This window comes from Haliotis rufescens, unplaced genomic scaffold (assembly GCF_023055435.1).
Source record: "Haliotis rufescens isolate VD_foot unplaced genomic scaffold, xgHalRufe1.0.p SCAF_18, whole genome shotgun sequence".
NCBI lineage: Eukaryota > Metazoa > Mollusca > Gastropoda > Lepetellida > Haliotidae > Haliotis > Haliotis rufescens.
Window position 1 is genome coordinate 1,902,790 of NW_025963868.1, and position 121,896 is coordinate 2,024,685.

The 121,896-nt window shown below is 40.5% G+C and overlaps 4 protein-coding genes, 2 long non-coding RNA genes and 1 pseudogene across 16 annotated transcripts; 4 read left to right on the forward strand and 3 right to left on the reverse strand.

The window, feature by feature from the left end:
- Positions 1-1,000: 1,000 nt before the first annotated feature.
- On the forward strand, positions 1,001-26,257 carry LOC124129395. 5 transcript variants are annotated; one of them, XR_007221821.1, is made up of 6 exons: positions 1,001-1,047; positions 14,656-14,855; positions 16,534-16,621; positions 19,088-19,173; positions 22,959-23,078; positions 25,387-26,257. XR_007221821.1 is itself a non-coding variant. In XM_048398112.1 (2 exons), the coding sequence occupies exons 1-2, from the start codon at positions 23,054-23,056 to the stop codon at positions 26,214-26,216; spliced, it is 855 nt and encodes a 284-aa protein (XP_048254069.1). In that variant the 5' UTR covers positions 22,959-23,053; the 3' UTR covers positions 26,217-26,257. The 5 variants fall into 5 exon arrangements, 1 of the variants encoding a protein (XP_048254069.1); XR_007221820.1 differs by lacking the exon at positions 1,001-1,047 and adding an exon at positions 2,000-2,107; XR_007221819.1 differs by lacking the exon at positions 1,001-1,047 and adding an exon at positions 11,936-14,338.
- A 5,969-nt stretch (positions 26,258-32,226) lies between these two features.
- On the reverse strand, positions 32,227-76,284 carry LOC124120161. 4 transcript variants are annotated; one of them, XM_048398115.1, is made up of 6 exons: positions 61,662-62,073; positions 44,792-52,704; positions 41,621-41,680; positions 37,723-37,779; positions 33,348-36,977; positions 32,227-33,244 (listed from the first exon to the last, which is right to left on the reverse strand). In XM_048398115.1, the coding sequence occupies exons 2-5, from the start codon at positions 52,415-52,417 to the stop codon at positions 33,375-33,377; spliced, it is 11,346 nt and encodes a 3,781-aa protein (XP_048254072.1). In that variant the 5' UTR covers positions 52,418-52,704; positions 61,662-62,073; the 3' UTR covers positions 32,227-33,244; positions 33,348-33,374. The 4 variants fall into 4 exon arrangements, with proteins under 4 accessions (XP_048254072.1, XP_048254071.1, XP_048254070.1 ...); XM_048398114.1 differs by lacking the exon at positions 61,662-62,073 and adding an exon at positions 76,266-76,284 and having other exon boundaries at positions 32,227-36,977; XM_048398113.1 differs by having other exon boundaries at positions 32,227-36,977.
- Positions 65,210-71,704, forward strand: LOC124120163 (39S ribosomal protein L41, mitochondrial-like). The gene is made up of 3 exons (XM_046482899.2): positions 65,210-65,454; positions 68,648-68,748; positions 71,322-71,704. Exons 1-3 carry the CDS (start codon positions 65,262-65,264, stop codon positions 71,487-71,489), a joined length of 462 nt encoding a protein of 153 aa, XP_046338855.2. The 5' UTR covers positions 65,210-65,261; the 3' UTR covers positions 71,490-71,704.
- On the reverse strand, positions 76,106-82,301 carry LOC124120162 (annotated as a pseudogene).
- On the forward strand, positions 82,266-93,928 carry LOC124120166. 4 transcript variants are annotated; one of them, XR_006858788.2, is made up of 4 exons: positions 82,266-82,388; positions 87,291-87,909; positions 88,274-91,846; positions 92,435-93,927. It is a non-coding gene; the product is annotated as an uncharacterized LOC124120166 (long non-coding RNA). The 4 variants fall into 4 exon arrangements; XR_007221824.1 differs by having other exon boundaries at positions 87,291-88,386; positions 91,717-91,846; positions 92,435-93,514; XR_007221823.1 differs by having other exon boundaries at positions 87,291-91,846; positions 92,435-93,928.
- Positions 93,929-93,935: 7 nt separating this feature from the next.
- LOC124120167 lies at positions 93,936-100,257 on the reverse strand. Its single transcript, XR_006858789.2, has 3 exons — positions 99,961-100,257; positions 98,389-98,526; positions 93,936-97,536 (listed from the first exon to the last, which is right to left on the reverse strand). It is a non-coding gene; the product is annotated as an uncharacterized LOC124120167 (long non-coding RNA).
- A 16,153-nt stretch (positions 100,258-116,410) lies between these two features.
- Positions 116,411-119,380, forward strand: LOC124120169 (ankyrin repeat domain-containing protein 50-like). The gene is made up of 2 exons (XM_046482901.2): positions 116,411-117,132; positions 117,993-119,380. The coding sequence occupies exons 1-2, from the start codon at positions 117,084-117,086 to the stop codon at positions 119,213-119,215; spliced, it is 1,272 nt and encodes a 423-aa protein (XP_046338857.2). The 5' UTR covers positions 116,411-117,083; the 3' UTR covers positions 119,216-119,380.
- Positions 119,381-121,896: the final 2,516 nt, after the last annotated feature.

Sequence of the window (121,896 nt, forward strand, 5' to 3'; positions counted from 1 at the left end):
GCCTCCGTGGTCTAGTGGTTGAGCGTCCACCCGGAGAGCTGAAGGTCCGGGGTTCAATCCCCGGCTGCATCATACCAAAAGACGTTAAAAGGTGGTACTTCTTGTTACCCTGTCTGGCGCTCGGCATTAAGGGGCTAAAACAAGGACTGGTCGGCTCGGAGTCAGTATACTGTGTCTGAGTGGGGGTATTCATGTTAAACTGCGGCATGGTATCTCAGTGAGCTAGCACTGTCGGCATCAGTCCGGACTAGTACAAGCAGCCACACACACATATGTGCATGCACGTCGCTACATAAGTGCAATAATCTTGGATGCGATGTTAAACCCCATTTCACCCCACCTTGTAACCCTACAGCAGGCAGAGAAGCTGACAGGAATATGCTACCTTGACAGTTTGGAGCCATAACAAACATGATCTATTAGCAACACACTGATGAATTCACATGACAGTGATATTGTCAAAATAAGCTCTTTATAATTTTTATACCACCAAATAGGCATATATATCTTGTGCTTTTAAAATTAATGTTAAGCTCCTCGTTGTCCTCTTATGAAAGTTCAGGCAGTGCAGTGAAATATACATCCACAGAGAACTTGATATTCCCGAATGCACAATACATGTATCTGTATCTGCAGCAAATCACCATGGTTGATAGCTAAACGAAGCAGCTGCCTTTCCGCAAAAATATGCTGCTTTTGAAAAAAACACAGGCAGGTGAAAACTGATGAAAGGAAAGTTTGTATTCAATCAAAATGCTTTGCCATATTTGAAAGATACCTTAACCCTACAGGAGTGAATGAACAAGTGTAGCCACCCAAATGTAGCCCGCCAAATGTAGCCCGCCAAACAGGTGGCAAGCACAGGTAGAAGTTTGAAAATAGCCTTTTCAGACGCAGGAAATGTTTTTTATTGAAAGGTTAAGTGGTGTTTAAAGCTATCATATTATCTCAGGGGCTGTCAACGAAAACAAATTTGTAGAACATAATATTTTAACTTTTAGAGCTATCCTGGCCAGGCAGTTGACGTTCATCAGCAGGTGCTTGCAGGTCATATTTTGCATTTCATCAGTTATTATTTCAAATTAGACACAATTTATGGACATTGAGAAACTCACCTGAGTGTCTTTTGATATCAAAAATATCAACACTCATTAATAAAAGTGGAAAAAACTCTGTGGCTTTGATCAACGAGTGTTGATATATTTGATATCAGAAGACACAAGGGTGAGATTTTGTTTATCATCCAACATCATTCTTCCAACTTTTTCCGCTTGTAGAAGTAATAAACAGTGTCTTAAGTGTGAAAAGTACTACTAACAGCTTCAGTAGCAGAGCCATTAGTGATGTCATTTGATTGTGACGTAATGGTAACTGCAAAGCAAGGCATTGTGATGCAATTTCATAGCAGCGATATCTACAATGTAGGTAAAGCTTCATCTCACCCAAGCATATCTCCTGTGGGAGCCAGTTTGGGATGATAAAACAACTTCTCCGATTAGATCCTTATACTGTTGTCAAATAAAGAAGTTGTTATCTATAAATTGTGTTTACTTTGTCATCCGTCAACTTCCAAGTAATGCCTATCAAATAATTATTTTAGATTTGTTCAGGTTTTTATTGTGGTTCTTTTGATTTTATCACAAATCAAACAGACAAGCAGCTAGTAAATAATATTTTAGTTTGATATTTTAGTTAGTCAATCTGCAAATTGAAACATTAAAAGTCTCCCTCGCATACAATACCTTATTATCAATGTTCCCCGAACACATGAACAAATAAGTCTTCAGTAATTAATCAATAAACTAAATATATGAATAAAAGGGGGAAAAAACACACAATATTATATGAAAACACTACAATATCCCACAACAATGTTGGTTAGGATTGCAACAACATTAGATCATATCTATTTCCATGCGCACTATTTTGAAAGCATGCATTACATATGCTTTTGATTTAGGCATAGAAAACATACAGTTCTTGAACCATTCCTTCATCCAACCTCTCACACAATTTATAAACATCCACATCGGAGAGACGCACTACGTTCTCCTATCTAACATCCAGAGCTTTTACACCTGCCTCGATCGACCAGGTAACCACACAGGTAAGTGATTACGCTATATCGCTGTGACATTGATCATGCCTGCTTGCACTCATATGCAAGAATATTCCCTGCCTATGAACCAGCGGTCAACTGATAATTCATTGCTGAAATATCTAGATAAACACATTTGCAAGACTCGATAAGTCGGTCAGTATTTTCCAGAAATGATTACCTGATGACAATGGATCAGAGGTGAATTTGTTCCCTTGTTTACAAGATGAGTCTAAGCTTTTGTTTGTAGTTGATACAACAATTAACTGTCATGATTACATGACAAGCCAGAACATGCCAGAACATACCCAGAACAGCCAGGAGGGCTACAGGTAGACAGCCATTGTTAAAGGGGTAGCGGATGTGTTAGAGGAGTCATCGTGTTGTTGGGTACACGATGGTGGCGATCATTATGTGGCAGAGCTAGAGATAAGCAGCATATTTGCATAAAATCACACACACACCCCCCTCCCAAATATTCAAAACCCAATTACTTTCAATTAACTTGCGTACAGAAACGCATGCATTAAATGAACAACTCAAATCTGTAAAAACAGGTAAATACCCAATGAAGCTTTTTCATCATGTATACAAAGGAGCTAATTTCCAAAACACATTACAATTACAAGCTAATTTACTTTCCGAATGAAGCCTATATATTTAGAACAGTAATTTACATCTAAAACATTATTTCAATTTTTTTAAATCTTTCTTAAATGTTCATTCATTTGGGGAAAAACCCATGAATAGATGAGTTGAAAAATATTGGTTACGCAATGAAAAATGTAAAAACCCAAATAAAATGGAAACCCTAGAGTAAAAACTCAATGGCTCAAAAAGTTATCTCGAGCTCTGATGTGCGTCCAGTGTTTGAAATATTTTTAAAACCCAACAAAACAGTCGTGCAATTTTCAAAGTTACCTACCCACGTTCAGAGATTATAAATATTTCAAAATTGCACCTTGATTCAGTTCAATTAATGCAAACAATCATTTGAGAATCTACAAGAAGTAATGATAAAACTGAATATGTAAGTAAGTCTTAAAATTATCTGCAAGGCAGTCGGAGGACAGGAAGAGGAAAATTTCACGCCGCCTGACAGAAAATTTACCAGCCACGTGACAGTGTGTGTTTAAATTACTAATACAATCTAATTTATAACACTATTCATGCAACAGCATGCATCCCCTTCAGAAAAAGCGAACTTTATGGCATATGATACTTGACCTCACATATTTTTGGATTGGTTTCTGCGTCCCCTGACCATAAAACCTTAAAATTCAGAAAAAAACAAACTCAGAATGATCTTGGTGATATACCACCGACGACAAACTACTGCATTGACGTAAAAAATAACACAAGGGATTTTTATATGACAAAGACATTTTTTTCTAATGATAATTCATCATTTCAAGTACAAAGTACATAATCAACCAAGTCAGACCAACCAATCCAAAAGACGGAAATGCCACGGTCAGATTTTAGATTTAAAAATTGTCTTATTTTTTTCTACCAACCAACCAATAATTTATTGTTTCACTATCCAAATCTGTAATACACACCCAACACATACACAATAGTCAGCCTGACCTTATGCTCAGGTAAAGGTTAAAATGTCAGATAGAATGCATGAATTTAAACCTAAACCCACGGGAAAAGCAGCCTGTGTTAGCTGATAACGTTTCAGATAACGGACAATTTGTACAAACAGGGAAATTGGAACAGTGAGGCTGGGATCCGACCTGTCATTTTTAACATGGTGGATAAAGTCTGATTCTTCATAATGTACTGTTTAGACATAATCATTGGTACAGTTTTAATAATTTCTTTTATTACAGATGTTTGTTTGATCCCTGATTGGAATGAAAAGAAAAAATAAAGAAAAATGAAAAAAAAATGTCCAATTTGTTCTGCAAAAACCTATTTGTATATTACCACATTCGTCTTTATAAGCGCCCAGGGCGCTCTCAAAATTAGAAATAGGTGGCTCTTATTAGATTAAAATTTTGGTGAAACAAAAACAGAGTTTAAAGATCGTAAATTTTGTGGTTTATGCTGACAGCCTGAAATGAAAGATATATTTTTCCAGAATTTGATTACCCATAATTAAGGGTGCATATAACACACGAGTGCGTATTATACATGAATAAATAAGTCTTGTGTGCATTGATCAATTGGAAGGGGTGCTGACTGGGATTGTTCACAATACATTAGCAAATATCGGTGTGGGCGCTTATAAGAGCGGGGGGCTTGATATGTCGAATACGGTATGCTATATGTGCCTAAGGAGTTGCATGTTTTCTCGGGCATGTGTGTTTTAATGTTGTCAGCAGTTGGCATTCAGCAAATAATACATCTACAAGCTTCTCATCATAGCAGGGCTCTCTTATCAGTGGGGGGCACGGGTTGCCCAGTCGTCTAAGGCGCCGTGCAGAGTTGCGTCCCTTTGGCACGTCAGAAACCTATGATCGTGGGTTTGAATCCCGGTTCATCCCGATTATGTTTCTAGGTTTGTCAGCACCATACCTGTGCTCATGGGTTTCACCGAAGTGGTAAACGTCTGAGACCTGTATCACTTTGGGCTTTCCTCCCACATTAAGCTGACACTCCGTGATATAACTGGAATACTGTTAAAAGCGGCGTTAAACCCAACTCACTCACTCACTCTTATCAGTGTTTGAAATAAGTGCCTGCCCATAGGTCCGTGTCAGGTAGATCTGGTGTAGGGCCTGTAGTTTCAAAGATGTATGGGTCCTTATGGCCTACAGTACATTTATTTGTAGGTATCTGCTGCAGTTATTTAAATTAGGACCTGAAGAGTTTAGTCACATCTTCCTGAGGCAAGGGAATTAACTGACCATAAAAGTCCAGTATCAACCCTTGACGAACAAGGCTGCAATTATTGAGTTATATTTGGGCTGGACTAACGAGTCTATATGCATAGTTCAGGCAATCGACATCCGGTTCATAAACTGACGTGCAGACTTCGGTAACTTGCAGGATTTGCAAAGCATGGGTCCTGTCAAACTTAGTGTCAACAGATATTTTCCAAATATTTACATGGTTCTACTCAAGGTGCTCATGTGATTTGATGCACTTCGCAAAGAAGACCCATTTTATTAAACTATGGATCTTGATTATTGATCAGATCGTCTTGACTGGGTGCCGCCATTTAGTTTGAAGAGATGGAATTGATAGGAGGGACATAGAAGGGACAAATTCGGCAAGGGTGGAAACTGGACTTTTACATTCAGTTAATGCCCTTGCCTTGGGAAGATGGTCAAGTCAGAGCTTCCAGTTTCTAAAGTTTGGGTCCTGATGGCAGCCTGGCGTTTTTTTAATTTTACACACTGCTCCCTATGCCAGGAGAGTAACAACAAAGGGAGGTCACTCCAACTTACAAACATGTCAAAACTGCTGCCACTAACAATGATAAGTGAAACAATAAAATAGTGAATTTAATCTTTTTATTTATACTTTTAGGGATTAATGGTATACCTGCAAACCAAATATAAATTTATACATGTATAATGATTAACTTATGTTTATACTCTTCTCACCCCAGGCAACACTATCATGTCTTATCATACACACTAATAATCCTAATGGAGAGTGGAATTTCCTGGTTGAATTACACGTCCTACCAAATCAAAACACCAACAAAATTTGTCCTTTGTCAATATGAATATGAGTAGGGAAGTAGCTTTTATTTCAACAGTTTCGATTAGGAACATAACAAGTAGTATGAGTTGTGGGAATTTGAGACCGCCTCCATGGTCTAGTGGTAGAGCGTCCGCCCGGAGAGCGGAAGGTCCAGGGTCCGATCGTCGGCCGCGTCATACCAAAAGACGTTAAAAGATGGTACTTGTTGTTACCCTGCCTAACACTCGGCATTAAGGGGCTAAAACAAGGAATGGCTCGGAGTCAGTACACTGTGTCTGAGTGGGTATTCATGTTAAACTGCAGTATGCTATCTCAGTGGGCTAGCACAATAAAACTGGCATAAGTCTTGACTTGTACAAATGCACATACACACACGTCACTATATGAATGAAGTAATCTTAAACGCTTGATCACCTAACACTCTGATCCTGGTATAAACATGTTCCAGCAATAACATTAACAGCCTTTATTGCCTGCTTCAGGATGTAATTAATGACTAATCCAGCCTAAGGTAGTCCAGTGACCCAGACAGTGATCAGCCGATACAAACGGTATTAGTCTAGATGCTGATTAGCGGTAATGTAGAAATTCATTACATAATCTCCTGATGCAGACTAGCTAATCAGAAAACAGTGTATGGCGTTGGGATTCAGCACGCAGAAATAACGTGCGATACATGAGATCAATACTCGAGTGTGCCATCAACATGACTTGGGACCCCACATACTGACCATTCCCCTTACCAATCTATGCAGACATTGTAGCTATCAACTAATTCACATGGAAACAGACCAGCATATACTACTCAACATTTGGTAAGGGCCACACCTGTGACTAAAGAGGACTATCCTTAGCAATTGCTGATTAGTATATGTCAATCTTATTGTTGGGTCAATGTGAATATTGACTTCCTTAAATTTGATCTATTTCCTTGGTAGTTAAAACTCAGCCACTCACTCACTTCGGATTGTAAAGGTTTTCTGCTAATATTCTCCTTACTTAGAAATGAAAGGTTCTTGAAGAATGACCATCTCTTTCTTTTTTCAGACACCTTTGTATTTGTTCTCCCCGTGATTTGCTTCGTTACCAAATGAAATATCCCTCTACCAGAGCTCCAGATAAGCTGTGTATCTGCGTAAAATATGCATCAGAAATGCAGAAATTCGCAGTAAAATAAAATCCAAGGGTATCAAATACGCAAATAACATTACAGGTGCGCTACAAAAATAAAACTTGTGCGTATCATCAAAATATTGTGAAGTAGCCCTGCGTATTCGATTTCCAAATCAGCAACTTATTACGAAATTTTAAATGGGCATTCCGTCAACCTTGCCAAATTCCACGATGACAGTTACATCATGATCATTTGCCATCACACTTTCTTGTGGAAGTATCATATTTTTGAGTCCTATAAAGCTCTCGAACCCACACGACACCAGTTTGCAGGGACTAGATGAATAGTGTTTTTAAATATTTAACTTAAATACCGACATGTGTAAAAACTAGTGGGTAACAGAAATTTGAATACCCAGATAGAATTACTGATACCCAATGATTTTAAGATGCATGGGTAAAATACCCACAACACCAAAAGCTTATCTGGAGCTCTGATCTACGTAACAGTTGTGATGTGATTACAATTCCTTGGTAAATTAAAACTCCTCCTGACAAAGAAGAAGGAAGCAGGAAGCATGACAAAATTAGCTAATGAAAACATAAAAGAACACACTTTCCTCCTTGTTGACTATATATAGCCAGTGTTAACCTGTAGTCCTTGTTGACTATATACAGCCAGTGTTAACCTGCGGTCCTTGTGGACTGTATATAGCCAGTGTTAACCTGTAGTCCTTGTGGACTATATACAGCCTGTGTTACACCTGCAGTACTTGTGGACTATATATAGCCAGTGTTAACCTGCGGTCCTTGTGGACTATATATAGCCAGTGTTAACCTGTAGTCCTTGTTGACTATATACAGCCAGTGTTAACCTGTAGTCCTTGTGGACTATATATAGCCAGTGTTAACCTGCAGTCCTTGTGGACTGTATATAGCCAGTGTTAACCTGCAGACCTTGTTGACTATATAGCCAGTGTTAACCTGCAGTCCTTGTGGACTGTATAAAGCCAGTGTTAACCTGTAGTCCTTGTGGACTATATACAGCCAGTGTTAACCTGCGGTCCTTGTGGACTATATACAGCCAGTGTTAACCTGTACTCCTTGTGGACTGTATACAGCCAGTGTTAACCTGCAGTCCTTGTGGACTGTATACAGCCAGTGTTAACCTGCAGTACTTGTGGACTTTATATAGCCAGTGTTAACCTGCAGTACTTGTGGACTATATACTGCCAGTGTTAACCTGCAGTACTTGTTGACTATATATAGCCAGTGTTAACCTGCAGTACTTGTGGACTATATACAGCCAGTGTTAACCTGCAGTACTTGTGGACTATATACAGCCAGTATTAACCTGTAGTACTTTATGGACTGTATACAGCCAGTGTTAACCTGCAGTCCTTGTGAACTTATACAGCCAGTGTTAACCTGTAGTGCTTGTGGACTGTATATAGCCAGTGTTAACCTGTAGTCCTTGTGGACACTATACAGCCAGTGTTAACCTGTAGTCCTTGTGGACTATATATAGCCAGTGTTAACCTGCAGTACTTGTGGACTGTATACAGCCAGTGTTAACCTGCAGTCCTCGTGGACTATATATAGCCAGTGTTAACCTGTAGTACTCGTGGACTGAATACAGCCTGTGTTAACCTGCAGTCCTTGTGGACTGTATATAGCCAGTGTTAACCTGTAGTACTTGTGGAATATACATAGCCAGTGTTGACCTGTAGTCCTTGTGGACTATATACAGCCAGTCTTAACCTGTAGTCCTTGTGGACTATATACAGCCTGTGTTACACCTGTAGTACTTGTGGACTATATATAGCCAGTGTTAACCTGAAGTCCTTGTGGACTATATACAGCCAGTGTTAACCCGAAGTCCTTGTGGACTATATATAGCCAGTGTTAACCTGTGGTACTTGTGGACTATATACAGCCAGTGTTACACCTGCAGTACTTGTGGACTATATATAGCCAGTGTTAACCTGTAGTACTTGTGGACTATATACAGCCTGTGTTACACCTGCAGTACTTGTGGACCAAATACAGCCAGTGTTAACCTGCGGTCCTTGTGGACTGTATATAGCTAGTGTCAACCTGTAGTACTTGTGGACTATATACAGCCAGTGTTAACCTGCAGTACTTGTGGACTGTATACAGCCAGTGTTAACCTGCGGTCCTTGTGGACTATATATAGCCAGTGTTAACCTGTAGTACTTGTGAACTGTATATAGCCAGTGTTAACCTGTAGTACTTGTGGACTATATATAGCCAGTGTTTACCTGCAGTACTTGTGGACTACATACAGCCAGTGTTAACCTGAAGTCCTTGTGGACTATATACAGCCAGTGTTAACCTGTAGTACTTGTGGACTGTATATAGCCAGTGTTAACCTGCAGTACTTGTGGACTACATATAGCCAGTGTTAATCTGCAGTACTTGTGGACTACATACAGCCAGTGTTAACCTGAAGTCCTTGTGGACTATATACAGCCTGTGTTAACCTGCGGTACTTGTGGACTATATACAGCCAGTGTTAACCTGCGGTCCTTGTGGACTATATATAGCCAGTGTTAACCTGTAGTACTTGTGAACTTATACAGCCAGTGTTAACCTGTAGTGCTTGTGGACTGTATATAGCCAGTGTTAACCTGTAGTCCTTGTGGACACTATACAGCCAGTGTTAACCTGTAGTCCTTGTGGACTATATATAGCCAGTGTTAACCTGCAGTACTTGTGGACTGTATACAGCCAGTGTTAACCTGCAGTCCTCGTGGACTATATATAGCCAGTGTTAACCTGTAGTACTCGTGGACTGAATACAGCCTGTGTTAACCTGCAGTCCTTGTGGACTGTATATAGCCAGTGTTAACCTGTAGTACTTGTGGAATATACATAGCCAGTGTTGACCTGTAGTCCTTGTGGACTATATACAGCCAGTCTTAACCTGTAGTCCTTGTGGACTATATACAGCCTGTGTTACACCTGTAGTACTTGTGGACTATATATAGCCAGTGTTAACCTGAAGTCCTTGTGGACTATATACAGCCAGTGTTAACCCGAAGTCCTTGTGGACTATATATAGCCAGTGTTAACCTGTGGTACTTGTGGACTATATACAGCCAGTGTTACACCTGCAGTACTTGTGGACTATATATAGCCAGTGTTAACCTGTAGTACTTGTGGACTATATACAGCCTGTGTTACACCTGCAGTACTTGTGGACCAAATACAGCCAGTGTTAACCTGCGGTCCTTGTGGACTGTATATAGCTAGTGTCAACCTGTAGTACTTGTGGACTATATACAGCCAGTGTTAACCTGCAGTACTTGTGGACTGTATACAGCCAGTGTTAACCTGCGGTCCTTGTGGACTATATATAGCCAGTGTTAACCTGTAGTACTTGTGAACTGTATATAGCCAGTGTTAACCTGTAGTACTTGTGGACTATATATAGCCAGTGTTTACCTGCAGTACTTGTGGACTACATACAGCCAGTGTTAACCTGAAGTCCTTGTGGACTATATACAGCCAGTGTTAACCTGTAGTACTTGTGGACTGTATATAGCCAGTGTTAACCTGCAGTACTTGTGGACTACATATAGCCAGTGTTAATCTGCAGTACTTGTGGACTACATACAGCCAGTGTTAACCTGAAGTCCTTGTGGACTATATACAGCCTGTGTTAACCTGCGGTACTTGTGGACTATATACAGCCAGTGTTAACCTGCGGTCCTTGTGGACTATATATAGCCAGTGTTAACCTGTAGTACTTGTGGACTATATACAGCCAGTGTTAACCTTTAGTACTTGTGGACTATATACAGCCAGTGTTAACCTGCGGTCCTTGTGGACTATTTATAGCCAGTGTTAACCTGTAGTACTTGTGGACTATATATAGCCAGTGTTAACCTACAGTCTTTGTTGAAAGTATACAGCCAGTGTTAACCTGAAGTCCTTGTGGACTATATACAGCCTGTGTTAACCTGCGGTACTTGTGGACTATATACAGCCAGTGTTAACCTGCGGTCCTTGTGGACTATATACAGCCAGTGTTAATCTGCAGTCCTTGTGGACTATATACAGCCAGTGTTAACCTGCAGTACTTGTGGACTATATACAGCCAGTGTTAACCTGCAGTCCTTGTGGACTATATATAGCCAGTGTTAACCTGAAGCCCTCGTTGACTATATACAGCCAGTGTTAACCTGCGGTCATTGCGGACTATATATAGCCAGTGTTAACCTACAGTCTTTGTTGAAAGTATACAGCCAGTGTTAACCTGCTGTCCTTGTGGACTATATATAGCAAGTGTCAACCTGCAGTACTTTTGGACTATATATAGCCAGTGTTAACCTGCGGTCCTTGTGAACTATATATAGCCAGTGTGAACCTGCAGTACTTTTGGACTATATATAGCCAGTGTTAACCTGTAGTACTTGTGGACTGTATATAGCCATTGTCAACCTGCAGTACTTGTGGACTATATACAGCCAGTGTTAACCTGCAGTACTTGTGGACTGTAAACAGCCTATGTAAACCTGTAGTACTTGTGGACTATGTATAGCCAGTGTTAACCTGCGGTCCTTGTGGACTATATACAGCCAGTGTTAATCTGCAGTACTTGTGGACTATATACAGCCAGTGTTAACCTGTAGTACTTGTGGACTATATACAGCCAGTGCTAACCTGTAGTCCTTGTGGACTGTATATATAGCAAGTGTTAACCTGTAGTCCTTGTGGACTGTATACAGCCTGTGTTAACCTGCGGTCCTTGTGGACTGTATATAGCCAGTGTTAACCTGCGGTCCTTGTGGACTGTATATAGCCAGTGTTAACCTGAAGTACTTGTGGACTGTATACAGCCTATGTAAACCTGTAGTACTTGTGGACTATGTATAGCCAGTGTTAACCTGCGGTCCTTGTGGACTATATACAGCCAGTGTTAATCTGCAGTACTTGTGGACTATATACAGCCAGTGTTAACCTGTAGTACTTGTGGACTATATACAGCCAGTGCTAACCTGTAGTCCTTGTGGACTGTATATATAGCAAGTGTTAACCTGTAGTCCTTGTGGACTGTATACAGCCTGTGTTAACCTGCGGTCCTTGTGGACTGTATATAGCCAGTGTTAACCTGCTGTCCTTGTGGACTGTATATAGCCAGTGTTAACCTGAAGTACTTGTGGACTGTATACAGCCTATGTAAACCTGTAGTACTTGTGGACTATGTATAGCCTGTGTTAACCTGCAGTACTCATGGACTATATACAGCCAGTGTTAACCTGAGGTCCTTGTGGACTGTATACAGCCAGTGTTAACCTGCAGTACTTGTGGACTGTATATAGCCAGTGTTAACCTGCAGTCCTTGTGGACTATATACAGCCAGTGTTAATCTGCAGTACTTGTGGACTATATACAGCCAGTGTTAACCTGTAGTCCTTGTGGACTATATATAGCCAGTGTTAACCTGCAGTACTTGTGGACTATATACAGCCAGTGTTAACCTGCAGTACTTGTGGACTATATACAGCCTGTGTTAACCTGAGGTCCTTGTGGACTGTATACAGCCAGTGTTAACCTGCAGTACTTGTGGACTGTATATAGCCAGTGTTAACCTGCAGTCCTTGTGGACTATATACAGCCAGTGTTAATCTGCAGTACTTGTGGACTATATACAGCCAGTGTTAACCTGTAGTCCTTGTGGACTATATATAGCCAGTGTTAACCTGCAGTACTTGTGGACTATATACAGCCAGTGTTAACCTGCAGTACTTGTGGACTATATACAGCCTGTGTTAACCTGAGGTCCTTGTGGACTGTATATAGCCAGTGTTAACCTGCGGTCCTTATGGTCTGTATATAGCCAGTGTTAACCTGCAGTACTTGTGGACTATATACAGCCAGTGTTAACCTGAGGTCCTTGTGGACTGTATATTGCCAGTGTTAACCTGAAGTCCTTGTGGACTGTATATAGCCAGTGTTAACCTGCAGTACTTGTGGACTATATATAGCCTGTGTTAACCTGCAGTACTTGTGGACTATATACAGCCTGTGTTAACCTGCAGTCCTTGTGGACTATTTATAGCCAGTGTTAACCTGTAGTACTTGTGGACTATTTATAGCCAGTGTTAACCTGAAGTCCTTGTGGACTATATATAGCCAGTGTTAACCTGTAGTACTTGTGGACTATATACAGCCTGTGTTACACCTGCAGTACTTGTGGACTATATACAGCCAGTGTTAACCTGCAGTCCTTGTGGACTATATATAGCCAGTGTTAACCTGTAGTACTTGTGGACTATATATAGCCAATGTTAACCTGTAGTACTTGTGGACTGTATACAGCCTGTGTTAACCTGCAGTCCTTGTGGACTGTATATAGCCAGTGTTAACCTGTGGTCCTTGTGGACTATATATAGCCAGTGTTAACCTGTAGTACTTGTGGACTATATACAGCCTGTGTTACACCTGCAGTACTTGTGGACTATATACAGCCAGTGTTAACCTGCAGTCCTTGTGGACTATATATAGCCAGTGTTAACCTGTAGTACTTGTGGACTATATATAGCCAATGTTAACCTGTAGTACTTGTGGACTGTATACAGCCTGTGTTAACCTGCAGTCCTTGTGGACTGTATATAGCCAGTGTTAACCTGTGGTCCTTGTGGACTATATATAGCCAGTGTTAACCTGCAGTACTTGTGGACTATATACAGCCAGTGTTAACCTGAGGTCCTTGTGGACTGTATATAGCCAGTGTTAATCTGCGGTCCTTGTGGACTATATATAGCCAGTGTTAACCTGAAGTCCTTGTGGACTGTATACAGCCTGTGTTAACCTGCAGTAACTGTGCACTATATATAGCCAGTGTTAACCTGAGGTCCTTGTGGACTGTATATAGCCAGTGTTAACCTGAAGTCCTTGTGGACTGTATACAGCCTGTGTTAACCTGCAGTACTCATGGACTATATACAGCCAGTGTTAACCTGAGGTCCTTGTGGACTGTATACAGCCAGTGTTAACCTGCAGTACTTGTGGACTGTATATAGCCAGTGTTAACCTGCAGTACTTGTGGACTGTATACAGCCTGTGTTACACCTGCAGTACTTGTGGACTATATACAGCCAGTGTTAACCTGCAGTCCTTGTGGACCATGAAGCATAAGCCATCACGCCATCAAGCCATTAACCTGCGTTAACAATTGTAATATTTTCAATTGATGCAATCAAATTTCACAGGAAATAGATTTCTGAACACTTAGTGATCAAAACTTGATGAAATGATCATATAAATATATTTGAAAATGTCCAGATGCTAGGGGTGACTGAAAAGTGCCGAGCCTATACCCTCCAAAAATGTCTGCCAACGATGCTGGAGAGCCCTGATTCCACTGGTATCTGGTTGTGCAAGAAGTCCTCCACAGAAGAAATTACAACATCGTCATTTGCAGAATTATGATATGTAAGCAGATTAGCATGATAATGGCCACAAATAGTCTGACTTATAGGATTCTACGGCTGGGACGGGTAACTTGGGTACCGGGGTCGAGTGGGTCATGAGTAGGACCCGGGTACCCACAGTACTTCCCGGACCTGTGGTTAGTCACGTGACATATTGTTTAATGACAAAAACTCACTATAGCTCAGCATTTCTTTCTGATGATGCACACATTCCTTTTGACTTGTATACATGTATGTTTGAGTGAAGATAAAGCTTCAGTCAACTTCAGTGTACGCATGATTTGATCGTTTCATAAGAGACCATTATATCCCTTTCAGCTGGAGATACTTTATCAACACAGAACACCTGGACACCTTGATCTGCACTGTCCACCTAGGACAGGAGCAAAGAAAGGAACACCGTCCCCCTTAAGCTGGCAGCCCTTTCAGCTGGAGATACTTTATCAACACAGAACACCTGGACACCTTGATGCCGGCAGACAGATGCTGCCTGGTTGGTATTGGGTAAAGTACAGCCTGTAAGTATGGGAATTATTGTACTGAATACATGCAAACTGTTTACGATGTACTGTACATCCTTTGTAGTAAGGGGGATGGTCGGGTAGCCTAGTGGTTAAAGTGTTCACTCGTCACACCGAAGACCCAGGTTCGAATCCCGACATGGGTATAATGTGTGAAGCCCATTTCTGGTGTCCCCTGCCGTGATATATTGCTGGAATATTGCTAAAAGTGGCGTAAAACCAAACTCACTCATTCACTTTGTAGTTAGGGTCTTTGTGGTTAATTTTTCAGCCAACTCGCATAAAATATGCAAAAAGCTTACAAGCTGTCTTGCTTGACAACAGTACAAGGATCTATACCAAGGCATTGCTCTAATAGTATATTATTGAAGTTTTTTATCCATAAATTATGTCTCCTTTGTCATCCATCAACTTCTAATAAATAAAAGCAACAAAACCCTTTCCGTATTCACAAGAGTGAGTGAGTGAGTGGGGTTTTACGCCGCTTTTAGCAATATTCCAGCAATATCACGGCGGGGGACACCAGAAATGGGCTTCACACATTGTACCCATGTCGGGAATCGAACCCGGGTCTTCTGCGTGACGAGCGAACGCTTTAACCACTAGGCTACCCGACCGCCCCCGTATTCACAAGAAATCTCTATCTATGTCGGCCAACATATAGTCAATGAAATCTATCATTACACAATGCATTTCTCTCCTTTAAAATTAAAACAAATGATTTTCCTGAATCATTTTTCTGATGCTGTGGAATAGAGGTGGCTAGATATTGCTAGAGCTGGCTAGACTTGCTTTTATATATCTACAGGCGAAGGTCCGGAGTTTGATCCCCGACCACGTCATACCAAAAGACGTTAAAAGATGGTACTTGTTGTTACCCTGCCTGGCGCGCGGCATTAAGGGGCAAAAACAAGGACTGGTCGGCCTCGGAGTCAGTATACTGTGTCTGAGTGGGGTATTCATGTTAAACTCTGGCATGGTATCTCAGTGGCTAGCACTATAAATCGGCATCAGTCGGGACTAGTACAAGCAGCCACACACACACACATACACGTGCAAGCACGTCGCTATATAAGTGCAATAATCTTGTACGCGACATCAAACCCTAATTTCACCTCACCTCACCTTGTTTCCATAAAATACTTATATTCCACAGTCATGGTATAGGACTACTATATGTGATTTATGTCCTGTCAAGCCTTTATCCCACATAAAATAGTTATATTCCACAGTCATGGTATAGGACTGCTATCTGTGATTTATGTCCTGTCAAGCCTTTATCCCACATAAAATAGTTATATTCCACAGTCATGGTATAGGACTGTTATCTGTGATTTATGTCCTGTCAAGCCTTTATCCCACATAAAATAGTTATATTCCACAGTCATGGTATAGGACTGCTATCTGTGATTTATGTCCTGTCAAGCCTTTATCCCACATAAAATAGTTATATTCCACAGTCATGGTATAGGACTACTATCTGTGATTTATGTCATGTCAAGCCTTTATTCCACATAACATAGTTATATTCCACAGTCATGGTATAGGACTACTATCTGTGATTTATGTCCTGTCAAGCCTTTATCATGTTTATCCCACGTAAGCAGACACTGTGACATAACTGAAACACTCGACTCCTCATTCAACTGAACTAAACTTGTGTATAATGTTTCAGTGACTTCACATCATGAAGAATATGGGTGAGGCCTGCGGATCCTGCAAAGCGTGAGCAGTCCACCTGTGTGACACACCTGATCCACCAGGTAAGTATCAGTGATGACATATTGGCACAACAAGTCTCGTTGTATAAGGGCTAGTAGCTTTTTCTTTTTTTAACAAAAGTCTCTTTAGGTAATCCAGTGTAATCAGAAGAGATTTCATATTTAAGTTGAGTTTTCAAATGAGCATGTATTAGGAATAAACAATATTAGTTTGCTTACCAAGGCTCGCTAAATACAATGTTTATTCCTTATACTGGTTATTACCATTCGAAACACTGACAAATCTCCTTCCATAAACATCAGCGGTAAAGATACTATGTAGACAACTGTCCGTGTACAGAAAATGTCAAGCATAGCTGGGATCTTTACTCATGGTAACCACTGCCTCGTGTTGTTGTGTACAGAGCTGAACAGTGGGGAAGGGGGAGATAATCTGAAAAATAACTTACATAGTTGTCTCCCTTGTCGCCATGATCCCTCATATCACAGGTTATGCAAAACCAAATGTTTTCCCATAGATATTTATTGTAAGGTTTTACTTTTTTATTGAATAGGCATTCAACAACCAATAATTTTTTAATTTGAAGTTTACACGATATACAGCTTTTCCACTGGACGAAGAGGTCGGTCACATGACCGCGAAAATGATGTTCATAAGTGTATGAACCACACTATTTGACCTTCATACGTTTTTCACGAGACCGTGTTCTTGAAATGACGTAAACACTGACAGACTACTTCCACATTCCTGGGGAAACCCCTGGGAATTCCCTAGCACGAAAACATGCATAAGCGTTCTTTCTGATCATTTAGAACCTTTATTCTTGGTCTCAGCGTTTCAGTATACTTTGAGAAATGTCAGAGAGCGTGACTGCATGATTGTTCACGAATATCCTCGCTACGGCCCATCCTAATGAACAAACGAAGAAATGCACATCTAAACTATCGTCAGTATCGACTCGATCCGTGCCTAGGCTGACATTGACCGTCTCCAGCAATCTATGAATTTACCTTTGTGTCTGTTTGACGCATCTTTATTCACCTTTCAATGATCGGCCAGTTGATCAATGATGGATAACACATGTAACCGCCACAGGTTCATTAACAACTTCGGAAATCTTTCCCGTCACGTTTATCGTGTCGGCCATTTTGACGTCTTGTACTTGATGAAATGTATTACGACGCGCTGTCATTGTGACTGACTTACTGAGGTAGTTCTTTACAGACCTTTCTCATCTAATGAGGATATGATTTGAACACGTGTGCTGCGTAAGATGTTTCTGAAGAGCAAGTTGTGCATCCATACGCCTATGTCATCTCTCTTTTTGAGGAACTATTTTACTCCGCGATACAGCTGGTTGTTGTTTGGCTATCAGTGTAAACATGAAGTCCCATGTACTAAATAAAATTGTGTTTAGATCTAGGCCTACATCCTTTGAGGTAAGAAATTGTGATAAAAAAATTATAAGAATTGACTTTCACTTTGTGTGAGTTCATTGGAGTATGAACCTTCATTGAGTGAGGGTCAAACATTGTATGAACGTCGTCGCAAGCTCCGACGTTCATACAGTTTGGCCCTCACTCTATGAAGGTTCATACTCCAATGAACTCACACAAAGTGAAGGTCAATTCTTAATTAAATGTAAATGTCTGCACAGTCTGGTCTGAAAACCAACAAAATCACCATGGTGGCTAGCTTAGCCAGTTCCTTTACAATGAACAGGAAGCTAAGCACAACAACCCTGGTTCCGCACCTGATGAATGTCACCTGCTAACTGAAAATATTCACGGTCACACTCAGCATAAGTCCATTGTTGAAAAAGACAGCATGAGATATTGAATAAACATGGTCAGTTTTAATTACTGGAGGGATATGCTTTTCATAAAATACTTATATTCCACGGTCATGGTGCAGCACTACCATTGGTGATTTATGTCATGTCAAGCCTTTATAGCATGTAAGCAGACACTGTGACATAACTGAAACACTGCAGACTCCTCTCTCAATGAGTGAGTGAGTGAGTGAGTTGGATTTAATGCCGCTTTTAACAGTATTCCAGTTACATCACGGTGTGTCAGCTTCATGTGGGAGGAAAGCCCAAAGTGATGCAAGTCTCAGACGTTTACCGCTTCGGTGAAACCCACGAGCACGGGTATAGTGCTGACAAACCTAGAAACATAATCAGGGCGAACCGGGATTCGAACCCACAATCATAGGTTTCTGGCGTGCCCAAGGGACGCAACTCTGCACAGCGAATCGCGGGGCCTTAGACGACTGGGCCACCCATGCCCCCTTCCTCTCTCAATGAAACTACCGACTCCTCTCTCAATTAAACTAAACTTAACTTGTTTGATAGGCATTACTTAGAAGTTGGCGGATGACAAGAAAGACACAATTTTATGGATAACAACTTCTTAATACTGTAAAAAGCTTTTTACAGTATTAAGAAGTTGTTATCCATAAAATTGTGTCTATCTTGTAAACTAAACTTGTGTATAATGTTTCAGTGATTTCACATCATGAAGAATATGTGAGAGGCCTGCGGATCCTGCAAGGTGTGAGCAGACCACCTATGTGACACCTGGTCCACCAGGTAAATATCACTGATTCAATATCGCTAAATACCGCTAAATACAATGTTTATTCCTCATGTTGTTGTGTACAGAGCTAAACATTGGGGAAGGGGGAGATAATCTGAAAAATAACTTACATAGTTGTCTCCCTTGTCTTAAAGCTGCCTATGTCACAGGTTATGCAAAAAATGCTTTCCCATAGATGTTTATTGTGAGGTCATATACTTTTTTCAGTGAATAGGCATTCAACAGCCATTGCATGTACAATCACGTCTCCACAGTCCGGTCTGACAACTCAAATTTGGGCAAGCTTAGCCAGTACCTTTTCAAAGTACAGGATGCTCAGCACATGAACCTTAATTCCGCAGTGAATGTCACCTGCTTGAAAATATCCATGGTCACAAACAGCATCAGTCCTAATGCTGAAAAAAAAGCACTAATTATAGAAAAACATGGTCAAATTGAATTAGTGGAAGGATATACATTTAGAAAACAAAAAAATCTTACACAATATCAACCAACCAAGGCTGCCAGATTTCTCAATCTAAATTTGATCTCTCCCACAGCAGCTGGCCGAATGACTGATTTTGATTAGGTTTAGTAGAACCTACAGGTTAGGCCTGCTGCTTTCATAGTGAAGATTGAGCACGCAGTGGGCATCCGGGACAGGAAAAAGAACTGAAGTTTAACAAAATTTGCTTTGTTTCTAAGAAACTACATATATGATATATGATAGCATCCTCTAGCCTTTTCATCAAAGTCTTGTTTACACCCTTGCCATATTAAGCCCACTTTCCTGTGCTAAATATGATTGGACTATCACACTTATCCATAGTTCAATCCAAACGTTTCCCAAAATGAACATACACGACTGGTACACCTTCGTATGAAAGTGACTTACCGCTGCTGGTCTTTGTTCACACAAATATGTCCTTTTCATCTTTTAAACCCCCCTACAATTGCCTATGTCTTTGTGTCAGGGATGAAATCACGAATGTTTTTGTCATCTGATCGTCTAGGTCGTTGCTTTGGTAGTCGCCATCTGTGAAGCTATACGAGATAAGAACAGCGATCTGATTGGATATCACGTTTTCATTACAAGGGGCACAACTCGTGATCTACACGAGGTGGCTCCACGGTCGAGCCAAGAAAAGAGCCAAGAATAGAAACTAGGCTTTGATATAGGCTAGTTGACACGCTTGCCTTGAGAAGAAGAAATTTGCCAAGTGCATATGTTTTCAAATGTTTTCAAATTTGTCTATATGTTCTACTACACCAAATCAGAATCAGTTGTTCCGCCTGCTCCTCTTGTTTGAGCAGTTTGAGTGTGCAGTGAGATATCTTGCAGCCGTCACTGGATGATATTGTAAGTTCATCAACGTACATCCACCCAGTAATTAAAACTGTCCATCTTTTCAGTATTTAGTACTGTCCTTTTAACAAGATGACATATCCTGAATGTGACAACAGATATTTTCAAGCAGGTGACAATTTTGGTGCGGAACTGGTGTCAGTGCGTTTAGCTTCCTGTACTTGGAAAAGGAACTGGCTTAGCTTGGCAAAATTCGAGCTTTTATTGTAGATTTAAGGCCATACTGAGCATACTTGTACACATAATGGCTGTTGAATGGCTAGTTAAAAAATATGTAATGTCACTTTAGAAGTCTATCATGGGAAAAAACACCTCCGTGGTCTAGTGGTAGAGCGTCCGCCTGGAGAGCGGAAGGTCCGGGGTTCAATCCCCGACCACGTCATACCAAAAGATGTTAAAATATGGTACTTGTTGTTACCCTGTCTGGCTCTCGGCATTAAGGGGCTCAAACAAGACTGGTCGGCTCGGAGTCAGTTTTCTGTGTCTGAGTGGGGTATTCATGTTAAACTGCGGCATGGTATCTCAGTGAGCTAGCACTATAAATTGGCATCAGTCCGGAATAGTACAAGCAGCCACACACACACACACACACACACACACACACACACACACACACACATACATGCACGTTGCGATATAAGTGCAGTGATCTTGGATGCGACGTTAAACCCCATTTCACCTCACATCACCTCATCATGAGAAAACGTTTGGTTGTGTGTGACCATTAGAGCTGTACAGTGGGGAAGGGGGAGGTAATCTGAAAAAAGCCTCACATAGTTGTCTCCCTTGTCTTCCTGATACCTCATGTTGTAAATATAATTAACATATGTTTGTTCCAAAATTTGTGAGTGAGTGAAACGTTTCTCTTTTTTTGTCAGTAAGAAAAATCTTCCGATATTCATGCATACCGGTATTATATTTTTAATATATAGAAAACAATAATTATTTTCAATCCATATCAATATCTTCGACTGAAATGTTTTCTTGCTTACTGAAAAAAAACCCAACTATTTCTTAAGTTCCTGCAATGACGAATACAACTTGGAAATCACATATTTACATCAGTGTCACGATTCGGTATTTCCAGTATTACCGTATTCGACGTAATAAGCGCCTAGGGTGCTCTCAAAATTAGAAATAGTGGGCTCTTATTAGAATATTATTTTGGTGAAAAAAACAGAGTTAAAAGATAAATTGCATGGTTTATGCTAACAGCCTGAAATGTTTATATACGAGAGATATATTTTTCCAAAATTTAATTTTCCATAATTAAGGGTGCATATAACACACGAGTGCGTATTATATGCGAAGAAATAAGTCTTGTGTACATTGATTGATCGGAAAGGGTGCTAATTGGGATTGTTCACAAGCCAATATCTTAGCAAATAGCGCCATGGGCGCTTATAAGAGCGGGGCACTTGTTACATCAAATACGGTAATCAAAATCTTAACACAATGCTTATGAGGCTTAGACACTTTTTGTGGTGATTTCTCTTTCAAATATTATATTACAAAAACTAATGGGGAAGAAATTTGTAAGTATTTATTGTGTAACAGGTTTGATGCCATCAGGTTCCCCCAAAGACTTCCCCCCCCTTCCAACCATTCCCCTGAAGCAAACAAATCCAATCGATAAGATGAACAAATGTTTTCACATTCCTGTTTTAATACAGTATGCGTTACATAATCAAACGCCTTATATCAACAATTTCTATAAACAGTAGAACAGGACTGCCATCTGACTTGATCAATGACTGGTATGCTTTAAGCATGTTAACTGTAGACTTTAACACATGAGGTGAGGTGAAATTGGGTTTACCGTCGCGTCCAAGATTATTGCACTTATATATCGACGTGCATGTACGTGTGTGTGTTTGTGTGGCTGCTTGTACTAGTCCGGACTGATGCTGACTTATAGTGCTAGCTCACTGAGATACCATGTCGCAGTTTGACATGAATATCCCACTCAGACACAGTATACTGACTCCGAGCCGACCAGTCCTTGTTTTAGCCCCTTAATGCCGAGCGCCAGACAGGGTAACAACAAGTACCACCTGTTAACGTCTTTTGGTATGAGGCGGCTGGGGATCGAACCCCGGACCTTCCTCTCTCCGGGCGAACAGACATTTTCGAAAAAAGTATTAGCCGGACATTACAACCCGAGACCGTATATCATAACAAAGGATACAAAATAAAGAGCTGCAACCAGACTGACATGTGTTTTTGTTGTTAATTAGTGTGTACACTACTTGTAAAAAATATTTCCGGATCCCTGAGTGACAATGGGAAAGATCTTTTAGGGTTCCCCGGAGATACTCAACCCCAACTTCATGGGCCCTTGTTAATAACAGGGGGTCAGTCCATGGGACCCATGGAAATTCAGGCACTTTATATATATAATTCACCTACCTTCAGCTCTGTTGTATCTTGCAGTCCAAAAAACCAGGACAGTAAGCCAGCCAAAGAAGACACACACACACACAAACACTGTCAGCTTCTCCTTGGTGGGACAATAAGATGACTCATTGATGAATGCAAGGCTGACGAAACTAGGTAGGCCACTGAGCTTGTAACATCAACTGTTGGGTATTCATAAATATATCTCTATGACATCACACACCTGTTGGGTATTTCTTGAATACCATCTCTCTGTAACATCACACATCTGTTGGTATTCCAATAATACCATCACTATAACATCACACATCTGTTGGGTATTCCTAGAATACCATCTCACTGTAACATCACACATCTGTTGGGTATTCCTAGAATACCATCTCACTGTAACATCACACATCTGTTGGGTATTCCTAGAATACCATCTCTGTAACATCACACACCTGGTGGGTATTCCTAGAATAACATCTCTGTAACATCACACGCCTGTTGGGTATTCCTAGAATACCATCTCTGTAACATCACACGCCTGTTGGGTATTCCTAGAATAACATCTCTGTAACATCACACACCTGGTGGGTATTCCTAGAATACCATCTCACTGTAACATCACACATCTGTTGGGTATTCCTAGAATACCATCTCACTGTATCATCACACATCTGTTGGGTATTCCTAGAATACCATCTCTGTAACATCACACACCTGGTGGGTATTCCTAGAATAACATCTCTGTAACATCACACGCCTGTTGGGTATTCCTAGAATACCATCTCTGTAACATCACACGCCTGTTGGGAATTCCTAGAATAACATCTCTGTAACATCACACACCTGGTGGGTATTCCTAGAATACCATCTCACTGTAACATCACTCACCTGGTGGGTATTCCTAGAATACCATCTCTGTAACATCACACACCTGGTGGGTATTCCTAGAATACCATCTCACTGTAACATCACACCTCTGTTGGGTATTCCTAGGATATCATCTCTCTGTAACATCACACACCTGGTGGGTATTCCTAGAATACCATTTCACTGTAACATCACACATCTGCTTGGTATTCCTAGGATACCATCCCACTGTAACATCACACATCTGTTGGGTATTCCTAGAATACCATCTCTATAACATCACACATCTGGTTGGTATTCCTAGAATACCATCTCACTGTAACATCACACTTTTGTTGGGTATTCCTAGAATACCATCTCTGTAACATCACACATCTGTTGGTATTCCATGAATACCATCTCTGTAACATCACATATCTGTTGGGTATTCCTAGAATACCATCTCTGTAACATCGCACACCTGGTGGGTATTCCTAGAATACCATCTCTGTAACATCACACACCTGTTGGGTATTCCTAGAATACTATCTCTCTGCAACATCACACATCTGTTGGTATTCCAAGAATACTATCTCTTTAACGCCAAACACCTGTTGGGTACTCCTAGAATACCATCTCTCTGTAACATCACACTTTTGTTGGGTATTCCTAGAAAACCATCTCTGTAACATCACACATCTGTTGGTATTCCAAGAATACTATCTCTTTAACGCCACACAACTGTTGGGTATTCCTAGAATACCATCTCTCTGTAACATCACACATCCGTTGGTATTCCAAGAATACCATCTCTTTAACGCCACACAACTGTTGGGTATTCCTTGAATACCATCTCTCTGTAACATCACACATCTGTTGGTATTCCAAGAATACTATCTCTTTAACGCCACATACCTGTTGGGTATTCCTAGAATACCATCTCACTGTAACATCACACACTTACATTGGGAACTAAAGAGTTTCCACTAAAGGTTGGACAACCAGTGTGGTTATATAATCCTGGGAAGAACCTCCCGTCCAGCAGGAAGTTCATTACTCGCTGGAAGAAGGGATGGGTGGTCATCAAACAGATTGATGATGTGACTTACCGTATACAGGATGGTTCAAATAACTCACCTCGGGTTGTCAATGTTGACAGACTTCTGCCCTATGAGGGAGATGATCCTCCAACATGGTGGACTTCTCAGTAATTCTCACATACTGTTAGTGTACTGTTATTCCAAATGAATCTGAAAACAATTATATTTCACTTGTTTTCCTACATATTGTCAGAGCCCTTTATACTTTAGTTTCATGAAGATATGAATATTACGGTTGCATTGTGGATGCAACAGATCAAAATGTGATCTAGAGAATGTCTTGCACAAAAGTTGAATGTTAAACAACATATCTTTTAAGTGGTAAAGATTTAAAATTTAGGCTTGATGTAAGCTTTCTAAACTATTTACTGGATATGGTTGGTTGGTATGGGATTCACTCTAGTTCTCACTGAGGAAGCTGATGATGGATCATGATTCCTAGGATGTATCTAGAATATAGAAAAGTGATAAGCACTGTTGAAGTTACAACATATCTCATGCAGGCGTTACTTACTCCTTATTTGCAGTCAGAAGGATGGCTGACATTCTCACCCTGGATGTTGATGAAGAGGAGATCAAGCAATGGGGATCGGTGCATCCAGAGGTGATGGAGGGGGCGCCAGGAATGAAATTTATTAAATTCATACCAAATATGGACTGCCCTGCCTGCCTTGACACTAAGACATTTGCATCGCGACGTGACTTTGAAGAACATTGGGCGCGAACGCATCACAGGGTGCATAAATCATTTGCTTGCCCTGTAAAGAAGTGTCAGGATTGTCGCTCTTCACTAAAAAGTTTAAAATACCATATTGCGCACAAGCATTTAAATTCAAATGTTATTACCTCTCAGGTTGATAAGCTTTGCGCAGATGTGACTGTTGAAGTGGAACGAAATGAAAATTTCGTTGACCCTGGGGTTTACTGTTTGTCCTGGCAGACATGGCGTCCCCGGGGCAAGAGGGCGGGTAAGAAGGGGAAATCAGCGAAAGCATCTTCCTCTTGCTCTGCCCTGTCTGTCCAAACGTCACAGACTGTCACAGAACCTAAGAAAGAAATTGATTCAGTTCCTCTCAAATGTTCACTCCCAAATATGCCATCTGTGTCCGATCTGCAGATGGAAATTGCAGCTCTCAGAGAGCGCAATACTGTGATGCAGCAGGCTCTTGCCGCTCGCCATGGGGCACACTGGCCTACCTGTCTGGATATTCCCACAAACAGGCCCCAGCTTGATGAATTTATCGCCAAGGGCTGGGAGGCAATGGCCGTGCTACAGTCTGCCGAGGGTAGGCGATTTCAGCAGCAGCTTGACCAGCTATGTATATTGTACGTATTAGATCAAATAAATGTTTCATAGTAATATTTAACAGTTATAGTTAGCTCCAGTGATCGGCTCAAATAGTGGTCGCGAATTGGACAGTTGCGATGAGTTGTCTCCCTTGAAAAGAGCGATAGTCGATAAAACTAACGCATACACACGGTCTCGAAAAGTATGTAAAATAGCGACGACCTCAAAGGCCCGCGATCTACTGGTGCTTACGTCATCAAAAGTTGGGTAGTTTATTCCGGAATTGTTTCATGCTCTAAATCCACTAAAGTAAATATATTTATTCCAAAATACTTACGTAAACACCTTCCTGGACATGTTATTGAGTAGATTACATCCATCCTAGATAATGTCACGTCGTATATTTGGTGTTTAATCGCATTCTTCTCGCTCTAACTTTTGGCGTCTTCTGCTACATGTATTTCCGGAAGTGACGTCACCACGAATATAATCTCGTTCCAGAAACAGCAGACTCAACGTAAGTTGTAGTTTTTGGTCCAGCGAGTTTTTAGAAATTTTATAATGATTCCATAGACTCGTTTACAGTTTTTTAATAACAATTACCGTGCAGCATTATTGGCTCTGCCTTTGCGCATAGTAATTATTCTTTTTCGAGTAGATTAAATACAATTTGTAGAAATTAATTATCTAGAATCTAACTGTCAAAACTGACAAGCGTTAAAAATAGAGTACGACTTGCAGTTAGTTCATGTACATATTGAAATTGTAAATGTCATTATTAATAAGAACAACAACAAGTAAAGATTTCAATTGATTTTTATTATTTGTTATAGTTTTCTTTTACATCCGTTTTAACAATATCTCTTGGAAACTGACGGTTGGGATGGGACTGAAAACATCCTGACAACCACGTTTTCCCCACCCCCAACCCGTTACAACGCTCATGACGTCAATCACTGGATTGAGTGGTCGAGACTGAATTATTTACAGATCGCCGTCTCATAGCTGGAATACTGCAAAGGGCAGCATTAAACAAAAAACAAACAAACAAACAACCAAAACAGGCCATTTCAACCATGTCGTGGGAGTCATCACTTACCATATACCAAAGCTACTGAAAGGAGAATGTTCAAATACAAAACTATGTATATAATTTAGAAGTACTCTCTTATAACACATCCATCCAGGACAGAACAAGTTGCTGACCCCGAGGGAACACATCCCATCAATGGCAACCCAGAAGCTGATTGAAGCATTCATAAAATCAGTGTTACTTAAGCCCTCAGCATGTTTGCCAACTCTGTTCATGTTTGTTTTTGTTTGTTTGTTGTTTAACACCACACTCAGCAATATTCCAGCTATATGACAGTGGTCTGTAAATAATCAAGTCTGCACCAGACAATTCAGCAGGCCTGACTGCCCGATCCCGTTGGTCGCCTCTTACGACAAGCATAGTCACCTTTCAAGGCAAGCATGGGTTGCTGAAGACCTATTCTACCCCGAATCTTCACTGGTGTTCATGTTTTGCATGCAGATTGAGAACAGTCACAGCAATCCCTGGCTTGCCTGTGATATGATTGGTTGGTTGGTTTGTTGTTTAACAGTCACAGCAATCCCTGGCTTGCCTGTGATATGATTGGTTGGTTGGTTTGTTGTAATAATTGCAGCTATATTGCAGCTATATGACAGCAGTCTGTAAATAGTCGAGTCTGGACCAGATAATTCAGTGATTAACATCATGAGCATCAATCCACACAATTGGGATAAGATGACATTCATCAATCAAGTCAGCGAGCCTGACCACCCAATCCCGTTGGTCGCCTCTTACGACAAGCATAGTCGTCTTTTACGGCCAGCATGGGTCACTAAAGACCTATTCTACCCCGGATCTTCACTGGTGTTCATGTTTTGCATGCAGATTGAGAACAGTCACAGCAATCCCTAGCTTGCCTGTGATATGAAGGGTCATACATTACAGTCGAACCTCATTGAGTCGAATTCATGGGGACGGCAAATATGTTTTAGTTATCTGGGGTTCGGGACAAACAAATTGAACCTCCTAGAATACCAATACATTCCACTGTCCCTGTACTAGCATGATTTTATCCACACATTTCGATTACACCATTTGGATAATGCTCACGAGAAAGACAAGATAATTCAATAATATTCAGTTATCGTTTAATGAAGATGATTTTATCTTATAAACAATGAACAAAATTAACGGATGATTAGTGATGAAATACATTTGCAAGTCAGCACATTCTGCATCAACATTTGAAACACATTCGCAAATCAGTAAATTGTCCATCAACATTTGAAACACATTCGCAAATCAGTGAATTGTCCATCAACATTTGAAACACATTCGCAAATCAGTAAATTTCCATCAACATTTGAAACACATTCGCAAATCAGTAAATTGTCCATCAACATTTGAAACACATTCTCAAAATCAGCAAAATCTGCATCAATATTTGAAATACATTCTCAAATCAGTAAATTGTCCATCAACATTTGAAACACATTCTCAAAATCAGCAAAATCTGCATCAACATTTGAAATACATTCTCAAATAAAATGTGACAAAATATGTAACTACCTCAGAGTATGTAACTACGACAAGCTTAGTCGCCTCTAATGACAAGCCTAATGGCCTCTTACGACAAGCCTAGTGGCCTCTAATGACAAGCCTAATCGCCTCTTACGACAAGCGTAGTCGCCTCTAATGACAAGCCAAATCGCCACTTACGACAAGCGTAGTCGCCTCTAATGACAAGCCTAATCGCCTCTTACGACAAGCGTAGTTGCCTCTAATGACAAGCCTAATCACCTCTTACGACAAGCGTAGTCGCCTCTAATGACAAGCCTAATCGCCTCTTACGACAAGCCTAATCGCCTCTTACGACAAGCGTAGTCGCCTCTAATGACAAGCCTAATCACCTCTTACGACAAGCCTAATCGCCTTTTACGAACAGCATGGGTTGCTGAAACCAATTCTACCTCAATCTTCACGGATCCTTATATCTAAAATACTTAATACGTTATGACTCTCTTATCATTTACCATGCCTCGGGTGGGGATCCTCTATTAAAAGCAACCCATGCTGTTCGCAAGAGGCAACAAATGGATCGGGTGTCAGTTTCTGGGTTCATTACGTGTCATTACACCCCATGGTGTGGATCGTTGTTCACAAATCAATCACTGGATTATTAAAAAGACTCTGGAATATTGCGAGGTGTAGCATTAAACAACAAAACACAAACACAATCTGATAAAGTGTGGTCTCATATCTCGGAACCTCCAAACAAATCCCATGTTTTTAAATATGTACATATATTGACTGAATGATGGTGAGGTGAGGTGAAATGGTGTTTATCGTCGCGTCCAAGATTATTGCACTTATATAGCGATGTGCATGCACGTGTATGTGTGTGTGTCTGCTTGTACTAGTCCAGCCTGATACTGATTTATAGTGCTAGCCCACTGAGATACCATGCCGCAGTTTAACATGAATACCCTACTCAGACACAGTATACTGACTCCGAGCCGACCAGTCCTTGTTTTATTTAGCCCCTTAATGCCGAGCGCCAGATGGGGTAACAACAACTACCATCTTTTAACGTCTTTTGGTATGAGGCAGCTGGGGATCGAACCCTGGACCTTCCGCTCTCCGGGCGGACGCTCTGCCATTAGACCACAGAGGCGGTAGACTGAATGATGGAATGTCCACAGAAAACAAACGTCATAAACACAACAAACCTCCCAGATACTGCCGCACTCAACATGCATTCAATACAGGTGGAGTCCATTGAACATCGTGCACATGTCCAGTTGTACACAAAAACCAAACATTCGTGATTTGAACAAAACTAATCACTGTAAATCGTGAAAAATGCGAGTAGTCTTCGCTCGCATTAACTAAACTTCGCACTAATGGCCCCCAAATGACTATCAACGATAAGGCAACCTCACTGCACAGCATTTTTGGGTAGGAGTCAGCAGTCATATTTATATGGAGAGGCATTAATTTCAAGATTTACAGTATCTATTTTGCAAGAACATGGCTGACATGGTGTGGCATATCATCAATATACCGTATTCCACGTAATAAGCACCCCTCTCAAATAAGCGCCCACGGCGATATTTGCTAATATATTGGCTAGTGAAAAATCCCAATTAGCACCCCTTCCGATTGATCAATGTACAAAAGACTTATTTATTCGCATATAATACGCACTCGTGTGTTATATGCACCCTTAATTATGGGCAATTAAATTCTGGAAAAATATATCTGTCGCATAAAACAGTTCAGGCTGTCAGCATAAACCACGAAACTTATCTTTCAACTCTCTTTTTTTCACCAAAACAATATTCTAATAAGAGCCCCCTATTTCTATAATACTGAGAGCGCCCTGGGCGCTTATTACGTCGAATACGATATCAAGGATTTGTATACACTACCAGTGTGTGAAAAAGTCTCAAACTATTGTTGGCCAGGTGGGCTAGCTATCCTTAAAAGTTTCAAATTTCACTAGCTTAAGTAACGGATAGGTTACTTTTCCACAAAGTTCATTCTGTGAAAGTATCAATACAGTGTACTGAAATTAAAAACCACGAGTCAAATATTATGAAGGGAGGTAACTCTGAGCTTGTAATTTGCAACCTCGATTCATTAAAGATATTAATGGTGATATTTGATGGTGTTATTGATCTACAGAAAAGGGAGAAGTGTGCACAAAAAATATTCAAATGTCAATAACCAGTCGGGCCTTGATCATCAACGTTTACCACTTTATTGAAGCCAGAACCCTGGACATTGTGCTGACACACCAGGGACTATTTGGATGATACTGAGACTATATGTAGGATCCAAGTTTAACGCTACAAAATCTGTTTAACTATATCTATAAAATCTATATAAACAAGATAATAAAAGCAGCCAAAGAGAAACAGTGAGTGAGTGAGTTTGGTTTTACGCAGCTTTTAGCAATATTCCAGCAATATCACGGCGGGGGACACAGAAATGGGCTTCACACACTGTACCCTTGTTGGGAATCGAACCCTGGTCTTCGGCGTGACGAGCGAACGTTTTAACCACTAGGCTACCCGACCGCCCCCCAAAGAGAAACAGATGACCATGTGAATGCTACTAATGACTGCTGTCAAGGATACCCAAAGAAGCTACACTTTTCCACAAACTGTCTTCATCTGAGGCTTGTAATGACATGAAATATCTCAGTAACCCTATCAAAAGTTGAGTTATACATATGTATTACTTATGTGCTCCATACATGAAATGTCTGTCAGAGGTCATGGTGTGCAATATTACACTGTATGTATTTCACATACTTCAGTGGAACATGCTGCGGAACACTGAACAAACAAGTGTCTGACTGTGGTCTACAATATTACACAGTTCCACCGTACATAGTCCCAGAGTTGAGTCATATTGTTTCACAAAGTTGCACAGAACACAAAGTAGTCTATATCACCAACATCCACATCACATATTCCCCGTATCAACTGTCTGGGAATACCTGTATTACAAAGTACCATAGAACATTCTCAGGAGTAGTCTACATCCACGGCACATATTCCCTGTATAAACTGTCTGGGAATACCTGTATTACAAAGTACCATAGAACATTCTCAGGAGTAGTCTACATCCACGGCACATATTCCCTGTATAAACTGTCTGGGAATACCTGTATTACAAAGTACCATAGAACATTCTCAGGAGTAGTCTACATCCACGGCACATATTCCCTGTATAAACTGTCTGGGAATACCTGTATTACAAAGTACCATAGAACATTCTCAGGAGTAGTCTACATCCACGGCACATATTCCCTGTATAAACTGTCTGGGAATACCTGTATTACAAAGTACCATAGAACATTCTCAGGAGTAGTCTACATCCACGGCACATATTCCCTGTATAAACTGTCTGGGAATACCTGTATTACAAAGTACCATAGAACATTCTCAGGAGTAATCTACGTCACCCCCATCCATGGCATATATTCCCTGTATCAACTGTCTTGGAATACCTGTATTACAAAGTACCATAAAACATTCTCAGGAGTAGTCTACATCCACGGCACATATTCCCTGTATCAACTGTCTGTGGATAACTGTATTACAAAGTACCTTGGAACATTCTCAGGAGTAGTCTACATCACCTACATGCACGGCACATATTCCCCGTATCAACTGTCTGGGAATACCTGTATTACAAAGTACCATAGAACATTCTCAGGAGTAGTCTACATCCTCGGCACATATTCCCTGTATAAACTGTCTGGGAATACCTGTATTACAAAATACCATAGAACATTCTCAGGAGTAGTCTACATCACCTACATGCACGGCACATATTCCCCGTATCAACTGTCTGGGAATACCTGTATTACAAAGTACCATAGAACATTCTCAGGAGTAATCTACATCACCCACATCCTTGGCACATATTCCCCGTATCAACTGTCTGGGAATACCTGTATTACAAAGTACCATAGAACATTCTCAGGAGTAATCTACATCACCCACATCCATGGCACATATTCCCCGTATCAACTGTCTGGGAATACCTGTATTACAAAGTACCATAGAACATTCTCAGGAGTAATCTACATCACCCACATCCATGGCACATATTCCCCGTATCAACTGTCTGGGAATACCTGTATTACAAAGTACCATAGAACATTCTCAGGAGTAATCTACATCACCCACATCCATGGCACATATTCCCCGTATCAACTGTCTGCGGATAACTGTATTACAAAGTACCATAGAACATTCTCAGGAGTAATCTACATCACCCACATCCATGGCACATATTCGCTGTATCAACTGTCTGTGGATAACTGTATTACAAAGTACCATAGAACATTCTCAGGAGTAGTCTACATCACCTACATCCAAGGCACATATTCCCTGTATCAACTGTCTGTGGATAACTGTATTACAAAGTACCATAGAACATTCTCAGGAGTAATCTACATCACCCACATCCATGGCACATATTCCCTGTATCAACTGTCTGTGGATAACTGTATTACAAAGTACCATAGAACATTCTCAGGAGTAGTCTACATCACCTACATGCACGGCACATATTCCCTGTATCAACTGTCTGGGAATACTGTTTCACAAAGTTACACAGAACATACTGCCAGTAGTAGTCTGTATTACCTACATCCACGGCACATATTCCCCATATCAACTGTCTGTCTGAGACTGCAGCATCTGGGCTATGATGCTGGATGTGGATGGGGATCTGTTCAGAATGGGTCCCGTCGCCTTCTCCTCCCTCCTCCTCTTGCCAGTCACCTTCACCTTCTTACCTGGAGAAGTGGTTGGTCCCGCGAAGGGTCGCTTCAAGTTCTCTCTGATACTTGTTGGTGCCACCTCTGGTGGTGACACTGGGGTCGCCTGGGTCCTGATCACCTTTGCATAAACTGCTGCTGTGTGGATGTGTTGCTGGCGTGAGGGTCGAACATCCCTACCAGACATTAGAGGTTCACTTGACTTTAGGATAACGCTACAGAGATTGCTCTTGACTGGACTCCTGGCGATATTAGATTTTGAATCTGAGGTCTTCTTCACATCAGTCCCAGACACAAGGCTTGATTCATCAGATACTGCTGTACTTGGAGCAGATGGTGATACAGCTTCAGGATTCTGTTTGGCTTCTTCAACTTTTCTTTCATCTGGTACCGACTTTGTCTGCAATAATTTGGTTTTCAGAGCAGATGAAAGCATAAACGGAAGGAGCTTCCCCTCGAGGTCACTTTCATCACAAGAGTCGATAGACGTGACCTCCTGTTTGACCTCTAAGACCTCGGGAATGTCCTCCGACTCCTGTTCCCCGGTAGACTTCCACTCAGGGTGTGTGCGGATGTGGCGGTAATGGCTGCCGTAGTTGTTGAACTGCCTCTCACAGAACATACACTTGTAGGGCTTCTCCCCCGTGTGGATTCGCATGTGAACGCGGTAGTGACACGACGCTGTGAACGTCTTTCCGCAGATGTTACAGGAGAAGGGCCGGTCCCCTGTGTGGGTCCGCATGTGCACCGTGAGTGAGTTGGAGTACAGAAAGCTCTTATCACAGATGTCACACTTGAACTTGCGCTCACCGACATGGGTGAGCTTGTGTCGTCCAAGTATCGAAGATGAAGAATACGATTTCAAACATATAGAACATTTAAAAGGTCGTTCGCCTGTGTGGGATCTCAGGTGATCCTTCAGTGTGGTAGAAAGGGCGAACGCCTTCCCGCATTGATCACATCCAAACGGTTTCTCCCCTGTGTGTGTCCTTGTGTGTCGCTCCAACTCCGACGGCGAGTAGAACGTCTTCTCACACTGCTTGCACTTGTTCAGCGCCATTCGTTTATGAACATAACGAACATGGACGGCCTTCCTATTCTTGGAACGAAAAACCAGGCCACACTTCTCACAGGGGTAACTCTCTGCGACTGGCATCAACGCAGGGTCCACTTTGTCCACCAGCTCCACCAAACCCTTATCCGACTCCCGCATATGACAGTGCATGTGTTTCCGCAGGCTTGAGGCCTGCTTGAACTGGGAACCACAGATAGCACACATGGTGACGTTCCCGTGTGTCAGCAGTCCCTTGTGTGTCTGGAGATGTCCTGACAAATGCCAGGAACGCTGAAAGGTCTTCTTGCAAACAGGACAACCGTACGGTCTGTCGAGAGAGCAGGCATCGTGAGTGTTCATATGTTCAAAAGCCTGTTTCAAGGTGGGAGAGACCTTCCCACACCTGAAGCAGTTTAACTCATCGATCTTCTTGGAGTGGGTTTTCACATGAACGATGAGCGCTCCGGGGGTACCGAATGCTTTGTCACATATCCCACACCGATACAGGGAAGGTGTCCCTTGTAGAGGAGTGACCTCTTTCTGTTGAGGTGATGTTTGAACTTTCATCACTTGTTTTTGTGTCACCGGATGAAGCTTAAACACAAGATTTTGTGTCCCTGTTTGCTGTTGTGCCACTGATTGTAGTTTCACCACTGGTTGCTGTTGTGCAACTGCTTTCAATTTCACAAACGGTTGCTGTTGTGCCACTTGTTGCAGTTTCACAACTGGTTGCTGTTGTGCCACTTGTTGCAGTTTCACAACTGGTTGCTGTTGTGCAACTGCTTTCAATTTCACAAACGTTTGCTGTTGTGCCACTTGTTGCAGTTTCACCACTGGTTGCTGTTGTGCCACTTGTTGCAGTTTCACAACTGGTTGCTGTTGTGCAACTGCTTTCAATTTCACAACTGGTTGCTGTTGTGCAACTGCTTTCAATTTCACAACTGGTTGCTGTTGTGCCACTTGTTGCAGTTTCACCACCGGCTGCTGTTGTGCCACTTGTTGCAGTTTCACCACCGGTTGCTCTTGTGCAACATGTTGCAGTTTTATCAGAGGCTGGGTCTGTATTTGTATCAGTGGCTGCTTGTGTTTTGCTATCAAGGGTTGTGTGTTGGTCACTGATAGCCGTGTTGTCATAGGCTGGAGTTTTGGTTGTATCTTAATCCATGGTCGCTTTGGGGCGAATAGTTGTTCCTTTTTGGCTTGCTGTTTTGTTGGTTGCTGTTTTACCTCAGGTTGTTGTTCAATTGGTGGCTCTTCTTTTACTGGCTGGTGCTTACCTGCAAGTCGCTGTTGTTTTGCTAACTGCCGTTTTGCTAACAGTTGTTGTTTTACTGTTCGCAGTTTTGACACAGCCGGTGGTTTTACTGGTTGCAGTTTTGCCAATTCTTTCTGCTGTTTTATTATTTGCAGTTTTTCCACAAGTTGCTGTTTGACTGATTTCTGCTTTGTCACAGTTTGCTGTTGTCCTGGTGGTTGTATTTCACCACGAGGTCTCTTTTCTTTAACAGAATCAGGACTTATCACAAGCTGCTCCTTGGTCTCAGGATGTCCTTCCTCCAGTTGCTGTTTGTCATGTTCATCAAATATATCCCGAGATGATTTGTGGATGTACACCATATTGCCAACGTCTGCCTGAGACAAGTCCTCATCACTGACAGGTTCTTCCTTCACCTGTACATTGTCCAACTCCTCATCTTCACTGTCCCCACCACCCTTTGCCAGCATCGCGGTAGCTTCTCCACCCACATCAGCACAACTCCCAGTCTGGTCGTTTTCTGCCTCTGTTTCCTCCCCAGGCTCAACTTTCACGTCCGTCATGACGGCATCGTCCTCGGTGTCCACACCGCCTAACGCGGGATGACTGCACTGCAGGCTCTCCATACCTTCCTCTGGTTCTTTCTTAATGGTAACCATGGGAACCATCATTGTCCATTCGGTTGAGTCACTTCCCACGAAGCCAAAACCAGGCGCGATGATCTCAGATGGGTTCACACCACAATTACTACCTGGATCTGACGTCGTGGTTTCATGTCCGTGGTCACCGACATCCTCCTGGTCCCCTTCACCATCATCGTCACCATCATCGTCACCATCATCGTCACCATCATCGTCACCTCCATCATCATCATAATCACCATCGTCACCGACATCATCATCGCCATCAATGTCATCATCATCGTCATCGTCATCATCATCATTCCTTGTAATGATGAAGGAATCACTGTCTACGACTCTGTTTCCTGCCCCAGGTTCTGTCTTGATGACGGTGTTACCGTCACTGCCTATCACATAGATCTCTGATGTTTTCCCACATGTGTCAACTTTTGTCGTGATATTGACTTCAGATGCTGAACCAGGATTCCGATTACTTTCGACTGGAGCAGACACTGCTTTGTGTCCACCTGAATCGGTCCTCACCTCACCCTCCGTATTGGGAATATCCTGCAAAACAAAAGGATACAAATTTGAAATGTCCATTCTGGAAAAAAACAAAAGCGTTTCATGCTGAAAAAATTGTCCATCACATTAAATCAGAAATCATAAGACCTGGATTATTACACCCCTTGAAACCGGTGTAATCAAGGATTATATCCTACCTAAATATTATCCCAAGGAGAGTTTTACTCTACAGTATAGTATAGGATAGGATTAAACACACTGGCAGGGGTTCAAATTCACAAGGGAGAATCATCCTGACACTAGAGAATCGCAACCATATATTCGAAATAAAAATTTCAAAATTTTAATTGAGAACTGTATCAACATATTTTTCAAGCGTAGTCTGAAATGAAAGTCACCAGATTGAAACGAGTGCCGTAAAGCTCAAGAAAGCGTAATGGGATGTCCTCAGATCTTTGTTTAGCGGCAGCGAGAACTGATCTGATTTTGATGAGATTGATATAGCAAGGCAGGGCTTCATGCAGGCGGGGGCGGTCGGGTAGCCTGGTGGTTAAAGCCCATTTCTGGTGTCCCCCGCCGTGATATTGCTGGAATATTGCTAAAAGCGGCGTAAAACCATACTCACTCACTCACTCACTCATGCGGGCCATGGCAGGTCTCTTCTGTTTCAAATGTTCATCCAACTGAAGCACAGCATGTTGACAGAATCCAGCTGAGATTCAAGTCTAGACTAAACCCAGACTTAAAGCAAACACTCCTTCCACTGACCCACCATCCCCATTCTTACCATTCCAACAGCTTGACTGTCGCTCTTAGACGCCAACATAGCGCGGTCCTTGCTTACCTGAAACATACAATCCAAATCCATTAGAGGAAAAACTGTCAGTCCTCAGGCAATATGACCTGAATAACTGAGTGGATATGACCTGAATAACTGAGTGGATATGACCTGAATAACTGAAAGGCTTTGTCCTGAATAACTGAGAGATATGACCTGAATAACTGAGAGGCTTTGACCCGAATAACTGAGAGACTATGACCTGAATAACTGAGATATGACCTGAATAACTGAGAGGCTTTGACCCGAATAACTGAGAGGTTATGACCTGAATAACTGAGAGACTATGACCTGAATAACTGAGATATGACCTGAATAACTGAGAGGCTTTGACCCGAATAACTGAGAGGCTATGACCTGAATAACTGAGAGGATATGACCTGAATAACTGATTAGATATGACCTGAATAACTGAGTGATATGACCTGAATAACTGAGAGGCTATGACCTGAATAACTGAGGCTATGACCTGAATAAATGAGTGATATGACCTGAATAACTGAGAGACTTTGACCTGAATAACTGAGAGGCTATGACCTGAATAACTGAGGATATGACCTGAATAACTGAGAGGCTATGACCTGAATAACAGAGCTATGACCTGAATAACTGAGAGGATATGACCTGAATAACTGAGAAGATATGACCTGAATAACCGAGAGATACGACCTGAATGACCGAGAGATATGACCTGAATAACCGAGAGATATTACCTGAATAACCGAGAGATATGACCTGAATAACTGAGAGTCTATGGCCTGAATAACTGAGAGATATGACCTGAATAACTGAGAAGATATGACCTGAATAACTGAGATGATATGACCTGAATAACTGAGAGGATATGACCTGAATAACTGAGAAGATATGACCTGAATAACCGAGAGATATGACCTGAATAACCGAGAGGATATGACCTGAATAACCGAGAGGATATGACCTGAATAATCGAGAGATATGACCTGAATAACCGAGAGGATATGACCTGAATAACTGAGAGGATATGACCTGAATAACCGAGATATGACCTCAATAACCGAGAGATATGACCGGAATAACTGAGAGGATATGACCTGAATAACTGAGAAGATGTGACTTAAATAACCGAGAGATATGACCTGAATAACTGAGAGGATATGACCTGAATAACCAAGAGATATGACGTGAATAACCGAGATATATGACCTGAACAACTGAGGAGATATGACCTGAATAACTGAGAGGATATGACCTGAATAACTGAGAGGATATGACCTGAATAACTGAGAAGATATGACCTAAATAACCGAGAGATATGACCTGAATAACCGAGAGATATGACCTGAATAACTGAGAGACTTTGACCTGAATAACTGAGAGGATATGACCTGAATAACTGAGAGGCTATGACCGGAATAACTGAGAGACTTTGACCTGAATAACTGAGAGGATATGACCTGAATAACTTAGAGGATATGACCTGAATAACGGAGAGATATGACCTGAATAACTGAGAGGATATGACCTGAATAACTGAGAGGATATGACCTGAATAACTGAGAGATATGACCTGAATAACTGAGAGGATATGACCTGAATAACCGAGAGGATATGACCTGAATAACTGAGAAGATATGACCTGAATAACCGAGAGGATATGACCTTAATAACTGAGATGATATGACCCTTAATAACCGAGAGATATTACCTGAATAACTGAGATATATGACCTGAATAACCGAGATATATGACCTGAATGACCGAGAGATATGACCTGAATAAGTGAGAGGATATGACCTGAATAACTGAGAGGATATTACCTGAATAACTGAGATATATGACCTGAATGACCGAGAGATATGACCTGAATAAGTGAGAGGATATGACCTGAATAACTGAGAGGATATTACCTGAATAACTGAGATATATGACCTGAATAACCGAGATATATGACCTGAATAACCGAGAGATATTACCTGAATAAGTGAGAGGATATGACCTGAACAACTGCCAGGTCATTTCTTTTCAAATACTTAAAAGTTTTTCACCATTCTAACAAAGTTTTTATAATAATTACAATATAGTGGTTGATAAATCCAAAATAGAACTACTCGCAAAATTCCATGACAAAAAATGTACATGTGAGAACTCTTATTGGAGACAATACATGACTAAATGCTGAGTACATTAACTTGCCAAAACAAAAGTACTCAAAGCTCATTTGGTTACAACTATTAAATACTACAGACTGTTTATACCATAAACACAATCTTCGAAATTCCCACCAGTCTGCAAGCTCGAGACAATTAATGGTATTCACAACTAACGAGGGCTGTAATTCTGAACCGGTTCTCAATGTTTCATTTTTGCAATATGTCCATTGACCGTTTATGGAACAGAATAAAACTGACAGAAAATGTAAACAAAGCAAACATTTTTGTGTTATTCAAGCAGGACTAGCAACAGATTCTGAGGACTAGTGAAAAAAGACTCAGGCACTAGAGTGCTATCGGCTGATCTGACATTTTAATTCCATCTGTAACAGGCTGAAAGTTTCTGGACACATCTAATGATATCACCTCCTTGAAACATTTGGAAAAAAGAGGTGAGTCTATGAGTATTGTTTAATGCCTCTTTTAGCAATATTCCAGCAATGGGCTTCAAACAATGTACCCATGTCGGGAATCAAACCCTGGACTACAGCATGACAAACGAACGCTTTAACCACTAGGCCATCCTACCGTCCCACTAGACAACAGGGGATGCTTAGTAACGGTCAATACGATACGCTGGGTGCCGCATTAAACAACAAACAAACAAACAAACAAACAATTTGTATGCATCTTCAACTCTTGACACAAGGGATCAGTAAAATACAAACAGGATCTTCGTATTTTCTTGTCAGATAACATGTTAATCACATCAAATCACATTAGTCAAAATTGCAACTTTTTTAGGTCCCTGGATGAGAGTGTTTTGAGCCACTTTTAGCAATATTCTAGCCATATCACTGCGGGGAACACACAAAATTGGCTTCACACATTGTACCCACATGGGAACCCAGCCTTTAGTGTCATGAGCTAATGCATTAACCACTGGGCTATTCCACCACCCCTCTCAAAACAAGCAAAGATCAGAGCTACAGATAAGCAGCGTATTTGCGTAAAATAACCCCCAAAAATAGTCAAAACCCAATTACTTTCAATTAACTTGCGTGAAGAAACACATGCATTAAAGGAAAAACTCAAATGTATAAAAACAGCACTCGTAAATTCCCAATGAAGCTTTTTCAGCATGCGTACAAAGGAGCTGTTTTCCAAAACACAATTACGAGCTAATTTACTTTCCGGATCAAGCCTATTTATTTAGAACATCTAATATTTACATCTAAAACATTATTTCATATTTTTTTTAAATCTTAAAATGTTCACTAATTTTGGGAAATACCCAATAGATTGATCATGTTGATGAAAAGATGAGTGAAAAAATATTGGTTACCCAATGAAAAATGTAATGACCCAATTAAAATAGAAACCCTGGAGTAAAATCTCAATGGCTCAAAATGTTATCTGGAGCTCTGGAGTGAGTGAGTGAGTATGGTTTTACGCCGCTTTTAGCAATATTCCAGCAATATCACGGCGGGGGACATCAGAAATGGTCTTCACACATTGTACCCATGTCGGGAATGGAACCCGGGTCTTCTGCGTGACGAGCGAACGCTTTAACCACTAGGCTACCCGACCGCCCCTGGAGCTCTGGAAGATGACACCTATTACAGCCTCGAGCATCCATGTTCAAGCCCCCAAATGATAACTGAGGCTGCGAGACTTGAACACAGACAGCGCAAGGTAAATGCCTGTTTACCTACCCATGCACCAGCCTTGTCCACTCTAGTGCTGAAGGCGATTCCTCGGTCCAAAAGCTTTCCCTGAATACAAAGTTGACTATCGTCATTAACAGGAAGATGTATCGCTGTCACGTAGTTTATTCAAACTGAAATACTGAAGACGAGTCAGCGAGACTGTTCACATGATTCTTAACACTGAAAAGATCCTTAAGTTTACCATTTTCAAAAAAGTTTACCATCTTCAAAAATGTATTTAATCTTGGTCAAAATAACTGCATCTTTCTTGACACAATCACTCCACTATAGCACTTGAAACAAGAGCATGGTTACATCAGCTAATCACTACAAAAGTATGAAAATTTGTATTGTGTTGCCGATTCAAAATGATGACAAAATCCACATGAAATATCAAGAGTTTATTCAGAATGTTGTCCCTATGTTGTCAAGGTAGCTAAGGTAACCATGGTAATGAAGACTATATAACCAGGGATGATACAACAAAGAAACTTTCAGAAAACGAGAGAAGTCAAAAGCAAATAACTGTTGACTTTTGTCTACAATATTTCAGTTTGCAAATGAAACAAACATCACAACATATATGTCTATTAAAACATCAACAAATAACATCAATAATGAATTTGCATGTGCTCCAGAAAGTAGCCATGAAAAACATGTCCATGTTTCTCATATGAACACCCACTCAGGCCCGAGACGATTCTACCTGCCATTCGGGTCATTCATGGACCCATACAAATTTGAAACTACGGGCCCGAGACGATTCTACCTGCCATTCGGGTCATTCATTGACCCCTACAAATTTGAAACTACGGGCCCGAGACGAAATCTACCTGCCATTCGGGTCATTCATGGACCCATACAAATTTGAAACTACGGGCCCGAGACGAAATCTACCTGCCATTCGGGTCATTCATGGACCCATACAAATTTGAAACTACGGGCCCGAGACGAAATCTACCTGCCATTCGGGTCATTCATGGACCCATACAAATTTGAAACTACGGGCCCGAGACGAAATCTATCTGCCATTCGGGTCATTCATGGACCCATACAAATTTGAAACTACGGGCCCGAGACGAAATCTACCTGCCATTCGGGTCATTCATGGACCCATACAAATTTGAAACTACGGGCCCGAGACGAAATCTACCTGCCATTCGGGTCATTCATGGACCCATACAAATTTGAAACTACAGGCCCGAGACGATTCTACCTGCCATTCGGGTCATTCAAGGACCCATACAAATTTGAAACTACGGGCCCGAGACGATTCTACCTGCCATTCGGGTCATTCATGGACCCATACAAATTTGAAACTACGGGCCCGAGACGAAATCTACCTGCCATTCGGGTCATTCATGGACCCATACAAATTTGAAACTACGGGCCCGAGACGATTCTACCTGCCATTCGGGTCATTCAAGGACCCATACAAATTTGAAACTACAGGCCCGAGACGATTCTACCTGCCATTCGGGTCATTCATGGACCCATACAAATTTGAAACTACGGGCCCGAGACGAAATCAAACTGCCATTCGGGTCATTCATGGACCCATACAAATTTGAAACTACGGGCCTGAGACGAAATCTACCTGCCATTCGGGTCATTCAAGGACCCCTACAAATTTGAAACTACAGGCCCGAGACGATTCTACCTGCCATTCGGGTCATTCATGGACCCATACAAATTTGAAACTACGGGCCCGAGACGAAATCTACCTGCCATTCGGGTCATTCATGGACCCATACAAATTTGAAACTACAGGCCCGAGACGATTCTACCTGCCATTTGGGTCATTCAAGGACCCCTACAAATTTGAAACTACAGGCCCGAGACGATTCTACCTGCCATTCGGGTCATTCATGGACCCATACAAATTTGAAACTACGGGCCCGAGACGAAATCTACCTGCCATTCGGGTCATTCATGGACCCATACAAATTTGAAACTACAGGCCCGAGACGATTCTATCTGCCATTCGGGTCATTCAAGGACCCATACAAATTTGAAACTACAGGCCCGAGGCGATTCTACGTGCCAATTCGGGTCATTTGAGGACCCATACAAATTTTAAACTACGGGACCAAGGCGAAATCTACGTGCCAATTCGGGTCATTTGAGGACCCATACAAATTTGAAACTATGGGCCCAAGGGTAAATCTACGTGCCAATTCGGGTCATTTGAGGACCCCTACAAATTTTAAACTACAGGCCCTAGATATCTGGTCTTGAAGCATAAGGGGATAGTGGTAGTTAAAAATCACCAAAAATTTAGATTTTTTCAAACGCATAAAGTCAATATTTTGGTGGTTTTGATTTATTTGATTCGTACTATTCAAGGCAAATTTCCAAGAGCTTTCCATATATATCTGGACCCAACTCTTCACAGCCAAATGAGGTGCCTTAGACCTCTGGGCCACCCACGCAGGTAGACAAGGGTGATAATGCCATCAATCTGCCAACCGTTTCTAAAATACATTCCTGTACAATTATTTTCATTGAAACACATCTGCCGAAGACTCAAAAACGGCAAAACTATTAAATTTTCAGATTGGACTCCATCAAAGGTTCAGTCAAAATTAAAATAATCCAGATTTTACAAGCTAACCTAAATTAACACAGTGAAAACATAATGCCGTAATAAGCACCCCCGACAAATTGAAAAACTCCCAGTTACAAAATCCTTTTCAAATTGATGCCAAAACCACCAAAACCACCTTATTCATGAAACTAAGTCTAGCGGTTGACAGAGAACTCCCAGTTACAAAATCCTTTTCAAACACCGTATTCGACATACTAAACACCCAGGGAGCTCTCAAAATTACAAATAGGGGGCTCTTATTGGAATAACATTTTGGTGGAAAGATCGTAAATTTTGTGGTTTATGCTGACAGTCTGAAATAATACAAAAGAAAAGTCTATGCGTAATACACGACATATATAGACTTATTAGAGCGGGGCGCTTATTACGGCAAATACGGTAGATGCAAAAACAATAAGCAAAACCACCAACCTGATTCATGAAACTAAGTCTAGCGGTTGACAGAGAACTCCCAGTTACAAAATCACCTTCATTAATTAGCAAAACCACCAAAACCACCCACCCACCTTATTCATGACAGCAAACTTCCATGCTAACATCCAAAACATGGCCGACAACACTCATCTTACCCTCAACATTTCCGCGCGGACTTGGTCTTGGCGATGTGTACATTTGAACGTCCCCTGATACAGCAGCTTGTGCACCTGCAGTCCCGCCACGCTGTCGAAGTTGATCCCACAGTCCCCACACCTGGCCTTGGCTGACGTTTTCTCAACCTTCATCTTCGCATCATTGGACTGAGAACTTATCTGCATCGGCATTTTTTTCCTATGTTCTGTTTTCTGATGTAGTCCCAAATCAAACTTGGTGGCAAAAGCCATCGGACAAATGGAACAATGGTGCCACTTTTCCACCTTCTGCCTGCCATGTTTCCCTTTCGAAACAACTTGCTTCAAGTGCTGATGGTACGCAGATTCTGATGCAAATATCTCGTAACATTCACATGTGAAATAACCCTTGGCTTCCACACCCTGAACAAGCGTTTCCTCAGAGCGGGACTGAGTTGACATGAAGTTCTTGCTTATAAAATTATCAACAATCATTTTATCCTCCTCCTTTGTTGTGGGAGAGATCTGAGGCATGTGTCCGAGAAGGTTGACCAACACAGGGCTTTTGTCCGAAACAGCCATCTTGTGTTTGGCCTGGGCGTGGCACATGTAGGACGCGAAGTCCAGGAAGAGGACCGAGCACTGACAGATGTAGGACTTGTGTTGGCTGAGGTGTTGAAGCATATCCTCCTTCTGCAGGAAGACACTGCGGCACAGGGAACACACGTGGACCTCCACCATGCCTGCTGTGGTGGAGGAGGATGTCGTGCTGGTTCCAGCACTCCAACACTTCTGCTGTGTCTTGTCATCCGTGGTCAGGAGAGATTGACTTAAACTTACACCACTTATAACACTGGCTGAGCCTTCCTGCTTCACTTCTTCAGGCATCAACTCACCACCTCTACTACTGTCACACAGGATACCATTTTCCCCACTGCTGTTTGAAACACCAGGTCCATTTTCCCCACTGCTATTTGTAACACCAGGTCCATTTTCCCCACTGCTGTTTGTAACAGTTAGTTCATTTTTCCCACTGCTGTTAGAAACACCAGGTCCATTTTCCCCACTGCTGTTTGAAACACCAGGTCTATTTTCCCCACTACTGTTTGAAACACCAGGTCTATTTTCCCCGCTGCTGTTAGAAACACCAGGTCCATTTTCCCCACTGCTATTTGTAACACCAGGTCCATTTTCCCCACTGCTGTTTGTAACAGTTAGTTCATTTTTCCCACTGCTGTTAGAAACACCAGGTCCATTTTCCCCACTGCTGTTTGAAACACCAGGTCTATTTTCCCCACTACTGTTTGAAACACCAGGTCTATTTTCCCTGCTGCTGTTAGAAACACCAGGTCCATTTTCCCCACTGCTGTTTGAAACACCAGGTCCATTTTCCTCACTGCTGTTTGAAACCCTTCTTTTTTTCCCACTGCTGTTTGAAACACTTCTTTTTTCCCCACTGCTGTTTGAAACACTGAGACCTTTTTCTTTAGTGCAATTTGAAACAGTTGGTCCATTTTCTCCAGTGCTGTTTGTCTTATAAATCATGATTTTTTTAGGGTCACTTTCACCATTTCCAACCACAGAAACAAAAATGTCTATATTTGCATTAACGACAGGAGGCGAAGTGACATTAATGTCCTGTTCGCCAACCATAACACCCTTATCAAACTGTCTGATATTCCTCCAATCCTGACACCTGCTTGATGACATGTGATTTTGACAAGCCCTGGCATCATCACCGGTCTGAGTGCCACAGTCACACATCAAGCACCTCAACTTGTGTGAACTCCCAACTACATCCGGTCCGCGATATGTCCTCAGATGTCTGTCCAGGTCCTCCTGCCCAACCAACAACTTCCCACAGGAGCAGAGATTCAGGCAGACATCAGATCCACCTGTGCCATCCACCATTTCAGAATCACTGCTGCAGGTACCCTCCTTGATTTCACCTGACTCTATGTTCTCCATGTTAATATTTCTCTGTCCGATGTCATCCTCTTCAGATAAGTATTGGTTAAACAGACTTTCCTTGGAAAGATTCTTGCGATACACTGATTTTAATATTGTGTGGACCATCGTAACCTTACAGTGACTGACAAAATCATTTTCATTTCTAAATATTCTTCCACACTGTATGCAGGAACAGTAGCCTTCTAGTCCCTGCACAGCTATCTTGATCATGGCTTCCTCCTTGTCACAGCGTGTGACCTTCATCATGGAAGGATCGATGCTACTTGTTGCCCCGGACATATTCACTCCACTCATGGACATCACAATATCCTGCCCACCGACACGATCTACAGGCGCGACTCCAACATCGCTACTGTCTGGAGTGGAATGTCTATCACCAACCAGCTCCTTGTCAATCATTGCTCTACAAATAGCATCTTGCATGTCAAGGTCACATCTGCCTTCCTTTGTGCCACAGGTTATGAGTTGTTCATAACTACCATACTTAGCCTCCAATTTTCCCGATTGTTTTCGAACAATTCTGAAGGAAGAATCAAGTTCCACAACATATTGTACATTGTCGGCCATATTTTCATCAAAAGTCTTACATAGAGCCCATTCCTTCATCACGGTCAATTGATCAAAATTGAGAGCTAAAGAAACATCGATGTCCTGTTCGTCGGCCATAACACACTTGTCAATCTGTCTGATATTCCTCCAGTCCCGAAGCCTGTCTGAAGGTATGTGACCTTGACATGACCTGGCATCATCTCCAGACTGTGTTCCACAGTCACACATCAAGTGCCTTGAACTGTGTGAACTCGCTACGACATCCGGTCCCTTGTATGTCTGCAGATGTCTGTCCAGGTCCTCCTGCCCAACCAATAGCTTCCCACATGAGCAGAGATTCAGGGAGACATCAGCGCCACCTATACTCTTCAGTACATCAGTGTTACTGCTACAGATGCTCTCACGCCTGTCCTCACCTGACTGTTTTTTCCCCATGTTAACATTGCCTTGTCCAACTTTGTCCACTTCTGATAAATAACGGTGAAACAGATTTTCTTTGGACAGATTTTTGCGGTGCACTGTTTTTAATATCTTATGGGTCATTGTAACCTTACAGTGGCTGATAAAATCGTTTTCATTTCCAAATATTCTTCCACATAGTGTGCAGGAGCAGTGGCCTTCAAGTCCCTGCACAGATATCTTAATCATGGCTCCTTCCTTGTCACATCGTGTGACCTTCATGCTGGAAGGATCGATGCTACTTGCTGCCCCGGACACGCTCATTCCACTCGTGGACATCACAACATCCTGCCCACCACCACGCTCTACAGGCGCGACTCCAACAATGCTACTGTCTGGAGTGGAATGTCTATCACCAACCAGCTCCTTGTCGATCATTGCTCTAAAGTAAGCGTCCTCCATGTCAAGGTCACATACGTTTCCTTTTATTCCATGGTTGAATAATTGTTCATTTTGACCATGTTTACCCTCCGATTTTCTAGATTGTTTTTGAGCAACTCTGAAGGAAGAATCTTGCTCTACCACATATTGTACATTGTTGGCCATATTTACATCAAATTGTGTGCATAGTGCCTGGTCCTTCTCCCTAGTCTTTGGATCCAAATTGAGAGCTACAGTGACCTTTATGTCCCGTTGGTCAACCATGACACCCTTGTCAAACTGTCTGATATTCCTCCAGGGCAGATGCCTGTCTGAAGGGATGTGACCTGGAAATGACCTGGCATCATCTCCGGTCTGAGTGCCACAGTCACACATCAAGTGCCTTGAACTGTAAGAACTCGCTACTACTACCGGTCCGTTGTATGTCTGCAGATGTCTGTTCAGTTCCACCTGCCCAACCAATAGCTTTCCACAGGAGCAGAGATTCAAGGAGACATCACGGTTATGGTGAAACTGATTCTGCTTGCTAACATTCTTGCGATACACTGTTTTTATTTTATGGGTCATTGTAGCCTTACAGTGACTGACAAAATCCTTTTCATTTCCAAATATTCTTCCACACTGTGTGCAAAAGCAGTAACCTTCAAGTCCCTTGACAGATATCTTAATCATGGCTCCCTCCTTGTCACATCGCGTGACCTTCATGCCGGAAGGATCGATGCTACTTGTTGCCCCGGACACATTCACTCCACTCGTTGAGATCACAATATCCTGCATACCACCACGCTCTTTAGGCTCGACTCCAACAATGCTACTGTCAGGAGTGGAATGTCTATTCCCAACCTGTTCCTTGCCAACCTTGACTTCAGGGTCATGTCCTTTGGTGCCATGGTTCATAATTTGTTTATAAATACCATGATTACTCTCTGATCTTCCAGATTGTTTCCTAACAACTCTGAAGGAAGAATCACGCCCCACTACGTATTGTATATTGCTTGCCTCCGTAGCAGAGCAGAACTCAGACCTATTGGGTATGCTGAGGACGAGATTCATGGCATTATCTTTTCCAGCAGCATTGGTTTCTGACTTTAAACACATTTGCGTCATGCCATGCATTGTACAGTTCATCTCTACAGGAGAAGATGAGGTGGACTCCTTGTTGTCATTCATTCCATCATCATCATCCCCCACAGACTTGCAATCTCTCTTACTTTCTTCCTGAATCTTTTCTCCAAAACTGTCACCAGCCTCAGGCAACTGCACCAGCACCAGATAGCTGGCCCTGTCTCCATCTTCAGATTGGCTCTCAATTGAACCAACCCTCCCTTGTTCATAGTTAGAGCGGCTCTCACTAGAACAGACCCCCTCAAGTTCATGTTGTGAGTGGCATGGACCTATACTTGCCCCCTTATCTTGATGTTCAGGGTGGCTCTCTTTTGAACGGACTTCACCATCTGAGCTGATCCGCCCAGGTACTGAACGTCTGTTTCTACATGTTTGAGTCATTTCTGTTGTTTGCTTATTCAGGATAAATACCTTATTTGCAGGTGTTCTCAAATCAATATCAGGGTGGTTGGTCTGTGTGGTGGTATGCATTAGCTTGCTTTTCTGCCCCAAAGCCTCACCAAGTATCATACCTTCTACCTTGATGTCCGTGTGCTCCATCGGGGTCCGTTCTTCCAGAACATCAGGGTGTTTCTTCTTAACATGCCTCTTGTAATCCAGAAAGTCAAGGAATATAGAAGAGCATACACACTTGTAAACTGTGACAGCATATTTGTCAAAATGCAGTTTGTTGGTTATGTTGAAATTAAATTGCTTCAGATGCCACGTTTCCATGTGTTGTATGAACCGTCCATTGCTGTCAAACGTGATGCTACAGATCTTACAGCGGAACAAGGATGTACAGCAATCATTGGGCGATTCAACAGCTTGGTGGAAACTAGCATGAGCAGCGAGACTGTCCTCCCCCAACACATGGGAGCCACACACGCTACACAGGTGGAAGTCCAGGTCCACCTGTTTCACCAACACAACCTGGTTATGTTCCTTAATGTGATTCCTGAACACAGAAAACGTGGAGAAGGATTCGGAGCAGTTCGAACAAGGGAACCTCTTATCATCCACTAAACCGGAATCATTCTCAACATAGGTCTCATCCCGTTCGTGAGCTTTCACATGCATCTCCATGTCCTCACTTCCAACATTCCTCCCACACGTTGGACAGAAACTTGTGCTTGGCTTCGAAATGTTGTGGACTTTCAGCAGGTGCTCCTTGTACCACCAGTGTCCACGAAAACCCATGTTGCACACATCGCACATGTGCCAAGCACACATTTTATTGAAGAGCCTGTGGTCTGCATTCTCAGCCGGGTCCTTCTTGTTGTAGCAGCAGCCCTCTCCAGCCACGTTGTCCGGCACAGGCTTCGGGACATATTTCGGCAACTCATGGTGCTCCCTCTCAAGCGCATTGCGTGGAATGACTTTTGGAATTGTAACAGGTACCTCGTCATCATCACATTTTCTTTTATGTGTGGGTTTACGAGAAATATCATCGCTTTTCGTTGGAGGAGGATTCTTGTGAAGGTCCATATGCTTCTCCAGAGCATCACGAGCAACATCAGTTCCGCATAAGTGGCAAAGTTGCGTAATTTGAACTTGTGTGGTCTCTTTATCGTGCATTCTAGTGTGCTCCTCAAAACCTATATTTTCAATGTTATCTCCACATATGTGGCACAGTATGGCTCCAGGCATCACTTCCTTACATTCCGAGGAAGCATCCTGGCAGGGGTCCTGTGAACTTGAACCATCCTCCTCTCCCTGTGCCAAATGTTCCTTGATGCAATCCGAAGTCACTCCAGTCGACTTTTCTCTTGCTGATATTGTTGCAGTTCCTGTGTGCATCTGGTTCCTGAGTTTTGACAACTCAACAGAAGTAGACGACATTGCTGAATTTTTACTAGAGTATTTGTGACGTATTCCAGGGACATGCGGATGACCGGGAGAAACACTTCTGTCCTCATGTAGTTTCATGTGTTCCTTGATCCTGTTATCCTCAACACGAGCACCGCAGGTCGGACATTGGTACGAGGGCGGGGCAACTATCTTGTGGAAGTTCACAAAGTGGCTCCGATGCATGACTGGATCGCGGAAGCCCATGTGACACATGGTACACATGTGCCAGCCCCGTCTCAGACTCGAAACCTTCATATCCAGTCCATCAATGAGTCGGAAGCAAATGCCGCACCGATAAACCAGGTTCCCATGCACGCATTTGTCCAGGGGGTTCATCCGGGGAGTAGCTGACTCTTTCATCACATCTGCCATCATTGTCACCTCCTGTTTATCAGAGGATTCAACTCTACTGCCTGTCTTGGTCACTTCATTTTTAGGGGATTTGTCCAAACTTTCCGTTTTGGTCTTGGTATCTTCATCATCAAAGGTTTCATCCATAATTCCTGTGTTGGTCTCTTCTTTATCAGAAGATTCATCCATAGTTCTTGTCATTGTCTTGGCCTCTTCTTTGTAAGGGTATTCATCCATACTATCCGTTTTGGTCTTGGTATCTTCATTATCACACGATTTATCAATAATTCCTGTGTTGGTCTCTTTCATATCAGGAGTTTCATCCATACTTTCTGTCTTTATCGTGGTCTCTTTGTCAGACGATTTATCCATAATTCCTGTGTTGGTCTCTTCTTTATCAGGAGATTCATCCATACTCTCTGTCTTTATTGTGGTCTCTTTGTCAGACGATTTATCCATAATTCCTGTGTTGGTCTCTTTAATATCAGGAGATTCATCCATACTTTCTGTCTTTACCGTGGTCTCTTTATCAGGGGTTTTATCAATACTTTCTGTCTTTACCGTGGTCTCTTTGTCAGGGGTTTTATCAGTACTTTCTGTCTTTACCGTGGTCTCTTTATCAGGGGTTTTATCAATACTTTCTGTCTTGGTCTTTTCTTTGTCAGGGCATACAACCCTACTTCCCGTCTCGGAGGCAGAATCTTGTTTCGCATGTAAAGTACGATCATCTTCTTGTCCATCATCTGAACCTCCCCTGATGCCAGAAGTTGAAGCAGTCAACCTTTTCTTTGCTGACTTTGGGTTGACACTTTTAGCCATAAATTTGTCAACCTTTTTCGGTTCAGATGAATTACTGGACATTTTTTTCTTGATTCTGACACTTTCGCGACGAGCAGGAAGTACCACATTCCGTTCACGCCTGGACGGACTGACATGTCCTTCTCTGCGCGTCGTTCTACCGGAACCCTGCCTGCCCCTCATCCTCACAATTATAAATCTGCAGCGGAGAGATTAGTGACGTCATTTGATTGTGTTGTCATGGCAACTGATGACCTCACAATGGTCTCCAAATCATCGTGATGCATTTTCAACCAAGCGATATGTGGTTCATATTTCCTGTGGATGCCAGTTTGGGATGATAAAATACCAATAGCTACTAACTTGGAATTCAACTGTTGGTCTCAACCCTGGCCGTGAATGTTGACGCACCATCCAAGTACCTGTTGCCGGTGTGCAGGGTAAAGATGTCACAGCTTGTGGAGAGGACCCTGCAGAGAGAAATCAATCAGTCAATCATTCTTTCATGGTTGTATTCTAGTGCCAAACTTTTTCTACTTGCTGTGTGTGGATGTTTTGGCTAAGACTTGTTGATGGGAAGGAATAACAGGCCCCCAGAAAGCTTAGGGAGCCCTTGAGTATTTACTGGCATGCTGGTTGGTTGGTTTGTTGTTCGCCCCGGCTTATGGGCCCATGTCTATTTCGAACACTGTTTGTTGTTTAACCCTGCACTCAGCAATATTCCAGCTATATACACGGCGGTCTATAAATAATCGAGTCTGCACCAGACAATCCAGTGATTGATATCATGAGCATCAATCCACGCAATTGGGATCGATGACATGTATGCATCAACCAAGTCAGCGAGCCTGACCACCCAATCACGTTAGTTGCCTCTTACGACAAGCACAGTCACCTTTTACGACAAGCATGGGTTGCTGAAGACCTATTCCACCCCGGACCTTCACAGGCCCAGTCAGGGTACTGCTAGACACTGTTAATTTGGACTGGACGTGCCACATATTATAGCCTACACAGATCTCAGCTCAGACACAAACAGACTCAACGTATGCGAGGCTACACAGGATCAAGCCAAGCAGGAAACAAGTTTATAGAGAAGATGACAGCAGGCCTAAAAATGGCGACTAAAACGGTTGCCAATGCCACCTAAATTTCAATTTGTCTACTGTCTAAAATTCAGAGGTAGCCAAATGACTACCTTGAAAAATATCTTGTGGCGACTTAATTCTATTGCTACACATATGTAGACACAAAATAAACATGTCTGCTTCTAATTGTACTCGCAAATAATTCCTCCTAAAGTCAACGATAAACTGAAATGCATAAACAGACCTCCAGATAAGCTTTTGGTGTTGTGGGTATTTTACCCATGCATTTTAAAATCATTGGGTATCAGTAATTCTATCTGCGTATTCAAATTTCTGTTACCCACTAGTTTTTACACATGTGGGTATTTAAGTTAAATATTTAAAAACACTATTCCTCTAGTCCCTGCAAACTGGTGTCGTGTGGGTTCGAGAGCTTTATAGGACTCAAAAATACCACGATACTTCCAAAAGAAAGTGTGATGGCAAATGATCATGATGTAACTGTCATCGTGGAGTTTAGCAAGGTTGACGGAATGCCCGTTTATAATTTAAAAATAAGTTGCTGATTTGCTAATCGAATACGCAGGGTTACTTCACAATATTTTGATGATACGTACAAGTTTTATTTTTGTAGCGTATCTGTAATGTTCGTTGCGTATTTGATACGCTTGATTATATTTTACTGTGTATTTCTGCATTTCTGATGCGTATTTCACGCAGATACGCAGCTTATCTGGAGCTCTGCATAAATATTAATGTAATTAGCATTTTATTTTAGTTGATAGTTTATTGGATAAGCAAGGACATACCCATATAATCTATAAATATAAATTGCATCATTGTTTGAGTCACAAATAACAAAACTCAAGTACAGTTTCCACTAATATACAATTCCAAGAGTAGTGCTATGACTTGTACATGTAATAGTCAGTTGATAAAAGATCATTTCAAATGCTTTTGGCTACCTACAATATTGGCTTGACTTCTTGATTTTACCACTGGCTACCTGGAAAAAGATACTTGTAGCCATATGGCTACATGGTAAAAATTTAAACTTTGAGGCCTGTGACAACAGCCTTGTTCACCTCTGGAACCAGGTCAGACAAGGAACAGAAGACGCCCATGGAGTTCTTGGATGCTGCTGGTCGCCATGTACCTCTTGGTTAAACACTCATTGGGCTTAATGAGTGAGAGTGAATGAATATGGTTTTACGCCGCTTTTAGCAATATTCAAGCAATATCACGGCGGGGGACACCAGAAATGGGCTTCACACATTGTACCCATGTCGGGAATCTGGGCTTAATGAGATTTTGCTATTCGAAAGTGGCATTTTATTGTGCTATGACTATTGAGCAAAACAATGGGGTTTTTTAAAATGTGGAATATCTATTCAATGTGCTATGAATAAATGCATTTTTATACATACATGCAATACATGTAACAAAAGGCTGTCTAAAAGAATTTTAACACATATTTTATACGTTCTTATTGTTATTTATTTTGGGGTGTTCCATTCCACAAATAGGTAATATGCAGTCAGTACTACATGCACTGGGACATGATATTTTGTTTTAGAATTGTTGTAGAATTTTTGGGATGTAGAGGTTTGGGGCTGGAAGCTGTTGGTTGGACAGTTGTTACATTACAGCAATATTACTTGTAATGTAGTGTATCGTATACGAGCTCCAGATACCATTTTGAGCAATTGAGTTTTTACTCTAGGGTTTCGATTTTAATTGAGTTATTATATTTTTCATTGGGTAACTAATATTTTTTCATTCATCTATTCATCACTCTATTGGGTTTTTCCTAAAATAAGTGAACATTTTAAGATTTTGAAAAAAAATGAAATAATGTTTTAGATGTCTATAATTGTTCTAAATATACAGGCATGACTCGGAAAGCAAATTAGCTCGTAATTGTGTTTCAGAAATTAGCTCCTTTGTACACATGCTGAAAAAGCTTCATTGGGTATTAACGCACGTTGTTTTTATACATTTGAGTTTTTCATTTACTGCATGTATGCAAGTTAATTGAAAGTAATTGGGTTTTGAATATTTTGGGGGAGTATTTTACACTGCTTATCTGTAGCTCTGTCGTATGTGTCGTGATACGGGGGTTGTAAAACAATGTATTGTATCACATTGGTTGGATGTTTAAGACTAAAGATAATAATATCAGTGTTTTAGTTTTACCACAATCAGAAATGTGCATCCAGTACACACAAATGTATAGAATGGATGCAGAATAAAATTATGTCGCGTCCTGAGGGACACATAATATTATTCATTAAACCAAATTATTGACAAGAAATATTAAGTTAAAGTGATTAAAGTAATTATTAAATCTTACAATGAATATGGTTTTTTCGCCACTTTTAGCAATATTCCAGCAATATCACGGCGGGGGACACCAGAAATGGGCTTCACACATTGTACATGTGTCAGGAATCAAACCCGGGTCTTCGGCGTGACGAGCGTGACGAGCCACTAGGCTACCCGGACGCCCTAAATCTTACAGCACAATACACTATACCATGTTTGTTTGTAAACTCTGAAAGTAGTACGTACGTGATTATATGCATATACATGTACATGGCAAATAAATTTTATAATTATCAGTAAATCACCCCAAAGGATAGTTTTTATCCAACAGCAGGGATTTATCAAAACCTAATTAGAGGTTGATATTTGGATCTTAACATGGAGGATAAATACACAAATAGAAATAACTTTTCACATTTTAGAATATTTTCCAGAGTTCCCAATGGCTTTTGAAACTGCCAGTCCATTAGGACTCTAAAACTCTAAAAATTACCAGTCCCCCTGAATTTCTGTCAGTCCCAACTTTCAACAAATAAAAAAAGTATGAAATTTACCTGATTTTAATCCTGTCAACATCATGTTCAATGCAATGATGTCATCTCTGGAGTAACTTAGTCAGATTTACACATCATTCAGACTTTCACAAAAAGTACAGCTACAATTGTCTCTTTTTTTTAAATATTTGGAGACTAAGTCGCTTCAAATATATATTCATCCTTGAAGCAAAGCGAAATGTTATATCCTGGAACTAAAAATAGACAAGGGGAAACCGTGATGGTAACAGACAAGCTAACTTTGTTTTGGAAAATACACAAGATTTCTCTTCAATTGCCTCCAATAAATAACAAGGCTGAAGCCAGTTCACTCTGCGCAGCTCTTGTGTTGTCTGCTTCACTGTGCAGAGCTCTATTGTTTTGGTTTGAGAATTGAATCGGACATGTGAAGTCACACTTGTAAATTTTTTTCATGCATTATTTAAAAACACAGAACCGTCAAGTGAGTGTCTCAAGCATATGACAGTAAAAATTCCCTAATTGGAATTAAATACTTGCCATGGCATACTGTTATATCTATAACTAATGCTGTGGCTATTTTCAGGCAACTTGTATTTCACTTATGACAGGACCAATATAGAGGAAAGGTCCTAAAGGAGACGGGACATTGACGGTTCTGTGTGATTTTAAATCATGTATTAAATAATTTCCGAGTGTGACATCACACCTTTAGTTCATGCCTGATTTAATTCTAAAACCAAAACAATAGAGCTCCGCACATCGAAGCCAACAACCTAAGCACTGTGCAGAATATCTCGCTTTGGTCATGTTTTTATTAGATGCAAACTGAAGAGAAAGTCGTAATTTTTATTATATGGAAGAGTGACAAAATACTAATTGCAAGCTCTATTGGATAAGAAGCCAGTGTTTATCAATGCCAAGATTACAACATAAATGCCTCGGCCATATGAAGCCATGGAATCACTCAACTACCCTGAGTTCAGTGTCTGAAACTCAGGAGCGTAAACTGATGGCTGAATGGCCAGCACATTTCAAAACCTGTCGGCCCAGTGTAAAACCTGTCAGCCCAATGTAAAACCTGTCGGCCCAGTGAAAAAACTGTAGGCCCAGTGTAAAACCTGTCAGCCCAGTGTAAAACCTGTCAGCCCAGTGTAAAACCTGTCGGCCCAGTGTAAAAACTGTAGGCCCCGTGTTAAAACTAGGCCCAGTCTAAAAACTAGGCACAGTGTAAAAACTATAGGCCCAGTGTAAAATCTAGGCCCAATGTAAAATCTGTAGGCCCAGTCTCAAACCTGTAGGCCCAGTGTAAAACCTGTCAGCCCAGTGTAAAACCTGTCAGCCCAGTGTAAAAACTGTAGGCCCGGTGTTAAAACTAGGCCCAGTCTAAAAACTAGGCCCAGTGTAAAAACTATAGGCCCAGTGTAAAATCTAGGCCCAGTGTAAAAACTGTAGGCCCAATGTAAAACCTGTAGGCCCAGTCTCAAACCTGTAGGCCCAGTGTAAAAACTATAGGCCCAGTGTAAAAACTATAGGCCCAGTGTAAAAACTATAGGCCCAGTGTAAAAACAATAGGCCCAGTGTAAAAACTAGGCCCAGTGTAAAAACTAGGCCCAGTGTAAAAAGTGTAGGCCCAGTGTAAAACTTGTAGGCCCAGTGTAAAAACTGTAGGCCCAAACATTTTAGCTGAAGCTCAATCTCATTAAAATCAGATCTTAGTTCTCACTACCGCTAAACAAGGATCTGAGGACATCCCATTACGGGTCACGTCAGACCGAACTTTTGCGAACTTTGACCGACCAATGGGATAACTAACAAGAAGTCGGCAATAGCCAATCAGAAGGCAGCTTAATCGAGCTTTACGGCATGAGTTTCAAACTGGCAACTACGCTTTGAAAAATATTTTGACATATACTCTATTAAAAAATTTAATACTGAACAAAAGAACATTCTGGAATGGCTAATAGATGGTCAAGATTTTATGAATACAGACATAAAGTCCATAACTGTCGTTCGGAATACCCTGTGTGTGTTATTTTTTCGAGGTTGCACGATAAAACATCACATTCCAACTGTCACTTTCATGATCTGCTAAGCGATGATCTGATTGGTCAGATGAAAGGTCGTTCTGACATGACCCGCAGTGGGATGTCCTCAGATCTTTGTTAAGAGGTAGTGAAATCTAAGATCTGATTTTAATGAGATTAGCTGAAGCTGGGTGACATGCTCTTGCAATATAAATTACAACACACACGTCAGAAGCTTTTACTGCTCTCATATCGAGGTTCCAGAGACTCTGTGGTGATAGTGGAAGCCTACATTTATAAATGAAATTATCTGCTTGTAAAACACCTGGCAACTCCATGTCATACACCATTTTATAGGTCTAATCCTACTGTATCCAAATATGAAAGTTATAGTTATCACATTTTTTAAATAATGCCTTAATAACTTAATTAAGTGCATTTGTAATAAAAATTAAGCTTACACATTCATAACAACTAGATTAAGCACTAAGGCAGTGAAAATTATGGCGAAAATTTAAGATTTCATATTTTTTTTATTTTCATTGTTAAAGTAATTGGAAATTGATGATAAAGAGAATTTTAAGTATGATCTATCATCACATATTTCCTGATAATAGTGGCTTTCCGCTCTGTGACATGAGAAAATACTGAGAAATACCTCCATTTTCAAAGCTTTGAATAAAATACATGTGCAAAGATTTGTTCGATGTTTGGTATCGTTAGAAAGCTCCGAGCATCAACAATATTCCCAAAACCTTGCCAGGAATTTTTTCGTAGTTGTAACATGCGAATTTGTTTGATAGAAATTGGTTTCTAAAGGCACTTTTGTCATAATCTAATATCAAAATCAAGCACATGACCAAAGGCAGCCAATCAAATTATAGTAATGGATACCGTCCTCGAGTATGATGTATTTCAGATTTAGATGAAGGTCCTTGGTTAAATCGTATTATTTTGAACGCTATAAGCAGGAAATTGTGAACTATGTTTAAAATATGGAACTTCATGGACATATCATTGATCTTATTTATTACTTTATTTAATTTATAACCAATTTGCTTGAAACGTCTTTATATTGCTTTTAGACATGTCCGATTTGGACCCGTTGTCGAACCTTGTCCCATATGATTTTTTTTCAATAACATTGCAAAAAACGTTTAATAAATTTAAATCTATTGATAAAATATGACAAATTGAAATGAAATACATTATTGATAGATTTAATAAATGAATGATATATCATTTAGGTTCATAAAACTAGATATTATTTTCATGTGGCTACAGCGTGGCTGGTGGTACACTGGCCTACCGTGTTGAAAAAGTTAACGACAGGAGTACTTTGAGTGAGTGAGTGAGTTGGGTTTAATGCTGCTTTTAACAGTATTACAGTTATATCGCGGCGTGTCAGACCTATGTGGGAGGAAAGCCCGAAGTGATGCAGGTCTCAGACGTTTACCACTTCGGTGAAACCCACGAGCACGGGTATGGTGCTCAAAAACCTAGAAACAATCGGGGCAAACCGGTATTCAAACCCACAATCATAGGTTTCTGGCATGCCCAAGGGACGCAACTCTGTACAGTGAATCGCGGCGCCTCAGACAACTGGGCCACCCGTGCCCCCAGGAGTACTTTGAAGCTGGGCCCTGTTTCACTAAGTAGTCTCAGTGTTATGATTCATTTTCCATGCTTACAGCTTAAAATAAACTGCAGGCTGTAAGGGCCTGCTGAAATTTATAACTATCAACCCGGGATCAAATCTGTCCGCCCCGGCTTATGGGCCAATGTCTATTTCGAACACTGTTTGTTGTTTAACCCTGCACTCAGCAATATTCCAGCTATATGACGGTGGTCTGTAAATAATCGAGTCTGGACCAGACAAACCAGTGATTGACATCATGAGCATCGATCCACGCAATTGGGATCGATGACATGCATCAACCAAGTCAGCGAGCCTGACCACCCGATCCCGTTAGTCGCCTTTTACAACAAGCATAGTCGCCTTTTACGGCAAGCATGTGTTGCTGAAGACCTATTCTACCACGGATCTTCACGTGTCATTTCGAACACTGATAATCATGGACAACAATATGTAAAGTGCACTGAAAGGTGTGTATTGTTCTTATTTCAGAATATGTGTATTTGTTAACAAACAAGAGGAAAGTCTGGTCACGTGATAAGCCTACACATGCTGTGTGGTCACTGGAGCAGAAGCTTTTCACACGGAATAAGGCGAGCAAAGTAGAGCAGGCTTGGCGGTTATCGGTTATTGTTTGCCAACAATGCTTCAGAACAGTCGATGTCTGGCCTTTTATTGATTGGATGATTGGCCAAATAAATTTGGGTATTCAGAAAAGGATACAGGTTATATCTATCTCAATGGAAAGGACGGGAGCAAACTTTCAAAACCACAACTGCTTACTATCTAGCTGTCTGAAGTGACATTCAACAAATGTTGATAATCAACAAAGATCAAAATTATTTTCTTAGTTGGCACACCATAATTGGTTGGTTGGTTTGTTGTTTTACGCCGCACTCAGCAATTTTCCAGCTATATGATGGCAATCTGTAAATAATCGAGTCTGGACCAGACAATCCAGTGATTGATATCATGAGCATCAATCCACGCAATTGGGATCAATGACATGCATCAACCAAGTCAGCGAGCCTGACCACCTGATCTCTTTAGTCGCCTTTTACGTCAAGCATAGTCACATTTTACGGCAAGCACGGGTTGCTGGAGACCTATTCTACCCCGGAATCTTCAGGGGAGCCATAATTCCAAAGGTCATACCTACATAATCTTTATGACTGCACTGTGGCACACTTGACAAATAAATACAATTCTTTCAATGCATGTTCAACAAAAATAATATAAAAAGAATTGTCAAACTTAACGTTAATATAAAGCGGATAAATCTTACCTAAACATATATTTTCTGAAAAGTCGATGAGAGTAATTTGTCTTTATAGTTTACCCAGAAACTACAATGATGTTTCAAAACAACATAAAAAAAATTCAAAATCACTAGTCTAAATAATGTCACTTTTGTCCTTAAAACTCAATGAAACCAACAAAGCCAAACTCAGTAATGTCACACTGACATCTCGTCTGACTGCGACAATCACAGTACTCAGGTCATGGCACGTGATCACGTGGCGCAGCGACTTGGCAATAAATAGGTCAGGGTAGCTTCAAAATACTCCAAACTTAAGGTCGAACCTAAAAACATGACATTTCCTAATTCAGAAACATTAAAAATTTGCACACCTGCCAGTCAATAATTTGCATGGGTTGTTTGTAACAATCTGTCGCCGCGTGAAGTTGGACCTACTTTCCGGGGCAACACAAATCATTTGTTGTGATGTTCGTGCAGCACCCGACTAGCAGAAAGTAGCGTCTAACTAACGATCGCTCTTCTGACCGATGAATACATTTTAATATCTATATTTCAGAGCGTAAAATCAACTTAAATACCTGATTCAAACTGCTTGCTACTTCGTTGTTATTCACAAACATCATCTGTTTCCACATGCATGTCATGCCCGCACCTTGCAGCCTTGTCCGAGTGTACGCGCTGCCTTCCAAGGGAGGCAACTCCAACTTGTTAATGTCCGTAAATAGAACGATGTCTCGTGTTTTGAGTTGAAATGCCGGCAAAAAAAAGGTGTCAGTCTGCACGTGGTCACGTATAGGTGTGTGTGGTGTCTTCAAGTAATAAACTCACCGTGTCACTTGATAAAAAGCTTATATGGAAGTTATACCGCTTCCAAATCCGTTGTGAGACGCTGTGGATGCGAGAATCTGTACAGAGCGCACGTGCAGCTGGTCGAGGTCACGTGTTGTAACTACTCTGTCGGGTCTCGTTTTAACACGATGATCTTCTTCATGTGAGATGTTAGGAAATATTTAAATGAACATTTGATAGGATTATTGAGCGGCATTTAGAAATTAGATGTGAAGGTAATATAATAACAGCCTCATACAGAGGTGAACATGGTCTCTCTCCCTCTCTCTCTGTATTGGCTGCTTTTACTAGTCCGTACTGATGCCAATATTATAGTTTATCCCTTTATGCCGAGCGTCAGACCGTTTGTTTGTTTATTGTTTAACGCTGCACTCAGCAATATTCCACCTATATGACGGCGGTCTGTAAATAAGCGAGTCTGGACCAGACAATCCAGTGGTTGATATCATGAGCATCGAACCACGCAATTGGGATCGATGACATGCAGCAACCAAGTCAGCGAGCATAACCACCCGATCCCGTTAGTCGCCTCTTACGACAAGCACAGTCACCGTCAAACCGGGGTAACGACATCTAGATGCCGTCTTGTATATGGATCGATATACTCGGCAATATTCCAGCTATTTGACGGCGGTCTGTAAATAATCATGTCTGAACCAAACAATACAGTGATTGACATAACGAGCATCAATCAACTCAATTCCCCGGTGGGCTTACTATGTTTTCTATATATTTCTTATATTGTATATTGTATATAGTCATCATAGTAAATGTAAAATATTACGTTAATGTTACTGTATAGGATACGCATATATAAGTATATGCGATAAAAATATGGTTAAAGCGAGTTAAAGTTTGTTTATTCTGTTTATTTCAACAATTTAAAGATATTATATTTTCGTACAAATACATCGCCGGTCCGTAATGAACAGTAGAATGATCACAGCAATATCCGGTTAAACAAAACAAATAAACAACATTAGAGGTCGTCTGAGTTAGTGTCGGACCCGGACATCCAATCGCAAACAAACCAGTAGAGCCGCGACACCGAATAACGGTTAGGGACCGGGACATCGAATAACGGTTAGGGACCGGGACATCGAATGGTTAGAATCACTGAAGCTAGTAAGACATTTTGACAGGAGACGAGTGCCTGTTGTTGGCTAAAATACAGTAAACTACGTATATAACGAACACGCTTATAACGAACTGTTTTGGGGTCTTGTCCATTTGCTGTTTATATGCTGTAGATATGCATATATCGAACTACGGTTATAACGAACTAAAATTAGTGGTTCCTTTTAGTTAATTTCTTATTACCGTAGTTTACTGTATGTGAGCAAAGAGCTCAAATTTTATTATTGTTTTCGATATCTTTTGAAAGTTTACACTGTCTTGGGGAGTTAACTGAGAAGCTGGCCCGTGAAGATCCGGGGTAGAAAAGGTCTTCAGCGACCCATGCTTGCCGTAAAAGGCAACTAGGCTTGTAGTAAGAGGCGACTAACGGGATCGGGTGGTCAGGCTCGCTGACTTGGTTGATGCATGTCATCGTATCCTAATTGCGTGGATCGATGCTCACGTTGTCAATCACTGGATTGTCGATTATTTACAGACCGCCGTCATATAGCTGGAATATTGCTGAGTGCAGCGTTAAACAACAAACAAACAAATAACTGGGAAGTTAATCATTGATGTAAATACATACTAATTGGGTATAATATAGTAAATCAAAATGTTTTGCCGAGGAGATGCAGAGCCGTAATTGCTGCCCGGGGCGGTCACACGATAAACTGAGTTCAGCGCAACCTCGTGGCCTTATGTGACATGACAATAAACAGTTTTCAATGTCTTTGTACAACGATAACATGTGACTACCGAGGTTAAAAATTTCATATTTGTATCTATGATATTAAATTAAATATATCGACTTTATTAGGTACAATAAACATACTAAAAGTCTACCAGTGCGTTTCTTATTTTAACAGTGTACATAATAGTTGGGTATCAGAGTAAAGCACAAAGTTTTGTTTGTAAACTTTAATCTGCTCCAACTGAAGTGCCTTACTGGGATTATTGTTAGCATTATCAATGTGTGAGTTAACTGGGAAGTAAATCTTACAAGTAAAGTACTGAGTTTTGGTGGCTTGCTAGACAACAGCTTACTGTAGTCGTAGGCTCGAATGCAAGCTTCACCCTTGTCGCCCTTCTTGGTTTGATAGCAACGCTATGTTTACAGTTAACAACGATAAATAAATAAATCTGACTACCTAAACCTTTTTCTGCAAAACCACCTGTGGAATAATGTTATCCACAGAACATGATAACGATGTTTATTACTTGCCCGTGAAGAGATCACCCGTTTAATAAACATACAGTTGTATTACACATTGTGTAATACCAAAACGCGTGCTTATGTACTCTCGGAACAAGTTTCACGAACAAATATTGAAAGCTCTTTACATCCCTCGGCTTACATGTATTCAACGACATTGCGTGGGGAGATGATATATCACTGAGAGGAGCTTATGCACACTCGATGACCCCAAGCAACCTTGTTGCTTGGCTGACGTCACATGGCATTGTTTCGCTGATGGATCTTGCAACAAAATTCCACAAATTACGTCATCGGGTATTGTGACGTGATTGTAAACTTTGTGGTGCAGGGCCACGTTCCACAAGGCGATGGTACTGTAGAGCAACGACTGTCGTACGTCTATATGTTCAAGTATGTGAGCTGCGATAATTTTGTGGAAAGTACGCCTGAATTCTAAAGGTGGACCGTTGTATGGTATTAAATTCATACGTTTCAACTTTTGACGTGTTTGAAGTATTATTCTGTTGAATTCAATTGGATTATGTCGTGGATCGTGTAGGTGTCAGCCTATTCACACTCAACAGTACAATTCTAAAAACATTATAAATGGCAAGTAATAAATAAAATACTAAACTCGCTCCCGTGTAAAAACAATTTTACTTTCGCTCGTCAGATACCAGAACTATTCACTCGTTTCATAAAACGTGGTATCACGTTTAGTATTCGATATTATCAGTAACAAAAGACGACATAAAGACAAATGTTTTCCATCTTTTGAAGTTGCTATCTGTTTTCTCGATATGTACCTAATATCATGTATATATCTGAAACACTCACCAGACTCCAGAGTGACGTCAAACCCAACTCGTTCACTCGGTCGCTAAAAATATCAAATAGTTTCTTTTCGTTTTAGTTTAGTATACCGGCGATATTCAGATTCTGATATTCCTACATTTTGATGTTACCCACTAGGTGGCTCCCGTGTCGCTGACTTCCGGTCGTGTTCCTCCTCAAGATGAATGTCTGTGAATCCAGTGTCAGATCAGTCGTTTTGGCCCACTCGCGGCGCTACTTTGGCTCCTCTTCTTGTCGTCAAGGGAAGAAGACGCGAGTTCCGTTTGACAGACGTTTCCCAGTCACTGCTAAGCACGTGAACCGCCATGTCAAGGGCGGGAGTGTGGAGATGGAGGAGGTCGTCGCAAAACACGGTATACAAATTGAGAGATCCTGCAATCACGCATCTACTATTTGACATCTATTGGCCGCTAATACATATAGGCAGGGTTCACTCTAGGAATTTTCCATTGTATTTGAAAATGTGGGCCTTTTTCAGTAAATATTGTTTCACACCGCAGCCAAAAACATGAGAAATAATTCAGTCTTGATCAGGCAGACCAGTGACCTGGAAGTACCATCCACAAAGTCATTATATGTACCGTTGAATAGAGCCATACCTTTGGAAGTGTATGTTGTGAGACTTATTGGTCAGAAGACCTGAAAGCAGTTACATCGAATGCATTGGCTGCTTTGTCTAAAAGTAGTAACAGTGTTCCAGGCCATAAAATCACGTGAGCTCTGTAGGTAACATATATGTACAAAAATGGACAAATGGCAGTCCCAGTTTGACAGGGTTTACACGATGCACAAGTGTAAAGAATGAACGCTGAGAAAAAATAAACTGTGTCCCGAAAGGACGCACAATAATATTGATTGTACCTTTATTCATGAACACTGTCAACGTGATCATTTATTCATCCCAGACTCTAGAGTAATTATCAAAATGTACAGTACACTACACCATTTCAGTAATTTACAGGACCTCCATATCACCTGCAAGGACCCTTAAAATTAATTATTGGGGGTCCCCTGGACCCCTACTTCTATAAGTCAAGGTAAAACCCTGACAGTTCAAGATTTAGGGGCTATAAGCACAAGGCCCTACCCTAGAATTACCCTGTATCCCTGTATTTAAGTGTAATGAATCATTCCCGCGTTATCATTTTGTAGTTACAATCACATGCTGGATTGCAGTAAACAGTGAGAGCATTAAAGATGCTACATTGCGTAAGAATATATCTGATATATAATCCAGATAAGCCTTGTTATGTGTACCAATATTATTAAGTTAAAGTATTGGAAAGACTGCCATCCGTATCTGCCCTCCAAAAGTAAACAGGCCCCCAGACACCCCCTAGACTTTTCCTCTTTTTGGGAGAACACCTGCTCACAGCCCTGATATATATTTTTGAGGGGGGATACTGGGTGAAGTCTAACCAAAGTATTTTTTTCTAACGTTTTATCACACACAACAATATCCTTGACTAGCAGAGTGACTCATTTATTTGGCACAACATTAATTAAGTTTGAGAAGCTTCACAATATTATTGATTAAACCTTATTCCTTTGGACAATAAGTAAACTCAGTAGTGATCTACATTTTGTTTTTACCAGACACCATTTAATGCAATCAGTTTTGTTGAATGTTAAATTAAAATTCATTCACAACTTTAGTAATTATATTTGTGGGAACAATCCTCATGGAATCACTTTACTGATAAAGATACACACTGAGAATAAGATATTTCATCAGATATATATATTTGAATAAGAATACTATTGCAAAAATAGTTGTGCAAAACAAATCTATTGTTCATGAACTAATGCTCTGTTGTGGGCAATTTGTGGTAATTATTTATAGAAACTTCTAAACATCACTCTCACAGTTCAATCACTGAGCTTGTATGTAGAAACTATGTTTCAGTGTGAGAAGTGTAGACGGACTATGACACTTGTGACCTTGTTTCCAAAGCATTGTCTCAGGTTTGGCCAAGTTTTCAAAATTGTGTCAACTTGTGCTAAAAGAAGCTGTTTGTTTCATAAAATGCGTCTGTGATGGAACATTAACGTTGAGTTTAGGTTTGTTTGAAATTCAGTCAGAAAATGCTTCACTGTTTTTTTAGTCAATATTTGACCAATCAGATAGTTAGTGTGCTATTAAAAACTTGAACTGGTCAGGGTTTTACCTTGACTTACAGAAGTAGGGGTCCAGGGGACCCCCAATAATTAATTTTAAGGGTCCTTGCAGGTGATATGGAGGTCCTGTAAATTACTGAAATGGTGTAGTGTACTCTACATTTTGATAATTTAATGATCATGTTGACAGTGGTCATGAATGAAAGGTACAATTAATATTATTGTGCATCCTTTTCGGACACAGTTTATTTTTTATCAGCGTTCTTTCTTTACACTTGTGCATCGTGTAAACCCTGTCAACCTGGGACTGCCATTTGTCCATTTTGTACATATATGTTACCTATAGCACATGATTTTATGGCCTGGAACACTGTTACTACTTTTAGACAAAGCAGCCAAGGCATTAAACATAACTGCTTTCATGTCTTCTGACCAACAAGTCTCACAGCATAACCACACTTCCAAAAGTATGGCTCTATTCAAAGATACATGTAATGACTTTGTGGATGATACTTTTAAGTCACTGGTCTGCCTGATCAAGACTGAATTATTTCTCATGTTTTTGGCTGCGGTGTGAAACAATATTTACTGTATCACTGTTGGTTAGCAGCTTTATGCCAGGGTTTGACAAATACGCCGGCCAACTAGACAAATGCTAGTGAAACTTGATCTGGGCCAGTTATTTTATATATATACTGGACCAGCTGGCTATTGAAATCATATGGTGTACCAGTCGCTTTAAGTCAGGTTAAAACTCACTCTATCTTTTATTCAGTCAACAAAAGCCGTACATCAACTTGTCTCTCCCAACTTCCAATCTTAGTTACCTCCCTTACCGAGACCATAACACGATGTATAAAAGATCTGTAAACTGGCCATTTATGTCCGTGTGGCATGCACATGCTATGATAACAACTCTACATAGGAAAGTGAGAGACAAGTTTTTAATAACCAATAAATTCCATCGTAACAAACAGGAAGTGATTAATGTGACTTATCAAATTAATGCTACTTTCTACGCTTCGCATACCGGTATTCTGTAATGGCCGTCATGGCAGGAGCCGTTTCAGGGAATTTTTTAAAGTCACTACGGCAAATTGAAAAGCCCTGTGAACCAACACAAAGTGCAAGAAAGAGGGGAAGGACATTCCAACAAGCTCATATATCCATGGTTAGAAGTGCATGAAATAAAGTCAGTATAGTCATGAATAAAATGACTTTGACTATATTGACAAGTGTTTGCTCTCTTAAATTTCTGTTGGACTTGTAACTTAATATCTGGGCCAGTAGTATTTATTTCTTACTGGACCAGTGGACTAGTGTGTAGATAAGACATTTGTCAAACCCTGCTTTATCCACTCACATGTCATTTTCATTTGAAACATTTTCAACCTTCCGATAAAAATAATATCTCCTTTCTGTTTGCAGTTGTGCCACCCACAGGATTTCAGGACCCTCAGATAGGGAGATACAGGAATGTGCCCGAGATGATCCCGGAGTTTGTTGTACCAGACCTGACAGACTTCAAGGTGACATAGATTTACACCAGACTTTGTTTGTTTACAGATTGATCAGGGGCTCTAAAGTGCCATCTAAAGCAATCTCATTAAAATAAGGCCTTAGTTCTCGCTACCGCTAAACAAAGATCTGAAGACATCCCATAAGGGGTCACGTCAGAACGACCTTTCATCCGACCAATGAGAGCGTCGCTTACCAGATCATGAAAGTGACAGTCAGAATTGATTTCTAATCATACAACCTCGAAAACTTTAACACAGGGTATTCCAAATGATAGTTACAGGTTTAACGACTGAATCCATACAATCAAGACCCCCATTAGCCATTCCAGAATGTTCTTTTGTTTAGGTTTCAAATTTGTAATCGAGAATTTGTCAAAATATGTTTCGAAGCGTAGTCGCCAATTTGAAATAAGTGCCGTAAAGCACAAGAAAGCTGCCTTCTGATTGGTCATTCTATTGGTCGGTCAAAGTTCGCTCAAGGTCGGTCTGACGTGACCCGTAATGGGATGTCCTCAGATCTTTGTTTAGCTGTAGGGAGAACTAAGGTCTGATTTTAATGCTGCTCAGAGTTGTGTCCCTTGTGTCCAAGAAATGTATGATTCGATTCCCAGTTTGCACTGATTGTGTTTCTTGGTTTGTCATCACTATACCTGTGCTTATGGGTTTCAACAAAGCTATAAACATCAAATACCTGAATAATTTTGGGCTTATCTCCCACATCAAACAGACACCTTGTGATGTAACTGAATTTAGATTGGAACCGAACATGAAGCATGAGGTTTCAAATGTTAAATATCACACGGTTAAATCTACAGGTAAGCTAGGTCTACATTGAAACATCTTCCTGAGGCAAGAGAGTTAACTGACTTTAAAAGTCAGGTTTCCACCCTTGCCAAACTAGGCTGGAATTCCTGGGCTAGATCGACCAGTGGCTATTATGTCCCTTCTATGTCTCTTCTATGGACCAATCAGATTCCACCTCTCGTGCACCATCACTTGCATTTGCTTCAAACAAAACTGCGGCGGCCAGTCAAGACAGTGTGATCGATAATCAAGATCTATATTGTGATAAAACGGGTCTTACATCGCTAAGTGCATCAAATCACGTCAGCACCTTGATTAAAAATATGAAAAGATTTGGAAAATATCTGTTGACGTCAAGTTGGCGGTACACATGCTTTCCAAATCCTGCAACTGACCAAAATCTGCATGACATTTTACGAATCGGATTTCCATTTCGTTGCACAATTTTGATTGGATTATGTCCAGCCATAATGTAACTCCATAATACCAGCCTAGTTCGGCAAGGGCGGAAACTGGACTTGTATAGTCAGTTAACTCTCTTGTCTCGGGAAGATGACATTGAAACAGTATGTTTATCTCCATTATTTCTACCATGACAGAATAAAACGTGAAATCTTTGGTGTCAGCAAATACATGGGATGAAGTGGCATGGGTTGAGTCCAGTGTTTTTAGCTTGATGTCGATAAAAATTTATGGAATCACTGACAACAGCCTTTAAACAAAATGTGGATCTCTAAATGCTCAAGCAGTTTGTTTACACTGTAATACTTCACTCGAATTTACGACAGACACTGAAAGCATGGCAACTTCGTTAGCTAACATGATGTGGCCATCCCTTAAGAAATGCAGGCAAGCCTTGCAAAGATTTCGTTCTATACTGCACGTTACTATTATGACATCATATCACTTATTGTGATGCAAAAGATATCCTAAATAGCCAATTGTCGGATTAACAAGATGACTGTAAAAGACATGATTTTAGTGAGATTGTTTCTGGATTGTTCTTGTTAAGATAGAAATAAAAACATCAGTGTACTTGTGTGTACAGAACCCAAGCTTTTCTATCATGAATGTTCCTTTTGGGCAAGTAAGTGTTGTCTCAGGTTGTCCTTACCCCCCAAGTGTAACAGTGAGTGAGTTGGGTTTAAATCTGCTTTTAACACTATTCCAGTTATATCACGACGTGTCAGCTTAATGTGAGAGGAAAGCCCGAAGTGATGCAGGTCTCAGACGTTTTATTGCTTTGGCAAAACCCACTGGCACGGGTATGGTGCTGATAAGCCCAGAAACATAATCGAGGCGAACCAGGATTGGAACCATCGATCATAGGTTTCTATTCTGCATTGCAAAATGTGATGCCTTAAACCACTTGGCAACCAGTGCCCCTTGTTCCAGGTCACAAGTGAGATACAACCACATGATGATAGACTGTAACTGGAGCATAAAGCGGACTCACATTTAGTCATGTTGTCAGATACAAATCAGACCAGTGAAGTTAGAGTATGGGTCTTCAGCAACCCATGTTTGCCGTAAAAGTCAACTCTGCTTGTCGTAAGAGGCGACTAACGAGATCGGGTGGTCAGGCTCGTTGACTTGGTTGATACATACATGTCATCATATCCTCATTGCGTGGATCGATGGTCATGATGTCAATCACTGGATTGTCTGCTCCAGACTTATTTACAGATTGCCATCATATGGCTGAAATATTGCTGAGTGTGTTAAACAAAAGATACATATTCAATATTATATAACATTAGGGATGTTTGTCCTTCCAGTTGAAGCCTTATGTGTCCTACAAGGTGTCCAACATCACACAGACCAAGTTCACGGCCAAGGACCTCTTCCATTCTTGCTACGCCAACGACATTGTAGACAAGTTCAGCAAAGGGGAGATAACTGTGGAGAGCTCCACACAGTCTGACTCAAAACATGACAAATCATGACGTGAACTGTGCCCGTATGGTGATCCTGTGTGTGAGTGTGTGTAGTGTGGATGTACTTGTCTTGGATGCAGCAAAGGTCCACAGGAACGATCAGAGCTCCAGATAAGCTGCGTATCTGCGTGAAATACGCATCAGAAATGCAGAAATACACAGTAAAATATAATCCAAGCGTATCAAATACGCAACGAACATTACAGATACGCTACAAAAATAAAACTTGTGCGTATCATCAAAATATTGTGAAGTAACCCTGCGTATTCGATTAGCAAATCAGCAACTCCACGATGACAGTTACATCATGATCATTTGCCATCACACTTTCTTGTGGAAGTATCGTGGTATTTTTGAGTCCTATAAAGCTCTCGAACCCACACGGCACCAGTTTGCAGGGACTAGATGAATAGTGTTTTTAAATATTTAACTTAAATACCCACATGTGTAAAAACTAGTGGGTAACAGAAAATTGAATACGCAGATAGAATTACTGATACCCAATGATTTTTAAATGCATGGGTAAAATACCCACAACACTAAAAGCTTATCTGGAGCTCTGACGATACACTGGCAGTGCTAGGTGTTCGTGTACCATGTGTAATTAAGTCATGATGGACAAACTCATTGGATGAAGACCAAGATTAACAATTTTCTAGGCTGTAAACATATTCATTAATAAAAGTGTTTGTCTATGAAATGTTTGTTTATTTACGGACAGATTATTCCAAAAAATTGTTGTGGACAACTCTGAAACATTTTGATTACTCTCAATTACTCCACCAGGGTCCTCTTGCACAAAGCGATCTTAGCGCTACAATTATTGTAAATCCTTGAGATCGCGATCTTAGGCTTCGACTACAATCGTCATCCACTTGCACAAAGCGATTGTAGACTAATATAAGTGTAAGCTACAATCGAAACTTACAATTGGTCCGGACCAATCTTAAGTAGCTAAGATCGTTGTAGTCCTTGAATAAACTTGACAAAATGGCGTGCAAGGCTTAGTCTGTTTCACATAAATAATCTGCTTTACGTTCAAACATTGCTTCTTTTTTTGCTAAACGTTATCATTCGCATCGACACTTTAACAACATGAAGAACGCACCACAGATTTAACGTCAGAAATATCGTTAATTACCATAGTTAAACACATAACTATCGAGTCGATAGCTAAAAGGTATATTCCCATCCGACTCAATACTGAAAGAAATGTGAAACAACATACCTTTTCGCTAAACAAGGGAAGGATAAAAACCTAAGTCGTCCCGCAAGGAATTTGTAACGTCCGTGACCTTTTCGATAAATCAAGGGCAGCTAATCTTAGTTTACACTCTAGATGGGAGTGGTTTCCCTTTGTATAAGCCCGTAGAGTACAATCTACCTTACTCAGTGCATCAATGTTGTTGAATCGCTGAGCTTCCCCTATATTTTTTGGGGTCATATTCGTGTCGGTTATTTTGTCTTTAGTTTATCATGAAATTAATCTACAAATAAATACAAGCTATAGAGCAAATCATACATGTTTAAATCTAAAACAAATGGGACAGGGACGAGCGGTTAAATATCAGAGTTTAAAAGAAAAAATACAAGTATTCATCAGACAAGCAAATATACATGATGAAACATTTGATTTTTTTGCAAAATATCCCTTAAATAGCAAATATATTTTTTTTAAATTAATACCTAGGGAATATATATTAACAATTGCTTTCTCGAAACATTATTCATTATTCTTATTTTTTTTGTCTATGCCTTTTTGAAAGTTCCCGTCTTTCTGTATTTTGAAATGGTAGTCATAACATCCTTTGTTGTAGCAACGAAACGAAAACATGAAGTATATATTTAGGATTTTAGGAAAAACTTCTCTAAATAGATGACGATCATGCATTTACACGTTATGGTTTTAGGAAATATTATTATTATTTATTTTAATTTTCATAATAATTGTGTTACTAAATAATGTATTTATTCGTATTTCAATACTTTGAATAAAAACACGAGAAGGTATTTCTCTTGTTGAAATAGAAAACAATTCCTAAATCACGACAGTATTAATGCCGACAAGAATATATGCCTTCATTCTAGTAATCGTTTCCTTCAAAGTGCGATGGAGGCAGGTACGTGTTGCGTGTCGTTACCGGTGCCACTTATTGTATGCGCAGCAAACTATGCCCGTTTGCAGACAACTATAGACAGGAGTCGAGTTTAAAATATTCGTACCTCCACAGTTGAAGATTTCAATTTAGCTAAGATCGCGATCTTAACTCCAAGCCGTCTTACAATCGCGCCAAGATCGGTTTGTGCAAGTGGAATAGGACAATTGTATGGTGATTGTAAAGTTGATTGTAGCCGCCTAAGATCAATTGTAACTAAGATTGTTCTGTGCAAGTGGGCCCTGGAGATTGAAGAATTCTTGATTCTGATTGGTCAAAATTAGATTAACATCAGATATCAAATCCCATTGGAAACCTCACAATTAACATGCCTTTTCACACAAAAACATGTCTACTGGCTGCATAATACACTGGCTGCTGCTAACTTCTGTGTCAGGGCCACACAATCATCGGTGACAAGAATGAGCAGTCTCTCAAACTTACAATGAGAACTTATCTTCAGCTAAAAAAAATTCAGCCATTCTTCAAGGTGGTGCTTTTGGCAATGAGGCTGTGCGAGCAGGTCAATGGCATGAGTGAGTGAGTTGGGTAAAACGCCGTTTTTAACAGTATTCCAGTTATATCACAGCGTGTCAGCTTAATGTGGGAGGAAAGCCACTTCGGTGAAACCCACGAGCACGGGTATGGTGCTGACAAACCTAGAAACAATCGGGGCGAACCCACAATCATAGGTTTCTGGCGTGCGCAAGCGACGCAACTGTGCTCTGCGAATCGCGGTACCTAAGACGACCTCGTCAGTTGTGAATCATCAGGTTAATGGTGAACCTAAATACAGATCGAGGTTGTCCTCTGGGTTCAAACATTTTGTAAATAGCACTGTCACTCTGTTCAACTACTTTGGCAAACATGGACAGGGTGTCAAGTTCAGCCATGTCCAAGTCCTGGGTGGAGAAATGGCCGTTTAGAATGTGTAACTGTTACTGGAGTTATGTCAAACCAACTACTAACTACATAAGTACTAAGTAATAACTAAAACAATGTGATTTGAGAAAAATAATTAGTTCGCATATTTTGTCACGATTTCTATAATCTGTCACCCTTATAGTGGAAGATGTCATGTTGATTTCCAAGAAGTGACTTGGTGGAGTCTAAGCGCTGCAATCGTATTCAAAACATCGAACACGGCGCATATATAAGGTTCCTTTGCACTTTTGTCATGTCTATCAATCTCAAAGGCTAAAACCAATATACAGAGGCTCCATATATGGTCTTGTTGGAGGAAATTACCTAAAAAACTACATGCTTGATCACACTAGTCCGTCCTTCTTTCGCACTCAAGTAGGCAAGCCTCCCTTCACGGTTATGGTCGGCTGCCCACTTTCTTGGCAAATTAAAGCAAATAATTTCTTCACCCTTTTTAACTCTTAGGCATTCTCCTGTCCATATGTAAACAATGACCATTTGTTCACTGTACTTTCCTTCGTAGGAGTGGGATTAAAGGATTGAAATATACTCCTCGTCCTTTCACCAACGGAAATGTGATAAAGGCCATTTACATCACAGACAATCTCATTAAAATCAGATCTAAGTTCTCGCTGCCGGGAAACAAAGCTTTGTTCAGCGATAGCGGGAACTAAGATCTGATTTTAAGGAGATTGCATCACAAATTGAGTGCAATGTTCGGTGAGAAAAAAAATGTGCGAAACATACTATTTCTTCAATTGCGTTTTTTTTCCGTGTTTCGGTGCTCTCATTTATATTTTTGTGAGACTTTCTTGTATTCGCTGATCTGTGTATAAGATGATGAAGCATCGGCTGTTCCCTTTTGCAGTATCCCGATCATGACTTCCCGATATGTCCGACTCTGACAGTGACAATAGTTTATGAGTTATCATGGAATATGAATGTTTCTCGGAAGATGTATTGGTGATTTCGGAAGAAGTACAAGTGAACGCCCACCTGTGACTGACAAGAGTGACGAAAATAATGTGGATTAGCCCCATTGTTGATGCATGGGTTAAAAGCGATTGCATATTGGTTCATGTGTTTCGTATATTTTCTCCAAACCACAATATCTCATTGTTGTTTGAAATAGCACCACAAACATGAAGAGACATGTCATTGACTCTGTGGACCCGTGAAGTCCCGGTTTCGAATAGGTCTTCTGCAACCCATGCGACTATGATTGTCGTAAGAGGCAACCAACGGGATCGGGTGGTCATGCTCGTTGATTTGGTTGATGATTGGTTGGTTTGTTGTTTAAAGCTGCACTCAGCAATGTTCCAGCTATATGAAGGCGGTCTGTAAATAAGCGAGTTTGGACCAGACAATCCAGTGATTAATATCATGAGCATCAATCCAAGTCAGCGTGCCTGACCACCCGATCCTGTTACTCACCTTTTACGACAAGCATAGTCACATTATATGGCAAGCGTGGGTTGCTGAAGACCTATTCTACCCCGGAATCTTCACGGGTCGACTTGTTTGATGTTTGTTATCGTATTCTTATTGTGTAGATCGATGCTCATGATGTCAATCACTGGATTGTCTGGTCCAGACTCAATTACTTACAGACCCCCGTCATATAGCAGCAATGTTGCTGAGTGCGGTGTTAAACAACAAACAAACAGATCTTAGTCCAGTGGTGATGGTGTCCCACAGTACTTACCTTGAGTTAATGCGATAGCACAATATACGCCCAAATAGTAGTAGGACAACGACTGCAGTTTGTCTCTGCTGACTGAACTGTCCACAGTGATGTTAAACTCGTTCCCAGATGAGTTCAACCGACTGGTATAGTTCCTAGCCTGAAGATGGGCAATAGTCTTAAGACTTGGGTCCTCTGTCCAGTGGCTGAGCCATATGTTGGACATAGCCCAGGCAAAGTTGTAGATGATATAGAGAGCCATAATCCCAGCAGCAGACACCAAGCCAATCACAGAGAAGTAGGATTTCAGTATTGAATACCTCACCTGAAAAACGTACAATTGTAGTTACTGAAAACAGAGATATCCCCTTTTCATACATGCACATGCGCATTTGAATGATTCGCCATGCTGAATCATCACTTGAGGCAGTGTCACATAGCACCGCTATTTATAACAATACGATATAACATGTCCACAGTTCAAGGTTGTGTTTGGGAGTCTTTAAAATGAAATTAACATTCCAAATTACGAAAAATTGATGACTGATATATGTCACCCCCTGAAAGTTCCTGGAAATCCTTTGGGGTAATCTTAATTTTCATCCATACTATGATAATAGGTAATATACAGAATCACACCTCCTTGGAATTACGGTTTAGGAAACACTGATTGATGATGCGACTTGAGACTTACACAATTTATTGATTTCTGACAGAAACTCTTAAATTCATTACTGCTCATTGGTATTCACTAAATAATAGTTATAATAGAACCAAATGACCAGTGAATCGAGAGTTATTATTCTCTGGCTTGGACATGCATTATCACAACATATATGTATATCTTTGGGGCATCCATAAAGTCTCATATCAAGTACAACTTTCCCTTTATTTGAGTTTGTTATTTCTGATTGATCTGACATTGCATCTAAACTCTAAAGCTGTTGTGAAAGTATGTTGCTGTTCGGTGTTCCACGCATGAGCACTGGTGGTGCACATCACCTATACTTGCAGGCAGATGTAAAATAAGAAAGACATGAGGTGAGGTGAGGTGAGGTGAGGTGAGGTGAGGTGAGGTGAGGTAGGGTTTAACTTTCGTAATTGCATCCATGATTATTGCACTTATATAGCAATGAGCATGTATGTGTGTGTGAGTGTGTGTGTGACTGCTTGTACTAGTCCGGACTGAGATACCATGCCACAGTTTAACATAAATACCCTACTCAAACAGAGTATACTGACTCCAAGTCGACCAGTCCTTGTTTTAGCCCCTTAATGCCGAGCAGCGGACAGGGTAACAACAAGTTCCATCTTTAAACATTGATCGAACCCACTACCACTAGACCACAGCAAATGAAAAAAAGGATACCCACGTTTTACCGTTTCTGTGTATTCATCCTCAATAAGTTTGTATTCTTCTCCAATTGTTGCTCCGTCAGCTACAAACACTTCACGGTTAAGGTCACCGTCCATGTTACGACTTGCAAGGGAACTGGAACATTAGATAAGCCTGAACCCAACTGTATCTGTTGTCATTGGTGGTAGTTGTTGTCATACCACTTTCAACAATCGAAGCAATCCCAATCTTAGCAGTTGGGATCTGAAATATCTCTTTTATGACATCTTATTGTAACAGAAAAAAACCAGATAACTTGTTCTAAAATGTAAGCACCTATTGTGTTATGTTTGTTTGTTATTTAACGCTGTACTCAGCAATATTCCAGCTTCATACCAGCGCTTGTAAATAAATTAGTCGGGACCAGAAAAACCAGTGACTGGTATCATGAGCACTAGTCTACGCAATTTTGGATACGATGACAAGCATTTACCAAGTCAGCAAGTCTGACCACCTGATCCCATCAGTCGCCTTTTATGACAAGCATGGGTTGCTGAAGAATTCTAACCTGCATCTTCTGAGGAAGCCTTCTGTAAGGCATCGAGTATTGATGTGTTACATACCCCACAGATCCAAAAAGATTCTCATTATGATGTCTTTGTCTGATATTTGTTACGGATTCTTCTGACAACTGACAAGGTAACTGTGGACTGTGAAGATAATCTGAAATCATTGATGGCGACAAACTGTGTGATGAAACAGAGTTCTTTGATAGGGTGCTATGGATTTCTTGCACTGAAATTGAAAAGAGTATATCAAATCTTATTATGTCAGAGATTTAAGAACTGCAACATTTGCTTTGTCTCTTGAATGAGTATATGTATCTGATCAGAGTTACATTGACCCATGCTTTCAGTAGGAGTTTCCTTAGTTTGCTTACACTCTTCCTCCTCAAGGTTTCCGCCCTTCCCTTGTAGCAAATATGTCTTAAGGAACTGTGCAAATGGTACGTCATGATCGAGAAGCTCTTCATACGATCCAACTTCAGTTATCTCCCCTTGATCCACTACCACAATAACGTCAACCATTGGTAGCCAGTGAACGCCATGAGTCACAAGTACTCGGGTCTGAAAGCAGAGTCAACAGTTGAACAATATGTAAGTAAAAAATACCATGAATTTGAAAAATACTCGATTTTGATTGGTCAGTTATTGTTTGTATTCATATTTAAATGAGGACATGTACAATTATAGGCTACAAAATGCAAAGTTGCGCTTACTACATGTACAATATTCAAAAGTTGTGTCGCAAAATATTTTGTACAGAAAACTTGATTGAAATCTACAAAGAGAATGTATTTCACTCTGGCGCAGTGGTGACTTAGCATAACACCACTGCCACAGGCTAATTTGCGTGACCAGACATGTCTCTAGTCTGTTAAAAAACACATGCTTATCCTGAAATCAGAACAGACGAGCCTAATCCAAGCTTTTCGGTACGCTTTACATATTGTTTTGCATAATTATATAGATATACTACTGCAACTGCGACAGTGATTTGCCGGACATTTTAGCTTTTCACATCAATCCGACCGTATTGCCAGCTCTCCGTTGGGCCTTGATGACAGCACATGGACCCATACAACCAATGTAAACAAAGGGTAACTACACAAATACAAAAAAGTTTTTGACGTTTTAGGATATTTACTCAATGAAAGTTAACCATTCTATGACATATGTTTGTCTAGAGACTCGTCAAAAATTAAACAGATGAAACACATATGCAATATCTTGAATGTAGTGTATAAGATGTGATGAATCGTCACATGGCGCTGGTCCATGGCAGAGGTACTATGCTGGCTGCATGGAACTCTGGGTAGGTGAGTAGGGTGCCTACCTCATGATGTTACGAAGTTGTCGTGCTACATGCTTTGGGTGCCTGTCATAAGTTTGGGTGAAGTATTAGTTTGCATTCGGTTCCAGCTTCAATTTAGAGCGGGTAAATCTCCAGATAACCTAGCTCTACACTGAAAACACACTCACAGTATGTTTATTTTCTTAATAGGTTATGTGTGACAGGCCATGATTGCCGAGCCCTGAAACAATAGTGATTCTCAACCTATAACAGATTGTTATGTGGCAGTAGAGGTCTTCAGCAACCCATGCTTTTCGTAAGAGTTGACTAACGGGATTAGGTGGTCAGTAATTGTATCTCAATGAGATCCATGAGTGAGTGAGTGAGTGAGTATCGTTTTACGCCGCTTTTAGCAATATTCCAGCAATATCACGACACCAGAAATGGGCTCACACATTGTACCCATTTCGGGAATTGGACCTGGGTCTTCTGAAGATGTGTTTGTCCTATGATACACGATCTGCCCCCTCACCTTGTCCTTCAGCATTCCCTGGTGTCCTATAACATGACTGAAGATGTGTTTATCCTATGATACACGATCTGCCCCCTCAGCTTGTCCTTTAGCATTCCCTGGTGTCCTATAACATGATTGAAGATGTGTTTATCCTATGATACACGATCTGCCCCCTCACCTTGTCCTTCAGCATTCCCTGGTGTCCTATAACATGACTGAAGATGTGTTTGTCCTATGATACACGATCTGCCACCTCACCTTGTCCTTCAGCATTCCCCGATGTCCTATAACATGGCTGAAGATGTGTTTGCCAACATGAGAGACGACAGTACTGAGAGGGTCATCCATCAGATATATGTCCTTGTCACTGTACACAGCTCGGGCTAGAGACACTCTCTGTTTCTGTCCTCCACTCAGGTTGATGCCCTGGAAACGATATTCATACCTGCACTACCCAAAACTATTCCTTTATTTCATTTTCACAATAACTGACACCATAATATAAATGAAATCCTATTTAAAAACTGTTCCTGTATGGCTGCTGCATTGTTTTTCTATATCTGTGTCCACCAGGACTGATTACAAGAGATGTGCATTAGCTACCTTTTCTCCTATCTCTGTGTTGGCTCCACCAGGAAGTGTCTACAGGTCAGACTCCAGGGCACACGCTTTTATAACATCCAGATACCTCTTATTGTCCGTTTCAGAGCCGAAGACAATGTTAGCTTTGAGAGACAAGTTCTGTATCAGGCCTCTTGTGGCACATATGCCACACTTCTCTGAAGGAAGCACAGGGAAGACAATACAGAGCAGTAAACTGCCAGCTGTACAATAATGTAACCAAGATGATCTTTTAAAGTATATATTTGCATCACATTTCTCTTGTTTAACAATGTAGATATGTTTTGAAAAGGGAGATCCCTTGTTATTCGTGTTAAATACTTTTCAACTCATTATCAAAGACAAATTCAAATTTAGAAACTCAACAAGCAATGACAGCCTTGTATATTCCGACATTGAAAGATGACTCAGTTAAGATAGACCCCATCAATCAGCAATTATTTACCATCTCAACTGATTAATCTTTATCTCTGGTAAAGATCTGGAAGGGGTGATCGACGTAAACATACTGTTATGACTAGCTGATGACTGTAAGGACTTTATCTTGCTTGTGTCAGCTAGTACCAAGGTAATATTTTTTTGGTGAATCTTAGTGATCCTGTCAGCACCACAAATACTTGTACCAGGTCGGTCAGCACTCACTTGCATGGCCACGTGGCCCTTCAGTTTCCGCATCTCTCCCAACATGGCTGACAGTAGCGACGATTTGCCTGCACGGACTGACCCCACTATCGCCACTAGCTGACCAATAGGCACAGACAGCTTGATACTGAAAGGGGTAAACGAAATAAAGTGAAACACTTTGTGTTCATTATAACATTCAGGGTCTTGTATCTGTATTGTCCAATGCCATTCCTCGTCAGTATTATTGTCGAATACAGGCACTCTGGTTGTCTTGAACTAATAGTCAGTACGTGAATCATGTTCATATACAGGAATCCTGGTTGTCTTGAACTAATGGTAAGCCAACATATTATTGTCTTTCACTGGCACCCTAGTTGTCTTGAACTAATGGTTAGCCATGTACTATTGTCTTTTACTGGCACTCTGGTTGTCTTGAACTCATGGTTAGCCCACATATTATTGTCTTATACTGGCACTCTGATTGTCTTGAACTAATGGTTAGCCCACATATTATTGTCTTATACTGGCACTCTGGTTGTCTTGAACTAATGGTTAGCCCCCATATTATTGTCTTATACTGGCTGTAACGGGTTGGGGGTGGGGAAAACGTGGTTGTCAGGATGTTTTCAGTCCCATCCCAACCGTCAGTTTCAAAGAGATATTGTTAAAACGGATGTAAAAGAAAACTATAACAAATAATAAAAGTCAATTGAAATCTTTACTTGTTGTTGTTGTTATTAATAATGACAGTTACAATTTCAATATGTACTTGAACTTACTGCAAGTCGTACTCTATTTTTAACGCTTGTCAGTTTTGACAGTTTGATTCTAGACAATTAATTTCTACAAATTCTATTTAATCTACTTGGAAAAGAATAATCACTATGGGCAAAGGCAGAGCCAGTAATGCTGCACGGTAATTGTTATTGGAAAAAACTGTAAACTTGTCTAACTAATCATTATAAAATTTCTAAAAACTGGCTGGGCCAAAAACTACAACTTACCTTGAGTCTGTTATTTCTGCAACTCATTTGGAACGAGATTATATTCGTGGTGACGTCACTTCCGGAAATACATGTAGCAGAAGACGCCAAAAGTTAGAGCGAGAAGAATGCGATTAAACACCAAATATACGACGTGACATTAATTGGGATGGATGTAATCTACTCAATAACATGTCCTGGAAGGTGTTTACGTAAGTATTTTGGAATAAATATATTTACTTTAGTGGATTTAGAGCATGAAACAATTCTGGAATAAACTACCCAACTTTTGATGACGTAAGCACCAGTAGATCGCGGGACTATTTGAGCCGATCACTGGAGCTAACTATAACTGTTAAGTATTCTACTATGAAACATTTAATTGTTCTTATACGTACAATATACATAGTTTTTACACACAAGACGTGTATGTAATAATAAATAATCATATATTTAATAACTATTAAAACTTCAAACGATCGCTGGAACGTGGACGAAAACCGAAGGTCTTGATCGTTTTCGCCCGAGCCTGACTATTACAATAGCGCCTTTTTTAAAAGAAGACTCGTCCCGAGTTAACATTTTTACATAAACATGGTATTATACATTGCATTTCAAGTAGCAAAAATTCTCATCCTGTTAATAATTATACCACTTATAAATATTCATGTTCTTTCCTTCCTTTTTCCTTTTTCCTTAGCCCTTACAAGTTACAGGCAGTTAAAGGGGCACTGATCTAACGCAATTCTCCGGACTTGTTGTTGCCTTTGTTATTGTTTTTTCCCCCGTGAGTAGCTGGATGATACGCTACGCAGCTGAGCGTGACCAGAGACTGGTCTACAGTCTGCAAGGACAGCTAAATAAACTTGGAGGCTGGAGGCAATATTTGTTTTATGCATTTTTGAACAGTTACACTGATTGTTTAACTGTGATCTATAAAGATTTCAACAAAGGGCGCATGTTAATTAATTTCTTCAGCCTAAATGAACAGACAAAAAGAACGGCGGAGCTCATCGGATGTCGTCATTTGGAAATACCCCTGATTGTTGTTGTTTAATAATTAAAAAAAGTATCCATGCAGTGAAAGCATTTTCGGATTTCGGATTGCGTCGATAATACGATTACTACTCCCTTGTTGTCATCCATGTTTTCTGGTATAACCCTACACTTGTGTATTTGTCGTCATTCACTTGATGCTCAGTTAATGAATTTATTACAGGTATAATTAGTGGTAGCACCACTTAGATTACCTGACAAAGGTTCCCATTTGGCATTTTTTGTGTCTGGGGTAATTATTCAATCTAAATACAGGTTTGAAGTGAGGTGAAATGTGTGTTATGTAATATGCACGTGGCAGCCCAGAAAGAGATGAATGATCAGTTGATTTACTTTTTTTGTAAATCAACGGATCGTTTCTAGTCATCAAAGGATTAACAGAAAATACTCAGATTGATTAATCAATATTATCTTGCACAGTGGTTATGTCGAAAGTGAGTGTTTACATGTCTAGGTTTACTAAAGCAAAGGGAATACACTCATATCATGGCGTGAAGTAAAAACAACATACTTTGTTCAAAGGGTTAACCGATAATACGTTGATTGATTGCTCATTGTTATCTAACTCAATGGATTTTTTAGGAACCGTGGACGTTATGAAAACAGTTGTCACGTGGGCTTTCTCAGCCGACCCTTGAGACTTGACACCTATGTGAAACACCTGAAACAATCTAAGTGATCAGTTGAGAAACGAACACGGGTTATAATATCCCGAAACGATATATATCTTTTAAAATATTTGATTGTTACAGAGACACGTGACATCGAATAAGTTTCTTTGTACAGCTGCAGACGTGTAGGATATTCTTCCTTTGTGTGGATATTCACGGATACATTCCTCGAACAAGGAAGCTGCCTAAAATTTATACAAATAAATTTGGTAGGTTGTAATTATGGTATTTGCATTTTGTTTTCCTTCATTTGCTGTAGCATTGAACCGATTCATTCTTGTTCCTCTACATCTTGTTTGGGAAATTCTTCAATGCGCGATAGACGTTGTTTTCACAAGTCTTTTCCTTTGTAAGCGTGTATATATTACCGTCAATTTGTAAAATGTGATTCTCTCAGGCAATTTATAAAATGTGTAAATATTTCAGGCATTTTGACTGAAAAATCTGTCCAGATTGACTAAAATTGATTAAGACGATCCAACGGGCCTAAAAACATCACAACAGATTATTATGTAGGATGAGAAGCCGAACAACATAGAAATGTACTTTTCAACGTAACATTTGCAGTCTCTTGGTGATGACATTAAACATCAAAATGTTTGGAATTCGTTAATAAATTCGTTTAATAAATTTGCAAATGTTACACATTTTGAGAGTAAAAAGATTTATCATATAATGGGCAGGTTTCTCGGCAGGATAAAGCCAACGGATAAAAACGATATCCGTAGGGGTCATATGCGGATAGAGATGCAAATATCAAAGGTCAAGTAGGACTACTTTCACTGTTTATAAACAAACATGGCGTCGTCCTCGTCATTCGGTGATCGAGTCAAAATTAACCATCGGGAATCTGGATAAACAACAGGGATAACTGCTATCATTATCAAAAGAACAGTCTAATATACTGAAAATCAGTGTCTAACTGTGACGTAGCTAAGGCATTTTATAAGTTTGGGCTACTTTGGAGGTATAAATTTCGAAACAATTTTGCGAGGGCGCGAGGCCTAGCCAAGCGGGATCAGTAGCAATATCTGTGCTCGTAGACCTCTGCGACTTGAAAGCTTCTCCACAAATTAAAATAGTAGGATTTGGCTGAAATATGTTTGAATTGTTACCTTGTTTGGTTTTGTGGCTGTGTGTACATCTCACTACACTTCTTAACGTTATGACAGGACAGAACGACTGTCAACAACGTCTGACCGTGCCCGTGACGTCTCATAGACTAGGGTTAGAGTAGCTTCCCTTTGACAAAGGGCAGTTACTCAAGCGGACAGACCGATGGATTGCCGCGAAAGGCAATTAAAAACAACTGTTGTTTTGCGGATATGTTGCTTCGCCACTGTATAAGAAAGAGATTTCAGTTGGAACTATATTGGCTACTGTCACTGTCCGACTGACACATCACTTACCCTGTGACGTAATAAATATTAATGCACGCATTCCAGGAAAACTCGCAATGTTTCGGTAATGTTTGTGAGAGAGGGATAGCGAATTTAAAGCACAGAATTAAAGCATGACATTATATGATAAAGAGATTATCACGCTTGTGTGTTTGGGGATTGTTATTATCCTGTATTAGGAATAAACACTATGTATTTAGCTCGCCAAGGCTCGCTAAATACAATGTTTATTCCTAATGCAGGATATTTACCATCCCCAAACACACTCGCGTGATAACCTCTATATACACACTATAAAAAAAGCAATGCTCCGGTGAAATATTTACTTTGTGTTGCAAGTCAAAATAGTGTAAATGAGAATCGCAAAATTACCAAGCAAGTGACATATCAAAACTTCGTCATCATTACCGATGCTACCCACAAAGATACCTACATTTCCTTATTATCTCGAAAACTGTATTTCATTTTGTTGATCAATGTAACCATACGCCCTTATTACTACCCATAAATAGAGGTTATCACGCGAGTGTGTTTGGGGATGGTAAGTATCCTGCATTAGGAATAAACATTGTATTTAGCGAGCCTTGGCGAGCTAAATACATAGTGTTTATTCCTAATACAGGATATTTACCATCCCCAAACACACACGCGTGATAACCTCTTTATCATATAATGTCATGCTTTAATTCTGTGCTTTAAAATCGCTATCCCTCTCTCACAAACATTACCGAAACATTGCGAGTTTTCCTGGAATGCGCGCATTAATATTTATTACGTCACAGGATAAGTGATGTGTCAGTCGGACAGTGACAGTAGCCAATATAGTTCCAACTGAAATCTCTTTCTTATACAGTGGCGAAGCAACATATACGCAAAACAACAGTTGTTTTTAATTGCCTTTCGCGGCAATCCATCGGTCTGTCCGCTTGAGTAACTGCCCTTTGTCAAAGGGAAGCTACTCTAACCCTAGTCTATGAGACGTCACGGGCACGGTCAGACGTTGTTGACAGTCGGTCTGTCCTGTCATAACAGTCAGATGTACACACAGCGACAAAACCAAACAAGGTAACAATTCAAACATATTTCGGCCAAATCCAACTTTTTTAATTTGTGGAGAAGGTTTCAAGTCGCAGAGGTCTCCAAGCACAGATATTGCTACTGATCCCGCTTGGCTAGGCCTCGCGCCCTCGCAAAATTGTTTCGAAATTTATACCTCCAAAGTAGCCAAAACTTATAAAATGCCTTAGCTACGTCACAGTTAGACACTGATTTTCAGTATATTAGACTGTTCTTTTGATAATGATAGCAATTATCCCTGTTGTTTATCCAGATTCTTGATGGTTAATTTTGACTCAATCGCCGAATGACGAGGACGACGCCATGTTTGTTTATAAACAGTGAAAGTAGTCCTACTTGACCTTTGATATTTGCATCTCTATCCGCATATGACCCCAACGGATATCGTTTTTATCCGTTGGCTTTATCCTGCCGTGAAACCTGCCCATTATATGATAAAAATGACTAATGCGCTTACGTATGGCGCAGCAGAGGTCGCGAACTAGTCTAGATTTCTGCTCTTCATCCGGGTACTCACTGGGAAAAAACAATAACAAAGGCAACAACCAGTCCCGGGGAATTGCTTTAGATCAGTGCCCCTTTAAAGAATGGGGTTTGTTGTGCAAGAATAACAATAATTCAACTTATTACATGTTATATTACATCATTTACATTCAATTATAACTTCTTACCTTGTTGATTATCAATGGACACCGTTATAATACTTACTTTTCCCAAGAAATGGAAATCCAAGAATTAATATCCTTAGATATGAAAACACATTCTTATTATAATAATAAGGTAATCCTTCACCAGGAAATATGTCAGTGAAGCACAGTTATCAGTCTGAAAACACAATCTTTGGTTCTTGAAAACACAGTTCAGTTTCTTCACACACAGTTCTTGAATAGAATGTTCTGTCCTTTTCAAGGATATGGGTCTGGCTGTTTTCCACATGAATCAATGAACACAAGAATACATCTCAAAGAAATCAAGAGAGAAAAGATAAGATGATCAATGAAAGAAAAGATAAGAGCCTTCATAAAAAGAAATTGCAAGAAAAATTAGAAGGAAATTTCCTCTCCAAGACAGATTATTATGCCGGCTGACTGCCACTGCCATGTGCCATACCTCGGATGAAGGCGTCAGCTGGTCAACGCAATTTTCATTTCGTTCCACTTCAACAGTCACATCTGTGCAAAGCTTATCAACCTGAGAGGTAATAACATTGGAATTTAAATGCTTGTGCGCAATATGGTACTTTAAACCTTTTAGTGAAGTACGACAATCATGACACTTCTTTACAGGGCAAGCAAATGATTTATGCACCCTGTGATGCGTTCGCGCCCAATGTTCTTCAAAGTCACGTCGCGATGCAAAGGTTTTAGTGTCAAGGCAGGCAGGGCAGTCCATATTTGGCATGAACTTTATAAACTTCATTGCTGGCGCCCCCTCCATAACCTCTGTATGCTCCGATCCCCATTGCATGATCTCCTCTTCATCAACATCTAGGTTGAGAACGTCAGCCATCCTTTGACTGCAAATAAGGAGTAAGTAACGCCTGCATGAGATATGTTGTAACTTCAACAGTGCTTATCACTTTTCTATATTCTAGATACATCCTAGGAATCATAATCTATCATCAGCTTCCTCAGTGAGAACTAGAGTGAATCCCATACCAATCAACCATATCCAGTAAATAGTTTAGAAAGCTTACATCAAGCCCAAATTTTAAATCTTTACCACTTAAAAGATATGTTGTTTAACATTCAACTTTCGTGCCAGACATTCCCTAGATCACATTTTGATCTGTTGCATCCACAATGCAACCGCAATATTCATATCTTCATGAAACTAAAGTATAAAGGGGTCTGACAATATGTAGGAAAACAAGTGAAATATGATTGTTTTCAGATTCATTTGGAATAACAGTACACTAACAGTATGTGAGAATTACTGAGAAGTCCACCATGTTGGAGGATCATCTCCCTCATAGGGCAGAAGTCTGTCAACATGGACAACCCAAGGTGAGCTATTTGAACCATCCTGTATACGGTAAGTCACATCATCAATCTGTTTGATGACCACCCATCCCTTCTTCCAGCGAGTAATGAACTTCCTGCTGGACGGGAGGTTCTTCCCAGGATTATATAACCACACTGGTTGTCCAACCTTGAGTCGAAACTCTTTAGTCCCCACATCGTACCTTTTCTTCCGGATTTCAGAAGAATGTTTAAGGCTATGGCGGGCAGACTCAAAGGCATATTCAAACCTCTCCCTGAGTTTCTCAACATACTCGTCATGCTTCTGAGCATTTTCATTTGGGTTTCCGGTAATAAGTTGGATTGGTAACCGGACTTCCCTACCCAATGTTAGTTCATTTGGCGTAAAACCAGTAGACTCATGTCTAGAAGATCTGTAAGCTGCAATGACATAGGGAAGGTGCTTGTCCCATGATTTTGGTTTCCCATCTGCATATATGCAGAGCATGGCACCCAAGGTACGGTTAAAACGCTCAACCTGGCCATTGGCTTGCGGTCGAAGAGCTGTTGTCCTTGTTTTCACAATGCCAAGCAACTTACAGAGTTCTTGGAAGAGAGTAGCCTCATATTGTCTGCCCTGGTCACTGTGTATTAGTGCAGGTGTACCAAAGCGACAAACCCACTCTTCCACTATCTTCTTGGCTACTGTTTTAGCCTCAATGTTTGGAATGGCGTAGGCCTCAGTCCACTTTGTAAAGACATCTGTAACCACCAAAATGAACTTGTTACCAGACTGTGTATGATCGAGCAGCCCCATAATGTCAGTAGTAAGTCGCTCCATAGGTGAGCCAGTTACATACTGCTTCATAGGTGCTCTCTGCTTCGAGGGTCTTTTCCGAGCAGCACACTTGTCACATTTGGTACAATGTTGTCTTATGTCTTTTTTCATGTCAATCCAATAATAAGACTGTTGGATTTTTTGGAGAGTTTTCTGCAGCCCCAGGTGACCTCCTAAAGGAGAATCATGATTATGGGTGAGGATCAGGCGACGTTTACAAGTTGGCATGACAATCTGCCAGTGCCATCGTCTGCCATCTTTGTTCTCCCACCTCCTATGGAGTACCCCTTGTCTAATAGACAACCGATCATTTTGTCCCCACAGAGCCTTACAAGCACTCGAGGTGGCAGACACCTCTTTCCACTGTGGACTGACATTATTAGCTCTGACCTCGTAGATGAGTGCAATATTCATCATCAGCCAACTGAAGATTTTTCAGTTCATCTGGAGACAATTGTTCATAATGAATGGCAGTTTGGGTCATACTCCCAGTCTTTGCCGACTTGGACCTAGTCACTACACCACAAATGCTTGGAGATGAATCCGGGCCGGCGCATTGTTTGCTGCAAGGTCCATCTTCTCGTTTGCATTGAGGACATGGTACACAAGGTCGGCGACTTAGGGCGTCTGCATTCCAATGAATGCGCCCAGGTCTATGAACTTCATTTAAGTCATAATTGCTCAGTTCTTGTAAACCACCTGGCCATCTGATTTACAGGTTTCTTAATCCGCTTGGCCCAAACCACAGCAGAATTATCGGTTCTTTTAATGACAGGCCATCCAAATACATAGGGATACCAGTACTGACAAGCAGTCACTACTGCAAGAAGTTCACGTTGAGTAACACAGTAGTTCCTCTCTGCTGCAGAGAGAGTCTTACTGAGGTATCCCAGAACTACTTCCCGACCTTGCATTTGTGCCATAACTGCGCCTAGTCCTTCACCTGAAGCATCAGTGTCAATGATAACTTGGCCTTCTGTTTGAGGAAAACCAAGAATCGGAGCGGAAGTAAGAGCGACCTTTAAGCTCATAAAAGCTTGGTCTGCTTCACTACTTCACTGGAACTCTACTAGTTCACTAGTCAGTCTGGTTAATGGTTTTGCAATCTTTGAAAAGTTTTCAACAAATCGCCTGTAGTAGTTTGCTAAACCTAAAAACCTCAAAACATCTTTGTGACATTTTGGTGTAGGCCATCCTTTTACAGCTTCTATTTTTTCAGGTTGTGTGTGGACACCATATGCCGAAATCACATGCCCGAAAAAGTTCACTTTTGTCTGAAACAAGTGACATTTTTTAGGCTTCAGCTTCAACCCAGCTGCGATAAATCTGTCCAAGACCATTTTGAATCGTTCAAGGCATTGTTCAAAGTCTGTCCCAAAGACATTTATGTCATCAAGAAAACAGAGGCAGTCTTCCCATTGAAGACCTCTGAGCACTGTCTCCATCAAACGCTCAAAAACACTTGGTGCATTGCACAGACCGAATGGCATAACTGTCCACTCATATAACCCAGATCTTGTGACAAATGCGGTCTTTTCACGATCTTTAGGGTCCATCTCTACCTGCCAATACCCTGCTTGTAAGTCCATCATGCAGAACAGTTTTGCACCACCTAGACTATCAATACAGTCTTCTATTCTCGGTAGAGGGTATGAATCTTTTTTGCTTGAAAGATTCAACAAACGATAGTCACAACAAAATCTGTAACAGCCATCACTATGCTGCACTAATACAGTTGGTGAAGCCCAAGGACTAGTAGAGGGTGTGATTACACCTTGCTCTAACATCCGAGCAACTTCTTTTTGCTCTGCTGGCGTCTAGGGGCCTGCTTGATTGGTTTAGCATCACCTGTATTGATAGTGTGCTTGACCAAACCAGTGCGCCCCAAATCATCCTCATTCTTAGCAAAAGTATTTTTATAAGAAGAAAGGACATCTTCCAATTTCTCCTTTTGAGATACATTAAAATTAGATTTACTTCTGTCAAAGAGATCTTTAAGATAATCAGGAATTACTGCACTTTGGACATTAAGTTTTGCAATTTTCTTGACCTTTTTGTTTGAAGGCAAAGTAACACTTTGACATTGAGCCAAAATTCTACCAGAGGTAAGAGTAATTGGGTTATCTGTCACATTAATGACTTTAACATAAGCTGCGTTAGCCCTGTTGACAACACCATTACCCATGAGAAGACCACTTTGAACTAAAATCTCCTTACATGGCTCCACAAGAACATTCTTAGTGTTCTGTTGATTATCAGGTAAGGACAGTTTAACTAAGACACTGACTGTGGTGGGACCAAGGTATTATCAGCTACTATTGCAGTTCTATCAGCTGCAAAAGTAGGTAACCAAACTACCTGTAATTTGATCTTGTGATCTGCAAGATCAACTACAGCACCTAGAGCAGTGAGTATGTCCATGCCCAAAATACCATCAACTTCGAACAAGTTCTCAATCTCAGATACAAGAAATTCTTCCTGAGTAGGTTCCATGTCCTCGTTTATATTCAGCAGTGCCTTGAATATTCCGTTCACAGGAAACAAACTTACATTAACGGCTTCCAATGACAAATCAATCGGACTAAGTGCGACAGAACGAGGAAGACGCTTGTAAGATCTAGGAGATAACAAAGACACCTGGCTACCAGTGTCCACTAACAAGGTAAAGTAAGTGTTACTAAGTTTTACGTTCACTAACTGGCCTTCATCGCCTATTTTAAAACAAGGTCTCATCATTGCAATAGCTCCGTGTGAATCAGCTGTGAGAGAATATTGTGGTTGCACCTCTGCTGCAATCCTATCCTCTTCCAGTTGACCACTTGAGTCTATTAGCTTAGGGTTCAATATAACATTGTCATCCACCAAATCCCGACCTAAGTCCGAGATGGTGGTTTGGGGTTTCCCTGTGCCTGCTTCGGAACTGCTCTACCAGGTGACTGATTAACACACTGCGATGTCCAATGTCCAGGTTTATGACAGTTTGAACAAAATGAATTTGCTCTGTTGTCACGCCTAGATGAACTCTGAGCGTGCCTCTATTTTGGGTACGCCCCGGACTGCCATAAGGAGTCTGGCTCATTGAATTGTTTTGTGTCATGGGGCTATGACTTTCATCAGCCCTATAATGCGATTTTTCTTGCACTTGAGACAACCTCTCAACAGTCTTTTGCAAGTCTGCCAGCTGTTTTGAAAAATCATCGAGTTTATTCTCAACAATTCTCTCTGGCGACTCAAAATGTACTTTTCTCACTGCAGGTTGTGGATATGCAGTGGCTCTCACAGATCGCTGAGTGGTCCGACAGTTTGGTCCGCCCAACACAGACTCGTACATCTCTGCAACATCAACCGCTCCTTGTAGCGTGCAAACACTCTTGTCAAGGAATCGGAGACGGAGATCTTTGTCTACAGCTCTTTTGAGAGCATCTAGCGCCAATCTCTCCTGGAGGCCATCATCCAGATCAGGATAGGCTTCCTGGACAAGTCGCCAAACATCGTCTCTCAAGTCTGCTTTTGACTCCCCAGGCTTGCGGTTCCGGTTGATAAATTCTTCCTGCTTAACATCAGGGAAACTACTACCGTACCGTCTCCGAAGAGTATCGGCAAGCCATTGGTAGTCGTAGCGACTTCGCTCAGGTAACCTTGCATAAAACACCTGTGCTGCTCCTTCCAGAGCACATCCCAGCATATCTGCACACTGCTGGTCAGTCCATTGTGACTGTCTAGCGACATTCCTGAACTGAGCCTCGAAGGCAGCATAATCCCCCTTACCACTGAACTTTGGCAAGTGCAAGGAGATACGCGCCACAGGAGTAGCTCTGGAATCAGGTCGTCTGACATCCATGGCGTTAACCCGCTCGGCTAAGCTCAAAACTGTTTTTGAGAGCTGTGCCATGATGTTAACCATGTTAGTCTCATTCTGATCATTCTGCTGGTCATTCCTACCAATAGGTCTATATAACACATTGTCATACAAAGATGGTGAGTAGTGCCTGTTTGAGTCCAGTGGCTGCAAATTTCCCTGAAAACTTTGCTGCCGGCCATGACCATGTAAGTCTCCTTCACTGAAGGACCTACTCGGATCAACAAACCTGGCGCTATTTTCTCTGGCTGCACCTTCCTCATGGTAACCATCTGCCATTGGTCTGCGACTTTCACTCGCGACCTGTTCTCTTACATTTAGGTTATCAACAATTTGTTGTCTGCGAGACCTTGAATTAGTTGCAGGGCCTTCCATTGCAGAGTTTATCAGAAAAACTGTTTTGATAATGATCCATAACTACACAAATAAGTTAAGTAAAGTTTCAACATTATCTCCATTTATCCAAAAAGCATATCCCACTTCTGACACCATTAAACTGTAACGGGTTGGGGGTGGGGAAAACGTGGTTCTCAGGATGTTTTCAGTCCCATCCCAACTGTCAGTTTCAAAGAGATATTGTTAAAAACGGATGTATAAGAAAACTATAACAAATAATAAAAGTCAATTGAAATCTTAACTTGTTGTTGTTATTAATAATTTCAATATGTACATGAACTAACTGCAAGTCGTACTCTATTTTTAACGCTTGTTAGTTTTGACAGTTAGATTCTAGACAATTAATTTCTACATATTCTATTTAATCTACTTGGAAAAGAATAATCACTATGCGCAAAGGCAGAGCCAGTAATGCTGCACGGTAATTGTTATAGAAAAAACTGTAAACTAGTCTAACTAATCATTATAAAATTTCTAAAAACTGGCTGGGCCAAAAACTACAACTTACCTTGAGTCTGTTATTTCTGCAACTCATTTGGAACAAGATTATATTCGTGGTGACGTCACTTCCGGAAATACATGTAGCAGAAGATGCCAAAAGTTAGAGCGAGAAGAATGCGATTAAACACCAAATATACGACGTGACATTAATTGGGATGGATGTAATCTACTCAATAACATGTCCAGGAAGGTGTTTACATAAGTATTTTGGAATAAATATATTTACTTTAGTGGATTTAAAGCATGAAACAATTCTGGAATGAACTACCCAACTTTTGATGACGTAAGCACCAGTAGATCGCGGGACTATTTGAGCCGATCACTGGAGCTAACTATAACTGTTAAATATTACTATGAAACATTTAATTGATCTTATACGTACAATATACATAATTTTTACACACAAGATGTGTATGTAATAATAAATAATCATATATTTAATAACTATTAAAACTTCAAACGAAGGTCTTGATCGTTTTCGCCACTGGCACTCTGGTTTGTCTTCAACTAATGGTTAGCCCACATATTATTGTCTTATACTGGCACTCTGGTTGTCTGTATATCCATTGTGCTTATGTACATTCATCATCATACATTTGCAGGTATGGATAGAATAGTGTAAGGATATCCATCTCTAATGACAAGATTCATTACAGTAGTTACTTTTTCAAGGTAGACTCTGATCCAGTGCTCCACGTGAAAGTGGCTTTATCAATACTGATTGCAACTCCTGAAATAAGAAATATGAGAACACCATATCATTTTGATTTTAAGCTAAAGAAATACTGCAAAATACTAAATCCACGTCAGTTGTTCAATTACTCAAAAGGGACATGATATTGATATTAAATAATAAGATCATTACAAGACAACAAATCCAAGGTGCTTGCAGATAACTTTCAACGTAGACATTGTGGTACCAACTTCATTCAACTCATGACAGTTTTCTTGCAATTCAAACTATTTTGTTTAGTTAGCAAAACAACATCTTGAGAACAAACGTCTCATACCGAGAGATGACATTCCCATGTGTGCCTTGATCAAAAATCTGTTTGCAGATTATATATGATAAAAGATGTAGAAATTTAAAAATATTAATATTAGTTCATGTTCACTTAAAAAACGGGGGGAGGGGGTTCAACTAGCCACTTCACATCCGTATATTCTCAATAAACAGATACTCGACCTTCTGCAGTGTCGGCTGACACTGTGCTGGGATCAAGGTCCTCTTCAGCAAGATATTTGTTCAGGCGCTTTGTTGACAAGCTTGCCCGAAGTGAAGACAATGAATTTACATCTTGGTTCTAGTTGGTATGGGGTGGTCGGGTAGCCTAGTGGTTAAAGCATTCGATTGTCATGCCCGGGTTCGATTCCTGACATGGGTACTATGTGTGAAGCCCATTTATGGTGTCCCCTGCCGTGATATTGCTGGAATATTGCAAAAACAGCAGTGTAAAACCATACTCACTCACTCACTCACTAACTCTAGTTACTTAGTATATCAGCTTTGACTATAAGAAATATGACCATCAAGCTACGAAAATACACTGATGTTCATTACAAATATAATCTGTGCCAGAGTTGATATAAAGTACTACCTGTGCAAGAGTTGATAAACAAGTACTAGGTGTGCCAGAGTTGATTTACAAGTACTAGGTGCGCAAGAGTTGATATACAAGTACTACCTGTGCCAGAGTTGATAAACAAGTACTACCTGTGCAAGAGATGATATACAAGTACTACTTGTGCAAGAGTTGATATACAAGTACTACTTGTGCCAGAGTTGATATACAAGTACTACCTGTGCCAGAGTTGATATACAAGTACTACCTGTGCCAGAGTTGATATACAAGTACTACCTGTGCAAGAGTTGATATACAAGTACTAGGTGCGCAAGAGATGATTTACAAGTACTAACTGTGCAAGAGTTGATATACAAGTACCAGCTGTGCAAGAGATGATATACAAGTACTACCTGTGCCAGAGTTGATATACAAGTACTAGGTGTGCAAGAGATGATATACAAGTACTACCTGTGCCAGAGTTGATATACAAGTACTAGGTGTGCAAGAGTTGATATACAAGTACTACCTGTGCCAGAGTTGATATACAAGTACTACCTGTGCAAGAGATGATATACAAGTACTACTTGTGCAAGAGTTGATATACAAGTACTAGGTGTGCAAGAGTTGATATACAAGTACTACCTGTGCCAGAGTTGATATACAAGTACTACCTGTGCAAGAGATGATATACAAGTACTACTTGTGCAAGAGTTGATATACAAGTACTACTTGTGCCAGAGTTGATATACAAGTACTACCTGTGCCAGAGTTGATATACAAGTACTACCTGTGCAAGAGTTGATATACAAGTACTACCTGTGCCAGAGTCGATGTACAAGTACTACCTGTGCAAGAGTTGATATACAAGTACTAGGTGCGCAAGAGATGATTTACAAGTACTAACTGTGCAAGAGTTGATATACAAGTACCAGCTGTGCAAGAGATGATATACAAGTACTACCTGTGCCAGAGTTGATATACAAGTACCAGCTGTGCAAGAGATGATATACAAGTACTACCTGTGCCAGAGTTGATATACAAGTACTAGGTGTGCAAGAGTTGATAAACAAGTACTACCTGTGCAAGAGATGATATACAAGTACTACTTGTGCAAGAGTTGATATACAAGTACTACTTGTGCCAGAGTTGATATACAAGTACTACCTGTGCCAGAGTTGATATACAAGTACTACCTGTGCAAGAGTTGATATACAAGTACTACCTGTGCCAGAGTTGATATACAAGTACTACCTGTGCAAGAGTTGATATACAAGTACTAGGTGCGCAAGAGATGATTTACAAGTACTAACTGTGCAAGAGTTGATATACAAGTACCAGCTGTGCAAGAGATGATATACAAGTACTACCTGTGCCAGAGTTGATATACAAGTACCAGCTGGGGAAGAGTTGATATACAAGTACCAGCTGGGGAAGAGTTGATATACAAGTACTACCTGTGCAAGAATTGATATACAAGTACTACCTGTGCAGGAGTTGATATACAAGTACTACCTGTGCAAGAATTGATATACAAGTACTACCTGTGCAGGAGTTGATATACAAGTACTACCTGTGCCAGAGTTGATATACAAGTACTACCTGTGCCAGAGTTGATATGCAAGTACTACCTGTGCCAGAGTTGATAAACAAGTACTACCTGTGCCAGAGTTGATATACAAGTACTAGGTGCGCAAGAGTTGATATACAAGTACTACCTGTGCCAGAGTTGATATACAAGTACTACCTGTGCCAGAGTTGATATACAAGTACTACCTGTGCCAGAGTTGATATGCAAGTACTAGCTATGCAAGAGTCGATATACAAGAACTAGCAGTGCCAAAGTTGATATTTAAGTACTACCTGTGCATGAGTTGACATTCAAGTACTACCTGTGCCAGAGTCTAGATGCACATGGGCAGCATGTTCATAGCCCCCCTCAGATAGTTGAAGAGAGCGATGGAGACGAAGGCCGTTCGGGAGTTCATGAACGCGGTAGGAGATGTCATGATGTATGTTACAAAGCAGGCAATCGTTATCTGAAAACCATATCAGGGAGCACTGTGAGTTATACCGGCTGAGGTTTCTTGCAATAGTCATATTAAAGTGTGATATTCTCAAAGGTATTAAAACAACCCTAAATAAAATGGAGTGGGATTTAGTGATAAAGGTAGACTTTACACATAGCTCACCTGCTGTATATGTATGTATTAGTCATATATTGGTCATATAGACCCGTGAAGATCTGGGGTACAATAGGTCTTCAGCAACTTATGTTTGCCATAGAAGGCCACTATGCTTGTCGTAAAAAGTGACAATAGCATCGGGTGGTCAGGCTCGCTGACTTGGTTGATGCATGTCATTGTATTCCAATTGCGTGGATTGATGCTCATGATGTCACTGGATTGTCTGATCCAGACTTGATTATTTACAGACTGCCGTCATATAACTGGAATATTGCTGAGTGCAACGTTGAACAACAAATATTTTTTTTATTTGAAGGTTCCATTGGCTGAGAGGTTGGTCACATGACCGCGAAATTTACGTACATAAGTGTATCCTAGTGAACAAAAGCTCTGACATTCATAAAGTTTGGCCCTCACTCTATGAAGGTTCATACTCCAATGAACTCACACAAAGTGAATGTCAATTCTTAAATAAACAAACAAACAAAAAAGTCATATAACCATGTCCTACTCAGTTTTGTACCACTTGCTTGATAAAGTCTGTAGCATTATAGAATGAATTCATGTGTCCATTTTGCCTTCACGTTACAATGGCACTAAATGGATAAGATATTGGAGTGATGCTGATTTCCTTTTAACAAGCAAATACCGCTTCTCATTCATTGTTTAATGAAAGGGCATAGACAGACAAGCTGGGTGACATACCAGTGTTGGGAAGCCTATCCACAGGAAGACAAGCAGGACCTCAAACAGAGCTATTTTCATCAGGACTTTCGTCTCCTTCTCCCTGATGACCATGATCTTGTCCCTAAATGAGCCCTCCCATGCATAGAGTTTCAGCACCTTCAGGAACAAAAACAAAAGTCATCATGAATCATGGACTCTTAAACACATGTTGGTGTTACTGTTTGCAACATGGTGCTGTATGTAGATGTATCCTACAATCACAGTGTTGCAGTTCAATTCCTAAAATTCATTTATTGCAGAACGTGTTTCTTTGTTGTAACATAGCCTTCAGCTACTCTGTGTCACTTAGGGCTCACACATTCAGGATTTTGACTGCAGTCCTTCATAGGACCTTCCCTGATTAAAATTTGTCTAAAGTCTGATCAAGATCCTGTGATCTGGGCGGGAAATTCACAAACAATCAGATATTGATCAGGAAGCGTCCCGATTCAGCCGTTTCCAGCCGAATTCGTCCAGATTCTCCCATTCTTAATCCGAATCTGATCAGATTTGTATCTTCCGCATAGTAAAAAACGACTAAATCTGTCCCGACAGCGTCCCGATTCTCCCGAATGCAGTCAGACAGAGATCAGACAGTGACTGGACAGTTAACCGACAAAGACAGTTCACATTCGGCAAGATCTGGACGCAATCTGGACTCAATCGACAAGAAACGGCAATGAACAATTCATGCCCGTTCATCACGACAGCATCCCGATCCACAGGACACCGTCCAGACAACACAGGACCTTGTTACAATTTTGATCCCATACAGCAGAATCTGTCACGACATAGTCACGATTGTAATCACACTAGACAGAATTGGCTTAGTTTCCCAAATGTTACGGGACGCACCATACTGGCCGAGTGCTTGGCCGATCTCTCTGCACCTTTCCTGATCCGTAGGACTCTGTTACGAAAGTATACGACTGCGTTCAGACGCATGTCAACATCCCAGCAATAAGTTCCTGTATCGTATAGTGTTACATCAGTACCTTGCCAAACAATAATAACAGTTGTAATAATAAGTCTTTTCTTGTTCTTGATTGGTTTGTTGGTTGGTTGGTTGGTTTGTTGTTTAACGCCGCACTCAGCAATATTCCAGCTATATGACGGCGGTCTGTAAATAATCGAGTCTGGACCAGACAATCCAGTGATTGATATCATGAGCATCGATCCACGCAATTGGGATCGATGACCTGCATCAACCAAGTCAGCGAGCCTGACCACCCGATCCCGTTAGTCGTCTTTTACGACAAGCATAGTCGCCTTTTACGGCAAGCATGGGTTGCTGAAGACCTATTCTACCCCGGATCTTTCTCGTTCTTGAAGGGACTGGTCACTTATTTTAGGGTGTGTGTGGTGTGGGGAGATTGGTCTTTGGTCTTTATTGTAATATACTGCCACCCCACTCTGACCCACCCCCTTTTCTCCATGCCCCCCCCAATACATGTAACAATTTGTCATTACACCCAACCCAAATCCCTAAATGTCCACTCCTCCCCTCTCTATGATAAATGACCAGAGCTTAATCTTTTAAAGTCTACTCACTAGTTTTGCTACTGTAAGTTTTGAAAGCTGCAGGCGTTGTTGGAGTGACAGGATGTGCCTGAGGAAGGCCGGGAGAGTCAGCCACAGCCAGCCACACGGCACCCACACCAGCACTGTGTGATGGAAGCATGGTGAGAACTCTGGCCACGTGTTGTTCAACAACAGATCCACGTCCTGGAATACAGAACATATTATTGGGGGAGGACCGTCATATGTGGAGGTGGAGGAAAAAGACCTGGAGAGTCAGCCACAGCCAGCCACACGGCACCCACATCATCACTGTGTGATGGAAGCATGGTGAGAACTCGGGCCACGTGTTGTTCAAAAACAGATCCACATCCTGGAATACAGAACATATTATTGGGGAAGGACCGTCATATGTGGAGGTGGAGGAAAAAGACCTGGAGAGTCAGCCACAGCCAGCCACGCGGCACACACACCAGTACTGTGTCATGGAGGCATGGTGAGAACTCTGGACACTGATGGCTGAACGAGTATTGAATGCATAGTCCTGTTTGAGATATGTTATACATACTGGGGGTTGGTTTTTGGTTGGTTGGTTTGTTGTTTTACGCTGCACTCAGCAATATTCCAGCTATATGACGGCGGTCTGTAAATAATCGAGTCTGGACCAGACAATTCAGTGATTGACATCATGAGCATCGATCCACGCAATTGGGATCGATGCCATGCATCAACCAAGTCAGCGAGCCTGACCAACCGATCCCGTTAGTCGCCTTTTACGACAAGCATAGTCGCATTTTACTGCAAGCATGGGTTTCTGAAGACCTATTCTACCCGGATCTTCACAGGTCTCACATGCTGGAGGAATCCCCTCACAAGAGCCTGCTGTATATTTACCACAACCGTCATTGTCTTAACTAGGCTGATGTTCTGTAGAGTAGCTGCCTGCAGTAGTCATTACTGACAACATCTCATGTTAATATTTCATGGAAATGATGCCACAAGAGAACTTTTCCAAGAATAGAGCTAGGGCACATAAAACTAAACATTTCCAAAGCTACAGCTCTGACATTACAGTTATGTTTGTTTGTTTGTTTGTTATTTAACGCCGCACTCAGCAATATTCCAGCTATATGACGGCGGTCTTGAAAATAATCGAGTCTGGACCATTGCTCCTGGAACTCCAAGCCATTCTTTTATTCAGGTCACCATGTCCCTGTCTGTGGCTTTTGAGACCACAGCTGCAGACATCCTCCTCAGCTTGTTTACAAATGATAGCCATAACATGTCAGTGTACTATTATAAGTAATTTGTTTGGCAAACTCTTTCTCAAACTGTTCCATGTACTCTGACAATTACAAGTAATGAACTTCACAAGTGTGTCAAAAACAAGTTATTGATAGCATAATGAAATAAAAGAATAACTTATACCCTGTTCACATGCACCTCTATACATCCGTGTATATACTATTGTGTGACACCTGTTAATGAGTAAATTGATAAGTTTATAATATGTATAAATAAGTAAATTGATGAGTCACTCGGTATATGTAAATAAGTAACTTGAATTATGTATAATGATATGCAAATTAAATAACATAAGAACCCCCCCCCCCCAAAAAAAAATATAGAATGGTAGGTCCCTAATTAGTCTCCAATAAATATGTTCATCCCAATAAACATCCCCTATAACCACATGAGAAGCCCAACCCCCTCCCCTAATCTTGCTGGAGAACAGTTTTTAGGTGTGCAATCAATCTTGTATGTACATGTACATCAAAAATAAGTTAACATGAAATTTTCTTTGTAAGATGACCTCAGTTAGTGCCAGGGGCCCTTTATAGGGCAAACCTAATATTAAACATTTGCTTATAAATATTTCAATCAGAAACATGTATCAGACTTTGAGTAAATTGTCCATACTTAATACATCCAAAGAAATTTAATCCACTCACCAGTGCTCTCTCAGTTGCTCCATTTTGAAAAGCTGCTAGGAGTTCATTCAGCACATCCATTTTTGCCAAAAGACAATGGCTGAATGTCAGGGTTTTCTTAAATAGAAATATAAGAATATTATTGGTTACTTTTTAAAAGAGGCTATGAAGTTTGTGTAGCAACAGTGAGCACACAGCTAGGATCATGATGATGTTAATGAGGTTGAGGGGAATATTGCTCAAAATAATAAAGTAACTTTTAAATTAGAGACTTTCCTTTATTCATACATCTTATCTCATGTATTTGCATTTGTACAAACGACCCTTATATGCAGCCTTGTAGCAGAAATAATAGTTACCCTATTTGACGTAATAAGCGCCAAGGGCGCTCTCAAAATTAGAAATAGGGGGCTCTTATTAGAATATTATTTTACTGAAAAAAATAGAGTTGAAAGATAAATTTTGTGGTTTATGCTGACAGCCAGAAATGTTTATATATTTTTTCAGAGTTTAATTGCCAATAATTTAGGGTGCATATTACACACGAGTGCGTATTATACATGAATAAATAGGTCCTGTGTACATTGATCAATCGGAAGGGGTGCTAATTGGGATTGTTCACTAGCCAATATATTAGGAAATATCACCGCTGGCGCTTATTAGAGCGGGGCGCTTATTACGTCGAACACGGTATACTTTTAAAAAAAAGCCATAGCCATCCATTGAAAAGCAGTGAGACTATTCCCATATTGACATGATATTGGACAAATCCCCGTGAAGCCTGGTTACCACAAAACTCATTTCATTTACTATATGATGAATTCACTATGTATGTCGACTATATCACTGTAAACCAAAAGTGCAAATAAATGTTTATCATTAAAAGACCTGCCACAAAGGTATGTACATATTACAAACACTTGTATGCAAAAAATAGCAGCAAAGTAGCAGGGACAAGGAATTTCATACAGAATTACATTGCTGGTATACACAGGAAAAGGGCCCATAATAAACTGAAATGATATATCTTTAGTTAGAATAAATCAACTTTGAAACGGGGCTCTGGAAAGTGTTTTTCTACAAATGGATAATGACCTGAAAAATCTGTACTGCAGCATCCATATTTCCTCATAAAATTTTTACCATTATTTTGAATTTTTATTTAATACATGGCATGTTGTGTTGTAATATATATCTGTCATCAATCACCTTTGAAATAGTGCTCTGGAAATATATCTTTTAATATTTTATCCAGTATTTCATCACAAATGTACATACATTTCTTAACGTCTTCACTGGGTCTTGTAATATCTATTTACTTAAGCATCTCACCTTTGAAACAGTGCTCTGGAAATATATTTTTTAACATTTTATCCAGTATTACATCACAAATGTACATACATTTCTTAACCTAATAAGACTACCATACGTCTTCACTGGGTCTTGTAACATTTATTTAGCATCTCACCTTTGAAATAGTACTCTGGATATATATGTTTAATATTTTATCCAGTATTACATCACAAATGTACATACATTTCTTAACGTCTTCACTGGGTCTTGTAATATCTATTTACTTAAGCATCTCACCTTTGAAACAGTGCTCTGGAAATATATTTTTTAACATTTTATCCAGTATTACATCACAAATGTACATACATTTCTTAACCTAATAAGACTACCATACGTCTTCACTGGGTCTTGTAACATTTATTTAGCATCTCACCTTTGAAATAGTACTCTGGATATATATGTTTAATATTTTATCCAGTATTACATCACAAATGTACATACATTTCTTAACGTCTTCACTGGGTCTTGTAATATCTATTTACTTAAGCATCTCACCTTTGAAACAGTGCTCTGGAAATATATTTTTTAACATTTTATCCAGTATTACATCACAAATGTACATACATTTCTTAACCTAATAAGACTACCATACGTCTTCACTGGGTCTTGTAACATTTATTTAGCATCTCACCTTTGAAATAGTACTCTGGATATATATGTTTAATATTTTATCCAGTATTACATCACAAATGTACATACATTTCTTAACGTCTTCACTGGGTCTTGTAATATCTATTTACTTAAGCATCTCACCTTTGAAACAGTGCTCTGGAAATATATTTTTTAACATTTTATCCAGTATTACATCACAAATGTACATACATCTCTTAACCTCATACTACCGTACGTCTCCCATGATTCATCAAAAAACTGTACGGTAAATGCCTTTCCCGTAAAAAACATATTATAAATTATGTTTTTGTATTACTTAAATTCTCTGGTAGTTAATAACTTCCAAATATTAACTAATAATTGATCCTGAAATAGCCATATCCAGGGGTATGAACTAACATTTAGTCCACTAGTCCTTAAAGAAGGGCAAATTTCTGCAGGCTAAAACGTCACCTCAGCAAAACAGCACCGCATTTGGCGAAAACGTCACCTCCGTTTTTTATTATAACGATAAGAACGATGTATGTAGTAGTATTTATGATTCATTTACATGTTATTTGATGTATTTGATTATTTACATTGTCATTTCCTGTGTTCTACCAGTTATTCACAGATAACTACAGAGATTCACAATCATAAAGTTCTTCACAGTTCTTCATGGTTGTCATCTTCATCACAATATCGGCCCATGTACCGTATTTTCTTGAGTATAGTGCGCACTTTTTTTTCGAAAAAACACAGCTGTGTGGAAGGGGGTGCGCATTATACACGAATTATGAGTTTGGATGTTTTTTCCCCCCATGGAAAGACATTACCGTGAGCACGAAACACCGGAAATACCATGTCAACAAATCCATACTGAAGTACGCAAAATAATCATGAAATTACACTGTCTGGCTATAAAAAGTGTTCTTTGTATATCTGGACTTATGTTTGTAACTTATTTCATTAATTTTATTCAAAATTCCTTATAATATTGTTTTTATTAATTTCGGCGAAATCGTGTGTGAAGCGATCGGAAGATCGCACAACTCACCGTTATTAACAGCAACCACGGTCAGAATACCGCTATTGACGCCTTGAAACGAACTTTAGTTGACGGGTACTAGGGCTGGGACGGGTAACTCGGGTACCTGGGTCAGGTGGGTACAGAGTAGGACCCGGGTACCCACAGGACAACCCCGACCCGTGGTTAGTCACGTGATCTATTGTTTATTAACAAAAATTATCTAGAACTCTATGGTTACACTACAAGTCACTAATGTTCGCATTTCTTTCTGACTATGCACCCATTCCTTCTTTCATATGGGTGAATATAGATAAAACTCAAATCAACTTAAGTGTATGAATGACCCGGTTGTTTAATGCATGTATCTAAATACTTTTTGCTAGGGCTATTCTAAAAATGTTCCCAATTGGACATTTTGAGACATCTCCTGAGACCTACAGTGGGTACCTGGGTAGGGTCGAGTAATAGGGGGAAGGGTACCCGGGTAGTAAATTTGGACAAATGACATAATTAAATCTAAACAAACCCTAACCTTTTTTAACCTAGGTGGAACTTGTCATGGAAATTGTAAAATAAAGATGATTTTGGAACCTAAGTCCATCTTGTTGACATGGAAACGTAAAAAATAAATATTTCTAAAATTTCTAAATAGCAAAAGGCACCAGTTCAGCATGTACCTGACAGACCTGCAAAGTTTGATGAAAAAATATTGAACGGTTATGAGTTATGCTCCGGATACGAACCCTACCCTCACAGAACCTAAGTCCATCTTGTGGCCATGGAAACGTAAAAAATAAATATTTCTAAAATGTCTGAATAGCAAAAGGCACCAGTTCAGCATGTACCTGACAGACCTGCAAAGTTTGATGAAAAAATATGGAACGGTTTATGAGTTATGCTCCGGAAACGAACCCTACCCTCACAGAACCTAAGTCCATCTTGTTGCCATGGAAACGTAAAAAATAAAAATTCCTAAAATTTCTGAATAGCAAAAGGCACCAGTTCAGCATGTACCTGACAGACCTGCAAAGTTTGATGAAAACATATTGAACGGTTTATGAGTTATGCTCCGGAAACGAACCCTACCCTCACAGAACCTAAGTCCATCTTGTTGCCATGGAAACGTAAAAAATAAAAATTCCTAAAATTTCTGAATAGCAAAAGGCACCAGTTCAGCATGTACCTGACAGACCTGCAAAGTTTGGTGAAAACATATTGAACGGTTTATGAGTTATGCTCCGGAAACGAAACGTGACGGACGGACGGAGCCCGTTTCTATATCCCCCGCCAACTTCGTTGGGCGGGGGATAAAAAAATAAGGTGCCGTTTTCGCCAGGCAATAATAGCCGTTTTCGCTTGAGGCGAGGTGCCGTTTTCGCCAGGTGACGTTTTGCTGTGGTGCCCATTTAGCTATAACCCTTATGTATCCAGGTAGATTTTGATATAATACAGTGATCATTTACAAAATAGAGCTGTCCTTCTGTTTCGCCCTTTATCAAGAAAATGTTCAAAGTTCGCAAGTAAATACGACATTCAAATAACATCAGGCCCTAATCCAAAAACATGTGTTTCATTTCCACTGTGTGGTGATCGAAAACCGAACTCGTAAAATTACTTCCTCGGGACGGGAGTGAACTATGACATGCACACGTTTCCGAAAGCCTCATTATGAATTTCATGTTCACTGCTGACAGCAATCACAAAATTGACTTGTTAAATCCAGTTTGTCATTAATTTACTAACCTTACCCGTCCCAACATCAAATACGACTGCGAAAATGTCAAATGTAGCACTGTTCATGCAAAAATACCATTGTAAGAAATTGTGTGGCTGTTCACTTGTCTGCTGCTGTCATCCTCTCACCCCGACAGTGCGACTCGTGGGGCAACTTACAAAATATTGACAATAAAATCTATCTTGTCATGTTTAGCATGACATAGATTTCTCTACTCACGTTGATACTTTTGAATGAACATTGTTTCTATTTTCAATTTTAAGGTTTAAAAATGAATTGAAATCTCGTAAACACATTAATAAAGTAAACACTTACTGCAAAATAGGTTTTCCCTAGTTGCCTTCCTGTGTTATTCTTTCGCGTCGTCTGCTTCGAACGACGCGCGTGAGTAACAGCGCCCTCTATTACAAGAGTAGCTTCCCTTGAAGCATGTTGTGACAACGTTGGACCAACGTAACGAAACCGATCGCGATATTTCCAACTTTTGCCAATGTATTGTAATTTTCTGAATGAACTGTAAGATGTGTATCTTCTGAATGTGCTAGATCTAGATCTGTTTAATTTCAAAATTAAAAATAAAGTATAGCTATATTCGTAAATTAATATTTGTCACATTGTAATGAACAAATTTTTTTTTTCATGTTATGATAAAAAAAAACAAATCACATATTAGATTCAATAGTGTCAGTGCCAATCACCAGCACGGACGCTGCAGTAAGCCGATGCCGATATTGCCGACGGTGACCCGATGTAGGTTTGCTAGCTGGGATTTGTCCTCAAGTTTGTTGTGAACACCTTGTGTCATAGGTGTGGGATTACATTGTTCGAGTGATTTTTGTCAGTACCAGAGATACGCATCTATATTCTATATTCTCGCTATATATATTCACCCTATTCATGGTCCATATATGGTTTGAAGCGCATATATTAATTAAGCAGCAGAATATGTATCAATCCTCAATCTTCCCTTGTATCAATTTAACTAAAATCAGATCTTATTTTTTGCTACCTCTAAACAAAGATCTGAGGACATCCTATTGCGGTTCATGTGGGAACGACCTTTCATCTGACCAATCAGAGCATCGCTTAGCAGATCATGAAAGTGACAGTTGGAATGTGATTTTTTATCCTGCAACCTCGAAAAAAAAACACACAGGGTATTCCAAACGACAGTTATGGGCTTTATGTGTGTATTCATACAATATAGACCATCTATTAGCCATTCCAGAATGTTCTTTTGTTCAGTTTGTACTGGTGGCCCAGTCGTTGTCAAAGGCGCCGCGATTCGCAGTGCAGAGTTGCGTCCCTTAGGCACGCCAGAAACCTATGATTGTGGGTTCGAATCCCGGTTCGCCCCGATTCTGTTTTCTAGGTTTGTCAGAGCACCATGCCCGTATAGCTGGCTGTCACAGGTGCTTCAATCTGTGGTTCAATGATATTTATTTTGTATTTGTTTGTTGTTTAACGCCGCACTCAGCAATATTCTAGCTATATGACGGCGGTCTGTAAATAATCGAGTCTGGACCAGACAATCCAGTGATTGACATCATGAGCATCGATTCACACAACTGGGATACGATGAAATGCATCAACCAAGTCAGCGAGCCTGATCACCGGATCCCGTTAGTCGCCTCTTACGACAAGCTTACTCACCATTTACGGCAAGCATGGGTTGCTGATGACCTTCACGGGTTGGTTCAATTATAAGAACAAGGCCTCGGGCGGAAAGATATAAGGGGGTCTTTGCGAACTGATGATGTATTTGCAATTGAAAGTTCCACTGCACCTTCTCCTTGAAAGCCACAGCTAAGTTTTAGATCCCAAATTAGAGCACCTACTATACTAGTTCAAGGGAGTCGGTACATGTCTAGTCATAGGAATGTATTATTTGTCGCAAAAGAAAGTATGTTACAGATGAATGTACTTGCATGAGAAACGACTAGCCACTTGTCAAATACAAGCTGAAAAACGGCTAGAAGCAGCTGGAGAAGAATGATGACAAACATTGTATTGAAAATAGGTCCGCTATATCCAGTGCAGGTGTAATAAGATTCGCCAGCGTGCCTCGTGTTACAGGCATATACCAAATGTGTTTATTACTTGCCCGTGAAAACATCACCTGTTTAATTAACATACAGCTGCATTACACATTGTGTAATACCAAAACGCGTGCTTATGTACTGCGGGAACAAGTTCCACTTACGACCATTGAAAGCTCTCAGCATCTCATGGTTTATTCAACGACATTGCGTTTGGGGGGTGATTGATCACAGAGAGGAGCTTATGCATACCCAATGACCCCAGCAGCCTTGCTGCTTGAATTTTGATAATGCATTTAGAAAATGTGAAACACTCATGTCCATTTGGTCTTCAAGAAACCTTATTCCCCTAGGCAGGAATACCGTGCTAAAATCACTAATTCTACTTACATATAACCATTTATTTCCATCGCTACCAGATCCACCAGATACTACGTTTAAACGTTTTCTTAAAGGTGCTTCTTATTCATTGAGGAGGTAAACCCGACAAAGTAATGAGAAGTCAAATTATATGTGAAACATCAGATGGAGGTATAAAATGTCCCCAAGTACTAGAATAAATACATGCGCAAGAAATATCATTGGTATGTAGAGCATCAAAATCGAAATCAAAGTGGTGTGGATAATACTCTTAAATATACCTCTTTCTGGACCCTTTAATGCACTCGAAATTACCTACAAGACATTAAGATTACAAAGGATTACCAAGATAAATAATATATACTATAATGACATTATTAAGGCCTGGAGGAAATCCATAGATAACACCCACATCGAGCTTATAAATGACACAGGTATCCTAGCACAATATATATGGCATAACGAGAACAGGAAATACCTGTATATTTTATAAAGAATGGTTTGTGAAAGGGATACGTTTCATTAATGACCTTCTAGGTAATAACGGACAATTCATGTCATTCGAAACCTTTAAAACCGTTTTCAATTTGAAAACCATTTTTTAACCTACACAGGTGTTCTTCTCGCTGTTAAACAACACTGTCGAACCCAACGATTATCAAAATTTGTCATTACCTTAGAGTCTCCCTTCTTACCATTTCATATATATCATCTGAACAAGCAAAAAACAAAATTTATAGTATTTCTTTAATATACTTTTTAAAAAATATGTGCGAGAAATAATCATTTTGCTAAATGGGAGTATGAACTTGGATACGATATCGAAGAACGAGACAGGAAGATGATCAATTCTACCTCGTTGAGGTGCACGAATGTGACTAAACTACAATGGTTCAAATTTCAAATTTTAAATCATATATTGCCAACAAACTTCTTAATAAAATGGGATACGTAGACAGTACAAGTTGTAGCTACTGTTCAAATGATGCAGAAGATCTTTTACATATATATGAATGTAACAAATATTAAAGCGAGCTCCATCTGTCGAGACATGGAAATTTGGATATCGCACAAAACCAAAAACCCGGTAACAATATCTTAAGAAAATTTTCTTTTTGGTTATTTATAAAAAAATAACAATCCTTTCAACCCTATCATTATTTTGTCCAAACGAATTAATTTCAGCTTTCGAAATAACAAACATCCACCAACATTCTAATTTATACAGAATGAGTTTTGATTTTACGCCGCTTTTAGCAATATTCCAGCAATATCACGGCGGGGGACACCAGAAATTGGCCTCACACATTGTACCCATGTTGGGATTCGAACCCGGGTCTTCGGCGTGACGAGCGAACGATTTAACCACTTGGCTACCGACCGCCCAAATTTATATAGAAGCTTACTGAAGTAAAGAAAGCATACTTCCGAGATTACTTTAATAAGCTTTGGTCAAGCTGTCATGCTTCATTTCTGTGGATTGATGCAAAACCGTGTAAATGCTCCAGAAAAATAACCAAATTATAAACAAATTTAAATGTAATGGACTGATCCGCGGCATCGTCCGATCTTAACACAATCGAGCTCATTTGGGACAAGGCAGGGTGAAGTGTGCGTCAACGTCAACCACGACATCATGACGTCGTGACGTTTAACCTGGCATTGCAAGAGGAATAGACACCCGCCTGTGCGAGCCCATGCCACGTCGTCTCCACGCATGTGCGCAAGGGCCAATGGTGGCCATACAAGACATTTGACCTTTGGCTTACACTGGTGTGTAACTATGTTAATTGTGCTGCTTATAACAAACTGGAATGTGAAAGTTTAAAAATGATCGTTTTATGCCAACCGACATACCAACATCAGTCAAAAATGACAGGCATATCACATAAACAAACTATTAAAACTCGAATGTATGCATTGTCGAAAAACCTATTCTCCCAAGAAACGTTGGTTGTTGCACTAAAACTTGCCACTTGCCATGATGCACGTGCCACATGTTCCTAACTGGATATAAAAGTAGGCATATAAAGCTAAGTCAGCACAGATTCAATAATGCTGTGAATGTAGAAAAAAACATTCAAGAGCTCAGAGCTACAGGTCACGGCAAGTGAATCTGTCCAAATCAGCCACTATGATAGTGATACAAGGGGACAGGCAGTACCCAGAATACACCCGGTAGTGGACGCCAGAGAATCCTCGGAGACCGCAATGCACGTCGCCAGAAGTAATACCCTGGTATGAATAGTGTTGATCTGATTGAGTTATTGTTTAACATCACGTCGGCAATATTTCGGCCATATCTTGACGAGACAAAATTATATAATAGTGATGATCTGATTCATGTTGGACTTCAATGATGGTCGAACGAGAGTCTGGAGTTTCAGCTTCCATATGATGTCCTATAATCGTTGTGGCCATATATCGGGGAGGAATCACCATAACCGGCAAAACTGATCTCCACATCTCTGATGCCGACTACCGCGAATAACATCATCACCACCTTGTAGCTGCTCAGTGCCATGGCAACGTGTCCCAGGATGACAACGTCCCAGACCACCCACAATGTTTGTTTGTTTCGTTGTTTAACGCCACACTCAGCAATATTCCAGCTATATGACGGCGGCCTGTAAATAATCGAATCTGGACCAGACAATCCAGTGATTGACATCATGAATATCGATCTAGGCAATTGGGATACAATGACATGCATCAACGAAGTCAGTGATTCTGACCACTCGATCCCGTTAGTCGCCTCTTACGACAAGCATAGTCGCTTCTAAAGACAATAATGGGTTGCTGAAGAAGGCTCACCTATAAAGACTGTGACTGCAGACTTTGATATGGGACGTTCCCTGACCTCTTCCCAACAGAACAGATATGCCCCAACGAAACGTGTTCCCAGACATCTTCAGTAGTTAGATCTGGCCCTCCTTTATGACTGGTAGTCGATCCCCTAATTCATGATTGGCCAAGTAGTCAGACAAATGATCGTCATGTCCCAAAAGATGTTTTCTTTGCTGGCGTTTTCCCGATAAATCTTCACTGGTTATGATGACATCTGATACTCTTACAAATGTTTTCTTATGGTTTATTTTGATTACCAAATTCACACATGTTAAAGTAGGTCACTAATCTGTATCCATCCTGCTATACAAAGGATACGGAGTGCAGTTTTAATTCGCATTATATTATCCTTCAAGGGTCAGATTCAGTTACATCACGGCGTGTCGGTTAATGTTGGAGGAAATCCTCAAGTGATGCAGGCCTCAGACGTTTACCACTTCGGTGAAACCCATGAGCACGGGTATGGTGCTGACAAACCTTGAAACATAATCGGGGCAAACCGGGATTTGAAACCACTCCTTCAACACTGACCAGTGTACATTATTTTGTTTTGGTCAGGTGAGCTAAAATACCAAATGTCCGTATGAGACCAAATTGTTGCACAAATGAATGTTTTCCGAAGTTTTATACCTTGTAGCAAAACGTAAGTTTTCATAATATATACCGTATTCGACGTAATAAGCGCCCCGCTCTAATAAGCGCCACGGCGATATTTGCGAATATTTTGGCTAGTGAACAATCCAAATTAGCACCCCTTCCGATTGATCAATGCACACATGACTTACTTATTCGTGTATACTACGCACTCGTGTGTTAAATGCACCCTTAATTATGGGCAATTAACTTCTGGAAAGATATATCTGTCGTATATAAATCACGAAATTTACGATCTTTGAACTTATTTTTCACCAAAATAATATTCTAATAAGAGCCCCTTATTTCTAATTTCGAGAGCGCCCTGGACGCTTATTGCGGCGAATACGGTATATATTTCTCATCAGCTGCGGACGTCTGCTGAATTGTTGCCTGCCAACATGAAGTATGTCTATTACCATTAATCACTACCTGTTCTTACTATCAATGTATATGACATATTAAGACTCACAACTTCTTAAACATGTCTGAAATAGGCACATTCTGATATTCCGAGAGACAGGCACTCCAGCATTTCACAAATGACTTTGTAGATGACTTTTGCTTCCATTTTTGACAAATTGTCCTAGATGTTGCCGATAGAGATGTGACTATATCTAGTTTAGTGACAAATGCCCCATGGAAAAGGAATTAAGTTTTTCTCTTCTCAAACTTCTCTCTTCATGCTCACGTATTGTAGTCATCCTTGAGTAATTGTTATACTTAAGAGCACTGATTATAACTGTTTTAATCTGTACAAAGTTGAAAAGTCAATTACAAACCTTTCATGTAGGGCAGCCAGACTTCTGAAGACAGCTGGCTGGGACAGAATAGGTTTATCCCAAGTGTGTGTCCTCTGTTTCCGTTTGTGAAACCTGGTAATGACAACATCACAAACTCACGTAATCCACTCTAAAGGACATTCATCTTCTCTGTTGGCCCATTTGTAGGGCATTTGTTTTGACAGCATCATAATGATTTTAAAGTTGTGATACCAATTGATAGCAGGCTGTACTCGAGATTGGGGCCATATTTGACATTGTCAACACTAGTGATGTTACCTGTGATGATATGACCAACAGGTTGGTAGGAGTATGATGAGTGCTGGCATAGAAAGTCCACGTTTTGGATGAGATGGTGTTCGTATAAGAAAATGAAACTGTTGGTGGTTCTTGAAGTTTGAAATATTGTGGGACATTCAGGGAATTGATCATGTTACTTAAGTTCAAAGCATCAAATCCCTTCTTTGCAAATTTCAAAGTAAGGAACATGCTGCTTTTGTTTGATTTAGTGGAGCCTAGCCTGTTGCTGATTTGGCCAAACGTTTCCACGCCATATCAAGCACTCGCTACCGGATACTGGGGGCCCTTTTAACAACACAGATCTCCTTGCACAGTTCCAAATTTCCTGGGGGAGAGTAAACAAATCTTCCAAATCAATGGCATCATTGGGACTTTGACATTTCTGTTGACAATGACTGTGATGCCTCCTTTGGGATGCCCGAAATAGACTCAATACATTGCGTGAGTTGGAAAGGAAAGGCTGCATACGTCATTTTGTCATAACATCCACATGGCATTGCTGTACACAACAGTCGAGTCCAATTGGTTTCTATGGACATCTCATAAGATCGACTGCTTTGACGGTATATTTCCTTAACTTTCATTCATGTATTGTAAGTAGTGTCTGTCTGTCTGTATCCGAACGCCTCCGTGGTCTAGGTTCGGGGTTCGTACCAAAAGACGTTAAAAGATGGTACTTGTTGTTACCCTGTCTGGCGCTCGGCATTAATGGGCTAAAACAAGGACTGGTCGGCTCGGAGTCAGTATACTGTGTCTGAGTGGGGTAGTCATGTTAAACTGCGGCATGGTATCTCAGTGAGCTAGCACTATAAATCGGCATCAGTCCGGACTAGTACAAGCAGACACACATACACACACACGTACATGCACGTCGCAATATAAGTGCAATAATCTTGGACGCGACGTTAAACCCAATTTCACCTCACCCCACCTGTCTGTATCCATGTATGTATGTGTTATACATGAATGTGTGCATGTGATTATCGAGAACGTTTCCTGTAGGATAGAGGATGAATAATAGAAAGGATAATTCATTCATGTAAGCCAAATAAATTTCACAAAAGATGTCGTTTTTCAATCGCTCTGATGGTATTAATTTATCTTTTGTATTAAAAAATTGAGGTACTTGGGAATAGGTACTTGCTTCTTACCTTATACAACTGCTCATGTGATTTATCAATGTAACGATAAGAGCGATTTGTCCAACATATGAATCCATCTTAGCTTTTATGATAATGGTTTGTTGTAATCTCAGAACATGAATTACATTCCTAACATTCTGAGCCTTTGGAAAGAATGTGAAGGACGTGGGATTCTTTGAGGATTATCGTTATGTATATCTGAGTCTGCCGACTTGATGTATTATGCAAAGGGCACTTACAATACCCAGAATGAAAGCATCCATGCACGCTGAAAAAGTCTGGTCATTGCTATCCTTGAATCTAATGGCCGGATGACCATTGGACGACCCAGATTACATTACTGCATTTCAGCCATTTGCATAGTCAGTGCTATATCTGGGGCGGTCGGGTAGCCTAGTTGTTAAAGCGTTCGCTCGTCACGTCGAAGACACGGGTTCGATTCCCGAAATGGGTACAATGTGTGAAGTCCATTTCTGGTGTCCCCCGCCGTGATATTGCTTGAATATTGCTAAAAGCGTCGTAAAACCTCACTCACTCACTCACCCAGTGCTATATCTACGCTGTCTGAGAGTTTGATACTCAGCTACCATCAACTATTTCATTAATCATCTGTGTATCCACAGGGACATACATGTACTTGCCTCCTTCACCTTTGCTGTCTTTGACAAAGTGATTGCACGGTGACACTTTTACGGATAAGAGTTTATTCTGCTTTCATAGCATGAAATATTTATCGTACCGAGCTTTTCAGTGTCTATATTTCACTGTCAACCATGTTTTAAGAATGTACCTTAGTTCACATATTTCTTATCAGTAATCAAGACAAGGGATGTGAAACCTATGGACTGTGTAATCTTGTATCCTGTGCTCCCTAAACACCCTGTCTTGTAGGCAAAGCTTACAGAGTGTTAGTCTCAGGACTGTGAGGTTTTGAATCCTGTCATCTTTGGGGACACTGTAAGATGTTGCCCCTGTGTTCATATGACTCGTGGCTTCTCCTCCCAGCATTAACAGTTTATTTCATGTGCATATGTGATGTGTGTGCATACACGCAAAAGCCATGTGCACTTCAAAACAAATACTTTGTCATCATCAGGAACATTGGCATCACGTTGTGTCAAGTAAAATGTATTGAGAACGGCATATGTTTCAATATCGAATACAGCAACGAAAAACTAATCTGTCGTCTGTCTGGATCTAAGAAGATAAAGGAGAGAGAGGGATACATTGTTCTTCCAAAGAATCATTCCCATGTAAGCATGTATTTATATCTTATGTTGAGATCATCTAAATCTGGTAGAAAGATGGGACACCGTAGTTGTTAATGCACTGGCCCTCCCGGGACAATTCACCACAAGGGTACAATGTGTAATTCTGGTGTCTCGTGTCCCCTTGCTATCTGGCTGAAATGTTAATTTTACAAGTGGTGCAACAGCATTTTTCTAATCTATGAATGATATAAGTAAATACATGAATTATCGTCAAAATTCGAACAGAATAAATTCACATAACTATTCATTGTCTCTTATCTGTATATACATCTTGAAACTCTCTTTTTGTGTTTTTTGTGTGTTTGCGATGTATTGATGAACAATCTGTATTTTCGAGTCAAGAAGTCATATTTGAAAACGCCAACAAACTATTATTGACTATATTAAACTCTGTAGGGTGTGGCATTTTGGCTCTTTTGATCAGCGTCAGGTTGTAAGGACTAAATCTCTGATTCTGTGTGATAACACCTCTCATTCTGAGTGATAACACTTCTGACTCTGAGTGATAACACTTCTGATTCTGAGTGATAACACCTCTGATTCTGAGTGATAACACCTCTCATTCTGAGTGATAACACCTCTTATTCTGAGTGATAACACCTCTGATTCTGAGTGATAACACCTCTGATTCTGAATGATAACACCACTTATTTTGGGTGAAAAAACGCTGATTCTGGGTTATGAAATTTCCGATTCTTTAACAAATCAGAAAAGAGCATGCCCGAAAGTTATAATATCATTTAATTGATCATCGAAAAACACCAAAGCACTAAATGAGCATCCATTTTCAAGATTTCTCGAGAGATGGGAGTGGGGGTTATAATTAAATGAATACTCGTAGTTTGTTCAGAAATATGCCCAGAATGAATAGTTTGATGGCAGTGGTGACAAAGTTGTAGAAAATACCCAAACGTGAAAGGTTTGTGTTAGTAGTGGAAATGAAGAGATTGTTTGATAGTGCTTAGTAAATAGATAGGTTGTTGGATACAACTAGTTAAAAAAATTGTTCTCAATAAAAAATCCCCTCATGCAAATCAAATGGATGCTCCCTAAAAGCACCATACATCTCTCTCTAATTCTTTCTATACATTCCCTGTCTGAAGGTCTGGTCTGGCTCCTGTGTAGCCAAGTCTTGCAATCTCATGTCCCGATGTCTGGAGACTCGGGTTGGAAAGGTTGTCTGTGTAAAGAGTAAGTACCTCGTTTCTATCTGAAATATTCGATAGCTGGAATATTAGTGAGAGTTCTAAGAATCGTTTATAGGATGATAAATGTTCAACTTTAATGTACAATATCCACTCTCCATATTTAGGAACAATATTATATATTGTCCACAATTCTGAGTCAAATATTGTAAAGAATTATATGTTTGGTATGGGTGTATATTTAGCCAAATATTTAATAAAACCAAAAGAGTGATTATCATGTATACTTACATATCTAAATATCCCTACATACCAAAGATCGATGGAGTCTTAAGTTATATTGATTATGTGATGATTGTCATCACATAATTAATAAAACTTAAGACCCATGGGAGCATTGCCAGGGGCCCCCTTACCCCCATCATATATACTACTTCTTTTGCTGATATACGCTGAAACACAGGTATTCAGGAAGCTTTACCTGAACTGAATTGTCATCATGTCACATCTCTGGGAGACCTTTACCATGTTCACATTTGGTGAAAGCCATAAAGCTGTCATCAAACAATTTAGTTTTCCTTCAGTGCAATATGGCATTTTTCTTGGTGATAATTCATACTGATCTTTTTTAGAACATCAATCAGAAAACGTATTAATACCTGTCTGAAATACATAAATTCTCACATTGTTTCACGGATACAAAAAATAACTGTCCATTTTTGTTTTTTTTGCAATTTAGTGGTTTAGAGCGTATTTCGGTCTCAATAATCAAATGCAATTACACATGTAAACCGATGCATTGCTACAAATCAGGATTAATCGAGCTTTTAAAGAAATTGTGATATAGATATGCTAAATTAAAAGTCAATTATTGTAATTCACTGTTATTAATTGACCTACCTGCAGGAGGAACACAGACGCACAGACTTCACAAGTCACGGGAGAGCATTCTTCATGATGCCTGCAGACAGGGATGCCTGAACCGAATAAAACGCATCTTGTCTGACGGTCGAGTCGAGGTAAACAATAAAGACGCAAAGGACGGAATGACACCATCAATGTTGGCAGCCTTCTTAGGGTATAAGCATGTGTTTGACCTTCTTGTGAGTAATGGGGGTGATCTGTCACTAGTTGACAAAAATGGTGACAACATCCTTCAAGCGGCCTGTCATGGAGGTAGTTTGGATATAATAGAGTTTGTTCTTCCACTGGGCATCGTTGACATCAACAGCAGAGATCGGTATGGGAGGACACCACTGATGATGGCAATATTTGATGGACATAGAGATGTTTATGACCTTCTGTTGAGTAAAGGTGCTGATGCGTCGCTATTTGATAATTATTATGACAAAACCGTCCATATTGCTTGTATTACAGGACATGTAAGAATGATGAAGTATGTCATCTCACAGAATACTGCAAACATCAACACTAGAGGTCACTACGGACGTACGCCAGTGATGATTGCAGCAGAGTACGGACACCGGGAAGCGTATGATCTACTTGTTAGCATAGGAGCTGATATGTCTCTAGTTGATAACAACAGTGACAAGATCCTTCACGTGGCCTGTTTTGGAGGACATGTAGAGATGGTTGAATATCTTCTCTCACAGAATACTGCAGCCATAAACACAAGAGGGCACTTCGGTCGAACGCCAGTGATGATAGCAGCAGAGTACGGACACAGGGAAGCGTTTGATCTGCTTGTACGCAAAGGAGCTGACGTATTCCTTGTTGATGATAGCAATGACACCATCCTTCACGTGGCCTGTTTTGGAGGACATGTAGAAATGGTGCAATACCTCCTCTCAAAGGTCACCGTGGACATAAACTGTAAAGGAAACTACGGAAGAACTCCAGTGATGGTAGCAGCAGAAAAGGGACACAGGAAAACGTTTGATTTACTTGTAAAGCAAGGAGCTGATGTGTCCCTAGTTGATGATAACGGTCACAACATCCTTCATCTGGCCTCTCTTGCCGGACGCCTACAGATGGTGACGTATCTCATATCACATGAGTATGTGGACATAAACGGCAAGAACAAATTTGGGTACACAGCAGCTATGATAGCAGCAAACGAAAAACATAAGGCCGTGTTTGACATTCTTGTGTCAAAGAGCAATGTATAAACTCTCAACAAGAGAGTCGTTGTAGGTAAATTAGGCTTACAAAACGGTATGTGTTAAAATATAGATTAAAATGAAAAATGTGTTTTCTGAGTCAAGTTGTTTCTTCATGAAATTTGATGCTTGATTATACTCTAATTATTGCGGAAATAAACACTATATCTAGATCGCAAAAGCCTTTGTTTATTTCTGTTCAATACCAATTCTTGTCGTCACTGTGATATTGTCCAATTTTCTACATGTCTTAAACTGTGGTTATAGTAGTAAGTGTGTTATTTTCTTATGTACATATTTAATATCATATATTTTTTTCATTATTCAGTGATAATCAACTGTGCAATATGAATTTCCCTTTAGATAAGCGGCACCCATGAAGACAATAGATATCCAACAAAGGCTTTCCAATTAAAGTGAGGGAGTGGGGTTTGGTTTAACGCTGCTTTAACAATGTTCCAGTTATATCACGGCGTGTCAGCTTAATGTAGGACGAAAGCTCGAAGTGATGCAGGTTTCAGACTTTACCTCTTTGGTGAAACCGACGAGCATGGCTATGATGCTGACAAACCTAGAAACATACTCAGGGCGAACCGGGGTTCGAATCCACAATCGAAAGGCATTACTAGGGACGCAACTCTGCATAGCGTATGGCGGCGTCTAAGACGACTGGGAAATCTTTGCGCCCCTTTCCATTATAAATATAAAGTTACAGTGAAATCCCTCGTCACCACTCGGAACTCACAATACTGTTTCAAGGCGTGTTTGTATTTATGCATATGTGCTGTGAACAGTCGTTAAATGATGCCCCACCTGTGATGGATTGACGTTTACCACAATTACTCATATAAGGCTTGTGTTTGGCAATGGTGAAAAAGTATCTTAACATAACTTTGGGACTTTCCACGATGTAAAACCATCTCTGTAATCATAAGAAATATTTCTAACAGCAGTGTCTATTATACGATTCCGACTATATCATAAGTATGTGTTAAGGAATCGATATCGGGGCGGTCGGGTAGCCTAGTGGTTAAAGCGTTCGCCCGTCACGCCGAAGAATCGGGTTTGATTCCCGACATGGGTACAATGTGTGAAGCCCATTTCTGGAGTCCCCCGCCGTGATATTGCTGGAATATTGCTCAAAGCGGCGTACAACCATACTCACTCACTCACTCACTCGATAAATCGATATCAGCGATGACGCCAGGTGTTACATTTTACTATGATCACGTGACACATTGTAAGTTAACTGGTATGAAACTCCCAAAAATTTCAGCCAGTCCACAGGACTGGCTACCTGAAATACTTACCAGCCCTGACCAAAACCCGCCTGCCCACTATAATCATATGTTTCTCAGGATAAGCTAACGGGGTTTCTTTTTGGTTACATTTTATCATTCATCTTTACATGTGAATTAATGCTTATCATCGGGAATTATTTAGAATATTTTCACATATGAAATATAACCCGACCGTCGCTGTCAGGGGGATTTGAAAATCTGGCAGCCCGAGTTGAAATCAACCCGTCTCGGACGGTCAGGCAGGCAGGTATTTCGAACACTGTGAATACTGATGCTGAAAACGAGAAGGTGATGTGCACAGCAGCAGGTGCATCAAGCAGATCCCCGTTCCACAAAGCGACTGCAGCACTAGGGGGATCGTAACTTCCATACTTAAACATACGACTGTCGTAGTGCCAAAACGATCGTGATTCCCATACTTTAACATACACTTACGATTGTCGAAGTGCTAAGGTGTTCGTAAGTTCCACACTTTAACATCGCCTTACGACACTTGTAGCACTAAGACGATCGTAATTCCCACACTTTAACATCGCCTTATGACATTTGTAGCACTAAGACGATCATAATTTCCACATTTTAACATCGCGAAACGACACTTGTAGCACTAAGCCGATCGTAATTAACACACTTTAACATCGCCTTACGACATTTGTAGCACTAAGACGATCATAATTTCCACATTTTAACATCGCCTTACGACACTTGTAGCTCTAAGACGATTGTAACTTCCACAATTTAACATCCCCTTACGACACTTGTAGCACTAAGACGATCGTAATTCCCACACTTTAACATCGCCTTACGACACTCGTAGCACTAAGACGATCGTAATTCCCACACTTTAACATCGCCTTATGACATTTGTAGCACTAAGACGATCATAATTTCAACATTTTAACATCGCCTTACGACACTTGTAGCACTAAGCCGATCGTAATTCCCACACTTTAACATCGCCTTACGACATTTGTAGCACTAAGACGATCATAATTTCCACATTTTAACATCGCCTTACGACACTTGTAGCTCTAAGACGATGGTAACTTCCACAATTTAACATCCCCTTACGACACTCAGTGCTACGATCGCTTTGTTGAACAGGGCCCAGGTCTCTATGAATCAGGTGAAAACAAATGTTAAATTCGTGAGGGAAGGAGTAAATGTTGTTCCAGGCCGACTGCATTCATATTCCAGCTATGTCCAACTACCTAAACGAATCTGGTCAAGGGGAGAACATGATTGATAACACGAACCATGATCCACAAGAGAAATGGATGCTTGACCCCCAAGGGTAAGGGTGTGACCCTCACAAACCATGGGTAGGTCATTGTAAGGTTTACGACAGAGGGACTGACACACATACCATTCGGTACATTAGTTCACTCC

Excerpts from the sequence above, each read along its gene's own strand:
- LOC124129395 (XM_048398112.1), top strand. The coding sequence starts at position 23,054 with ATGAATGCAAGGCTGACGAAACTAG. Across the intron at positions 23,079-25,386 it reads TGCAAGGCTGACGAAACTAG|TCAGAAGGATGGCTGACATT; the intron begins GTAGGCCACTGA and ends CCTTATTTGCAG.
- LOC124120161 (XM_048398114.1), bottom strand. The coding sequence starts at position 52,417 with ATGAGGGGCAGGCAGGGTTCCGGTAGAACGACGCGCAGAGAAGGACAT. Across the intron at positions 41,681-44,791 it reads TCCGCGCGGAAATGTTGAGG|GGAAAGCTTTTGGACCGAGG; the intron begins GTAAGATGAGTG and ends CTTTGTATTCAG. Across the intron at positions 37,780-41,620 it reads TGGACAAGGCTGGTGCATGG|GTAAGCAAGGACCGCGCTAT; the intron begins GTAGGTAAACAG and ends TGTATGTTTCAG.
- LOC124120163 (XM_046482899.2), top strand. The coding sequence starts at position 65,262 with ATGAATGTCTGTGAATCCAGTGTCAGATCAGTCGTTTTGGCCCACTCG. Across the intron at positions 65,455-68,647 it reads GGAGGTCGTCGCAAAACACG|TTGTGCCACCCACAGGATTT; the intron begins GTATACAAATTG and ends TTCTGTTTGCAG. Across the intron at positions 68,749-71,321 it reads CAGACCTGACAGACTTCAAG|TTGAAGCCTTATGTGTCCTA; the intron begins GTGACATAGATT and ends TTGTCCTTCCAG.
- LOC124120169 (XM_046482901.2), top strand. The coding sequence starts at position 117,084 with ATGTCCCGATGTCTGGAGACTCGGGTTGGAAAGGTTGTCTGTGTAAAG. Across the intron at positions 117,133-117,992 it reads AAAGGTTGTCTGTGTAAAGA|GAGGAACACAGACGCACAGA; the intron begins GTAAGTACCTCG and ends ACCTACCTGCAG.